This window comes from Eubalaena glacialis, chromosome 15 (assembly GCF_028564815.1).
Source record: "Eubalaena glacialis isolate mEubGla1 chromosome 15, mEubGla1.1.hap2.+ XY, whole genome shotgun sequence".
Taxonomy (NCBI): domain Eukaryota; kingdom Metazoa; phylum Chordata; class Mammalia; order Artiodactyla; family Balaenidae; genus Eubalaena; species Eubalaena glacialis.
In genome coordinates this window covers 84902058-85023953 of record NC_083730.1, presented here as the reverse complement: position 1 = coordinate 85023953, position 121896 = coordinate 84902058, and the positions used below count along the sequence as shown (strand labels likewise).

The window sequence follows — 121896 nt, the reverse complement described above, 5'->3', positions numbered from 1 at the left end:
ACATGGGTTCAAGCCCTGGTCCGGGAAGATCCCACATGCTGCGGGGCAACTAAGCCTGTGCGCCACAACTGCTGATCCTGCGTTCTAGAGCACGTGAGCCACAACTACTGAAGCCCGCGTGCCTAGAACCCGTGCTCCGCAACAAGAGAAGCCACCGCAATGAGAAGCCCGCGCACCACCACAATGAAGAGTAGCCCGCGCTCGCTGCAAGTAGAGAAAGCCCGCATGCAGCAACGAAGACCCAACGCAGCCAAAAAAAAAAAAAGAAAGGACTTGAATAGACATTTCTCCAAAGAAGGTAAACAAATGGCCAATAAGCATAGGAAAAGATGTTTAACATCACTAATTGTCAGGGAAATGCAAATCAAAATCACAAAGAGATACCCCCTCACACACATTAAGATGGTTACTATTTAAAAAACACAAAACCCAGATAATAACGAAATGTTATCAAGGTTGTAGGAAAAATGGAGCTCTTGTGCACTGTTGGTGGAGCTCTTGTGTACTGTTGGTGGGAATGTAAAATGGTGCAGACTCTGTTCCTCAGAAATGAAACAGAATTAACATATGATACAGCAATTCCACTTTTGGGTATATACCTGAAAGAATTGAAAGCTGGGACTCAAGCAGATTTTTTTTTTTTTTTTTTTTGGCTGCGTTGCGTCTTTGTTGCTGCACCCTGGCTTTCTCTAGTTGCGGTGAGCGGGGGCTACTCTTCATTGCGGTGCACGGGCTTCTCATTGCGGTGGCTTCTCTTGTTGCGGAGCACAGGCTCTAGGTGCGCGGGCTTCAATAGTTGTGGCTCGTGAGCTCTAGAGCGCAGGCTCAGTAGTTGTGGCGCATGGGCTTAGTTGCCCCACAGCATGTGGGATCTTCCCGGGCCAGGGCTCGAACTTGTGTCCCCTGCATTGGCAGGCAGATTCTTAACCACTGCACCACCAGGGAAGTCCCTCAAGCAGATATTTGTATACCCATGTTCCTAACAGCATAATTCATAATAGTCAAAAGGTGGAAGCAACCCAAGTGTCCATCGATGGGTGAACTGATAAACAAAATGTGATATATACATATGATGGAATATTATTCTTTCTTAAGAAGGAAGGAAATCCTGATACATGTTACAACATGGATGAATTTTGAGGGCATCATGGTAAGTGAAATTAGCCAGACACAAAAAAGACAAACACTATATGATTCTGCTTTTATGAGGTAGCTAGAGGAATCAAATTCATAGAGACAGAAAGTAGAATGGTGATTGCCAGGAGCTGGAGGGCAGAGAGAATAGGGAGTTATTGTTTAATGTGTACAGAGTTTCAGTTTTGCAAGATGAAAACAGTTCTGGAGATGGATGGTTGTGATGATTGCAGAACAATGTGAATATACTTAATGCCACTGAACCATACATTTTAAAATGCTGTCTTATTTCTCCAGAGAAGATATACAGATTGCCAACAAACACATGAAAGGATGCTCAACATCACTAATCATTAGAGAAATGCAAATCAAAACTACAATGAGGTATCACCTCACACCGGTCAGAATGGCCATCATCAAAAAATCTACAAACAATAAATGCTGGAGAGGGTGTGGAGAAAAGGGAACCCTCTTGCACTGTTGGTGGGAATGTAAATTGATACAGCCACTGTGGAGAACAGTATGGAAGTTCCTTAAAAAACTAACAATAGAACTGCCATGTGACCCAGCAATCCCACTACTGGGCATATACCCTGAGAAAACCATAATTCAAAAAGAGTCATGTACCCCAATGTTCATTGCAGCTCTATTTACAATAGCCAGGACATGGAAGCAACCTAAGTGTCCATCGACAGATGAATGGATAAAGAAGATGTGGCACATATATACAATGGAATATTACTCAGCCATAAAAAGAAACGAAATTGAGTTATTTGTAGTGAGGTGGGTGGACCTAGAGTCTGTCATACAGAGTGAAGTAAGTCAGAAAGAGAAAAATACCGTATGCTAACACATAATATGGAATCTAAAAAAAAAAATGGTTTTGAAGAACCTAGGGGCTGGACAGGAATAAAGATGCAGACGTAGAGAATGGACTTGAGGACATGGGGAGTGGGGGAAGGGTAAGCTGGGACGAAGTGAGAGAATGGCATGGACATACATACACTACCAAATGTAAAATAGATAGCTAGTGGGAAGCAGCCTCATAGCACAGGGAGATCAGCTCCTCGGTGCTTTGTGACCATCTAGAGGGGTGGGATAGGGAGGGTGGGAGGGAGACGCAAGAGGGAGGAGATATGGGGATATATGTATATGTATAGCTGATTCACTTTGTTATAAAGCAGAAACTAACACACCATTGTAAAGCAATTATACTCCAATAAAGATGTTAAAAAAAAATGCTGTCTTAAATTTTATGTCATGCATGTTTTACCATAGTTAACATTTTTTAAAAGGTTAGAGCTTCTGCATAACAAAAGTCACCATTAAAAAAATACTTAAATAAAAACGATAAGCCACAGCCTGAGAGAAGGTATTTGTGATGCATAAAACCAAGAAAGGATTAGTATCCAGAGTACATCAAGAACTCCTTCACATTAGTAAAGAAAAAGAAATAACTCAATAGAAAAGTAGAAAAATATAAAAAATGCCCAACAGTATGTTAAATTAATTAAACAAGGAGGCCATTAGATTGAGGTGGTTCTAATGCCTTAGCAGCCTGCATAAGCCAGCCAAAAAGTAAATGCCTCAAGGTTAAGAAATCAAAACCTAAAGACAACCAATCACAAACAGCCAACTAGTCTTTCCCAAATAAGGCAACCGCTTAAGCTACAGCCAATCAAATAATTTCCTTTCTTTGTTTCTGCATCTTCTCAGTAAAAGTCTTGCCCCTAGCTCCTGTCAGAGAAGCACTCCCAACCACTTCTGGTTTGGCATTGCCCGATTCAAATTGATTTTTGCTCAAATAAACTCTTAAAATTTTTTTCTTTTTAAAAATTGAAGTATAGTTAATTTACAATATTGTGTTAGTTTTATTAAAATTTTTGATTTGCCTCAGTTTATCTTTTAACAAGAGGCATTTCAGAAGAGAAAACCCAATAGACATATGAAGAGAGACCCAATTTCATTAGTAATCAGGGAAATGACTGGAGTGGGGAGGCTAAATTACGGTGGGCAGAGAAAGCCTCTCTGAATAGGTGTCATTTGAACTGAGATCTAAGTGAAAATTTGAGCAAAACAGCCAGCCGTACAGAGTTCTGGAGGGGGACTTCCCTGGCGGTCCAGCGGTGAAGACTCTGAACTCACAATGCAGGGGGCCCGGGTTTGATGCCTGGTGGGGGAACTACATCCCACATGCCGCAACTAAGAGCCTGCATGCCGCAACTAAAGAATCCCGCATGCTGCAAGGAAGATCCTGCACGCGGCAACAAAGATGCCGTGTGCTGCAACTAAGACCTGGTGTGGCCAAATAAATAAAATAAATTAAAAAATAAAGTTCTGGAGGAAGGGCATTCCAGGCAGAGGGAAGAGCAAATGCAAATGTCCTGGGCTGGAATAAGTTTGGCGATGTCTCCGTCAGCCCAGGCTGCCATAACAAAATACCACAGACTTGATAGCTTAAAGAACAGAAATTATTTTCTCACAGTTCTGGAAGCTGGAAGTCTGAGAACAGGGTGCCAGCATACTTGGGTTCTGATGAGAGCTCTCTTCCTGGCTTGCAGATGGCCACGTTCTCATAGTGTCTTCACGTGGCTTCCTCTTCTTATAAGGCCACAGTCCTATTGGATTAGAGCCCCATCCTTATGACTTCATTTAACTTCAGTTACTTCCCCAAAGCCTTATCACTAATTTCAGTCACACTGGGGGTTAGGGCTTCAACATATGAATTTTGAGGGACACAAACATTCAGTCCATAACACCTCAGTGTGGGGCTTGCTTTAAAAAGTCAATTTGAGGGAATTCCCTGGTGGTCCAGTGGTTAGGACTGCGTGCTTCCATTGCAGCGGGCACAGGTTTGATCCCTGGTCGGTGAACTAAGATCCCACAAGCCTCGTGGCTAAAAAAAAAAAAAAAGGTCAATTTGAGGAGGCAAGGACTTCAGTACTGAATGTGGAAGTGAAAACCTACAGATCAACTCCGAGACTGGATAAGATAAAATGACTCCTCCCACAGTCCATTTTTGGAAGTATAAAGAAGTAAAGTTTATGCAGGCTGAGGGGAGGGGAATTTGTGGGGAAGTTATATTGGCTTTTAATTCCTTGCCAAAGGCACAAAAACTCTGTTCCCCTTCACAGGGGGTTTCCCTCCTCTGTCCTCTGAGTTTGACAACAGAATGAGATGCAGTTCCTAAGTTCCTTCTTTCTTTGCTACCCTCCATGGTAACACAGGGCTCTTAGTTAATAGGTTTTACTGCTAATTACCAGGGAACAACAAAAGTATAACAAACAACAACATCTAAACATGACTCATTCAAATAGAGAATAATCACATGTCAAAAATTTCTTCACCTTGTTAAAGAGGAAACAGTAAGATGGTGAAGCTGGTTCAGAGAGCATTTTGAGGAAGTAGATATTTGAGGAGGGGGTCTTAGATACTAAACTGGTTAATCTCTGCAGGGTAATAAAGAATGATAAGCTTTGGGATTCTTTTTTATACTGGAAAGGAATACTTTGGAACTCAAACCAGACAAAAATCGGAGCCTTTAATAAATAGTAAATAGCTAAGCAAACAAAGATACGTTCCTTGGCCTACATATATGGCCAGTGGGCCAAATCTGGCTCGGCTGCTTGCATTTATAATAAAGTTTTATTGGACCACAGACACATCCATTTGTTTACATATTGTGTAAGGCTGCTTTTGCGCTAAACAACAGAGTACTATGATGACAGAGTTGAGTAGTTGACAGAGAGCAGATAGCCCAAAAGCCTAAAATATATACTATCTTGGATCTTTACAGAAAAAGTTTGCCAACCCCTGCTAGAGAATTAATCCTTGGGTGGGCTTGTTGATCAACGTCCTAGATGACATGGCAAGAGCTACACTGCCCTCTCTTGGTCTTATTTGCAAATTTTGGCTAATTTTTCTTAAAAAGAAGACGTTTGGCTTAAAAGTTGAGGGACATTTGGAGAGTTGTCATCTCTGGCCTATAATTCATAAATCCTCCCGTCCACCCACTTCAACACCCCAACACCCGCTTTGTGCATGTAACTGTCTCAATGCACCTCCTTTTAAGGGCAAGGAGGCCTGAAGAATAATTGGTGTTAAGTAATATCCTTTACAACGTCAGTTTGCTCAACAGGGCATTCTGTCTTGGAATTAGGACTCCAGTTAGGGCTTGTGCCTCATAGTAATAGTACATTCAGATGGAAGGGTTTCTTGGGATGTTCTCTCAGCTTCTTTGAATTAAGTTCTACAGCTGTTGCAAACTGCAAGTTTTGAGAAGGCAGCAATAGTGTGTGCTTGACCACTGCCTGCTTCCCTGGTTCCTGGCACATAGTAGGTGCTCAGTAAAATATTTGTTGATTGAATGATAGATCCAATGAAAGACTAAAGACAGAGGGTTTGTTTTCCCCTCACGGCAGCCCTGTGTGAGGAACAAAGTTTTGGTGACAAAGGCTGCCACCTTCAGGAAGAAAAGTGAAACTGCAAAATTCAGAACTGCTAGGCCCTGAGGAAAACAGTCAACTGCAAGGCAAGATTACCAGAGAATCAGTTTTTTCTCCTTTAGCTTAAGACAGAATTAATCAACATCATTTTGTCCTTTCCAATTAAGGAAACCTGCTCCCTTTCTTTAATAACATTTAAAGCCTTTGGAGTGCTTAATAAGTGCCCAGCACCATCCCACGCACACACAATTTTGCGGTAGGTACCACTAGTCATCTCCATTTTATAAATGAGGAATCTGAGCAGAGAAAGCATGACCGAGTTACACTAGCTAGAAGGTGGCAAAACTAGGAGTTTGAACCCAAACATCGTGGCTTCAGAATGTGTGCGTTTAATCATTTCACTGTACTACATCACTATGCCTGATATGGAAAATGTTTATAGGAAACATAGAAACATGGCAAATGGAACCCATGCAGATATCTCTGCTCTGTCCTGAACACTACTAAAATGATAGAAAAGGGATCCAAAAGGTCTAAACCCACAGAGAACAGGAGAGAAGATGACTGCTCATGAGAGATGTCAAATCCTTTTCGGAAGATAGGAAGTAGATGGATGATTTAGCTGAGTGGAGAAACCCTAGGAAGGGGATGCCAGTGAGGAGTAAGCCTGGGCCCTTGGCAGTGAAAGCACAGCGTCCTAACCACTGGACAGCCAGGGAATTCCCCTGAAAACAGATCATTAATTGTACATATATACTAGGAGCTGTTAACCCCAGATTCCCTCCTGTGACTCCTTACCCCAATCCCTGCAAAGATTATTCTTTGGAGAACTTGAAACATGACAGCTCTAGGTTCAGAGATCGCAGTCAGAGAAAAGTATGGAGGTGAGGCAACATGCTAAAGACAGAGGGGTTAAATGAAAGCGTGCAGCTAAAAAAAAATCGGAACTTTTTTTTTAATAATCATGTGTTTGGTGGTAGTATTGGTATCGCTATTCTGAGACTTAGCACTATGCTAAGTGTATTTTGGGACAAAGCAAATAATAAACTATGTTGGAGTTTTTGAGAACCAAGCTTTATGGTGTGGAAGAAAGGAAATACATATGTATGGTCAATATGGTTAAGTAAAACCCCTCTAGTCTTAATTTTAATTGGAAACATCAGTATGATGGACTTTGTCAGAGAGGTTAAATAACTTGCTCAAGGTCGCCCAGCTAATAAGGGATGGAACAAGAGTAACTCAGCCTGGTCTTGCTCCAAAATTTGTGAGGGCCTCCTGGAGGAGGTGAAATTTGAAGGATAAGTAGGATCAATAATGGACTTCTCTCGATCTATAGAAGATGTGCTTACCATGACCCAGGAATCCTGGGCTGACCTGGAAAGAGTTTGTTTCTGAAATGTCAAAACCCAAGGCCAGCCTCCAAGTCATGGTGACCAGATGACCAATAGAAGTTACCTGGGTCTCCCCCTGTGCCATCCCTTTAAAAAATTTCAAGAACGGTGAGATGTATTTTCACTAAGTCCTCAAAGTAAACACTTCTTACAGTATAGCCATAGAAGACTACACAATTTGTTTGAGTCTAATTTTTTTTTAGACTTGAAAAATGTTCACAAGATTTAAAATTTGCTTTCATGTCTAGTTTGGCAGTAGATGTTGGGCAAGGCTGGCAGGAGGAAAGGATCTGTGCCCTATTTTCCAAATGCTCCCCCTAATGGAACATAGGGATGATGTGATTAAGAGAGGGAACATATGCTTTTTAATTTGTTTTATTGTTGTGGTTATTTAATTTAAAAATTAGTTATTGGGAGTTCCCTGGCGGTCCCGTGTTTAGGACTCGGCGCTTTCACTGCTGTGGCCCTGGGTTCAATCCCTGGTCGGGGACCTAAGATCCTGCAAGCAAGGAGGCATGGCCAAAACAAAAAATTAGTTATTAAGTGAAAAGTAACACATGCAAAATAGATTGAAGATCGATTCTCCTTCCTTCCTCCTCCCCAGAAACTGTTACAACTACCAGCTTCTTATGTCTCGCAGAGAACATTTTAAGAGGAAACTTTTAGGCTGATTCATGTTAGAAGGCGACAGAAGTTAAGTTAAATGGATCTTTTATTATCCCACTGTAGTAAGCAGTTGCCCTCTGAGGGAGAAACTACAGCTAGATTTAGATTGGACGGACTTTCATTATTTGTCTTAAGGAATGCACAAATGATCCCTATTAAAAAGAGGTACCAATTTAAGTCTTTGTCCAAACAGACCTAGTTAAACTTCATCTTTTCTTATCAGGCCATCTTTTTTTTTTCCCCTAATAAATGGACAATAATGTAGAGATGGGGATTCTGGGGGTTTGGATTTAGGGTTAATTCCATCCAGATTTTTCATAAGTATGACTATAATAATTCTGATGTTTCCAGGACATTCTAATTTTTAAATTGTCTTCCTAACTACATGCATGCTTGTCAGACCATGGATTCTGATTTGGGGCATGGAGAACACGCTTTAACAGTGTGAGGTTGGTGCTTTTGACATAGGCTTACGCAGTCTTGTATTTGCTTTTCTTTGGTCTCCACGTTCTTTCCAACAAATTTGGGTTTACAAAAGGTAAAAGCTTTAAACAAGCTGTAGCAGAAATGCCTGACCCCATGACCAGGCAAAATGAAGCAGGTTCAGGCCTCAAGAAGAACTCACTCACAGGCTGCCAGTAAGGGGTGGATGAAAACGGAGCTACCTGCAGATCCTGAGAACAAAACGATGAAAACATGTTTACAACACGGAAACAGAAATTGAAGTGGGGGAGGAGAGAGCAGTGCCCCTCAGTGGTACCAAGAGGTCAGCTCACTTCCATTTTTTGAGGCTCTTTGTTTACAGAAAAATGAAGAATTAAGTTCTTCATTTAATATTTAACAAATTCTTTTAACAAATTCATTTTAACCCCAAGGTTAAAATGCCATGTAAATGTGCCATTACAAGATGATTGGATTTATTAAAAGCCAACTAATAAAACTGCAGTGAGATACCACCACACAATTATTAGAATAGCTAAAAATGAAATTGAAAACAAAACTGACCATACCAAGTTTTCACGAGCATGAGGAGAACTGAAGTCTCATACATTGTTGGTGGGCGTGCAGAAGGTACGTCACTTTGGGAAAAGCTTGGGAAGCTTCTTATAAAATTAAACATCTACTCACTATACAACCCAGAAATCTCATTCCTAGGTGTGCACCCAAGAGAAATGAAAATCACACAAAATCTGTATGTGAATGTTTATAGTGGCTTTATTTGTAATTGCCAAAAACTGGAAAAACTTAAATTTCTTCAACTTGTGAATGAATGAAGAAATTGTGGTATATCCATTATGGAATACTTGTCAGCAATAGAAAGGAGTGGATTGAAAGAAACTCTTGCATATATGGCCAAATTATTTTCTAACAGCGGTGCTAGGACTATATAAGGGGGAAAGGACAGTCTCTTCAACAAATGGTGTTGGGAAAACTGGATATCCACATGCAAAAGAATGAAATTAGACCCTTACCTTATGTCAAATACAAATATTAACTCAAAATAGATTGAAACTATTAAATTCCTAGCAGAAAACATAGGAGAAAAGTTTCAGGACATTGGATTGGATTTGGCAATGATTTCTTCGATATAACACCAAAAGCACAGGCAACAGTGGGACTACATCAAACTTAAAAACTTCTGTGTGTCAAACAATCAACAGAGTGAAAAGGCAACCTATGGAATGGGAGAAAAATAATTGCAAATCACATATCTGATGAGGGGTTAATATCTAGAATATATAAGGAACTTCTACATCTCAAAAACAATAACAAAAACCCAATTAAAAATTGGGCAAAAAACCTGACTAGACATTTCTCCAACGAAGATATACAAATCTCCAATAGGCACAGGAAAAGATGCTTGATATTACTAATTATTAGAAAAATGCAAATCAAAACCACAATGAAACATCACCCCACACTCCTCTGGATGTATGTTCTAGAGATCTGTTGCACAACAATGTGAAAACACTTAACACTGCTGAACTGTACACTTAAAAATGATTAAGATGGTGTTTAATGGTATGTGGTTTTTTTTACAATAATAATAATAATAAAAGTAATAAAAGAAACACCCCTTTCCTCAGCTGCCGCTAAGGTGCTCGGTCCTTCCGAGGAAGCTAAGGCCGCGTTGGGGTGAGGCCCTCACTTCATCCGGTGACGAGCCCCCGCGTAGCACTGGCCCGTAATATGGCCTCTGTCTCAGGGCTCACCTGCATCTACTCGGCCCTCATCCTGCACGACAATGAGGTGATGGTCACCCAGGATAAGATCAATGCCCTCATTAAAGCACTGGTGTAAATGTTGAACCTTTCAGGCCAGGCTTGTTTGCAAAGTCTTTGGCCAATGTCAACATTGGGAGCCTCATCTGCAACCTGGGGGCTGGTGGACCTGCCCCAGCAGGAGGTCCTGCCCCCTCCACCACTGCTGCCGCAGCTGAGGAGAAGAAAGTAGAAGCAAAGAAAGAAGAATCTGAAGAGTCCAATGATGACATGGGCTTTGGTCTTTTTGACTAAACATCTTTAGTAACACGGTCAATAAAAAGCTGAGCTCTTAAAAATAAATAATAATAATAAAAGAAACAGACTGTTGATACATGCAGTGTGGATAAATCTCAAAGGCATTAGGTTAAGTGAAAGAAGCCAGGCTCAAAAGGCTACATACTGTATGATTCCATCCATGTGACATTCTGGAAAAGGGAAAACCACAGGGACAGAAAATAAGTAGGTCAATGTCTTACAGGGCTGGGACAGTAGGAGGGGCTGACTATAAAGGAGCATGAAGGAACTTTTCTGGGTGGTAAAATTGTTCTGTATCTTGATTATGGTTGTGGTTACATGACTGTATGTGTTAGTTAAAATCATAAAACTGTATACCAAAAAAACTGTACATTGGTGCATGAGAAAACCTGTATATAAAAAACTGTACACAAAAATTTATACTGTATATAAATTATCCCTCAATAAAACTGACTAAAAAGAAATGTGGAGTAAATGTGGAAAAATGTTAAATTTGAATGATCTCAGTGCAGTGTACAGTGGTCTTTTTTGTACCTTTTATTGTGATTGAAATGTTTCAATCTGAAAATAATTTTTGAAGTTATTCTTTTTTTAAGTATTTTTTTAAAAATTTATATTATTTTTGTCTGCGTTGGGCCTTTGTGCTGCATGCAGGTTTTCTCTAGTTGCGGCAAGCGGGGGCTACTCTTCATTGCAGTGCACGGGCTTCTCATTGCAGTGGCTTCTCTTGTTGCTGAGCATGGGCTCTAGGTGCGCGGGCTTCAGTAGTTGTGGCACGCGGGCTCTGTAGTTGTGGCTCACGGGCTCTAGAGCACAGGCTCAGTAGTTGTGGTGCATGGGTTTGGTTGCTCCGCGGCATGTGGGATCTTCCTGGACCAGGGATCGAACCCGTGTCCCCTGCATTGGCAGGCGGATTCTCAACCACTGTGCCACCAGGGAAGCCCTTTAAAGTTATTCTTAAGAAGCCAATTAGTTGGGACTTCCCTGGTGGCACAGTGGTTAAGAATCCGCCTGCCAATGCAGGGGACATTGGTTTGAGCCCTGGTCCAGGAAGATCCCACATGCCGCGGAGCAACCAAACCCATGCACCGCAACTACTGAGCCTGTGCTCTAGAGCCCGCGAGCCACAACTACAGAGCCCGTGTGCCACAACTACAGAGCCCGCGTGCCACAACTACTGAAGCCCACACGCTTAGAGCCAGTGCTCCACAACAAGGGAAGCCACCGCAATGAGAAGCCCACGCACCACCGCAATGAAGAGTAGCCCCCGCTCACCACAACTAGAGAAAGCCCGCATGCAGCAACGAAGACCCTAACGCAGCCAAAAATAAAAGTAAATAAATACATAAATTAATTAATTAAAAAAAAGCCGATTAGTTTATTCAAACTTCAGTATGGTCCAATAATAGGATGCAAATTTAAAGTTGTCTGGTAAACAAAGAATTGTTTCATTCCTGTCAATGTATGTCTGTGACTGTATTTATTACTTCATTTTCAGAAAAGGTCAAACTTGTAAATTTGAGACCTTTCAAGAATGTGAAGTCTGCTCAAATAGCCCTTCTGCCCGCATAATGTTTCAGAAAACATTTGAAGAACAAGAGTAGTATCTGGTGGTTGACTAGGCATGTGGGAAATGCAAGGAGGAGAGAAGCTGGGGATTATTTTCTTCTGGGTGTTGATTTAGAAATGAATTATTGGACGGTTCACTTCAGTCAAAACAATAGAGTCAGTCCTCTGTCCTCACGCAGGCTTGATCTCCTGTCGTTCGAAGAAATCCCTTTATAAAGCCTAATGAATCTGCCTCCCTATTTGTAAAATATTTGGCTCGGATGAATAAAGATGGGTGTATATACTTAATCATAGGCAAAACTGCATACTTAATTTTAGACAGATTAGAAGCCACGACTTTAGCAATAATAATAACAACAATAATAGTCAACTCACCCCAAACCACACCAAAGACCAAGACAGAGGGGTTATCACTGCCATATGAAGTCAGACTCAGCTATGTTTCCACCCAGCTACTCCTGTCTTTGGTTTTTCAGGCTCCTCACATGCGGCAGCTTCCAAGTGCAGAATTCCAAAAAGCTGAAATTGTCTTGATTCCTCCCAACATTGGCACAGGCTATAAGGAATTGAGAATGCCAATAATCCTAGAGAAACAGATGGACATTTTAGATCACAAACATTTACGCACAACGCAAATGCTGCAGTTTTGGACAAAATATGGAAATAGATCTTGGCCCTTCTTTGTGTCCTTCCATCTTAATGAGGGAACCTGCCAAGGCCAGGGGACAAGGAAGGGAGAAAGGATCCTTTGGGTTGAAAGATGGAAAAAAACCTGGCAGAAAGGAGTCAGCTGTGAAATGAAAAGTTTCAATGTTCCCAAGGTTTGCAAAATGGATCTGAGCTGATGCAGCCGTCATCTTGACTGTGTAAAATGTCATAAAATTACTTTTAGGCCACCTACGGAGTGTTTGAGATTGAACCAAAAGGGGTGGTGAGATTATTTCCCAAACCATAAACTCAAAAATGTTAGAACTGACGGTCACTTTATCAAAATTTAATCCAACAGCCTAAAATTTCAAAACAGAAAATAGGACAACATGATTGACAGATATTAAGGTATAGAAAAGAAAGTAGAGGCCTGGAAGTAAAGAGAAGATTGAAAAACAAGTCATCCTGGATTTAGAAGTTATGAGATGAAGGTTTGGAAAATAATAGTTTTGTTTTTTTAAAGGAAAGCATTACATACAAGCGTTATTAAAAGTGGTCCAGAATTTCAGGTGGATGTTAAAACAATCCTTTGTAGAAAAGAATTGGAAATATCTGTATTACACATTTGATCAAATTATATTTTATATACTTTCTCTGGAATGCCATAGAAAGGTGCTAAAGATGTCATTTTGATGATTTAGCTTTGCTGTATAAATTTAATAAACTAGGTATATATACTGTTTTGGCATTCTTCTTTTTTTAAATTTTAATTTTAATTAATTTATTTATTTAGTTTTGGCTGCGCCATGGCTTGTGGGATCTTAGTTCCCCAACCAGGGATGGAACCCAGGCCCCCAGCAGTGAAAGTGCCGAGTCCTAACCACTGGACCGACAGGGAATTCCCTTGGCATTCTTCTGAATTGGAAAAATGTGTTTCTTGAATAATTACCATGATATGTTTAAGTATTTTCACATTCACGTCTGAATTGTAAGGAGATTAAGTATCAAAGATATAGCCAACATACCTGGGCTGGAATACTTCTATAAATATGGCAGCTTAGAACTGAGGGGCTTCCCTGAGTCTTGTGGTCTTCAATTCATTTTGTAGAGTTACAGTAGATTTGCTTTGTTTTTTCCTTTTAACACCTATAAATCATTCTACTTAATTTTTGTCAATTTTTTTTGTCTGTAGAAAAAGTTATTAAGTTTTCATCTGTCCCCCTAATCACAACACAGTGAACAGAAGTTATCTGGCGACTTCCTGGGATACAAGCCCTAGAGGTAGATACTATCCCTGTCATACAGATGAGAAAACCGAGGCTCAGAGAGCCTAAGTGGGCTAAAACAAAAACGGCAAAGAAAGTGTCAACAGGTGTGAGACAGAGAAAATTCAAGGATAGTGATGTGATCTCTGCTCCTTCAAAAAGCCCTATTTAGTAGCTTTAGGAGAGTGGGTCCCAAAATTTCTGTCCCCCCGCACTGGTTGCGTTAGGACATTTGTTAAAAATATTGATCCCTGGACCCTGCCCTAGGCTTATTGATTCAGAATCCCCTGAGGCGGAACCTGAAAATCCGCATTTTTTAAACAAGTACCGCAGTCCGCTTGGAAACTACATGCGGGATTCACAAGCCCCAGGTGTCCACTGGCTTCACACTCCCCCACGTCCGCGTCCCACAGTCCCGCCCCTCTCCCCGCCCCCATCCCCGCCTCTTGTGGCCGGCCCCGCCCAGGCCCCTCCCCTCCCCGCCCACCTCGCCCAGGCCCCGCCCCCCGCCGCCAGTCTCTCGCGGCCTCTCGCGACCCTTCCCGTGATGCCCCGCACCCAGCCGCCGCGGTTGCCAGGTAGCGCGCGGTCCTTGGCTGCTAGCCGCGCGGGTTTCCGCTGGGTGATGGGGCTGCGGGATCTCCCGCCGCTCCTGCTCGTGCTCCTGGACTTCTGGGCCTCCGTGAGCGCCCAGGCCGGGGCCACCCCGGTGGTGACGACGGAGGGCCTGTACTCCATGAAGCCAGCCCCGACGACTTTCCGACCTGCTGTATCTCCTAGGCCCCATGAAACCCCCAGGGCTCCCAGGCCCTCCTCCGGCCCCAGGCCCACCCCGGTCACGGACGGTGGGTACCAAGTGCCAATTCCTGGGGATCTACAGTGATCCAGACTGCGGGGGGTGGTAGCCCGGGTGAGGATGTAATAATAATGATAGTTAACGTTTATTGACCACTTATTGTGTGCAGGCATTGCTAAGTGTTTCATAGGCATTAATTCTCTCAGCAACCGTTAGAGGTAGATATTATTCACTGTCATACAGATGAGAAAACCGAGGCTCAGAGAGCCCAAGTGGGAAATATAAAAAGCTTTGAAAGTACTTGCAGTGGTCTTGGACAACATTAACGCTAAAGGTGATAATGAATGAATACTTGCTTGCAGCTTTGCAGCTGAACACGAAGTTAAATCGAAAGTTTGTAGACAGTTGTGGGAATTAAGTGCATAGGATACGTTGAACTTTTCACTTATCAAAAAGAGACGCGAAAAGTCTAGTTTACTGATAGTGACTAGGTCCAGGCCCCTGTCTGTTGACTTCAATTATAAGAACCCAAGATTCCTCCTGTGTTGAGTTGGAGGTGGGAAGTTATGGGGTGAGGGGTTATATCCACTTCTTAAGATTCATCTTTAGGGATAATTAACATATTTCTCAGAAAGTGATCTAATCCTTGAGTCACACATTTGGTGACTATTTTGTAATCTGATTCGACACGGATGACTTCAGGGGATAGCTGTGACTCCAAGATAGAGTGCAAACTTTTGTGAATATGCATTTTTCTGGGGTGAGAGTTCATAGAAGTGAGTAGTTTGTCAAAGGGGTTTGTGATCTCAAAAAAATCCCTTTTAAGTCCTCTGACTGTAACTCCAATAGGTATGCAGTATTTTTTATCCCTTCTTAAGAGAAAAAGATCTTTTCTTAAATTGAGTAAGGTTCAGTATTAGTAAATGGAAAAGTCGTCATTGGCTGACATCCTGAACTCTAGGACTTAACTTCAGTTACTGAACCATTATTTCTCCTTTATAAATTATGAGTAGTCCTAAGAAAAAGTACAGAGAAATATATTTGCTATTTCAATATATAAAAAAGCTTTGTTTTATATCAAAACTATTTATTTGATGAATTAGTAGGGAAGTTAAGTGATAAATTGGGACAGAATACAGCAGAGTATTCAATATCTGAAATTCTCTAAGATTTTTTGGACTGAGTTGTCTTTTATCCATGTAAATGTTTCGTCTGTTAATGCACTTTCTCCCCAAAATGAAGCTGTTCTTGAACCATCATTAATAGGTGTTCAGGGCTGTTTTTCCAAAATGGGAGGATGAATTTACACTTCGTCTTTTTAAAGGGCCTCTGTTTAGACCTGTGCAAGTAATGATAATAAATGCCAGCTGGCATTTATTAACTGCTTACTGTGTAGCAGCCCCTGTGCTAAGCATTTCATCTGTGATGTATCTCATTTAATCCTTATAACAACCTTAGGATGTTGGGTTATTCCCATTTTTTCATGTTAGTGAATTACTTGCCTGATTTTAGGTCACACCCTGGGTACATGTTGTAGCAGGAGACGGACTCGGAGTGGAGAACTGGGCAGCCGTTTGCAGAATGGGTTACAGGTGGAAGAGAAGGATGATAACTTTCATCTTGAATGTGAGCTCTGTTCATTAGTACCCTGTAGACGTGAAGAGGCTTGGAAGAGCAGCTGAGTGCTACTTAGACCCTGGGAGTGCTCAACACATACTTGTTGGCTGATTAAGTGTACTCACGTGGATAGAGACCTTTTTTTTTTTTTCCTAAGTAGAGTTATTAAACACTATTGCTTTGTCCCTAGTAGTCTTATAGCTACCTACCTACAAAGGCTTTGAGTTTTGTAAAACAAATCAACGTTAATTTTGAACACATAAGGCAGGGTGCCTCAACACTTCTAAGCACACAAAGGAGTCCTTCGCTAGAGGGAAACATTGTAAAATAATTCATAAATGCAAATATGAATGTTGTATGTATTGTCTACCAGCATTTGCTTGAGATCCCTTTTTTAAATTTGTTTGTGCATGAAATCCTTTTTCAAAAAAAGAAACAAAACATTACAGGTAAGATTGAAGCACTGATCTTATTCCCTCCCTTCCAGCAGTAATTAAACTACCATGAGTTCAGTATTTATCATTCTCATGCTCTAGCTCTTTAAAAGTTTTTTGCCCCCCTGTTTGACAGACTAAAATAGGGAATTAAAAATCCAGGTAGTCATCATTATTAAAAATTAAAATTTGCTAAGTGGGGCTTCCTTCCTTTTCCCATGCTTTTACTGTCTGAATTACGAAAGATATTTCTAGGATCCCAAGTACAAAGAACTGGAGCCAGTTTGATTCTTGGCCAATAGCCTGTGAATGTGGGCTCAGCTTCAAAGCTGCAGTTGACGTCTGAGGAGAGGAACAAGATAGAGAACCCTGATTCTTGGCAGGCTTAAGTGGGCCCTTCTTCTGAATTGGAATCTCCAGAGGAGGGGCTCAGGAGTCTGCAGTGTTAAACTGGTGGTTCTTTTGATCAGGCAAGTGATTTACTGTGCTGGTTCTTAAACCTGTTTTAATTATCAGCATCACCTGGAAAGTTTTTGAAAAACAGGTGTCTGGTTTCATAGTTAGCTTACCAAATCAGAGTCTTTCTAGGTAGAACACAAACAGAACTTTCCAGGTGAGTCAGATGATTAGCCACTTTGGGGAAACCTTGGATGGAGGGGTGCTCAAACTGACTTATTTTCACTTCACAAATTTCCCCCAAAGTGCAGTAGGAAAAATAAAATGGACCTTCTGTATGAGATGGATTTTTGGTACCTTGCAGTGGCAGGGGGGCAGTCACTACCTGCTGATTGTGACGCTCTGCACCCCACCTCTCTTGTTTCTGTAGTTGCTGCTCTGTGTGTCTGTGACTTGTCTCCAGCACTGTGTGATGTCAACTGCTGTTGTGATCCTGATTGCAGCTCCGTGGATTTCAGTGTCTTTTCTGCCTGCTCAATCCCAGTTGTCATGTAAGTTTGTGACACATGCAGGTTTGACAAAATTGGACCAAGATTATAAAATTTGGGGACAGAAAGTGAAAACTCTCCCAGGCTGAAAAACCCAAACCTGATTTTCTGAATTTTGCATCATTCAGAAGTCATGCTGTCCAAACCAATATGTAGAAGAGTGTCTATCCTTTATTTGCATCCAGCCAGATGATAGCTCAGGCAAAAGAGAAGAGAGAGTGTACTTTTTACAAAGGGTATAATGAAATCTCTGTGTTCAGATATTGAATTACGTTTCACTGTGATTTGTAAACAGATAAGGTGTCACATTTTTGTATCTGTGAATTAGTCTCCTGTATAGCCTAGGGTGAAAAGTACAGTTTAATTTTACAGCTTTTGTTGTAGACATAATACTTGTAACAAAAAATTAAATAGATAGGAAAGCTTTGTTTATACTTTCCTGATGGACAAATCTACCAGGAATTCTCACAGTTCACATTGTCTAGGAGAATAATGGAAAATGACATTCCCAATCGATTATAAGGTAAAGAAATAATCTCTTCTGATTTATCTGCTTCTCATAATTCAGATAAAATAGCAGCACTTAGGAGAGGTTAGAGGTTAATTTATTCAGGATGGGACCAATTTATTATTCAGAGATAGCTAATTTACATTTAGTCTTGTATCAAGTTTTAGCGATTGAAACTTGATAGGTTGAATGCTTTTTGGAAGTGTGATGTGTTTTTCTCATGGGAAACTATTTTATTGACCAATGGGAAATTGAATCTACTTCTGATATTGTAAAAATGCTTGGAGCATGGGGTGTTGTAGTCAGATTATTTTTCTGGCTAGCTGGACTACATTGTGGTTCAGTCTTTGTTGAAAATCATTCTGTTTTCCTGTCTTAGTAAGTACCAGGAGCCTGAGAGTGAGGTATCTGCTCCGATTTGAGATCATTATTTAGAATGTAATTGTTTAAAAAAAATTAGCCAGTACTGTAATTTTAGATATAGACTATTTAGAATGAGGGTCAACCAGCTTTTTTCTGTAAAAGGCCACATAATAAATATTTTAAGCTTTGCAGGCCATAATGGTCTCTGTTGCAACTTCTCAACTCTGCCATTGTTGAGCAAAAGCAGTATCAACAATATGTAAATGAATGGGCATGACTACGTTTCAGTAAAACTTATTTACAAAATTAGGTGTGGTTTGTGGACCTCATGGTTTAGAAGTTAGAGCTGAATTCGTAGTGCCCTCAGGAGAGGACCTCAGAATTTTTTGAGTTAGTTTTGCTTGTGACTTTCTCCTGAATATGAAGTGTAGAAATACTGAAATCAAAACTAATAGTCCTAATTAGTTGTGTGTTCCTGTTATGTAGATTCCAACTCATAAAAAGTTTATTTACATTTGCTGAACTGTCATCAGCTAGTCCTATCATCCAATAACTTGTAAATTTATTGTTAAGATTATTGGATTAATGTCTGTTTTCCTCATTAGATGTAAGCTTCTTGAGAGTAAGAATTATCTTTTATATACCATTTACCACTAGTGCCTAGCACAGCTCCTGCCACATAGTTGGCCCTCATTAAAAATGAGTTAAATGGATGAATGAATTTCTCCCCTCCACCCCTAACTGACCCTCAAGTATCCCCTTTTGACTTTCTCTACCCAGTCAGAAACCCAGGCCAGAAACCTGGAGGCTACCCTGACTCCTGTCTCTTCCTTGCCTTCTCACATCTAAGCCGTCTTTCACATCTCACCATGCCTTTCTTGAGCCCTCCTGTGTGCCAGTACCAGGGATTTAAAGACAAGTTAGACATGGTCCTGCCTTCAAAGAGCTCATGAGTAAGGGAGACAGATGAGTGGATGGCAGTTTCTGCCCCAGACACTAGGAGAACTCAGAGGAGTGGCATCTAACCCAGACAGTGGGAGTAGCGAGGTCTTTCTAGAAAATAACTGAGCTGGGTTCTGAAGACAAGTAGAAGTTGGCCAGCGCGGAATCAGGAAGGGCATTCCAGGCCGAGGGAGCTGCATGGGGGTGAAGGAGTACAGCCTGTTGCCTTAACTGCAGGTAACTCAGCATGGCTAGGGAAGGGTGGAGCCAGAAGAGTGTGGGGAATGGCAGGGGTCAAATTCTGAGGGGCCTTGTGTGTATGCTGAGGGGTTTGGATTTTTCCTGAATTCTTCAGGGGGCCGGGAAGTGAGGTGATCAGATTCCCAACTTAATAAATTCAGCAGCAGCATGGACAATAGATCACAGGGGCCAGGCCTGGTAACAGGGAACCAAGTAGGAAGCTATTGCAGATGAGGATTAATAGGTGCCCTCTCTTTTACCCCAGAAGGTTATGACAGTGGGACTAAAGAGAAATGTACGGATGTGATACTGATTCACTGCACAGGATTCGAGAGGTGCCTGACTCGAAGGGGAGGGGTGAAGAGTCCCATTCTGCTGAGTTGTCTTTTACGATTGCCCTCATATTTATCCATTCCTACTTCCTTCCTCTTCATAAGCTCACGCCTCAACTTATCACTCACTTCCTAAAGAACCTTCAAAAACTCTCATTACCTACAGAATCCATAACCTGGATTCATATCCATCCCAGCCTCTTTCAGATCTTATTTCCTACTAACCCCATCTGGTATCTACCATCCAGCCCACCTTTGGTACTCTGTTTTCCAAATACCATCAGTACATTACCCATCCTTGGCCAATGCCATTCTTGTACTTGGATTAGTGTCCCACTCCCTTTCTGTCTAATTCCTACTCATCCTTTAAGGCCCAGTAGGACTCGTAGATTTTTCAGTGCTGGATCTTTTCTTATTAATACTGCTCACGGTTTTTCAAAAATATTCTTTATGCCTACAATAACAACTGATATACCATTAGAACTATACAGAGCATTTGGAAAAGAGGCCAGTTACAAAATAAATCAATACCCCAGCAATAAACAGTCAAAAAATATAATGGAAATGGATTCTATTCATAACACCAGTAGAAATTTAATATAGTTAGAATTAAACTTAACTATTCAGAATTTTTGTGAAAAAAAACTTCAAAATATAGTGAGACATAAAACATTTGAATAACTGGAGAGATACAGTCTGCGTAGTGGGATGGGAAGAATCATTACTTATACATTTCAATTTATTATAATGTAATTCTAGTCAGATGGGAGAGGGATAATGTGTCAAAATGATTCTAAAATTCATCTGGAAGAATAAACAGAACAGCCAAGACGTTATTGAATAAGAAGAGCAAACTACTAGGTTTAAAACAGTTGTAACACTATAATAATGAAAATAATGTGTATTAATTCAAGACAGATTAGTAGGTCATTGGAAGAGAATAGAAAGGCCAAAAATCAGTTGTGTGTACTGATTTTACACCAGCTAATTTTTTAAAAAAGTATTATGTTTTTTTCTGGGGCTTCCCTGGTGGCGCAGTGGTTGAGAATCTGCCTGCCAATGCAGGGGACACGGGTTCGAGCCCTGGTCTGGGAAGATCCCACATGCCGCGGAGCGACTAGGCCTGTGAGCCACAGTTGCTGAGCCTGCGTGTCTGGAGCCTGTGCTCCACAACGAGAGAGGCCGCGATAGTGAGAGGCCCGCGCACCATGGTGAAGAGTGGCCCCCACTTGCCACAACTAGAGAAAGCCCTCGCACAGAAACGAAGACCCAACACAGCCATAAATAAATAAATAAATAAATAAATAAATAAAAATAAAAAAAAAAAGTATTATTTTTTTTCTACTTACGTATTTAATGTAAATATGGTATTTCATCTCTGTGGAGTAAAGTTTGGATCGTTCAGTAAATGATGTAGGATGATTATTTAAAAACAAAAAACATTAGGTTCCTGCTTCATAGCATTACATCGAAGTAAATTACCAAGAGATTGAAACGTTAGAAAAAAATTAATGAGCAAATGAAAAATATAGGTGAACATTTATTAATCTTGGGTTAGGGAATGTCTTTTAAGCATAAACCCAAAGGCAAACTATAAAAGAAAGATTGACAACTTCATTAGTTTAAAAAAATCAGGTACTTCACTGGTGGCACAGTGGCTAAGAATCTGCCTGCCAACGCTGGGGACACAGGTTTGATCCCTGGCCCAGGAAGATCCCACATGCCGCAGAACAACTAAGCCCGTGCACCACAACTACTGAGCCTGCACTCTAGAGCCCACGAGCCACAACTACTGAGCCCACGTGCCGCAACTACTGAAGCCTGCTCGCTCTAGGGCCCGCGTGCTTCAACTACTGAAGCCCATGCACCTAGAGCCTGTGCTCGGCACCAAGAGAAGCCACTGCAATGAGAAGCCCGTGCACCGCAACGAAGGGTAGCCCCCGCTCGCCACAAGTAGAGAAAGCCCACATGCAGCAAGGAAGACCCAACGCAGCCAAAAAAAAAAAAAAAAAAAAAATATATATATATATATACATATATACATATATGTATATATATATGGGGTCTTTTAAGTCAATGAGAAGATAAATGTTCTAATAAAAAATGGTCAACTTACTGAAGAATAAATACCAGTGAGCAGTAACTGTATGGAAAAATATTTAACCTCACTAGTAAAAGAGAAAATTCAAACTTAAACAATGAGATAACAAGCTTTTGCCCATGAAATTGGCAGAGGGTAAAAACTGAATGATAATATCCAATCTTGGCAAGAGTACAGGAAATACGCGCTCTTATTACTACGGTGTTGGTGAGGATGCATCTTGCCTTTCTGGAAGGCGATCTGGCAGTATGTCTCAGAAGCCTTAAATTATGTGTACCTACCTTTTGACCCAGCAATTCCACTTGAGAAGATACGACCTAAGGAAATAAATGGTGATATTAATAAAAATGTATGTACAAGGATGTCATTATAGCATTATATATAATTGGGGAAAATTAGAAACAGCCTAGATCAACAGTAGAGGATTGGTTAAAAAAATTGGGAGTATCTTAATAAATTGGTATACAATGAAGCTATTTAGTATAATAATACAAAAACATATTTGATGATATGGGAAATATTGGGCACTATATATTAAGTGAAAAAAGCCTTAAAGCAGTATGTAATATGATCTCATTTTTGTTATATCTCTATGCCATATCTGTATCAGTATCAAATAGATTAGGGTTTGTTAAGTCTGGGATTGGTTGAAGACTTATCTATACCGTAACTTCTAAGCCCCGAAACTTCCAGATGACGTTACATTTTCTCATTCTCACAATCCTTTGTGAAGACAGCTTTATTCTAAAGACTAGGAATTTTGGATCCATTCTGGGTACTTATAAACAATCTGAAGTTCTGCAAAATTTTATGTAATTGATTCTGTCAGAGTTTGCAAGGTTCATTTACGTCAAAATTATACTCTGATCTATATTCCATACTTGACAAGATTTTCTTAAAGGTGATTCTAGTTGTCTTCATATTTTCACTGTTAGAGGAAGAAGTTTAAAATGCCGAACAATTTAACACTGAATAAACTAAGTAAAAGTGGGTTCAATACTAACATCGCGCTTTTGTAAATATCCTCCATGTAGTTGTTAACATAGTACAGTGCAAGCATCTGACAGTTTTAAAATAATCTCGCTAAGATTGTGTGCATTCGCCTTAAAACTTTGTCTTATTATTTTTTTAATTTTCAGGGGTGATAGTCAGTTTTGTAGTCAAAAAGCAGCCACCTATTCATTGAATTTTACAGCAGACCCACCTCAGAGAGTATTTAAACTTGTTGACCAAATCAATCCATCTATTTTCTGCATTCACATTACAAACTGTAAGTATTTGATGGTGATATACTTTGTGAAACTCTGAAAATTTTTTTCTTTTAGAAGTTCTTTTATGGAAAAATGTCCCATTGTTAGATTTCAAGCAGTTATTCTGTGGTTTGGCTAGAGTTTGTCTTGAGCCCATTCCACAGACAACTGCAAGTAACTTTATAAACCTGTGGCCATGCACGTTTTCTTTAATTGTGCTTGTGTAGTTATCTTTTGAAATCTCATACTTTATTTCAAAGGTGTTTATAATATGTAGACATGGATAGGAATCTAGATTTATTTAGGGGTGGGTGTGTGTGTGTGTGTGTGTGTGTGTGTGTGTGTGTGTGTGTGTGTGTTTTGCTTTATTTCCTCCTGATTTAATAGTTAGGAATCAGGTTCAGCTTTGATTTCAAGTTCCCTTTTTCTCTTTTATTTTTACTAAGAATATTTGCATGAAAACAGGATCTTTATTTTTATCTGAGCATTTAGCTCAGTTAGGTGTCTAGTTCCAAAGTACATGTGAGTCTAAAATGTTATCAAGATATCAAAGATCAGAGACACATTTATGGTTTTATCAAACTTTATTGTCTTTTCAGAGTGTCTGTATATTTTGGTTTTGTTCCTTTGCACTTGAAAATTTAGGCGATTGCTCTGTGATTTGTAATCTGAGGTAATGACTGGTCAGTCATTGTCATGTTCTCTGACATAACAGGGCCAGTGAACATACCAGCCTGTTCCCTCCTCCTCCCACCTCTCATGTACAGGGCACATTATCCTCCTGGGCTTTGGAGGTGGCTGTGTGAGGGTAGAAACAGGGTCTTTCATTCCCATAGCCATCTGGGGAGAGTTGCCCCTTAGAGGTTTATGCAGCAGATGCCTCAGTCCATGGGCCAGAGAAAGAGATTGATTATTATTGGTTTCTGTTGTGCTCTTTACCTGTAGGCTTTAGAAACTATTGCTTCCACCATAGAGAAAGATCCTATTTATTTAATAAGATTAAAGAAATCTTGGGGAAAGTGAATATAAAAAGAGACACTTTAATGTCTTCACATCAGCCTTAATGCTACTGAAAGTTGTTTCCAAAATACTACATATGTTATATATACTATACATGTTATATTTTATACTGATCTAAAATGTTTTTTCTAAAAACAGATAAACCTGCATTATCCTTTATTAATCCAGAAGTGCCTGATGAAAGCAATTTTGATAAATTGATGAAAACATCTGATGGTTTTTCATCGAATGCAGAATCAGATGTTTCCTTGACAACCAAACCGGATGCTCCAAATACTGCAAAATACGAGGTGAGCCAGGAACTTAAGTCCACTCATCCCGTCACAGATGTCTTGTCTTTGTAAGTTAACTTTTCAGTATGTTCCCAGTAAACCGGCTTTCCTGAGACATAGAATTCATGTTATAAACTAAAAAACTTAACGTGCGTGCCTATAGATCAAAGATCATGAAAATTAAACTTGAGTAGTTGAATTCTAACATAGGGTTTTGAGGCATTTATTCTGTGGTAAGCTTGCATTTGTCTCTGCAGAATTTTTTCTTCCTTTCCACCTCAAAAGATGCAGCAAAGTGCTTTTTTCTTTGCAAAAAAAAAAAAATTTGCAAAAATTTGTAAAGATGCAAATTTTATGCATCTTCCCATGTCACTATAAAAGTTACCATTTCTTGAGAATTTCCCATGTGCCAGGCACTGTGCAGAGCTTTTCAGACATCACTGCATACAACCCTGGGAAGGATATGTCATTGTCTCCATTTAAGTGATGAGGAAAACATAGGTATAGGAAGGAGCTAGTGTTGGAGCTATATTTTACTGGTACAAAGTATTCTTTCCATGGATGTGTCGTTATTTATTATTGAGTCATTCCACTATTTAACAGACATTCGTTTCTAGTTTTTGCTATTATAAATAATCCACAATAAACATTCTTATAGGTACATATATATATATATATATATATATATTTTTTTTTTTTTTTTTTTTTTGGCTGTGTTGGGTCCGTTGCTGTGCACGGGCTTTCTCTAGTTGCAGCGAGCGGGGGCTACTCTTCATTGCGGTGCGCGGGCTTCTCATTGCGGTGGCTTTTCTTGTTGCAGAGCATGGGCTCTAGGCGTGTGGGCTTCAGTAGTTGTGGCACGCAGGCTCAGTAGTTGGGGCTCACGGCCCTGGAGCGTGTGGGCTTCAGTAGATGGGGCACATGGGCTCAGTAGTTGTGGCTCTTGGGCTCTAGAGTGCAGGCTCAGTAGTTGTAGCACACAGGCTTAGTTGCTCCGTGGCATGTGGGATCTTCCTGGACCAGGGCTCAAACCCGTGTCCCCTGCTTTGGCAGGGGGATTCTTAACCACCGCTCCACCAGGGAAGTCTCTAGATACATATATTTTTGTCTGATTAAATCCTTAGGATATGTTCCTATAAACGGGTTAACTTGGTCAAAATGAATGGGAATTTAAAATACCGATACCAGATTGCTCTCCAGAAAGATTGCAGGAATTTATACTCCCAGCTCTAGTGAAGGACAGGGCTTGTTTCCCCCTTGCTGGCACCTGTGTCAGCTTCTTACATACCCTTCCAGTGGAATAGAAATAAAATTGCCTAGAATAAAAAAGCCTGCAAATGCAGTAACATGCATACACAGAAACACACATCCTTAAAAGGAAAAGGGTGGGACAGCTAGGGGTAAGCTCCCTGCGGACAAGGACCACATCTGTTTTTTAATCACCCCTGTGTTCCCGATGCCTGCAGTGCTGCCTGTCACATAGTAGGTGTGCAGTAAGTGTTGAAGGAGTGCCTTAGTAGCACCATGACAGCTGTTGGTTGTTCTGTTTGCAGTATGGGGTTCATCTGCAGACTTCACATTCATTTCTGAGATTTCCTTCTCCCCTTACATCATCTCTGTGCACCGATGATAACCCTGCAGGTAAGAGAGTGGGCACTTTTCTTCCTCTCTGCAAACAGAGTTTGTTCTTAGTTTATATTTATAGTAGTCATAATTAAACAGACTTCGTAACTAGAAACAGAGAGTCTTAGAGTTGAAAGAGGCCTCAAAGGTTGTATAGTTCAGTTTCCCACCCAGTGCCGGAATCTTTTCTACAACATGCAGTCACTGTTTGAGCACTTGTAGTGATGGGGAACTCACTACCTGTAACCAGCTCATTAAGTTGTTTAACTCTTCCAGTTGTTGGAAAGTTCTTTTTTTAAAAAAATATTTATTTATTTATTTGGCTGCAGCAGGTCTTAGTTGCGGCATGCAGGATCTTTTAGTTGCGGCACGTGGGATCTAGTTCCCTGACCGGGGATGGAACCCGGGCCCCCCTGCATTGGGAACGTGAAGTCTTAACCACAGGACCACCAGGGAAGTCCCTGTTGGAAAGTTCTTTCCTCACTGGAGCTAAAGTTTGTCAGTAGCTAACACTGATTAACTGTATGCTGGGTATTGTGTTAAGCGCTTGCATGTGTTTTTTCCATGTGATCCTTACAATGATCCTCTAAGGGAGGGTTGTTTTCATTCTTTAGATGAGGAAACTGAGAAACGTTCAGTTTCTTACTCAGGCGGTGGTGGAGCAGGGATACAACCCATGCAGCTGCCTCCCATGGGTCCTGCTTCTCCTTCAGGAGCATCATAGACTCCATGGAGTAACCCTCTTGGCAGTGGAAGGGAATAGGCCTGGCTCTCCAGTCCTTAGCCAGCCTCACTATGCAGAAACCTGCTAAGCCGTGGATGATAGCATGTGGCCTAATGAAGCAACACTTGCTACACAAAGGAAAATGTGTTCTATTGAATAGATGCTTAACCTTGCTCACACAAAGGAACAGTGTAAATTAAAACGAAACTGAGGGACTTCCCTGGTGGCGCAGTGTTTAAGAATCTGCCTGCCAATGCAGGGAACACGGGTGTGAGCCCTGGTCCGGGAAGATCCCACATGCCGCGGAGCAACTAAGCCCGTGCACCACAACTACTGAGCCTGCGCTCTAGAGCCCATGAGCCACAACTACTGAGCCCGTGTGCCACAACTACTGAGGCCCGTATGCCTAGAGCCTGTGCTCTGCAACAAGAGAAGCCACCACAATGAGAAGCCCGCGCACCGCAACGAAGAGTAGCCCCCGCTTGCTGCAACTAGAGAAAGCCCGCGGGCAGCAACGAAGACCCAATGCAGCCAAAAATATTAATGAGAAAAAAAAAAACAAAACTGAGATACCGTTTCCACCTAATGGATTGGCAAAGCGTAAAGAAATTTAAGGCTGTGGATAAGTAGGCACTTGTCTATATTGCTGGTGGGACTAAAAATTGGTACGGCCTCTGTGAAGAGCACTTTGGCATTATGTATCAATATTGCAAATGAATATGCCCTTTGACCTAGCTTTTCTACTTCTAGGAGTTGGTCCTACAGAAACTCTGGCCCACATGCAAAACAATAGATTGCAGCATTATTATAGCAAAGCTTGAGACAGCTTCCATTAGTGGGGAACTGGTTGAATAAATTATGGCATGTCTGTAATAGAATACTAATTCTCCCTAAAAAGAGTAGGAGGAAGCTCTTCATGTACTGAGATAGACTGAACTCCAAGATACATTGTTCAGTGAAAAAAACAAAGGGCAGAATATATATTGTGAATTTGTTTCCAAAAAGGGAAAGAAATACTAAAAAAGAAAAAAATTTATATATATATACACACACACACACATACATACATACATACATACATATATATATACACACATGCTTTTATTTGCATAAGATATTTCGAGAAAGATACACAAGAAACTTCATGCTGACTGTCTCTGGGGAAGGGAGCTGGTGGTTGCTGGGGGACAAGGGTTGGGGGGAGACTTCTCTCAATATCTTTTTGTGCCTTTTGCATTTTGAATCATGTGAATGTATTATGTATTTGAAAAATAATTTTTTAAACCCTATATTAAGCATATTATATGTCATAACTTTGCAGTTTTACTTAGATTACAATTTTTTAGTTACTGTTGGACAGTTAAAATTTTTCTTGTTTTTAAAATTTTTTTTCCCTTTCCCTTGGGAATGCTACGATTTCCAGCATTTCTGGTTAACCAAGCTGTTAAGTGCACCAGAAGGATAAATTTGGAACAGTGTAAAGAAATTGAAACCCTGAGCCTGGCTTATTACAGCAGCCCTAAAATTTTGAGGGTAAGAATTATTTTGAAGTGAAACTTGATTCATTGGGTTTATTTTCTGTTCTTTGTACCCTTTTACAATATGATAAGTAGAGCATCATTTCAATACATGATTGACACTCAAAATTTTTCTTCTCCAGTTCTTTGGTATACTGATACCAAAGATATTGAAATAATCACTTAAAATAATTTTTATTTTTATCTAGTTAGCTCATATTTTGCTTTCTTCTTTTTTTTTTTTTTTTGCTTTCATTCATTTTGATACTCTGTCTCCTGAATTAAAAAGACCTTTTTTAATAACCAAAACCTTTAGAATTATAAAAACATCTTAATGTCTGTCACGGAAATGATCATGTTAGCACCAAAAAGTTATCTTTCTGGTTGGCAGATGAAATAAGCGTCCAGGAAAGGACAGGAAATAGGTTTGCTGGAGAAGAAGAGGCCCCCGTGTGAAGAGGCCCCTTCTTCCTGGTTACGGTGACTGAAGCCTGAACTGTATAGATGAGAGGCCACTGGCCTGCTTGGTGGGTGATGTGAAGGGTTGCCAGGGGAGAAGACATTTTTCTGTGATTAAAAACCATATGATTATTGTGAAAGCCCCCTTCCCCTTCTGATTTCCGGAGTGTGGTGACGGGGGCGTCCATGGCACCTGTATTCATCTGGGCTTCAGTTTTCAGAATCAAGTTTAATCTTTCCTCTCTCTGCCCTTTCCCTCTCCCTCTCTCCTCAAAGTCAGCAATCTATGCCTGTGAATTCTTCCAATTCATGTGACTTCTCACAGTTGTCCTGGAAGCAGTCCCTCAGGCGTGTAGGCACAGTTCTTTTTCAGCTTAGGCCCCCCCCACATGTCCACTCATCCCGCTCCCCATAGCTCCCATTGGCCTAATAGGGCATCTTGGGGTTAGAGAAGTGGGATTGGCGGTGTGGGGACAGGAATGAAGGGAGGTGGAGCCCTTGAGGAAAAGAGCTCCGGCTGTGCTGGGGAGGCAGGAGCCTGGCCTTGAGGGGGCTTGGGCTACAGGCAGGAAGGCCACTTAGGAGACTGGACACTGCCTGGGCAGGCAGTGGTGTACTTCTGATGAGGACAGGTGCAGCGCAAGTGACCAGGAGGATGGGAGCCATGTCTTCCCTACAGTGTTAGGTCACTGATGACCATATGGAAAATACCGCATAATTACACTGAAGCATGGAGGCTTCCTGAGACTAGCTCTGTTGGGCTGGTCTCCTGAGCTCCCAATCTGAAGGAAATGAATATAGAAGGGAAATGTAAAGTTATTATGACACAGATACAAAAATATATAGGTGGCAAGTCTTGATTAAGGAAATTCTGTTTTCCACTTTGAGAAGTCTTTAATAAGATGAATGTGCCCTTTAACCCACGGTCTGAAAAAGCAATAAAAATGCTTCTTTTTGTTGTACTTAACAAAATTTGTTGTTCTTTTTATCTAGGTGCCTGGTTCAGGAACAAAGGTAAGAGTACTTCTTAATGGAATTATTGTCTTACTTCGGAGCGTTTGAAATGAATACACTTATGGTCAGAAGGGTACCTTACTGCCAATAACGAAAACATTTGCCAAGAAGCAAGCAGAAATGAAATAGGGAAACTCCTTAGTAGACCATCCTTTTGCTATCACAAAAGGGTCAGATTTTCAAATTCCTTAGTTTTTGTAGTCCACACTTGTTCATGTTTAAATGACGCAGCTGTCTTGACTGACAATGGGTGTGATTGGCTTCTGTGCTTTCAGGGCATCCCTTGATATCTTCTTGGCCTCTTGTCAGGAGAGCTGGCTAGCTCCCAGGATGCTGTCTGTCCAGTGTAGAAGATAGAAAGAAACCTTTTGCCCAGTGAACGTACACACCTGTGTAGGAGGTGAGCACTCTCAGGGTAGCTTCCAGTATTGAGTTGCAGGTAGGTTCTATTCAAAGCCTTATGGCCCCAGCTCAGGGGCCCTATAGAGCTGTGGTCAGGAGGCCACAGTCTCTTTGCAGATATGTCAGAGAGAAGGATGGTGGATTTACCTCTTACTCTTGGGGCTGCACCCTGTGCCTGCCTGTGAATACAGTCCCCAAGGAGGCCAAGGCAGTGGCCTTGTCATAGTCTCCCAGAGCCTGTGAAATTGGTTGCCCTTGGTTCAAAAGTCAGCTTTGCTGTTGTTTTCTTGTGTGACATATGCCTCAGTCTCCCCAGTTGCAAGTGGATGGTAGGTCTCTGCCCCAGAGGCTTGATGTAAGGCTCGAGGGAGAGAATGCACATGATGTAAGACTCGGTGCTTGGTGCAGCAACTGGCACGCAGGAAGCACTGCGGACAGCAGTACCCACTGTGATTGATTTCATTATGTCTCTGGACACAAACATGTTTGAGGTAGACATTTGGAAAGGAATGGTTGTGTGACTTTGGACTTCACACTACTGTGTGTGGTGGGCCTGGATTTCCTCATCTGTGAAGGTGCTTTCAAACTTATTTCAGTTATAGTGCTTCTTCAAGTGAAAGAAGGGAGAGCCTTCCCTAGTGTGTAACATGGATTGAATCCAAAGCCCCTAGTTGGGGCTTCCCTGGTGGTGCAGTGGTTAAGAATCCTCCTGCCAATGCAGGGGGCACGGGTTCGAGCCCTGGTCCGGGAAGATCCCACATGCTGCGGAGCAACGTAAGCCCGTGCGCCACAGCTACTGAGCCTGCGCTCTAGAGCCCGTGAGCCACAACTACTGAGCCTGTGTGCTGCAACTACGGAAGACCACGTGCCTAGAGCCCGTGCTCCGCAACAAGAGAAGCCACCGCAATGAGAAGCCCGCGCATCGCAACGAAGAGTAGCCCCCGCTCGCCGCAGCTAGAGAAAGCCCGCGCACAGCAACGAAGACCCAGTGCAGCCAAAAACAAATAAATAAAAATAAATTAATTAATTTTTAAAAAAACCCAAAAAACAAAACCCCTAGTTGGAGCAGGGGTGGGCTCAGAAGCCCTTTACCTGCCTGACCTCCCCATCTTTCTCCTTTTTGGTCCCTGTGAGGAACCCTACAGCTCCCAGGGACCCAGTTTGAAAGTCATATAATAGACTAGCTCTCAAATACTTCCAACCACTAAAAAGTGCTTTTATTATAGCATTCAAAGCTTGAACTGTCTGTGGGGATAGCCACCCTGTACGCCATATAGTGTTGGTACTAAGATGGTGCCTAGTAGGTACTGGGCACTCAGTTGGTTATGTGTTAATTGAATGAATGACTAAGGATTGATTCAATCAAGAAGGGAAGACCTATTGTGAGGGATAATAGGACGTTACTCAAAGGCACGTACTATGTGCCAGGCACTGTTCCAAGCGTATGTGTGTCTGCAGTCCTTTAGTTGTCCCAGTGATTCTAGGAGGTAGGTCCTGTTGTTGGCACTCTGGCATGTGAGTCACAAAGAGATGACTTAGCTTGCCCAAGGCTACACAGCAGGGAAGGGGCAGAGCTGGGACAAGAAACCAAGCTGTCTGGCTCCAGAGACCTTATTCTTAACCATGACATTGGACTCGTTCTACTGTGTGCCAAGCCCTGAGTTTGGAAGTTTCACACACGTTCTCTCTTTGTGTCCTATGGCCACACAGTCAGGAAGTGGCAGACTGCGACTTCCAACTCAGATCTGTGTGACACCAAAGCTTGTGCTCCGAAGGATATCAACTAATATCAGGGATGTGTTTAAATTCTTTTAAAATGCAGCTTCCAAGGTCTGTTAGAGGATGAGGAATATAAAAATCAGATCCAGTCTCCCCATTAATAGAAGCCCATTGTGATTGCTTGGAATTATTGTCGATATCTATTGAACCATCAATGAAAGATTGTCATGGCCCTGTAGTTTCATTGTTAAGTATGCTTTAGTTCTTTGCCAGTGGGTAGTTTGGGAATGGGATATGATTGAATAGAACATTCAGGAAACCAGAAGAGCCGTACCATTTTCATTCTTGTGTCTGGTCCAGTGGATGGTGATATACTAGTGCAGTTCTTGCCACTTACACTCATCCATCAGTCTTTACAAAGCCAACTGAACCCTTCGGTGTCTGCCAGCCACACCCACACACCATGGGAATGGCTCCATCAGAGGCTGATATGGAATGGTGTACACATTCTTAGAACACAGTATCATTGCTGAATCAGGGCATTTTCAGATAAAGGAATCCAGGGTTATCTTTTGATGACTTGCTTAAGAGCTAATTAACCGGTAGCATGGGACTCCCTGCGTAACTCTTAAACCCAGTGGTGTGACTTGTTATGCAGAGGACGTTGTGGTGACTGGTGTTGCCCTCCTGCGACTCCATCACGTGACAGCTCATCTTTGCTTCCGAACCACGTCACGTTCTTATATTAGAGGTTTGACTTACAAAGATAGTTGCCGGTCTTCTTGGTCATGGGAGCAGTACATAAGAACTCCTTGTTTATCTATAAAATTACAGCTTAAATACTTAATAATTTTGAATTATAAACAACATAGTACATGGTTGAGGGCAAAGTTCAGAGCAATATGAACAACTAGATACAAGTTAGGTTCCTTCCTAAACAGTGGTTTCTAAGAGCAGGCATTTAGAGCAAACATCAGACTTGTCTCATGGTACGAAGAGGCCAAAATATCTAGAGGTTTGAGCCATTTAAAGGATTGCTTGGTGCTTTGTCACTCTGCTGGCAATGGCCATAAGTGAAAAATGTCCTTTAATAGCATTGGTCTAACCAGGGCTTCCTGATTTTGCTTTAAAAATTTGTCTCTTTTTCTTACCTATGATCCCACCACCCATTGTGTGCGTGTGTAAGGGTGTGTGTAGAAGTTGTGTATAAACTGGGTCAAGCATATATTCAGAGAGGTTGTGGGGCTTTAGGAGGATGGACCCTGGGATTGTGTGAAGAATGTGCACGTGCGTGTATACAGTGAGTGCTTTTATCCGTAGGAGCTGTGGTTTGGAGGTGAGAGTGTATGTGTGCATTTGATGGTGTGATGGGAGTTTGTGTGTATGTGTGTGTGTGTTTGGGATATAATTCACGTACTATAAAACTTACCATTTTAAAGTGTACAATTCAGTGGTTTTTGGTATATTCACAAGGTTATGCAATCATCACCAATATCTAATTCCAGAACATTCTCACCACCCCAAAAAGAAACCCTGTGCTCATTAGCAGTCACCCTTCATTCTACCCAACCTTCTCCCCCAGCCCCTGGCAACCGCTAATCTACTTTCTGTCTCTATGGATTTGCCTATTCTGGACATTTCCTATAGATGGGATCATGTAGTATGTGGTCCTTTGTGTCTGGTGTCTTTCATTTGGCACAGTGTTTTCAGGATTCGTCTATGTTGTAGCATGTGTTAGTGCTTCATTCCTTTTTATGGATGATTCTTTTTATTTATGGTATTCTTTTGTATGGATAGACCACATTTAATTTACCCATTCATCAGTTGATGAATGACAACTGGGTTATTTTTAGTTTTGGGCTATTAAGAATGCAGCTGTGAACATTTGTGTACACGTTTTTGTGTGAACATGTTTCCAGAGGTAATCACTTAACATTTTGGTTATATCCTTCTCAGATATTTTCTTTGTGAATGTATGCATGTGTTTACATATAAATATCTGTGTTTTTGCAAATGTGGATTTCTAGTATGCATATTGTTCTATAGCACGCTTTTCCCTTCTTGGCGGTGTATCTGTGGAGGTGTGTTTCAAGTTTTTCGTTATTTTAATCCATTCACCTCTGTTGTGGTGTGTCTTTAGTAATCCAGGACTTTACTTTGCAGGTCCCTATCACTGTTCAGTCCATCATCATTCAGTCTCTAAATAAAACGCTAACCCGACTGGAAGACACTGATGTATTGAGGCCGCTGGTTCTTGTCGAGGCTGGGCATGATAAAATCTGCACTAACGTCATTCTTGAGGTAGGCGCCCAATTTGGCTTTGAAAGTTTGCTCTGTTTGTGGGCGACTCAAGCTGCGTGGTCCTGAGGGGTAACTGGACGCCCTCCAAAGGGGGCTCTGGCCATCCGATGGTATCACTTTTCTTGTCTTGGCCTCCTACTTCCCTTTATCCTGTCTCATCAGAGGTCGCGTCTTTGTCTCTGAAATAATTGTGTGATTTTTCTCCACAAACCTAGTAACTTATAAGACTACATCAAGATTTGTTGTTGCTGCTGTTGTTGTGTTTTTTTTTTTTTAATATTTATTTATTTGGCGGCGCTGGGTCTTAGTTGCGGCACACAGGATCTTCATTGTGGCATGCGGGATCTTTTAGTTGCAGCATGTGGGCTCCTTTAGTTGCGGCATGCGGGATGTAGTTCCCTGACCAGGGATCAAACCTGGGCCCCCTGCATTGGGAGTGCAGAGTCTTAATCACTAGACCACCAGGGAAGTCCCGCTGCTGTTGTTTTAGCACATTTATCTGCACAGATAGGCTGATTACATTCTGCTCAGACCAGCTGATTTGGAACTTATGTAATTGGTCACAGAAAGGCTTAGATGCCCCTGTCTGTCAGCTGGGGCTGATGCTGAGGTAACACCTCCCATAATCCGATTGGACAGGAGAGAAAAGCTTTAACACGTGGAGAAGTGGGAAAGGATTTGCCTCCTAGATACATGTTTTTTTATTTGAGTTATTAATACAGCTACAGAAATTTATTGGAAACAGGTGTATTTGAAGTATCATTTTGTTTTTTAGGTGAAGTATAGCCTCACGTATACAGATGCAGGTGAGATAATAAAAGCTGATGTCTTTGTTCTTCTGGGAGCGGTTAGCAGTGCAATGGTTCCATTCCAGCAAAAGTTTGAAATTTATTTTATTCAGGTAAGTTTGATCAATTTTGTATAAGTATGTAATTGCCAAGTATAAAGAAATCATGACTTAGTGGGAAAAAAAAATCTCAAATTAGAAGTATTACCACATCTAACCATTTGTATGGAACAAAGGGCTTGCATGTAGCCTGTGGAGTTTGTAATGAAATCAAGCCAGAGTCCTTGTATCTTTTCCATTTGGGAATAAGATTCTCTTCCATGTGAGCTTGTTCTTTTACAGCATGATGTACTCCTACACTCAGCAGATATATTTATAGTTCTGAGTAGGGAGAGAGATTCTTTTATTGGTTGGTAATCCCAGATTTTATTATGAAAACCATTTCATTTTCTCTCTGCCATTTCCTTATTAAAACGAGAATTACTTGGGGCATTTCTGCATTGTCTTTCAGAAAAATACAAAGCCAGTTCCTCTCAGTGGAAACCCTGGTTATGTTGTGGGACTCCCGTTAGCTGCTGGATTTCAGCCTCAGAAGGGATATCCTTTTTGGCACCATAGAGAAGCTTGATTTCCCTGTCCACGTGTGTGGGCCGCACTTCTTATTGCTGAGAGTCCTGAGGGCTGGACTCGCGAGACCAGTCTCGGCCAGAGCTTCCTGTGGGTGGCTCTGCCTGCACAGCAAGTAGGGCTGTGCGGAGCCTGATAGCGTGGAGCAGTACGGCCCAGGAGACTGTCAGTGTCTTACAGTGAAAATCTTAAGACAGAACAGTTGACAGACATTTAGAGGTATTTAATTTTATACTTAAACAGAGACTCTTAAAACAAATTGAGTGATTTTGAAAATTTGGAGTTAATTTTGAAGGGCCAGTTTCTGAGAAGTTTTCTCCTGAGGATGTCCTAATCAAGGAAAATAGTTATAACTATTTTTTGCCTTCTTCTGGGAAATAACTGTCAAAATTCCCGAGACCTAGAGAAAGGGATATTTGGGTCTCTCTCATGTGACTCATGTGACACCATCTCCTAAGAATCAGCTGCTTTAGTACTGGGCAACTCCCTTAACCTTCTGTGAATGTCTGGGATTATGCAGACCACGAACAGATACGGACAACTTACTCTTCTTCGTAGCACAGCTGAGCAAGACTGCTTAGCAATAGCGGGGATCCGGACCCCAGTATTATTTGGTTACAACATGCAATCTGGCTGTAAACTCAGGTAGGAGAGTTACTTGCTTCTGTTGGAGCCTATTTGTGTTGATCAGAAAACAAAGCATTCTTACCCTTCCCATTTTAATCAAACCTCTGCATCAGCTGACAAGCTCATTAGCATTATTATTAGTGGGTAGTAGCAACAGTAACAATAACTTACAATGATGTAGTTTTGGTTTTCTAATTTTAATTCTCATAACCATAAACCATTTATCATGATTCAAAGGAAAGTGTTACAATCCTTTTGCTTATCAAATACGGCAGAGTAAAAATCTCAAGGCTTCGTATGTTTTGTTTCTAAGGTGGCATAGCTCTTGAGTTCACAGCAAAAATATGTTCTCTGAAAGTCCTTCCTGTATTTCTGAATTTTAATATACTCAGCAAAACAAACCCAATGAGAGGCAGCCTGAATGTGATCTGTTTTTAATTTATCTTTTTATTATCAAACATAATGTAAAATGTCAAACAGCTCTTCATGGCTTGTTCTAAAGACAGCAGTTCTTACCTTCATTTCCCCCATCCCAGAGACAATCACTTGCAACTCTTACAGCTGATTTTTTGGAAATTTACCCCCAAATCTTTAAATAACCCACACGTAATGCTACTTCTTGATTTTTTTGGTTTTATGACTTATTTATTTATTTATTTTTAATTTTTTTATTCAAGTATAGTTGATTTATAATTTCAGGTGTACAGCAAAGTGATTCAGTTATATTCTTTTCAGATTCAGATTCTTTTCCATTATAGGTTATTACAACAATTGAACATAGTTCCCTTTGCTATACAATAGGTCCTTGTTGCTTATCTATTTTATTATGACTTTTATTATTTATTGAGTTCCCACTGTGGAAGATGAAGATTTGGCTCTTTCTCCTTTGATCCCCTACCCCACCACCCGCTCACTTCCCATCCTTATGTCTCCCCAGGGTATCTACATCATTATTTTGGTTAGACCAATATTCACCATTTACATTATTCTGATTGCTTTAGACTAGCATTTCTCAAAGAGGGTTCCATGGGATACATTTCCATAACATGTCAGCAGGAGTAAGTCTGTGGTCCAGTATGTTTGGGAAACACCAAATTAAAGTTAAAAACATGATTTCTTACTAAGTAAGCACTTCTCAGAGTCTTCAGTACACCAGTGTACTTCAGGGGGGACATGGGTATGCAATAGTTCCCAAATTTTTGGCCATGGAACCCTTCTTGTACAGAGCCTCTCCATGGAATACAGTTTGGGAAACATTGTTTTGGATTCATCTCCCTGGCCAACCAAGATTTCACAAAGTGAGAGACACTTTAACTTCAAAAAATCCCCTTTTAGAGAGTGAGAAAAGAAACTAGAGAGAATATGCGTGTTGTTGAGGGCTGTAATAACTGCAGGTACGATATCCTATAATCAGAGATGTTACGGGTACTAACACTGTGTTAAGGTGATGCATTTCGCAGATGTAACATAAAGGCTAATACCTTGTCTCTCATTTTTAGTACTTTTTGTGTACCAGAGAAATGTCAAAATAAAATATGACCCTGACACTGATTTTAAAAAAAAACCAAAAAACTGCAGGTCTAAACAATCACCTCATTCAGTTGACCTTGTTTTCTTTCCCAAAAGACTGACCAAAGCTATCACGTGTCGGCTGGTAGCGCAGAAGGTGGAGAGCCTGCTGAAGGGCCAGGGCTTCCCAGATTATGTGGCCCCTTTTGGAAATTCCCAGGCCCAGGATGTGCTGGACTGGGTACCCGTCCACTTCATCACCCAGACGTCCCACATGAAGGTAAAGGGGGAGAAGTTGAAGGCCACATGCTAGTGGTCTCTCCAACCTGCACCTGCCCCTCACTGTGGGGAGGTAGAGGCAGTGGGGGAGCTGGTGGTGGGGGGCTCTGGGTAGGAGCTTGGGCTTTGTCATTAGATGAGCCTGGATCTTGAACACTGATTTTGCCCCTAGTTAGCATTGTCGCCTTTGGCCAGTGGTTTTACAGGTTTGAGCCTCTGTTTCCTCATCTGATAGCTATATTACTGACCTCATGGGCTTGTTGAGAGTTAAATGAGGTAACATTCATGGTGCCTAGTGGTCACTCCATAAATGGAAACCACTGCCAGTCACCATCCTATTCCTTGTTGGTGTTATGTAAGGCCTTCTCTAGGCATCATGATATGATAGGTAAATGTCAGGACTGTTTCAACAAGACTTCCGTCCGCACAGCTGTCCCATCCATTGTTCCCTGGTCTATAAAAGCAGTCCACATGTCAGAGCTTTCAATTCTAAAGTTCCCAGAAGAGTTTAATGGAAGTTGACGTCCTCCAAATAGGTTCTGGATCACGTGTGGTTCTTCTGCCCACCTTTTTCTTTTGTCTCAGCAGTCAGAGTGTGGGCCAGCCCCCGTCACCGCAGGCGTGCTCCCCATCTTATCCTTCAATTGCCTGGCTTTTTCTTGTCACAGTTTCTTCAGGCCTCTCATTACCTGCTTAGCACATTTATAGCATGGGGATAATGGGGGTGAGGACTAGCTCCGATCCCGCCCTCCCCACCGAGTTCCCCTGCAGGGACCCGTGGTTACTCAGTCCCTGCTGTTCAGCTAAGTCTTCTTTTTTTTTTTTTAAATAAATTTATTTTATTTTATTTTATTTATTTTTGGCTGCATTGGGTCTTCATCGCTGCACGTGGGCTTTCTCTAGTTGCGGCGAGTGGGGACTACTCTTTGTTGCGGTGCACGGGCTTCTCATTGCGGTGGCTTCTCTTGTTGCAGAGCACAGGCTCTAGGGGCACGGGCTTCAGTAGTTGTGGCGTGTGGGCTCAGTAGTTGTGGCTCGCGGGCTCAGTAGTTGTGGCTCGCGGGCTCTAGAGCGCAGGCTCAGTAGTTGTGGCTCACGGGCTTAGTTGCTCTGCGGCATGTGGGATCTTCCCGGACCAAGGCTCGAACCCGTGTCCCCTGCATTGGCAGGCGGATTCTTAACCACTGCGCCACCAGGGAAGCCCTCAGCTAAGTCTTGGCTCAGCTCTGCTGCCTCAGTGAACCAGGCAAATTGCTTCTAGTTTCTCAGAGATGGTTAAGACATCCAGTTATTACTTATCCCTCAGAAGGCAAGACATAGGTTGAGGGGAGAGGGGCAGCAGTGCAGACACTAGCACTGCTGGGGTCTGTGCTGGTCGGGGAGCTCAGAGGGCCTGGAACGGGTTTTGTACCAGCCTTCTAGGCAGAGCCGGCACGAGAGCATCTGCTAAGCTCAGTTGATACCAGCTGCGTGTTGCATCTTCTCCTAATAACAGGATATTCTCAAGGATTTTTCAGCTTGCAAATTTCTTAAAAGGCAGTTCTAAGCCAAGGAATTCCACCCGTGCCTTTTTGGCAGGCGCCAAATTTAGCAGGCCTGCTAGCTTTTCATGCCCTAAAGAGATGTATTTTTAAAAACTTTTTATTGTGGAAAAATTTCATACATACACAAAAGTAGAATACTCCAGTGGAACTCCATCTCCCCATTGGGCAGCTTCAACATTATTACATTTGCCAACTGACGAGACTGTAAAGGCAGGAAAGAGGTCTGGAAGGCCCCCTCGCCCATTTTCCCCTTGGGGCTAAGCAAACAGGGGTCCAGGGCAGAGTCCTCAGGCCCAGGTCCCAGTGTCTAGCCTGAACTCGGGCAGCTTCATTGTGGCACCAGTGCTCTCGGTGCAGAGGGAGAGTTAACGTCTTTGACAGCTCTAGACGCCGCCTGTATACCCCGATGTAGCATCTTAATTGCCAACTGATGATATCAGATAAGTGAAAAGGAAGCACTTAAATTTCCTCTAAGTGCATTTTAACATGATATGCAGTCAGGTTTAATTTCTGTCTGTTAATAATACCGTTCTCCCTCTCCCCACTCCCCCTGTGCCAACTTCTCTCCTGAAGTATCTCTGAGGTAGACGTAAACAGGCAGGTGCAGTTAGAGCTGTTAAGGCCCTGGAGGTTCCACAGTTGGGTATTGGGGTTACCACAGCTGCCAGGTAATGCTGGCCTGTTTAGAGATGGGAAGGGATGGAAAAATTATGCTTTAGGTGTTAAAATATTTTTGGAGCATTGAGTACTTTAAAATATGTGCTTTTTCTAAGCTGTTTTTATCTGAACTTATAGAGTCTATTCATCCTCTTGTTCAGAACATTTTGTAATATGTGAAACATTTTATAATTAAAACTCTGAACTGCAGATTAAGTTTGACTTGAGGTTGTTTAATACTCAGATTGATTAATGGCATTTTGTTTTGCAGGATTCTTGCCAGCTCCCAGTGGCTTTGGCTATAGAAGTGAAGTGGACTAAATATGGATCCTTATTGAACCCACAGGCTAAAATCGTCAATGTAACTGCAAATCTGATTTCATCCTCGTTTCCTGAGGTAGGCCTAATTTTAAAGGTATAGGTTAAGACACGAGTCCAGACAAAACTCAACTGTGATAGGTGAAATTTATTTTGTAAAAAAGATAATTAAAATTTAAATAATCTGGATTCTTAAAACAATTTAGCAGTCATTATCTTTTACTCAGAGGAAAAAAACTCCCCTGAACACAGTGGTTTTATTCACATTAACATTCTTGTTTAGATTTAATCTTTAAAACTCTTGTCTTGAGTTGTGAATGGCATCGATGTGTTAGGACAACCTGAGTGAAAATTGTATCTCTCCTCTGAGTTAATGGCTGATTAGCCCTCCACGTACCTACCAGATTCATGAACCAACAGTGGTCGGGTGAGGAAGGAAATGAAAGCTGTCCCATCTTTGTTATCCTGGTGAACACACTGGAGGGCAGGGCTTGCATCACTCTGATTTTTTTTTATTACAGACCAACTCAGGAAATAAAAGGACAATTCTTATTTCCACTGCGGTTACTTTTGTGGATGTGTCTGCACCTGCGGAGGCAGGCTTCAGAGCTCGGCCAACCATCAATGCTAGGCTGCCCTTTAACTTCTTCTTCCCATTTGTTTGACGTAAGTCATTAAATAGGGAAACTACACCACACCTGTCTAATCAAGCGCGTGTGGGGCCCAGGGTCCCTCGGAGACATCCCACTTTATTATACGTATAACCCTTGAGGTTGCCCCCAAGCCAACACACTTCCCTCTCCACTCACTTCCCTCCTCTCTTTTCTCCCTTTGGGAATTTCATTCTACTTGCTCTGCCTTTAGAAGGGGTCTGGCTTGGCCATTTCCAGTACTTTCAACACATAGGTCATATGCGGAAGCCAAGTTGCACCTTTGGGAAGAACGTAAAGAGAACAGACCTTGAAGTAGTGCAGGTGTTGAGGGTTTATCCAGTTTATTCATCCCCTGCTTTAATGTGAGTTATTTTTTAAAATATTATTTTTAGTTCAGGCTTTCTTTTCAGGTCCCGTTAAAATGAGTACAAAAATAGCAAGTTGTATAAAATCATGCAAGTAGAGTACAAGGTCTCAGGAGGGGATCTTCCCCCAAATGTCATGTTAATTACAGTGGAGTCTTGGGTCTAACTGCTACTTTTGTACCAGGCACTGGAGCTAGCTTGCTCTCCAGCTAGTGGGCCGGTATAGGATGTCACAGAGTGATTCCCAGCAGTTGAACCTAGAAAGAATACAGTAGGAGGGCCCGCGGGAAGGAGAGAGTTTATTTTATACATTAATTGTACAGTAACTGAGAAAAATGTTGTCAGGGGGCAGAACTAGGTGGAGCCGGCTACACGCTGGAGGATGCAGAGGGCGGGGCCGGTACTTGAGAACAAGCTCCTTGGGGGAAATTGTGATTAGCTGTTTAGAACAGCTTGGAAACAGAAAAGACTTTTCTAGAATGTGCTGATAGCTAAGGTAGCTCTCTTTTTTCTCTTTTGTCTTTCAGAGTGGTCATATGAAAGGATGCACTGGTTCCTTAATATACATGTGAAATGTGAAAACTGTACATTTGATGAGATTAAGTTTTATATACAGCTAGTAATTGTCCAGCTTGTTCATTTTCAAGCAAGAGTAAAGTGTTCAGCATGAGAAAAATATAGTTTATGATACATTTGTTACACAGTGTGGGGTGGGAATGGGATGGGACGTTCTCAGTCACACCAAGGAAGAAATAGAGCCTCTGAAAGACTGTGTCCCCCAGAATCCGAGCTGGCGGCAGTGAGGCAAAGCCATCAAAGCAAACCTCTCCCCAACATGGCCCCAGGAGGGGCGGCTGTCTTCCTCGTCACAAGCCCGTGAGGTAGGTCTTCCCTCTGGGGTGGGGCAGGTATGCCTCTAGTTCCCCTCACCAAGAAGTCCATGCTGTCTCAGTAGCTTGTTAAGTCTTTCAATTTCTTGTTCCTGTTATTACAAAAAGCAGACAAGTAACTGAATTTACCTTCTGAGCCTCACCAGGGATGTGGCAGTCACACAGTGAGCCCCAGACACGCACAGGGACGCAGAGCTGAATGAAAGCCATACTCCTCATGCAGTCAGTCAGCCGGGGCCCAGCGGCGATGGCAGTGAGGAGAGAGACCTGGCGAAGCTGCAGGGAAGGAGGCAACGCCTAAACTGAATCCGAAAGGACAAGGAAGGCCTGACCGAGGGAAGTGGGCTCCGGGCTAAGGGCACTGAGTGAGCAGAGGCCTGGCCTGGAGAAGCTCAGGGCTGGAGGGAGGGAACGATCTGTATAGACAGAGGGCGTTTTCCCAAACACCTTCTTACCTTCTCAGAGCAGCTGAATTCAAGGTGCTGGATCTTGGTGGCCAGTTGTATATTTATCTGTTTTAACCTTAGTAGTTGCCGTTCAGAACGTGTCTTAACCGAGATAATTATCCCTGAAAAATAATTGCGAGGGTCTCCATGATACTGATCTCTAATTTAGCCCCTTGGGAAAAACCTGTATTCCTTACAAATGTATAGCTGGGAAGAGTGGTGACAAGTAAAACGTCAACATGGCTTAAAGGCATCAGAACTAGGAGGGTCAGATTTTTCATTTCTGAGCTACTCAGTACCCAGCTGTGAAATACTTCTTTGGCTTGTCCGGTGTGAGAAATCCTTAAAAATAATCACTGACCAGATGAAGGTTAAGCTCCTTAGCAGGGGGCAGTTCACAACAGTCTTGCTACTTAGCAGCAGTTGTTCAAAAGGCACTAAGTGCAGCCTGGAAATGCTCAAGCTTGGGGTTGGGACTGTCACTTTGCCAACTTTCTGCCTCCAGAGCTGTGGCCAGTTTAGTTGTCAGGCAATGACCTGCATCTTGGCTTCGGGGCTGGGGGGGGCTCCCAAATGCCCACACCACACTGTGGACACGGCCTCAAAGACTGGGCTGCAGTGGGGCCGCTCCGCCCCTTTCCAAGTGTGAGTGACTGAGTCCAGACCTTCCCCGACATGTGTGGCGCCCACGAGGCCTGGGAGTAGCCGTCCCTGGTCCACAGTGTTCCTGGTTGTCTCACTGAATCCGGTTTAGCCTTGTGTTGCTTCAGTCACGCTACTAAATTTGATGGCAATGTAATAACGGGCAATAGCCAGTCCTATGCCTCGCTGCCATTTAGACAAAGAAAATGAACAAATCTCACAACAGTGTGATGTGAGAGTACTGGGTAGTAACTGCTTCATGAGTGATTTATAATCAGTCATGGTCTGTCTACCTCACATAACCTTTGCACAGAGTATTTTTCTGTTAGATTAGATGAAAAAATCGACATAAGCATCTAAAATATTATCTGAAAAGCCTCCATTATTTCCTTTGACAGAACCCAAATAAAGGTTCTTAATAGGCTGTACTTTAATCACTAGATCTGAACTGGCCGCCCACATGCCCGACAGAGTCACTGGCACAGCTCCTTCCCCGGCCGGGTGGCACCACAGCAGGCGGCCGCAGAGCCCAGGAGGCGTGATGGGGCTCACTGTGCCCAGCAAGGGATAGGCCTGCTTCCAACAGGCTGCACTGTCGCTCACTCAGTCTCCTGACAACGACCCACAGCCCGTCGTGTTGGGCACTAGTCTAGGGATTCCCAACCCTGCTGGACACCCAATCACCTGGGGGTGCTTCACAGACAGACACCTCCCTCTGGGCTCCGCACCAGACTCTCCACTTAAAGTGTTGAGGGTGATTCTGATGCGGCAAGTCCGAGGACAGGCATTTGATCAACTCTGACTAGTTCGCTGATGGCTGAGCCGCTAACCAGTCACTAGGTCCACATAAAATCACAGCACAAACGGCTTCTCTGAAACAGAGGCTCCCTGCACCAACAGAGAGCGTGTGAGGAAGAGGATCTGTACCTGAAATACAGTAAAGTGGTATTTCCCCAAGTGTGTCCTCCAGAGCCAGAGTCTACAGCACGCTCATAGGTGTTATTTCCTCCCAAAGTGTTGAACTGGTCAACTTGGAAAACAATTACAGTTCTCAGAGCCTTCATCGTGCTAACTTGTGTTGTGACTTTCTCAAAGGGGGCAGAGTCTAGTGTACAGCATTTCTCAGCTTCCTTGCTCCCCTTCTGGATGGTGCCCCTCCCAAAGTGGGATGGGGTTTGGTAGAAGACTCCCAGGAAACACCAAATGAAAAACAAAGGTGCTTTGGGAACCAAGCCGGCAGGGATTGATCAGGGATTAGTCTAACCCTTTCCATAAACATCTTTCAGTAATCATAGAAATGAGAGTCTGAAGGAGAAAGGCACTTCCTCTCAGAGCACATGTCCTGGTGTCAATTTGTAGCCACAAAGGTGGCAGTGGGACACCAAATCAGACCACTTCATGTTTCTCTTGGTTGCCAGGAGGAGGACCAGGGCCTCTGCGCCCCTTCCAGGCTCCACCCACTGTCCCCCGTCCCCCGTCCCCCCCCCAGCCCAGGAGCGCAGGGGACATACCATTGATGATCCGGGCCACCCGCCACAGGCGGAGCAGAATCAGCAGCCCTAGAGCCTCAAACTCATGCTCCCGGAAAAGGAGGACAACGTCGAGGACGAAGGAAACCACCACGACGATGGCGTCCAGGATTTCAAACTTGTGGTGAAAGAACTCCAAGCGGAAGACAAATATTTTAAAGAAAATCTCCATCATAAAAAAGGTCAAGATGGCAATGCTCATGTAGTGGAACACCTGAAGGGGACAAGGAGTCACAGTGAGAGTAGACTCAGGCTGTCATGGGCTGGGGCAGGTCACACGGACGAGCTGGCCTTGAATGCACCTGCCCGGCCACCAAGAGAATCCATTCATTTGACCAATCCCAAATTCCTGCCAGCACCGGGCGCTGCTGTCGGGCCGGACTGTGGCTGGGAACAGCACACACGTTGCTCTCCGAAGGGCAGTGGGGCAATGGCAGTTGAAAACATCCACCACGCCCTTTGGCCCTGCAAAGCTCACGCGTGCACAAAGACAGTAAGGATATTTACTGCAACATCATTTGCAGAACAGAAGATTTTCTACATTGTTTGGAGAACAACAGAAATGCCCACTAGACTAGGGCACTTGTTAAATGCATTATGGTACCTCCACGTGGAGCATTACGCAATTGTTCAAAAGACCAAGGCTGATCCGTATGTATCTACTAGAAATGATGGTAAGATGGTGAGTGAAGATAGTTCCCAGATCTTGATTTATAAATACTAGCCTTCACTAAAGTAACCTTTTCCACTCTGGGGCAGGGAAAGTACGAATGAGCTGGGACATCATCCGGGGCCAGAAAGCAAGGAAACGCTCAAAGGCTATGATGGAGTCATGTCAAGAGGACAGAGCAGTCAGCTCGAAGAGGCTCACAGTGACCAAATTTGGGACAGTTTGGATATTTAGTATTTAGGGGTGAAGTGCCGTGATGTCTAACTTACTTTCGAATGGTCAGACAAAAATAGAGGGGTGTGGGGTGTGTTTGTGGATATGTATATATATATAAAGAAAGCAAATACAGCAAAATGTATATTTGCCACTTTTCATAATAAAAAGTAAAGGCACAAGACAGTATAGGAGGTATATTACTGATTCCACTAAACAACAGAGGGAGAGGAAAGATAATCATCTATCTATGGGAGGACTTGGGTTGGCACAGACGAAAACGTTAACGGCTGCCGTGGTGAAAGGGGCCACGAGTAGGAAGGAGGTTTAATATTTTCTGCCTGCTCTTTTACCATTTGAAAAGACATTTTTGCACTGTCCACTGAATTTTTTTCAAAGGGTGTGGGGAGATGCTTTTAAGCCCCCGGCCTTCTCCCCTGCTACCGGTGATGGGCCGCACAGTGCTTTTTCAGTGTGTCCACTGCCCTTTGGGTGAATGTCTGGAATGGGCTCAGGCAGGAACTGTGAATCAGGGAATAAATGGTGGGCACATCTCCCCAGATGGCTCCAGCACAGGGACCACGTCAGATTGTTGACAGGAGGAAAAACAGCTCATCTTCCTCTGGGGGATGGGAAGGAATCATGCTCCTGGTTTGAGAATCAGTGACAAACTCCAGCTCAGTGGTCTAGGATAGCTCAAGGTTCAAGCCATCAAGTGACCTGAGGAGGTTTCCTGCTTGTAGTAAATTCGTATCTATAATTGGGAAAGGAAGACATTTTCTCTGCTCTTTGACGGAAAGCACCCAATCAAACTACTCTCAAATAAGGCCTGGTTACTCTGCCCACCCGCAGAGTGAACCACATTAAAGGGCTGCGGACACACTACCCTGGCGGCATAGTTGTTCTTGTCAGGCTGGATGATCTTCAGGTCCAGAACGAGCTCGGCGAGCACCAGGAGGGCATCCAGAACGACCAGGCAGATGATGATAACCTGTGGACCAAGGGAAGAAGCAAGAAACCATGAGATCTAAATGGGGACCCTCCTTTCATCTTTAAGGGCTGGAAACACCTGAGTGAAACCACTGGGGAAAGATGCCAAGGATGGTAGGCCACTGCCCACAGCCCGAGCGTCCTGCAGGGAGCCTGCTGGGGGCCAGCTCCTCTCAACAGGAGCCCCTTCTTCCAGCCCTGGGCAGTGCCTGTCCTCCTAAAGCCTCCGTGTGGCTCACTGAGTGACCCTCGGTCACCACTGGTCTTTCTCTTACTCGTAAATTCACTGCTTCTCAGCATCTCTCAAACCAAACTGCTAATTCCTAGATGGCAAAAAATACTAAAGTTTCTAAAAGCGTTTATTTTTCTAGTTCTGGGGATTGCTCTTGCCAGGGTACGCCCAGAACAGATGCTCAATAAGCAATTTAAAATTGAAAACATCCAGCCTCAGAGATATGGCCTCCTCCAGGCAGCTGGGTTAGAGTGACGTCCACTGTGCCCATGAAACAGCTTCTGGCTGGAGCCATGAGGTACCCACCCCAACTCCCATGTGCTCGCTGGGAGTGAAGGGGGAGGGAGTCCTGCGTCTCCTGGAGAACAGAGAAGAGCTGCTGTAGGAAAGACAATCCGGTGGGTTTTGTGACCTGCTGGAGCGGGGAGGAAGGTGAGGACCAGGGTGAAGTGAGTGGGTGGTCTTATCGATGGCAGTGGGGGTAGTCATGGTGACGGAGGTGGTGATGATGGTGAGGACATTAGAGGTGGGGTGGAGGTGATGGCATTTGGGGAGGCCCTGGGGATGACATGGTGGTGGTGGAAATGGCAGCAACGGGAGGAACCCCAAAGGACACTGTGGGACCCTTCTCTTCCCTTGGAAATACTGAACCATCACTTATTCCCCTAGGGCCTTGCCTCTTACACTCTCAGGTAGATAGATTTTGACCTCTGAAAATTAATCTGCCGTTATCTTGGCAGTTTCTACGGTTTCAGGATGAAATTAAACAAGTTCAGGCCTATAAAGAGTGGACTATTAAACCTTTTGACCATTTCAACCTGTAGTAATTATTTCAGTAATTAAAGTATTTGATGACATGGTTTATTGTGAAAACTGTATGGCAAAGTGCTTTGTAATGAAGTTTTCAGACAAATCCAAATTCAGTAGCTTAGTAAAGGTTCAAGGGACTTCCCTGGTGGCTCAGTGGTTAAGAATCCGCCTGCCAATGCAGGGGACATGGGTTTGATCCCTGGTCCGGGAAGATCCCACATGCCACAGAGCAACTAAGCCTGTGCACCACAACTACTGAGCCTGCGAGCCACAACTGCTAAGCCCGTGTGCCACAACTACTGAAGCCTGCACGCCTAGACCCCGTGCTCCGCAATAAGAGAAGTCACCGCAATGAGAAGCCCGTGCACTGCAACAAAGAGTGGCCCCCGCTCGCCACAACTAGAGAAAGCCCGCGCGCAGCAACGAAGACCCAACGCAGCCAAAAAAAGACTCAAGCCTCAGGTGAGGTCTTTCTTTCCTTCCTTCTTTCCTCCCTCCCTCTTTGGGTTTTAGACCTAAAGGGATCTAAGAGCTCATCTGGTCTAAAACCAAGGCACAGAGTTATTAAAAACCAGACTGAATATTCAGCCATAAAAAAAGAATGAAAGCACTGACACATGCTACAATGTGGATGAACCTAGAAAATATTATGCTAAGTGAAAGAAGCCCAACACAAAAGACCACATATATTTTATGATTCCATTTACATGAAATGTCTGGAATAGGCAAATCAATAGAGACAGAAAGTAGATTAGTGTTTATCGGGGATTGGGGGTTATTGTTTAATGGGTACTAGATCTCTTTTTGGGGTGCTGGAAATGTTCTGGAACTAGATAGTGGCTGACGGTTGGACAACATTGTGAATGTACTAAATAAATGCCACTGAATTATTCACTTCAAAATGATTAACTTTATGTGAATCTCACCTCAATTTTAAGAAGTGAGAGAGAGAGCCAAGGTCACAAACTATAATGCCCAGGTCCCAACCGCAGCCTCTATGAACTAATCCCTAAGGCCCTGAATTTGCCAGTTCACAAGGCAGTACTAGCTCTGAAGGGAGCCACATCACAAAGAAAAATGCTGAGAATTCAGGGAAGCTGGTTAATTCCAAATCGTCACTGGAAAATGGCCGTGCCTAGCCTCAGCACGCAGCAGCGCAGAGCGCGGACGGTGGGGCAGCCGGTCCTGGGCCGGCTCCCCCGTTAGCCTGGACCTTGGGCACAGCTCTCAACTCCGCTGAGCCTCAACGCTAACTCTCAGCTTCAGCTTCCTTCAGGGGATAATGGGATTGGCCACATTTTCTACCCTGAGTGACAAGGGGAGCATCGTGTGAGATAATGTGTGAGGAGTGCTCAGCAGAGGGCCCGGCCACGGTGAGCAGGTAATAAAAGTGAGGCTCCTGGCCTTCCTGGCCATCCTCCCCTAGCCCAGCTACCCTGTCCGTCCGTGGTTTCCACAGGGGCCTGACTCACCCCAAATTCTCTCCCTTGGTGGGTTGTGCCATTCTGTGGGAGAAGTGACAACAGTTAACTATATATCATGTCACCTCGGTCACCTCAAACCATGGGAATAGGTGGAGACTGCACCCAAGAAAGGGATTCCAGAATCTTCTTGTATGCTGATTCTATCTGCAGAGATCAAACCCTTAAACCCTTACCCCTACTCCAAGGTGGCCTCCCTGCTTCTACTCTGGGCGCCTCTACAAACTGCTCATGTCAACCCCTCCCCACCCGCAAACTCAGAACCTTCGATGGCTGTCCACTGCCCACGGATGGCCTTCCAGTGCCTCCTCTCCCTCTACTGGATACATATAAGCCATGTGGACCCTTCTCAAATCCTCGAATACTGAAGACCCTTTCCTCCCCCCGGCCCTTTGCAAACATGGCCCCCTCTGCCTGGGAAGCTCCTCCCCTCCCATCCACAGAGCTCACTCCTGCCCAACCTTGAGGTGTCAGGTGAAATGTCACCTCCTCTGCCACACGCCCTCCACCTCACATCCTAGGTCGGGTCTCCCCCACCCCCAAGATCTCTCAGAGCCCCCTTCAGTTTCCCTACAGAGGACTTCTCTCCACTTGATTCCAGCATCTGATTACTGGAATGCCCGCCTCTTCACGGACCATTAATCCCCCAAGAGTGAGGGCAGGGACATGCCCACCACGCTCACTGCTGTACCCCTGGCACATAGTAGAAGCTAAGAAGCGACTGCTGAGTGAATGAATAAACATCTCTACTCTGCTTTCCCCCAGAGCCACGTGCCCCTGGGGGGCCTGGTCAGGAGAGGTGGGACTTCCCAAGGGCTCCCCTTGCAGCTGGAAGGAAGCTGGCTCCTTCCTTCTCTCCTGAAATTGAGGGTTTGGGAGTTCAACACCAACAACTTAACACCAGAAGTCTTCTCTTCTGTCAGAGCCACAGAGGAAAGCACTGAGCTGTCAGGAGTGCTGTGTTGCCTGCTTTGTTTCTCTAAGTCACACGAGAGTGGAAAAAAAAAGACTAAAATAATTCCTTCTTTCTATTTTACCATGGAACAAAGTCAGTGACGGGAGAGGCAAGGGCTGCTTCTCTCTGCTTCCAGGGGGGACATCAGCTCTAGGGAGGGGCTGGATTCTCGTAGTTATCCCTGCAGCAGGGACCCCAAAATGGCTCCGTTCAGGGACTGGGCTGACAAGGAGCCTCCTGCTTTCTCCTGGGACTCAGAACATGTTCCAGACACCTGCCTGCCCACATCGGGGACGTGGGGTGGGGTTCAGACAGGGCTGGCCAGACTCCACCCGCGTTTGTCCTTCATAATCGGCAGATGTTGGGACAGACATTGAACCCTGTAGAAGTCCCATTCCCTTTGCTATTCTTTGAAGTCTGCGTCTCCCTCTCAGGGTCTCCCCATAACCACACCTGGAGGCTGGCGGTGGGTTAAGCAAGGCAGATATTTTTGGCATCACTTCACAAAAGAAGAGACTGCCCTCCCTCCCCGGTCTCCTTTGTGTGTGTGTGCGGTAAATTTTGCATAACATAAAATTTACCATTTTAACTATTTTAAAGTTGGCATAAAGTTCAGAGGCATTAAGCACACTCACAGGGTTGTGTTTATCTAGTTCCGGAACGTTTTCATTCCTGCAAACGGAAACTCTGTATCCATTAAGCAGTCACTCCCCCCCTTCCATTCCCTCCAATCTGCTGTCTCTGTGGATTTACGTGTTCTGACTTTTCATGTAAATGGAATTATAAGACATGTGGCCTTTTGTGTCTGGCTTCTTCCACTTAGGATCACGTTGACAAGGTTCATCCAAATTGTAGCATGTGTCAGTGCTTCAGTCCTTTTTATGGCTGAGGACAGAGAGATCACATTTTGTTTATCCATTCATCAGGTGATGAACTTTAATTGACTTTTGGATTAGGACTTATTTGGCCCCAGACCACATGGGACCTGCCCAGCACATGGTCAGTGCTCGGTAGATGTGTGTGGAGTGAAGAGGCTGGTGGCAGAGATGGGCCCCCACCCTGCCCTCGTGACTCTCTGCTGACGGCTCTGCCCCACCCCAGGCATCTCGGGCCTCTGCCCACCTACCTGAAACCTGTGGGCGCTGAAGAGCTTCCTCAAAGTGGTCCTGAAGTCGAGGCGGGGCCTGGGCACGGGGGCAGGCGCTGTGGTAGGATCAGCAGCTCTGCCCTCCTCGCCCGAGGCCGGTGTGGGCGGTGGCTGCTCCTCCTCCTCCTCCTCTTCATTCTCCCACTTCTTGTAGTTGATGTTCCACGCGTGGTAGTCATCCCCAACGACGGTGAAGTGCTTCAAGAACTTGCTCATCCTCTCGGCGGGAGCCACCTTGGCCCTGCGGGTGACTGCCTGAAGGGAGGGGACAGAGAGGAAGCGCTCAGGTGGCCCATCTGTCACTGTGGGGGAGCAGGGCCCCCGCTGGGCCGGGCCACGGGGTGAAGACAGTCCCCGTGCTCAGAGCACCGTGCAAGCACAGACCATGAGGTCACAGTGGTTTCTCGTGCATTTATTTTTGGAATCCAGGGTCTCAGGGCCGGTGAGGCAACAGGAAACCCCAGATTCCGTCAGGCCTGCCACTGTGGTCTGGTTGGCAGTAACCAACAGGAGAGGTACTGCCACCCAGTCGCAAAACACCCACTGTGGGCCCTCACGTAAATACTGGAAGAGCAGCCCATGGTTCAGAGACATCACAACCTAAAACCCCAGAGGTGAGAGTTGGCAGGGCGGGGAGAGGGCAAAGGCAAAAGTAAAAGTACCCAAAGTTTCACACAAAAGTGAAGCCACCCTCCCCGCCTTCCATGCCACAGATCAGTCCTGGAAAGGTCTGAGCAGCAAGCGGGCTTTTCCTAAGTTCAGCCAGTGCTGTTTTAAATACATTATGGACAGTTGTTGAAAGACGGATGACTTCAAAGCAAAAAAGCAAATATCTCCCCATTCCTTTGCCCAACTTACCCTACCAGACATCAAATTTTTTATAAAGTTCAATAATGAAAACTTTCAGGTATGTTTATAAGAATAGGCAATATGATCAGCATAACAGGAAAAAAGAGCCCAAAACAGACCCAGGTCCCTGTGGGAACCTGGATGTGATGGCAATGGCAGTCCAGATCAGTGAGAAAACACTGGAGAGGTTAGGATATCTGGCTTTCCCAACAGGGGAAAAAAAAAAATCCCTACCTCACACCACACACAGAATAAATTTCAGTTGTATTAACCTATATAAATGTATTTTAAAAAACTTTAAAAGTCTTAGAACAAAATACAGACAAGTATCTTTATGACCTCAGGTCTGGGAAGGATTGCTTAAATAAGACACAAAACACAAAAGAAATGGATAGACCTAACTCATCAAAGCTAAAAACTTGTATCTCTCGCTCTCTCTCACACACACATCTGTACAAAGTCAGATACACCACAGACTGGTAGTAAATATTTCCAATGTATTTGATAGACAAAGATTTTAGTGTCCAGAATATATAAAGAAATCTTACCAAAAAAATACAACTCCATGTAAAATTAGGTACTGGATATTAACAGGCAGGTCACATGAGAGGAAACCCAGATGGCCAAGACACTCAACTTCACTAATATTCAGGAAAATGTGAATTGACGTAACAATCACATAGCTTTTTGTTCCTCACACTGGCAAGAATTTAAGTCTACAATAGCAAATGTTGGTGAATGTGTGAAGCAATGGGGGTCTCCTGAACCCTGAAGACAGGAACAGACACTGGCACCACTATTTTTGGAAGCAATCTGGCATTGTTTTGTCAAGATGAAGCTGTACTAGTTAATGATCTAGTAATCCCACCCCTAGATGGGCTTCAAAGAGAAACTCACCCATATGTACTCAAATCAGTAACATGTTCAAGAATGTTCACAGCAAATGTTCACCTAAATGGTAGGAGATAGAGAAGTGAATTTTCTCTATTCATATGATGGAATTTTATACACAGTTAAAATGAATGAACTACGTCTCTGTATCACTGATGACATCCACGTGTACCCCCTCAGCAGTACTGAACACAGTAGATCACTCCCTTTCTTCAAAAACTTCCTTCATTGGCATCTGGGATTCCACACTCTCCTAGTTTTCTTCCTACATCAGTGGCCACAAAATATTACTATATATTGTTTTCGGAATGTGTAAAATGTGAGCATAAACATACAAAAGAATGGGATTTCTGATTCTGACCATGATACAGTAACTGGTATAAACAACTATACCAGTCAGAGCAACTGCCATAAAATTAACTATACCAGTTAAAGCAACTGCCATAAGACTAGATAAACTATAAAACTGGATAAAATATATGAAATTTACTGTGATCCCTGAGAGAAGAGAAACAAATGAGATGAGCCCCACAATCACCTGCCTGGAAGTACTTTCTGGACTGTGGAGACAAAGATTATAGTTCAGGGCTATTGAACTTTCTTTCCTCAGGAATTTGTGTGTCAAGGTACCAGAGAAAAGGAAGCAGCGCAGAGAAGAAACTCAAAAAATTGGACTTTGGCTGAGTCCTAAAATTCACATGTGCAGAGCAAGACTCCATGAGGCAGGGCAAAATATAACTTTCAGGGGAAAAAAAAAAAACTCTTGGGGAACTGTGAGCTGAACAACGACCAATTACACAGGGCTGGGTTAGGAGATCTGAGTTCCAAACAGCTAGAGTAGAGAGATCTTGTTGAACACTCTGAGCATTCAGTAGAAATTCCAAAAAAGCCATGCCTTATAAGTAGACCTAATCTAGCCCTCCAGTCAGGGCTACCTTAGACCTCTCCCAACTAAGCTTAAAAATAAGTCTTTTTAAAAAGATCAAACTTATCCCTGAGTAAATTAACTGCCAGTTGGAACAAAACTCAAAAGTGCTCTTTTGAGGAAGACAGCGAAACACCCTCAACAACATAACATTCATAATGTCCAACATATAATAAAAAATTACTAGGCAGATAAATAAGCAGAAAAAATGTGACCATAACCAATAGAAAAATTAGCTTAATAGCTCAAAAGGGACAGAGATAATGGAATTGGCCAATGGAGACTTGAAAATAGCTATTCTAAATATGTTCAAGGATTTCAAGGAAAACATGAACTTAATGAGGGAACAAATGGAGAATCTCTAAAGAGAAATGGAAACTATAAAAAAGATCCAAATGGATACTCTAGAACAGAAAAATACATATATGAAATGAAAAATCATTGGATGGGCTTAATAGCTGATTAGATGCTGCAGAAGAAAAGTTCAGTGAACTAAAAGATAAAAAATTGAAAATATCCAGTGGAAGCATGGAGAGAAAAAAGACTGGGGGTGGGGGGAAGAATAGAGCCTCAGGGACAATATTAAGTGGCCTAATATACATGTACCTGGAGTACCAAAAGGAGATGAGAGGAAAAATATTTGGAGGAATAATGGCTGAAGAAAATTTCCAAATTTGATGGAAAAATATAAACACGTAGATACAAGAGTCCATGTCCCCAGAGTATCATGTGACACCTGACCTAGAGCAGAAGCCCATCAAGTGCCTGTTGGCTGAGGGCACTGGTGCCCTGTCTCCCACGCCAGCCCTCCAATTGCTGGGTTCCCAGGGCTGGCCAAGGGCCAAGCCCACAGATGTCCTAAATCTCTCTGGGTGGCTACTGGCCATAATCCGCCCCCCTCAAAACACCTCACCTAGCAGATGGAAACCGCTTGTACTAGTTCTCAGCATGGTGGGAACCTCAGGGTGCTTTGCAAAAACCACATTTTATATTTCATACGGAAAGGAAATTTTTTTGGAAACTTTGCACCCAGTAAAGAAGCACCTTTCAGTAATTTGGGATGAAAATATTTATGGCACCCAGCAGAGCACAAAACAACTCTGGTTTTAAGTCAAAAATCTGTCATTCCGGAAGCAGAAAAGTTCCAGAAAAGGGCAAAGATCATGAAAACGTTGTGGGCCTCAGCAACTTCACCACCCACTCTGGACTCTCAGCTCTCGGGATCCCCCCACCTTGCCTGGGTGGGACGGAAGGACTGACTCAGTGAGTTAGGGGGACCACTGGCCTCAGTGCCTAGCCTGGAGCAGCCCCTCTGTAAGCACCGGCTGGTATTATTATTCCTCAACAACAAAAACTCTCACCTCCACTCCCCCAACTTCATCATCACCCGTGGATATCTCGTTTCTCTGGTTACTAGCCCCGCTGCCTGCTCTGCAACCCCCAGACTATTTAGTTACATGAACTGAAAGATTCCTTTTCTGGCTGAAGCTATATAGATTGAGTTGTTTCTTTCACGTGCGACCTGGAGAATCTAGATCAGTGGAGGCCCTGGCACTGGACACCCCCATCTCCATCTCCTCTGCATTAACCCTTGCTGTCCCAATATATCCTGGCATTGCTCTCTCTGGGGTCACCTTTCCGTATCAAAGCCCACAACTATGGTTCCAGCTGGACTGGACTGTATCCTCTCACACTGTGGACTTGATTCTGTTTGACAACCTCGCCTCTTGATTTTTCTCCCATCTCCGGCCTCCCTTCCTGTACCATGTCCCTGCCCCCATGCCACCGGAAGTCCTCAAGTCCCCAACCCTGAGCTTGTCCTGGCACAGGGCGACTCTCTTCCTTTGGTGGTCTCTACACACCTGTGTTTTCAATGCTGCTCAGGTGCAAATCAGTCTCCAGCCTGCTGTCTGATATCCTGCCAGGTCATTAGTTGCTATGACCCAAACTGAACTAATTTCTTATCTTTCCCCCCAAATCCACTCTTCCTTACATGTTCCCCTAGGTCATGGTGTCACATCCACCCTGCTGATCAAGCCAAGAACTAAAGATCATTCTTGGCTCCTCTCTCTCCGTCAATCTAACCTCCTAAACACCACTCATGCTGCACCTTCTCTTCTCCGTCTAACTCTCTCCTACCGCTCTCACCTCTTGCCGGGATGCCAGTACCAGCCTCCTCACTCAGCCTCCTGCCTCTGACCCTTTCACCACCCAGTGGTGGCCAGGGTCACCTTTCCCCAATGCTGGTCTGGCTGTGTCCCTGCCCTCGCCTATCCTCCCCCTCTTCCCATTACCTTCAGTCCCTCCACCCTCACCCACTGCCAACCGCTGCCTTCAGGACAAGGTCAAAGCTCTCTTGGTCTCCTCCCCAGCCTCCGTCACACTCCAGTTACACCAACTGCATTGTGGTTCTAGAATAAACCATGCTCTCTCTTGCTTCCAGGACTTCACACGGCCTGCCCCCTGCCTAGAATACCCTCCCTCGCCTGTCTCACCCTAGTTCTCTTTCAAGTCTTACAGACGTCGATTTTACCTCCCCTGGGAGGTCTTCCTTAACCTCTGCCCGCTGGGTGAGGGTCCTTCCTCTACTTCCCCATCAAGCCACTCACTAACAAACACTGTGACATCTCAAGGTTGTCTGTCTCCGGCACTGGTCTGTGAACTCTGGGAGGGCAGATGCTCTTCCTCCTCCAGTCACAGGGAGGGGCTCAGTAAGTATTTAATAAATGCATTAACAACAAAACCGCAGGAGCTACCCATCAAAGGTAATCGCCTACTTCTAGTTTACACATGACAGGTATTACATCTGAAAAATTACTACCTGGGAAAGAGGGGGAAAACAAGAAAAACAGACCCACGATTGATGGAGAAGAAAACGTTCTTGTGAATGTCTAGTCTTACAGACTCTGAAGCTGCCATCTGTAGGAGGGGGAAGTCCCTATTTCATGGTCATCCAACAATCACTGAAAAAGGTACTTTTAAAGAAAGTCAGCTGACTCTTGATTCCCAGGGCCTAATATCCCCCAAGTCCCCATTTCCCCATTCCCTCCCACAGCCTACTTTTAGGGACCTGATTTGCTTATTAATCAATACTCGTACCCCAAACAAGACACAACAGCAGCAACATCTATTATTGCTGATTGTTTATTATTTGTTGTATCAGCACACCGGTAAATTCCTTAAATGCACCATTTCATTTTAATTCCTAACACCCCTCTGAGGTCGAAGCCATCATTTTGAGTCTGGGTGAAAAAGGTGCCTTGTCCAAAGTCATACACTCAGAAAATGGCAGAGCCAGGATATGCCCTTGAGCTGTATGACCTGGAGCCCCTGTGTTAGAAGACATGGCCGAGAAAAAGCCAGGCAGCCTGTGACCGGAGATCTGCCTGTTAGGAGGGTGCGGTGGGATGAATTGTGGCTGCCCCCAAATTCATGTCCATCTGAAACCTCAGAATATGACCTTGCTTGGAATACAGGCCTTTGCAGATGTAATTAGTTAAAGATCTTGCTGGGAATTCCCATGTGGTCCAGAGATTAGGACTCCGTGCTTTCGCTGCCGAGGGCCTGGGTTCAATCCCTGGTCAGGGAACTAATATCCCGCAAGCCACACAGTGAGGCCAAAAAAAAGATCTTGCAATAAAACCATTCTGAATTTAGGGTGGACCCTAAATCCAGTGACTGGTATCCTTATAAGAAAAGGAGAGGACACACAGAGGAGAAGGCCACGAGAAGATGGAGGCAGAGATTGGAGTGATGCATCAACAAGCCAAGGAATGCCAAGGATTGCCAAGGATTGCCAGCAACCACTAGAAGCTAGGAGAAAGGGATGGAACAGATCCTCCCTCTGAGCCTCCCTCTAACCCAGCCAATACCCTGATTTTAGAACTCTGGACTTCAGAACTGAGAGAATAAATTTCTGTTGTTTTAAGCCATCTGGTTTGTGGTCATTTGTTATGGCAACCCCACGAAGCTAATACAGAGGGTGTGTGTCTGAGTCAGCCCAAGGGTACTACTACAGACCATGTGCTCCCTCTCTCTCTCTCTCTCTCCCTCTCATCTTCGTGGGCCACACATCCATCCTGCATTCCTGGGAGAAAGCAGGCTCCTTTGGAGGTCACAAAACCACTTGTTTCTTTTTGCTTGCAGCTTATAGGCCACCACCTCTTGCTCTCACTTGATGCTGACAAAAATCCTGAGAAGTAGGTAGGACAGGGAGGTGTGGTCTCCCCATTCTACAGAAGGGGAAACTGAAGTTTGGGGAGGGGAGACCTACTGCCCAAAGTCACCTGGTGTGGCAGGGTGACAGAGATGGGGGGAGGAAGGCACTCCCCTACACTACCTGGTGAGCAAGGAAATGGGTACATCCTTCTTAGGAGGGCAATGAGGCAGTTTCATCTTTTGAAAAAATATTTGAGTCTCTCCAATGTGCCACGCATGGGAGCAAAGGAGGATCAGACTTAAACCAGTTTTTATCAATATTTTAAATGTCATTGTTTGACCTGACAAGGGACTCACACATGAGCAAAAAGACACTCACGCATAATGCTCACTGCAGACCTGCTACAACCTCAAGGTCCATGGTTAAATACACTGTGGTAGACCACACTATGGAATACCACACAGCAGTTAAGAATGCAGTACGCCAGCGTGGCTGTAGGTACTGACATAGAAAGGTGTCTTTCATCTATGATCAAGTAAAAACCAGCATATTACAGATCAAAATGTATAATGCCATTTTTGTTAAAAACAAAATCAACAACCCAAACCAAGTGGTTACCTCTATGAAGGGATAGGGATTGGGATTGGGTTGGAGGGTGAAGAGAAACCTTCTTTTTTTTTTCCTATTAGGTTTAACCATAAGAAATAGTCATTTATGTAATGAGATCTAACCTGCAGAGAATGAAGTATTTGGGGGGAGTCGGGAGGGAGGGAGAATGAAAAAAAAATATATATATATACACACACATACAGACACACACACATATATCTAATGTATACATAACTGGAATCCCTGAATAAGAAAACCAAAACAATGAAACAGAGTGGTTCAAGATATAATTCAAGAAAACTTTCCTGAAATAAGACTTTTTAAAAAATGACCATTTTGGGGGACTTCCCTGGTGGTCCAGTGAGTACGACTCCACACTCCCAATGCAGGGGCCTGGGTTCGATCCCTGGTCAGGCAACTAGATCCCGCATGCGTGCCGCAACTAAGAAGCCCATGTGAAGCAACTGAGAAGTCCGCATGCCGTAACTAAGACCAGGTGCAGCCCAAATAAATAAATAAATAAATATTAAAAAAAAATTTTTTTTAAATGACCATTTTTGTAGGTCAAAATTGGTAGAAACTGACAATTTCATGTGGTTCAACCTAATATATACTGTTCGTTGTTTTAATTTCTTACACTGAGAACTTGTTTGTGTACAGTTTTTAAAAACAAAGAAACATAAGTGGTAAAGCTGGCATATGAACTCAGGTCTACTAGCTTTGTTCTTTCTGAGATGCTCTGTCAATGAGGGGGAAAACATGCCAGAAAAGCTGATTTTTTTAAAGCAACAAGAACGATGATATTGAAAGAGGCTGAATCAAGGTTCTGAGATGCAATCCTCCCTCCCTTAGCAGGGGAAACTGAGACTTGCAACATGGCAATTGCCACCACCCAGTGGACAGTCCATGGACTTGCGCCTGCACCTCGTCTTCTGGGTCCAGGGATCTTCAGACACACCCAGCCAGGGTCAGAGAAGTTGTCCCCAACCCTTGCCTTCCATCTCCCTCCCCCAAAGCCCACCTATCACTAAGCCCTGTGCATTTTAGCATCTAAATGACCCTTGAATTCATCATCTACTTCTCCCATCTTCTGCCACCTCCCTGCCCCAGCCTCCACCTTTTACTTGGAGGATGTACCAGCTCCTCACTGTTCTCCCCATCACTCTTAGATTCTCGTCAGCAGCCTGAGAGCACTTCTTGAAACATAATCATGTCACTCCCTGTGCAGAAAAGGCCTGGGGCTGCTGCCCTTAGAAAGGCCTGCTTGGCCCTTGGCTGACATCTGGGAACTTGGATTTTGGGAGGGTTCCCACCTGGTAAGGACAGCTCACTGTGACCGGACTGTTTGTAAAGACAAGTGGTTTATGTAGAACACCTGCTTTCCTCTGGGTAGTCTGGAATTTTTGGAGTTTGGAAGGTACCCATGTGACCAGCCCCCAAATAAAAACCTTGGGTGCTGAGTCTCTAACAAGCTCTCCTAGCATGTGTTGTCACAATTTGCTGCTGGAGGAATTAGGCAAGTCCCATGTGACTTCACTGGGAGAGGAATCTGGAAGCTTGTGCCTGGTTTCCCCTGGATTTCACCTCATGTATCTTTTCCCTTTGCTGATTCTTCTTTGTAAAAATCTTAGCCATGAGTGGAACTGTATGCTGAGTCCTATGAGCCTTCCTAGCGAATCACTGAACCTGGGCTGATCCTGGGGACCCTAATGCACTCCCTTATTTGAAACTCTTCTTTGGCTTCCCACTGATCTTAAAAATAAAGACCCAGGGAATTCCCTGGTGGTCTAGCGGTTAGGACTCCACGCTTTCACTGCCAAGGGCCTGGGCTCGATCCCTGGTCAGGGAACTAAGATCCCACAAGCAGTGTGGTGCGGCTGGGAAAAAACAAAAAAGACCCAAGTGCCTTCCAGAGACCTATAGCCATTCTGCACGCTGTGGCGTCTGCCTGCCTATCCGACCTCACCTGTCACCAGTCTCTGCTCTGGCCACATGGTCTCCATTCAGCCCTTTGTACTCAATAGGTTCCTTCGACCACAAGGCCTTTGCACACGTGATTTCCTCTGCCTAGAACGCCCACTCCTCTTCCACCTTGTCATTTTTCTTTTCCTCCTTCAGGAGGTCTCCCTCAAGCATCCCAGCTCCAGGAGGCTGACCGTGTACCTCCCCTGTTGCATTCATGCGTGGCCCACATGCCTCCCCAGTGGAGATGGATCCACCTGTTTGTGTAACAGTCTGTTTCCTCCCCCACTCCCCATTAGGGGACTGGGTAGGTGGGTTTCTGCTCATGCCATATCCTCCGTATTCTTCATGCCTGGAAGACCACAGGTTCCCTCCCACTAAACATACCTGGAGGGTGGAATGAATCCCTCGAGCAAATATCTCCTCTTGGGGGACTCACGTACCCCAGAGGCTCACGTACTCTACCGCCACCTCCCCCTACCCTGTCCCCAGGGATTTATGTTCTGAGGAATGCCTATTTTTAAAATCAGGGAAGTCTTTAAATAAGCGTAGCAGCTTTTCCTTCTCTAGGGTGGGGAGGAAGTTTGAGGTTTCATGAAAATAACCACCGTGACGGCTGACTAGTTTGGGCGGGGATGGTGCTGCTGGTAGACTGAGAAGCCTGACTGGTGGCCCAGGTGCCCCGGAAACGTATTCTCCAACTTTTCTCTCCATTTCCTGTAGGGTCAGAAACCCTCCTGACTTGATGGAAGAGTCTGTTGACCTGGCAAGTTGATCATGAGGCTGGGTGGAGACGATGTGGGAAATAATATTTAAGGTAGTGGAAACTGCAGTGATTGTAACTATCCCCAGAGCACCTGCCATTTTCTGAGCTCTGTGCAAAAGCCCTTTGTAACATACAGCAACAACTCGACAAGGTGGGGACTGAATCCTCTTCATTTACAGGTGAGGAAACTGAGAACAGAGAGGCCAAGCAACTTGCTCCAGGTCACACAGCCAGTGAGAAGCAGAACTCAGACTCCGACCCAGGCTGCCTGGCCCAGAGCCCTCTCCCTCCTGCACGACCTCTCTGAATGCTGCCCTGGACCCAGCTCACAGCTGGTGAAGGCCAATGCTGGGCGGGGAGTTCAGCCCAGTGTTACTCAATAAGAAACACATTTTATATCCTGCCACTTAGTACACATTGACATATATACGTTCTATAACCAACACTAAAGTTAACATGTGAGAGACTTATGTTTTCCACTTTATTCTATTTCTTAAAAGGCTGATGGCAGCCCATTAATGGATTTCAGGAATCGCTAATGGGTTGAGTTTGAAAAACATGGGTATGGTGGGATGTACTCTGTCCATTTCCCTGGGGGAGGGAGAGGATGATTGTCAGAGAGGTGGCAGTCCTGCCCAAAGTCTGTGAATCAGCCATGTTAACTGCGAAGCATAAGTCAGGCTGCTATTTGTGTTAACAAAAGCATAGAAAGAAATGAAAGCATAGAAAGAAAAATATATAGTTACCCAGCTAGAAATTAGGACCTATCACCAGTACAACTGAGTCATCTGGGCCACCCCATCCCCCAACATCTTAGTGATGCTTCAGCCGTGGAAAAGATGGGATAAACAAGAATTCAGGGCTCCCCTCTTTCCTGCCCCACTGTGGCTCAGTCCTTGGAAGGAGGCCAGGGCAGCTGCAGTTTAACCAATGGCTCTCAGCTCTGGCTGCACATTGGAACCACCTGGATGCTTTAAAAAAAAAACCCAGTGCCTGGGTCCCAGGCCCCAAGATTGTGATTCAGTTGGTCTGGGGGTGGCCTGGGTGTTGGGATCTCCAGTGTACAGCCAAGGTCAAGAACCAGCATCGTAAATGAACCTGGTGCCTCCAAACACCTTGTGAGAAATGTGCCAAATGGCCACAAGGATTTCTAAGCACACCTGGCAACCAGGTTCCCCAGATGTGGCTGGTGACATGCAATCATCTGAGCTGGGGACTAGGTCAGCTGATGGGCTGAAAACCTACTTCATCCTCATGATGGCGTCAATAGATCCTGTGTTTCAAGCGTTTGTTATAGCCCAGCACCCTGCTAAGTGCTTTCCAGGCACTATCTTGTTTAATCCTCACTGTTCTCACTTTACAGAAGAGGAAAACGGAGGCTCAGAGAGGTGGGAAGGGGCAGGGAGGGCTTCTCAGTAGGGCAGATGTCCACAGCCTGCTGGGGGTCCCTCTGGGCAGAGCTGGCTACAGCAAATCAGGTCTGAGCCATGGCTAAAAACCCCACCAGTTTTTTCTATGACAGAGCTGTTTTCCTCCCCAAAATTAGAGGAGCTGGACAATTAAAAAGCTCCTAAAAGCAATCCTATTAAAACAATTTTTTAAAAACATAACTAACTTCACAAGGTAAATTATTAAAAGGAACTTGTTCTTTGAATCAGTAAGAGGCTTATTTGCTACACGTGGCCCTGGTCCAATTTCCCCAGCTCCCCAGCAATGCTGCTGGGGCCACCCCTTCTTTTGGCCTCTGTGCGATGACAGACAGGCTCCCGCCCCCAGGAGTCCCCCGAGGTGTGTCCTTGGCTCTGCATTCCAACACTCTGCTTGCCCTGATGTTTCTGTGCCCTCACCCCCACCCTTGCGACTTGTCCCTGCAGCCAGACCCCCTGAGGTACCCGGAATCCCCAGCTTTACCTGCTGTCATTCACCCCAATGAGCAGACCTTTACTCCAGATCTATTTCTTTCAGTATTACTATTGTGAAAACATGAGCAAAAAGAAATTAATAATCCCAACACACCAAACTTATCATCTACTTATCTACCCATCTCACTCTCTATGTCTTTTACAATTATAATCGAAGACTGCAGACAACTTTGTATCTTATTTTTTCCCCACTACCTATATGCATCAGACTTATGCCTTTTTAACGGCCAAGAAATTTACCAAGGAGTCAGTGCTTATTATTGCATTTTCTGTTCATTTTTAGCACCTTTATCACCAATTCTAAGGCCACATTTTCTACATATTAACATTTCTGAAGTCTGTCTTACAATTGACCAGTGTCAGTGTTGTGTCACATTAGATCACAGTAAATGGCGGCACTTTTTCTACTTCGTAGCACATAAAATAATGGTGCATCTACAATCAATGGCATCTTACGTGCTAAGAAACACATAAATTTGTGTTTCTAAATTGTGCTGTAAATTATACTTTTTCCTTTTTATCGGTTGTTTCCTTTCCCGCAAGTAAGATGACCAGGTTTGATTATGACTATTTTCATGACTCTTGATACACCCTGTCAAGTTTTTTTCCAGCAGTCGTGTGGGTTGATCCAGCCCCTCGTGAGATGTAGGAGTGAGCCGGTTACACCACAGCATAACCAACATTGAGCGTTTCCGCTTGTTTTTTTGGTTTGCCTAGTAGGGAGCTATAAATGAAGGAAACTGTTCCATTTGCCTTTCTGTGAGTATTAATGATAACTGGAACTCACGGAACTCCTGTTACTGGGTGGCAGACACTAAGCTTCCCATATCTTATCAGGAATTGACACAACTCTACAGAGGGTGATTGTCATCCCTCTGCTGGAAATGCCACCATATTTCATTGATGCAAAGATGAACATTTTCCCACGTTTCCACATTTCTGAAATCAGAATTGGTGGCATGTTGTAAGTGCCATTGGTCATTTCCTCCTCCCACATTGTAAACAGCTTTAAATCAGAAATACTCTTACAATTAAAGAGGCCATCAATTTGACGAAATGCAAGATCACCATCATCATCATCATCATCATCATCATCATCATCATCATCATCATCATCATCATCCCATGGTCCTCTGACCCTCACACTTGCTTCTCCAACTCTGCCCCATCACTCTGCTGCTACCCTGAGCTTCTGGCACTGCCCTGACAGCTCTACCTGGCCAGGCCCCCAGAAGCTCCAAGTGAACAGCTGAAATGGAAGCCAACACTTCCTCTTCACCTTACCCCACCCTTCACAACTAATGTCTCCCCAGATCCAACAAGCCTGCACCCCAGATATCAAGGACAGAATTTATTAGTCCTACTCAGGATGGCCGCACAGTACAGGAGGCAGAGCATTCACTTTGGAGTCAGGCTAGGTTGAAATCTCATTTCTGCCACTTCCTACCTGTGTGATCTTGAGCAAGTAGCTTTACTTCTCTGTGCCCAAATGTCTCTATCTGTAAAATAAGCAGTTGGGAGAAGTCCTTATGGGCTCAGTATTGGCCTAGCATTCTGAGACCATTGCCTCCTCAACTCCTCCCCGTGAGCCTTCAGGAACAGGGGTGGTTAAGTAACTTCTCCCCATTTTCCAGATAAGGAAACTGAGGCTCGGGGAGGTGAAGGGCGTGACCAAATGATACAGGGCTATTAAAATGCAGAGCTGGGTTTTGAATGGTCTGTTTCTGATTATCAGGCTATCTTGAGGTTCCTTCTACAGCTTTCACCTCGGTGACTTTTAACACTTTGGTATGGCGGAAGCACCCTGAACACGTGTTTTTCCTCTATCCTGTTAGAAACACCAAACAGAATTATCTTCTCAAGGCTCGGAGGTCCTTTAACGCTGCTAGTCTTCCAGAATTAATTTACCTTTTCATCCCAGGTGGCCATTTTCCTGTCGTCTCCAGATCTGGAAAATAAGAAAACATTTGTCCAGATCTGTCATCCTACTGTCATTCGCCTTAGTATGTGTTTTCCAACACTTTCTTACAAATTATTTTTAACTTGCTTAGGTTAACAGTCTCTGAAAATAGTAAATAATAAAGCTCAAAGCATGTGGAGAAGGATGTACATCCTGAGTATATACCCAAAAGAATTGAAAACAGGCACTCAAACAAATACATGTACACGAATATTCATAGCCAAAGATGGAAACAATCCATGTCCATTAACATATGAATGGATAAATAAAAGATGTTATATCCATACAATGGAATGTTATCCAGCCATAAAAAGAAATGAAGTACTTTTGCAATATATACAAATATCGAATCACTATGTTGTACACCTGAAACTATTGTAGGTCAATTATACCTCAATAAAAAATAAAAGAGATATGAAGTGCTGACACATGCTACAACATGAATGAACCTCTAAAACATTATGCTAAGTGAAAGAAGCCAGACACAAAATGTCACACAGTACTTGGTTCCACTGATGTGTAATATCCAGAATATGCAAATCTGTACAGACAGAAAGCAGACTGGTGGTGGCCAGGAACTACGGGGAGAGGGGAATGAGAAGTGACTGCCTAATGGGGACAGAGTTTCCTTTTGAGGTGATGAAAGTGTTCTCGAACTAGAAAGAGGTGGTAGTTGCACCACATCGGGAATGTATTATATGACAATGAATTGCTCACTTTAAAAGTTAATTTAAAAAAATTTAATTTTATGTTATGTGAATTTCACTCCAATTAAGAACCAGACAGACATATGTTAGTGTTGAGATTGCTCTGGAAAGCAGCAAAGAATCTAAATGTCCACCAACGAGGGAGGGTCTGGTTGAGTCAGTTACAGTACATCTGGGAGTGGGAGACTCCAGTGCTGTTACATTTCCATATGTGGATGAGGAAAGATGTAATATAACAGGTGCCCCCCATCACATTATAGCATAGTGTGTACAGTATGATCCCATCTATGTGAAAAAATGATATATGCATTTTTTAAAAGTCTGTAAGGATACAGCCAGACTCTTTACAGTGGTTATTGCTGGAGAAAATGGGAGTGATTTGAGGGTGGGGTGGGTATTTTCTTTCTCTTGGCTTCTGGAAGGTCTGAACTTTTACAATGACTATGTGTTACTTCTTAAAACTTATTTTTAACATAGGTGACGTATGTAGTAAAAAATTTAAATACAAAAGGATACTACGACAAATAAGTCTTCTTTCTACTCCTGCTCTTCCCAGAAAGCCTCTCCTACCAGTTTCCCACATAGCCTTTGGAGGTATTCTATGTCTTTCCAAGCACAGCCATATTTATTCTTTTTTTTTCCCCTTAAACAAATGTGAGCCCTCACACTGCTCTGAACCTTGCTTATTTCCCTTTAGGGTGTGGGAGGCTGAAAGATAGCCCCGTCAGTCCTAATCCCCAGAACCTGTGAATAGGTCAATTTACACGGCAAAAGGGACTTTGCAGGTGTGATGAAATTAAGGACTCCAAGATGGGGGATTATCCACGTGGGCCCAGTGTAATCAGAAGGGTCTTTACAAGTAGAGCAAGAGAATCAGAAGAATAGGAGATACGACTACAGAAGCAGGGATTGGAGTCAGAGTGAGATTTGAAGATGTTATGCTGTCTTGAAGATGGAGGGATGGGGTCATGATCCAAAAAATAAGGGCAGCCTCTAGAAGCTGGTAAAGGCAAGGAAACAGATTCTCTCCTAGAGCCTCCAGAAGCAATATAGCCCTGCCAACACCTTGATCTTGGCGTACCAAGACTGATTTTGGGCGTGTGACCCCTAGAACTGTAAGATAATAAATTTATGTTGTTTTAAGCCATCAGATGTGTGGTCATTTGTTACAGCAGCCACAGGAGACTAACACAGTGTCCCAGAGATCGTTCTACGCCGTGTGCTCTAGAGCAAGTGCACTCTTTGGATGACCACACAGGATTCCCCTGAGGAAGTGTGTGTAGTTCCCATTAGTGACCAACATTAGCTTCCCAAAGTTCCAGTTCCTTATATATCATGTGTTATTTTTGTAATTTAAAAAATATTACCATTTTGAAAAAAGATCACAAAGACCTAAAGAAAAAAAGAGTTCTTCTTCTCCCCATAGTACCATGCTTAGGGCACAAGGGACTCAGTTTCTTGCTGGTTGACTGGCAGAGCAGCTTCTGCAACCAGCAGAGTTCACCTGGGTGTGTTCCTGTTCCAGCCCCTGGGGGCCCTCACCCTGCTCTCACGAGGTGGGCTCAAGTGGAACGACCACCAAAAGTGAAGGTGAAGGGAAAAATTAAGGTGCCCTGGAGATTTCCTTCCTCCAAAGGACAGGAAACAGAACTAGCGCATGCATAGAAAAACACCCAAATTCACTAATTCAAGCAACGGAAAATTTAAAACTGCCATAACCTCCCCATTAAACTAGACAAAACAAAAATGAAAAAACCCAGTGCTTGTGGGGCTGTAGGAAAACTTGCACACATTGCTGGGGATAATTTTTCTAAACAGTCACCTGGTAATAAGTGGTATATGCCTTCAGGATGATCATACCCTTGACTTGAACACATCAGTTTGGAAACTGTAACTCAAAAATCATTTGAAAGCAAAAAAAAAAAAAAAAAAAAAAAAAGTGCAATTTGTACCACAGTGTTTAAAGCAAAGTTGGATATTAGGGTTAGAACCTGGAAACAGCCTATAAGCCCCACTGTAGGGAAAAGCTGAGGAAGGCAGTGGGAGGAATGACAATTCTGAGGTCTATGTAGAAATGTAGAAAGAAGGCTATTAAGCAATGAGAAGTAGAACTCTGATGGTTGCACACACTGCCTGCAATTGTACAAAGTTATCGGAACTTTTACTCTTTGCAAGGCATGGCACTGGGTTCTGGGGAATCCAAAGTGAAGAGACAAGAAAAAGGTCTGGGCCCTGGTAGGCTGACATTTTAGCCAGGAAACACATAAGCAAGGTAACATCACCCAGGGCTAAGCTCCGGAAAGAAAAACAGTAATGCAATAAAGGGCAGGCAAGAGTGGCTCCTGCGGCTTGGGGTGGTGAGGTAAGGCTTCTGAGTAGGTGACTTTTGTGGTCGTCTCTGAATTGCAAGGAGGTGCATCACAAGAAGATGGCAAGAAAGAGAATTCCTGGGAGAAGGAAGGGCATGTGCACAGACCCTGAGAGAGGAGAGAATTTAGTATGTCCAAGAAAGAAGGAGGAGGCCAGTATGGCTGTAGTGAGCAGGCAATGGAGTGAGGATGGGGGCATGAGAAGAGTCAGGAATCAATCAGGGCCTGACTGTGCAGAGAGTTCAGTAGACAGTGCTGAGGATCTGGGGGTCGCGGTGGGGATGCAGAGGAGTGACCAGATTCAGAATATGTGGAGGGGTCGCACTTGCTGCTGGCTTAGATGTGGGGGACAAAGAGAGGAGCAGGTTTTGGAGCAAGAATATGCTAGGCTTCCTCCTTCTTGCTAAACTGGTGGTGGGGGAGGGCTTGGGGGCTACAGGGCAGTCCTGGAATTATGCAAGCCTCACCCCAAAGATTTTCAAAACCCTGCCCCTACCAGCCTTGCCCTCGGAGTCAGAGAGGGAGGAGTTGCAGCCCCCAGCCTTGGTCTTACTCAAGAAGCTTCCAGCTGCTGGCAGGGCTGCAGGAAATACCGCTGATCTCAGATAGCTCTGACTTGAGGGTGAAGGACAGAGAAGTGCTTTCAGATGGGTGGGGATGGTGGAGGGGGGCACAGCTTGAGTCACGCACTAGGCTAAGCCTTCACACCAACCATCTCATTTAATCTTCTCGGCAATCCTCTGAGGCACGTAGCACGCTTAACCCCGAGGCTAAGGATAAGCAAAGGAAACAGACAAGGAAATTGAGGCACGGAGAACTGAAGTCCCATGGCTAAGCCTGCAAGAGCCCCCCTGTGCCCAGTGGGAGTGCTGGTACAGGCCTGGGAGTTCCTGGACAGGGGCTGCACCGCTCTCTCCTCTCTGTCCTGGAGTTTAACCTGGCGCCAACCCACTGTTCTTGTTCCTTGGCACCCCCTACCCAGGCAAAGGATTTGTTGCCGTGGAGGTTCTTCCTGCAGGGATGAGCAGGCTGGCTCATCTCGGCCTCCTCCACTATTCCCAGTACTGGTTTCTCCCTGCCGTCTCCCTAGGGGTGCAGGACAGGGCAGGGCAGGCATGATGAGTAAGAGGACTCAGGGGTTCACACCGACCTGGGTGAGTTCTGGCTCTGCCTCTTTTGGCTGTGTGACCCCCGGCGAGTGGCTTGGCCTCTTTGAGTCTTGGTGTCTTCACCTGGAAGAGGGACACAAGGATGGTACCTACCTCACCTGTTGCTGCTGCTGCTACGTGGCATGTGATGAAGTGAAGGCACCTGGCCCATGTAAGCACTCCATACAAAAGGGTAGTTCTTATCAACACTTCCGTTTTCAAGGGGAGATGTGGGTGCTGTCTCCTGTCCTCCTCTCCACTGGACTCTAGAATCCGTGGGCCAGGCAGGGATCCCTGAGTTATCACTGCCTGCCCGCGTTCCCCCAAGCTGGGAAACGCTAGAACCCAGGGCAAACCAGGGGCTCCTGGGATCCCGCGGGGGTCCCTGGCAGGCTCGGACTGGGAGGGCTCGGAGAAGGGCAGCGCGCCCCGGCCGGGCCCTGGAGCACTTACCCTGCGCCCGGCCCGCCGGCGGCCACCGCAGCAACTGCGAGCTCGGCGCCTGCCCGGCCGCCCCGCCCACCCGCTCCTTCCTCCCGCCCCCTCCTCCCGCCCCCTCCCGCCGCCCGCCCTCTAACTCAGTCAGCTGCCGGTCTCGGGCTCTGACCCGCGTCCGTTCCGTTGCCCTCGTTCTTGCCTGTCTGTCGGTCTCCCTGTTGCTCTCTGGCTTCCCCCCACCCGGCCCCCTCCAGCTCCGCAGGCCCGAGCCTGACCTGGGCCTCCTGCAATCCCGCAGATGGACAAAGGTCCCGCCCGTGGGAGCCAATCACGAATCTTGAGAATCCTGGCCCAGGCGACCCTAAGGGAAGGAGTGGGAGGAGGGAACAACTTCCTTCCTCCAACGGGATGTATTGGCAGCGGGTTCACCCGCCTCCCCACCACACACACTCAGGGAAGCAGGGCTGGCTCCGGCTCGCTCCCCCTACCCCCTGCCAACTCCTGGTTACTTAAGGGGGGCCCTGAGTGTCCCCTGCACAGTATCTGCAGGCAGGGGGTGGAGGGTGGGCAGAATGCCCTAAGGGGGTGGCCAACCTCGAAACTGTCAGGATGCCCCTAGAGTGGGGGGGGGAGGTGAGGCTGGAGGTGAAGAGGAGGTGCCCTGCAGCTGGGCTGGTATTGGCACGAGGGAGGAGCCTTCCAGCCTCGAGGCAGAGCACACCCTTGCTCAGGCCGACTAGCGCTCCCCTTCCCCAGCTTTACCGCCCCTCCCCTGCAGGCCCTCCCTCACCCAGGCTTCCCCAGCGCTCTGTCCATACCTTATTTCTGGCACTGTTCACACTGGTCTCAGTTCTTCCGTTAGCTTCCATCTTCCCCAAAAGACCACTTGTCCCAAACTTCCAAGGGCAGAAGCCATCTATCTTCTACACACCTCCCTGCTTCTTCTGGTTAGGTTGGCGGGCAGGGGCGGGGGGGGGGCCCGGGGGGGGGAGTCTCAACTCCTTGGAGCTGTACTAGTTTTCTGTGGCTGCTGTACCAAGTTACCACAGACCTAGTCGCCTAACAGCACAAAAATAACACTTAAAACAACAAAGCACTGGAGGTCAGAAGTCCAGGGGGGTCTCAAAGGGCTAAAATCAAGGTGTTGGCTTGGCTGTGTCCCTTCTGGAGACTCGAGGGGGGAATCCATTCCTTGCCTTTTCCAGCTTCGAGAGGTTGTTTGCATCCCTTGGCTCCTGGCTAATCATTCTGACCTCTGCTTTCATCGTTAGTCTCCTTCTCTAGATCTGACACTTTTCCCTCCCTCTTTTATATGACTTTTTAAAAAATTTATTTATTATTTATGTTTGGTTGCATTGGGTCTTTGTTGCGGTGCGCGGGCTTTCTCTAGTTGCGGTGAGCGGGGGTCACTCTTCGTTGCGGTGCGCGGGCTTCTCATTACAGTGGCTTCTTTTGTTGCGGAGCACGGGCTCTAGGCGCGTGGGCTTCAGTAGTTGTGGCACACGGGCTCAGCAGTTGTAGCTCACAGACTCTAGAGTGCAGGCTCAGTAGTTGTGGCGCACGGGCTTAGTTGTTCCGCAGCATGTGGGATCTCCCTGAACCAGGGCTCAAACCCGCGTTCCCTGCATTGGCAGGCGGATTCTTAACCACTGCGCCACAAGGGAAGTCCCTCCCCCCCCCCCCTTTTAAAAGGACCCTTGTGATTATATTGGGCCCACCTGAACAATCCAGGATACTCTCCCCATCTCAAGATCCTTGACCTAATCACATGTACAATGTCCTTTTGCCATGTAAGGTAGCATATTCATAGGTTCTGAGGATTCAGACTTGAATATCTCTGGGGGCCCAGTATTCTGCCTATCACAGAGATACTGTTTCCATTAGCTTCTATTGAGTCTGCTCCTCCCAATCCTGTCTCCCGCCTCCTGCTGGGTAGGAGGCTTTCTTAAAACATGTCTGATCTGACTCCTCAGTCACGTTTTGTTATTACAACAGTCCCATTCTGGTCCTTAAGGCGTAGTCTGGTCCATTCTAAACTTCCACTTTATATTTTATTAGAAACTCCCTTCCCGCCCCCAGGGCCAGCTAGACAGAGTAGAGGAGTGTGGACTGTTCTTCCCAGCCCTCCCCTGCATTCACTCCCTGAGGGCTGGGGAAGGGAAGAGAGTGAGGGAACAGGTTCAGGTATTCCTTCACCTAACTCCCACCTCAAAGCTGCAATCCTCTTTCTGTTGGTTTTAACAACTAGTCCTGCCTGTAGTTTTAAGCTTAGTACAGACAGCTGGTGATCTCAACAGGCCCTACCAAGGAAAGGCTCAAACACTGCCCCTGGCCTGACCTTCTGGCTGACCCCTGCTGGAGGCACCACTCATTATTCTTCCCATGCGCTTTGTCGTTGACCTACACTGCAGTGTTCCCGGGAAAGCCTGCAGCTGCCAACCTTACCTATGCTCTGGAGGCTGGGGCCACCAGCAGGGACCTATTTCCATACTTTTTTAGGAATCAGGATCCTGAGGGAGCTGGTCAGCAAGTCTGGAGAATTTGGTAATGTTCTCAATACTGCTATCTTCACTGGAATCCCTCTACTACTTAGTCTTCTCAGTGGACAGGAAAACATCTCAGTTGTGTTAACACCTTTAGCAGAGAGTCTGGCACAGCAGGTGCTTTACATTCCATTATGTAATTATGCAACAGCATAAATTGACAAATGAGTACTAAGCATAATACAGTAAGGGTGCCCACCATCACTGCTTCTCTTCAGCATTGTACTGAAGATCCCAGCTAATGCAATAGGACAAGAAACATGAGGTACAAAGATTGAAAAGAGAAAAGCTAATATTTGCAATCAATGTGATTGTCTACCTAGAAAATCCAAGAGACTCAACAGACTGGCACTGGATACCAACTGTGTAGCAGGCCTTTTCTAGATACTTAATATGAGATGAAGGAGCACCTGTTCTCAGAGAGCTCCTATTTAAGTAGTTGAGGAGGTGAGGCCAACAGTCCTTAGGGCAGAGTCACCTGCGGTCCACAGAAAGAATCCAAGAGGTCCATAAACTTGGATGGGAAAAAAATTACATCTTAATTTGCATTAACCTCTAACTTAAATTTAGTACTTCCTTCAGTTATGAATGTAGGTAACAAACCACAGTTGTATTAGCAGCACCCATGATTTTGTAGTCAATCAAAATCACAGATATTTCCAAGTTACAATATAGTATTTGTAGATATCTCAAAATATAACTTATACTCACCACTACTTCAAAATTATAGTAGTTATTAAACTAGTTCTTAGTTCTTATAGTTTAATGTGTTAACAAAGAATTTCATATATTGCTTTATCACAATTAGAAAAATAACTGCATTTCAAGATAACTGGGGTCCTTTGTAAAATGATGCGTTTTCTTTTATGCATTTAAAAACATTACCCTGAGAGGAGGACCCACGTTACAAAAGAGATTAGAAGCTCCTGCTTTAAATGAAGGCCATGTTTTCTGGTTTGGGCGATGCTGACACAGTTCTCTTTCACAAGGCAGTCCCTGCCCCACCGCCCATCCTTCACATTTCTTATCAAGCAGTAAGCCCAGCTTGCTCAAGTATGTGTCAGTCATTGTCCCAGGAGCTTTCTGGGTGTCCTGCCTTTTGATGTTCATGGAGCATTTTGGGAAGCTCTAAGCTTTGGGTCTAGGCTGCTTGCGCCCCTGAAGAGCCAAGACAGTGCCAGTTCTGGTTTTACCCAGTAGGAAGAGAGAGGGCTATCTCTGCTGGTTTTGGTTCCTTCAGGACAGTGTTTCAGCTGTTGCAGTTGACCACTTCCCTTCCTCGGGGAAAAGCCAGGCTCTAGGAGAATGTACGAAAATGGAAAGGAGGAAAGAGAAGTCGATGCGATCTCAGCCAGGGCCAGGGGCAAGGGCTCTGTTTGGATTTCCCAGAGTTACATCTACCGACTGGGTCAAGAGACTCCTTTTCCAGCAGGTATGATTCATCTATACCAGTGACAGCCACACAAGGATGCCTATGTGTAGGTGTGGGTACCTACATAAGATAATGTAGCTACATTAAAAGGTCATGGCTATCTCTGACCCCCTTCTCTGATACTTGGCTCAAACTTCTGCTTCATAGTTCAGAATCACATGAAAGGGTAGTAAGAACATAGGAGTTGGCATCCAAGAGACTTGGGTTTAAATCCTGCCTCCATCCCTTCCCTTGCTAGCTGGGTGATCTTTCATTAATTTAGTAAATAATTTCTGAGTGTCAGCTATGTGCTAGACACAGAATACAGAGGTGAATGAGACAGGTTCCACCTCCTCTCATCGAACTTACTCTTTAGAGGAAGACACAAAGAATAATAGTGGTGGGGATAGAGGTGAAGCCCCACCAAGGTAGGACAGTTGGGAAAGGCCTCTCTGTGATGTTTAAATTAATACTGAAAGCTGATATAGAGCTGACCATAAAGAGAGGGGAAAACCTTCTAAGTGGAGGGAACAGTATGTGCAAAGGGCCTGAGGTGAGCATGAGCTTGGCCTGATGAGAAACCAAAGGTGGCCAGAATTACTGAAAAATGGTAGGAGGGAAAGACAGTGGTGAGAAGTAAGGTCAGAGAGGAAGGCAGAGGCCAAAGGGAAGGCTGGAGTTCAAAGTACAAGAAGCGATGCCAGTTCTAAGCAGGGGGAGAGTCACAGTTTGATATATATATATATATATTTATTTATTTATTTATTTACTTACTTATTTATTTACTTATTTACTTATTTATTTATTTATTTATGGCTGTGTTGGGTTTTCGTTTCTGTGCGAGGGCTCTCTCCAGTTGCGGCGAGCGGGGGCCACTCTTCATCGCAGTGCGCGGGCCTCTCACTGTCGCGGCCTCTCCCGTTGCGGAGCACAGGCTCCAGATGCGCAGGCTCAGTAGTTGTGACTCACGGGCTTAGTTGCTCCGCGGCATGTGGGATCTTCCCAGACCAGGGCTCGAACCCGTGTCCCGTGCATTGGCAGGCAGACTCTCAACCACTGCGCCACCGGGGAAGCCCTATATATATATTTTTATTGTAGTTAAATATATGTAACATTTTAACCATTAGAAAGTGTACAATCAGTGGCATTTAGTATATTTATAATGTTGTGCAAGCTTCACCACTATTCAATTTAAGAACTTTTTCATCATCTCAAAAAGAAACCCTGGGCTTCCCTGGTGGCGCAGCGGTTGAGAATCTGCCTGCCAATGCAGGGGACACGGGTTCGAGCCCTGGTCTGGGAAGATCCCACATGCCGCGGAGCAACTAGGCCCGTGAGCCACAACTACTGAGCCTGCGCGTCTGGAGCCTGTGCTCCGCAACAGGAGAGGCCGCGACAGTGAGAGGCCTGCGCACCGCGATGAAGAGTGACCCCTGCTTGCCGCAACTAGAGAAAGCCCTCGCACAGAAACGAAGACCCAACACAGCCAAAAATAAATATAAATAAATAAAGAAATTGACACTTTACTTTAAAAAAAAAGAAATCTTGTACCCATTAAGCAGTTACTCCCCATTCCTGCCTACCTCCAGCCCTAAAGCACCCACTGATCTGCTTTCTGTCTCTATGGATTTGCCTATTTCAGACATTTCATACAAACGGAATCATATAATATGTGATCTTTTGTGTCTGGCTTATTTCACTCAGCATGTTTTTGAGGTTCATCCATGTTGTAGCACGTGTCAATACTTCCTTCCTTTTATGGCTGACTATTCCACTGTATGGACAGACCACATTTGTTTACCCTTTCATCCACGGACATAGTTTGACTTTACAAAGGTAACTCTGCTTGCTGGGTGGGGACTGGATTATAGAAAAGGCAAAAAAAGGAAGTACAGGTGAGAGATAATGATGGCTTGAACTAGAATGTTGAGAAGAGGGAAGGAAAAAGGGCATGGGTTCGGGATCCATTTGGGATATTGAACAGATGAGAAACTGAGGGATTGGACATGGAGGGTGAGGAAGAGGCTGGGGCCCTTGAGTGCACAGTGGTGCCATCACTGAGATGGAGAAGGCTGGGAGGGGAACAGGTAAAGGGACGTCCTAGTTGGTTTTGATAATGTTTGGTTTGAATTGTTAAAGTGGCAGTGTCATGAGGGCAGTAGGATTTGAGTCAGAGATTTAAGGTGTGATCTTGTGATAGAAGAACTATATATTTTGGGTTTTGTCCCTGGGATCCTGGCCAGAGCTCCTAAAACTTGTAATTTCCTAAGTGATAAGAGTAATAGGAGCATCTTTTCTTTCTTTAAAAAAAAAATTTTTTTTTTTCTTCTTGGCCACACCACGTGGCACATGGAACTTCCCCGACCAGGGATCCAACCCGTGCCCCCTGCAGTGGAAGCGCGGAGTCAACCACTGGACCACCAGGGAAGTCCCAGGAGCATCTTTTCTTATATTTGGTTTTGTCCCCAGCTCCTGAGATGCTCTAGTAATTAAGTTTAAAGGACCATCTCTTGCTATTCAAAACGAGCCCCTTTGAACCACACCTGAGTTTATATTAATGAAGTGACTTTGGAAAGCCCCCAAGGATGGGAGGCTGGTTGCCAGGGGAACCAGCTAAGGGGTTAGATGGTTGCAACTTTTAGTCCCCCACCTCTCTTGGGGAGGGGAGAGGGGCTGGAGGCTGAGTTAATCACTGGCAAGGAAGGATGGCATCACCCAGATTGGTCTAGATACTGGCAAGGATACCAATGATTTAGTCAATTACATCCTACACAATGAAGCCTCCATTAAAAATCCTAACTGAAGGGGTTCGAAGAGCTTCCAGGTTGGTGAACCTGTGGAGGTGCTGGGAGGGTGGTGTGCCTGGAGAGGGCATGGAAGCTGTGTGTTCCATCATCCAGTACCTTGCCCTATGCATCTCTTCCATCTGGCTCTTCCTGAGTTGTATCCATTTATGGTAAACCCTAATTTGGAGTAAACCATTTTCTACAGTCCTATGAGCCATTCTAGCAAATTATTGATTGAGGAGGGGATCAGAGGAACCTCTGATTTATAGGTGGTCAGTAAGAAGCACAGGTGACAACCTGGACTTGCAACTGTTGTCTGAAGGGTGGAGGGCGAGAGAGGGGAAGGCGTATGGGGCTGGGCCCTTAACCTGTGGGGTCTGTGCTAACTCCAGGCAGTTAGTGTCAGAATCGCTTGGTGTGCAAACCCCACACATTTGTTGAAATGAAAGTACTGAGTAGAGAGAAAAACATGGAGTTTTCCTTTTAGGGGGTCATGGGCACACAGCTGGTGTTGAAAACCATGGACCAGGCTGAGATTTCCCCCTCCCGAGTGTAGACAAAGTGGCCCAGGACTGAGCTAGAGATGGATCAGGTGAGGAAGAGGCTGCAAGGGAGACAGAGTAACCGGGAGGTGGAAGGAAAAACCCAGAGCATGTAGGATCCTGGGGACCAAGAGGAGAATGTGTGGAGGATGGAGGAGTGAATGGTGTCAGATGCTGATAGGAGTGGGCTGAAGAGTGCAGAGAGGGAGGGAAGTGGAGGGAAGGCACAGAAACCACTCAAGGAAGAATGAGCGCTCACGAAAAGGAGCAGAGAAACAGGGCAGAAGTCGGAGGGCTGGTAGGGCCAAGGCCGTAGTCCCCCTGGCCTAGCACGGAACCTGGAATGTAGGAAGCTGCGTTTATTCAGCTCTTACTGTATGTCAGGCGAAGATGTGCTAAGCATCTTCACAGAGAAGACGGTGAGTTACAAGGCCACACAGCTGGTAAGAGGCAGAGGTGGGGCACGAACCGTGCCCCAAACATAGGATTCTCAGTGGACTCCTCTTCCATCTGTGCCAGGAGCAGTGGGTGCCAGCGTTCAGGGGTCAGGTTTTCCAGTTCTCTGGAATCTTTCCTGTCGAAGTGGGTGAGACTTTTACACTGGGAAGAAGAGGACAGAAGGCACTATAAATATTTTCTCTCACTGTGGTGAGCAGAACCTCAAACTAAAAGATTTAGCAGCATCGCTTTGTCCCACCTGCTGGTTACTCATGGAAACTACTCTCGCCCATGTGGTTTGGCCCTCCTGGCCAGCTGGAGAAGGTCCAACCAGATGGATGGGTCCTACATTAGTCCAAAGGTAGACTGACTCCCCATCTTCTCTCCACCCAGGAGATCAGTCTAGACCAATCTGGGTGATGCCATCCCTGCTTGCCAGTATCTGTTTCAGGAAAGGGCATATGACCCAATGCTCTGGCCAGTGAGACCTGAGGGGAAGCTTGCTCTTTCCAGGAGCATCGCAGGAGCCTGCTGCCTTTCTCCTTCCTCTAGTCCAGGTCTGGACCTAATGCCTGGAGTGCACTCCTGCTCCCCGCTTGAGGAGGGCAGAGCGAGGGGCGGAAAGCACCCAGGCCCCTGATGATGCTGCCGAGTCACCGATCTACTCAGCCCACAGCCACTTGCCTAATTCTGCTTTTGAGAGATGATACATTTCACTATTGTTTGGGTGAGGATTTCTGTTACTTATTGCCAAGAACATCCAGCGCTTGTCCACACTTGGACACTTGTTGGGTTTTGGCTGCTACTTAGCATCCATTCCCGTTAAGGGAACTGACTCACCTGTTGGGTCCAGTCTGATGGAACTGTTCAAGGGGTCCCCTTCTTCTAGCTGAGGGGTGGGCACGTGACCCAAATGGAGCCAATGGGAGAGAGACAGACAGCTCACATCAGGGCGGGGTCTGCAGTGGAGAAGCTCTGGGGTTGCTGGTGTCTGTCTGTGCCAAGCCTGGGTCTCCAGCCTTCCCTTCCATCTTGTGGGTGTCTCACTGCCTTCCAATAAACTCCCTGTTTGTTTCTGTCTGCCTGAGCTGGTTTCTCTCATTTGCATCCAAGGAACCCAGGCCAGGAGCTGAGGGAGAGAGAGATAGGGGAAGTTCCTGCTGTTAAGGTACATGTCCTCAGTGTGGGAGGCGGAGCTGTAAACATCCCACTGGAATGTGTGGCAGAACAACAAGGGCAGGGAGCATGGTAACTGGGAGAAAATAACAGCCACCTGCATTGAGTGCATGCCTACTGCATGTCAGGCACTGTGCGGGCACATTCAACACATCTCCTTGTTTAATCTCTACAACAACCCCGTGAGGCAGGAACTCTGGTGAGTTAGGATTAGGTCCTGCTGTCAGAGAAAGTCCGAAGTATCAGTGGCTTAAACAAGCCAGAAGTTATTTCTTGTGCCAAAGGCCGGAGGTGCCTCCGTTCCACAAAGCACCTTCCAGCTCGCTGCTCCACCTTCCTAGGGCCTTCATCGTCACGGTCAAAGACGGCAGCACCTGCGCTTCAGGCAGGAGGACGGAGGATAAACAAGAAAAGGACACTAGATGGGTGTATGCCAGCCATCTCTTCAGAGCGGCTTCACAGCACTGCTCCCACCCCATGGGGAGCCCTTGGTCCCAGGACACCCAGCTGCAAGGGAACATGGGAACTGCAGTCTTTATTCAGGGCACCTTGTGCCCAGCTAAAAAGTCTATGGTTGTTGAAGAAGTGGAGAGAGATCTTTGGGAAACGGCCAGTAATTCTACAGATGAGAAAAACAAGGCTCAGACAGGCGAAGTCACTTGTCCAAGGTCACCCAGCCATGAAGTGGCGAGGCAGGACGTGACCTCAGTGTCCACGGGAGCTGTGGTTACAGTCACACAGAGGAAAGCAGAGCCACAGGGCAGCTGCGGGGAGGAGGCCTCTCGGGGGAAGTGGTAGTTAAGCTGGGTCTTCTCGGTTGGGAAAAGGGGAAAGAAGGACATTGTTAAGAGCCGAGGTCTAGAGGAAAGAAAATCATTTCTCGGGGTAGCATCTTATAAAGTGCACCCTGGTCACAGCCGGACTATCTCCAGCAACGGGGAGCTCATTACCTGTGAGACAGCTCGTTGTATTTGGGCGTATTTCTAGTCAGGCTTCTCCCTTAGAAAGCGTGGTGGCCCTCTTTAGCGTTTCCCTGCTCGGCATCGTCCCCCTCCTTCTGGTAATGTCAGCCATCCCCTAATTTCAATCCAGGTGGTTTGAGAGAGGCTGATCCAACCAGGCCAGTGGGGTTCCACAGAGGACTCTGGCTGGAACTCTTCCCTGAGAAGTCCTCTGCTGGGACTGCTATTTGCAAGGATGGGTAAGCCTGGACCTGTGGGGCATCATGCGGAGAAGGCCTGCCTGGGAGTTAGGCCAACACAGAGGAGAGCAGAGGCATCTGATGGAAAAATGGAGGCTGCATCCTGCTGACCTCATTTGAGGCCCTGCATCCAGCTGTGCTCAGAGCCCTGGTCATGTCAGTCGCACAAGCCAACAAATTCCCTTTTTGCTACAGCCAGTCTGATTGGTATTCCTGTCACTGCCAACTAACAGAGGTAGAAATGGCAGCCCTCTTTTTATCACCACCTAGGAGGAGGTGGGGAGTATCTGTGTATTTTATGAAAGTAGTAGGGCTTACAGCAGAGTTTCTGCAAGTGTGGTCCATGAACCCGCAGTATCTGCGTCACTCTGATACTGAACTTGATGAATGCACTTTCCTGGGTCCCAATTTCCAAATCAGAATCTCTGGAGGTGAGGCCCAGGACTCTGCATTTTGTCAAGCACTCCAGGAGGTTCTCGTGTCACCCAATCTGAGAAGCAATGGCTGAAACAGGTGACCTGGGATCCAACAAAGATCCTGCCACCAACTTGGACATTACAACAAGTCTCTTTAGATTTCCAGTAACAGCCAAACAGAGCCCTTCCCTTGACTCATTGTTTCACGGGTGCCCAGCACAGTGCTGTGGAAGTGCTTTATGCGTGCACCCCCCATGTAATCCTCACAACCACTGAAAATCTTTATTTTAAGGAAAGGAATGGAGGCTCAGAGAGGCTTATTGACTTGCCTAATGTCACTCTGTTGGTGAATTTAAAACCAGTTTCTGTCTGTCCCAAAATCCCCACTAGTAAGCACCTTGCCAATACTACCTGCTCTGTCTTTAGAATGAAAAAAGAACTTTTTATATGCTGGGCACGTGGCCTTTTTACTCACGTAAGAAAAGGAGTCTTGATTCCTCCTTGCTCCACCCCCCGCCCGCCCCAACCTGATAACTCCCCCGAAGCCCATTTCCCACCCCCTGGTGTCTGTCTTCTTTCTGTCCTCACTGTAACCATCCTGGGCCATGTCACCACCACCTGCTGCTTCCAGCAGTCTTTCTACTTTCACTCTTGTCTTCCTCAGACCTGCGCTCCCCACCCAGTACTGAGAGCGACTTTCACAAAATCATCTCTCTTAAAAAATATCGCAGACATCCAAAAATTATACAGAATACTATAAAAACAGCCATGTCCTCACCACCAGGTTAAGGAATAAAGTATTTTTCTTGAGTCACAAAGCTCAGAAACCTTCACTGGTTTTCCCTTGTTCTTGGGATTAAAATCCTGTGGCCAAGGAGGCCTTCCCTGCCTGGCCTGGGCCCTGCTCCACTGAGCTTCGTCCGCACCCCTACTCTGCTCCTGCTGCCCTGCCTTGATTTCCTCTCCTGCACCAGGCTCCTCACTCAGGGCTGGCATGCCTGTTATTCCTCCTGTAGAAACGCCGGCCTTCCACGTGGGTGCAGCCGGCAGTGCCTTCTCACGCTCAAGTCTGTTGCAATGGCACTTCCTCAGGAACGCACCCTCAACCCCCCAAAGCAGGCCGTCCCTGGTCATTCCCCCGCTCACACTGATCCATACTATTTAGTTCTCGGCTTAATGCCTGTCTCTTGTACCAGACTGAGTTCCGTGAGGGCAGGACTCCTGTCTTCCCAGGGCCTATTGCAGAGTAACTGCTATAGTACCTGGATGAAGAAAGGTACTAATGAAGCGTCAGCCTTTTGCAACCCCAGTAAAATATGTAACACGTATTCACCTGACAAACATTTACTGAGTGCCTACTATGTATTTGGCTGATCTTTATTTCATTAAAAAAAAAAAAAACCAGGGGGGCTTCCCTGGTGGCGCAGTGGTTGAGAATCTGCCTGCCAATGCAGGGGACACGGGTTCGAGCCGTGGTCTGGGAAGATCCCACATGCCGCGGAGCAACTAGGCCTGTGTGCCACAACTACTGAGCCTGCGCGTCTGGAGCCTGTGCTCTGCAACGAGAGGCCGCGATAGTGAGAGGCCCGCGCACCGCGATGAAGAGTGGCCCCCGTTTGCCGCAACTAGAGAAAGCCCTCGCACAGAAACGAAGACCCAACACAGCCAAAAATAAATAAATAAATAAATAAAAATTAAAAAAAAAAAAAAAAGCCAGGGATTTCCCTGGTGGTCCAGTGGTAAAGAATCCGCCTTCCAATGCAGGGTACGTGGGTTCGATCCCTGGTCAGGGAACTAAGATCCCACGTGCTGTGGGGAAACTAAGCCTGCGTGCCACAACTACTGAGCTCACACGCCACAACTAGAGCCCACGAGCCCTGGAGCTCGCGTGCCACAACTAGAGAGAGAAAACCCACATGCCACAACTGGAGAGAAGCCCGCGCGCCACAACTAGAGAGAAACCCAAGCAGACCACGCGCTGTAACGAAAAGATCCCGCATGTCTCAACTAAGACCCGACGCAGCCAAAAAAAAAAATAAATAAGGAAAATAAATAAATAAAATAAATATTAAAAAAGAAATCCCACATCATTTGCCTTAATAACAATCTGTGCTTCAGTTTCCTTATTTATTAATAATATGGGGATCTGAGTACCTACCTTGGGCATGGAAAGACAGAATGAGCTAATGCAGGGACAGGGCTCAACGTGGTGCCTGGCACACACAGTAGCGGGGGCTATGAGGGCCAATATCGGGACAGGCTCTGGGTTTTATACCAGACAAAACATGGACATCGCCCAGCACTTGCTGGGTCTTTTCCTGGGCCATGGATAGAATGTCCAGTTTCCTAAGCTGCACCAGTTGTGCTGGCAACACTACTTCTTCTCTGCACTCCCTAACTTTAGGCTTGGCTGTTCATCTGGCAGGATTACAAAAGCAACTTCTCTGGAAGGTGCTGTCTTTCTATCAATGTGGGGGAATTCACTCCTCCACTGGTTGTTAATTCTAGCTGTTGGAGAAGGAAGTAGGGGGAGAAACAAGCACATTAAAACAATCTTCTCATACAATTCCATCCAGTCTGCCACTGGAAAGTATGGACTGGGTCGGAGCACAAAAATTTATGAAGGTTTCTTTTGGGAAACCCAAATATATAAGTATTTGAATGATACAGCTGTTGATATTTGGTAGCATTTTAAAACCATTCTGTTTAGAAGCTGCTTTGTTTCCTATCATTGCACGAAATAAGTTGATGGAAAATCCAGAAGCCCATTTTGGCTGCAAATAACAGAAAACTCAATTCAAACAGGAAATGTGTCACTTAACTGAACTAGTCCAGTGGTAGGACAGGCTTCAGGTATGGTCTGATCAAGGCTCTGGCTCTGTTTCTCTGCTGTTCCTTGGCCTTGCTATTCTCCTTGGGTTGGTTTTTGTCCTCAGACTAGTTTCCCTCCTTGTTGCAAAATGTAGCAGTTCTAGACTTCACACTAGCACACTACAACTTAGAGGCCTTCTTGCTTCACACCCCCATCACAGAATGGTCCTGGGCTTCCTTCTGTTCTGATTAGACCAATCTGGATTGTCTTTCTATTCCTGAACAACACACTATGGCCAGGGAAATACCATGTGTTAGGTGGCTTGGGTTGGGCTGACCATGACTAGACAAATTTTTCTGCCAATGAGTAGTGGGATTAATTCTGTCCCACTTATGGCTCTATATACAGGAGAGGGGGAGGTGCAAGTTGGGAGGCAACTGTACTGTCCAAAAGTTGGGGAAATTTTTAAGGGTGAGCAACAGAGTTTCCCAAAGTAAACCTGAGAAGGGATACTGGAGCCCAGGGATGCATCAAACACTACTACCTCAGCCTGAAATTCCCATCCAGAACACCTGTGGGGAAGGCCCTGTTGTTTTCCAATCATGTCCAATTTTACCCTCACAGAAATAACCCTGAACCCCAGGAAGGATGAAGAATCTGTTCTGGGACCTCTAATGTATGCTGAGGACATGTCAGCCATTCAATTAATGTATTTTTTAAAGGAAAGAACTAAGGATGTGTTGACCTGTAATCAGAAGGCACTTATTGACAAATCATTGCAACTTGTGTCTGACACATCCAGACATGCACCCACTCACAAGTACACATGTGCTCATAAATAAAAATAAATGATCTAGAAGAACACAAAGGCAATGTAAGACCATGGAAGATTTGGCATCTAAATGGCCCTGGTTTTTGGTTTTAAAACAGCACAGCCCAGCCACCCTTCCTTGTCTGTGCCTGGTCTATGTGGCCCCGGGTCTACCTCCTGTGACATGGTGACTCATCAGGGCTCAAGGGGTGAAGCAAGGACACCTGTAACACACAGGGACACTGAGTTGGATGTCACTGCCATGCAAACAAGCATTTCAAACCAGTCTACTCTCAAAGGATGTTGGTGGAAGGCAGGCAGTGCTCTCTTTGAAAGGGAAGTTAATATATCAAATTATTAAAAAAATGCATATACATTTACCCCTTGACTCTTCTTATGAACTTATCGCAAAGGCACCGGGCCAGTGACATGGAAAGATGTATGTGCAAGTTACTCACCACAGCGCTACTGAGAGAGCACGGGCTGGGAACCGCCGCAGCATCACTGATAGAGAACTGGTTGAAGAAACCATTCCATCCCCACCCTGGAGGACAATTAAGCTGGAAAAGTGCAAGAGGAACTCAAATACTGCTATGAAATGGCCTCTAAGAGAAACTGTTAAGGAAAAATGTAAGGTGTGAGCAAGTGTGCCTGAAATACTTCCATTCTCCAAGAAAGAGGGGGTCTGGGAATATACAGATGTATTTACTTATATTAAACTCACACATATGCACACAGGAGGATTAACAAACAGGGTGAGGTAAGGACAGGGAGAGAAGTTAGACTTCTCTGAATATAACTTGCTTTGTATATTTGACTTTGGGACCATGTAAATAGTTTATCCTTAGGTACAAAAGCAAAATTTAAATAAAAATAAATTTAAAGAAGCAAGATGAGAAAACTCCCTGGAGGTCCAGTGGTTAGGACTCTGTGCTTTCACTGCCGAGGGCCTGGGCTTGATCCCTGATCCCTGGTCAGGGAACTAAGATCCCACCCACAAGCTGCGTGGTACAGCCAAAAAAAAAAAAAAAAAAAAAGGAAAAGCAAGATGAAACAAATGAACAATTTTGTTTTATTCTGGCATAATCCCACTGAGAGGAATTGTCTCAGGTGACTGTAAAACATGGTAATTTGTGCATCCAGTAGGATTTAAAAGGACTCTAAGGACAAAAAGAACTATTAAAAAATTCAGTACTCATATTATTAATAATATTCATATTTTTCTGAAACTATTATATGTAATATAGGATGAAGCAAATAAATAATTGTTACTATTGCTGGGAACTAATATTTTCATTATAAGAGAATAAGACACAAATGTAAAATCAAAGAAGTAAAAACTATGTAATCCTAAATTTGGATTGGAAATATCAGCATGAATTAATGATCTAGTTTCTATTAAAAATACGTACTTGGGGCTTCCCTGGTGGCGCAGTGGTTGGGAGTCTGCCTGCTAATGCGGGGGGACGCGGGTTCGGGCCCTGGTCTGGGAGGATCCCGCATGCCGCGGAGCGACTGGGCCCGTGAGCCACGGCTGCTGAGCCTGCGCGTCGGGAGCCTGTGCTCCGCGGCACGGGGGCCGCGATGGTGGGGGGCCCGCGCATCGCGGTAGGGAGTGGCCCCCGCTCGCCGCGGCTGGAGAGGGCCCTCTCGCAGAGATGAAGACCCAGCACAGCCAAAAAGAAATGAATAAATTAAAAAAAAAAAAAAAGTATTTGTGTTAATACTGTATGCTAACAATATATGTGGAACCTAGAAAAAATGGTACAGATGAACCAGTTTGCAGGGCATAAATAGAGATACAGATGTAGAGAAGAAACGTATAAAAAAAAAAAAAAAAGTACTTCCTAGCTTTGTTCACTGAAAAGGCCTAGAAACAAACTCAGTAGCAACGAGCTCCAACCCCAACACTAAATGACCAAAAGCCATTTCCCACTGAAGGGAACTGTGGCTCTGGAGAAATGGAGAAAAGTTCAAAATGCACCTAGCACCTTGTCAGAGCAGAAGGCCCGGAAATCCACAGTAGAGTCACGTCAAAAGGACACAGCCAAAAAAAAAAAAGATGCAGGGAAACTCAAAGAGGCTCTGACTGGCTAAGGATGGTAAAAGGTAAACTTTGAGAAGATGAATTGCAATGGATTGAAGCCCACGAGTTCATAATGATACTAAAACAGAGCAAAACAAAACAAATCCTGACTCTCTGGTCACCTCTGAAAGGATGGTGACACATTTATTTTGAAAACTGGTAAATAAGGGACTTCCTTGGCAGTCCACTAGTTAAGACTCCGTGCTTCCACTGCAGGGGGTGTGGATTCCATCCCTAGTTGGGGAACTAAGATTCCACATGCCACGTGGCGTGGCCAAAAATTTTTTTTTTTAATTGGTAAATAAAGGGAAAGAGTCAAGCGTTTATCCTGACTTTCCTGTGCACATTATAACTCAGGGTAATCATAGAGCAGAGGAAGGAAAGTTTCTCTGTAGAGACATATTCTTGGTAACAAATGAAGAAAGAATGTCAGAGTATGGACAGTTTCCAATCCCTAATGTTTTAGTATCATTATGTCTTTCAGTGTATTTGAATGCTGACTGGGTATTAGGTGTGATAATGGTATCATAGTTATGTTTTTAAAAAATCATCTTTCAGAGCTACAAACTGAAATATTTATAAATATGATATCTAGGACTTACTTCAAAATGATGTTAGGGGAGTTAAGTAGAAATGACACAGCTCGGCTCCAAGTTGACTGTGCAGCCTGAATGACACCCACATGGGGGTTCACTACTCTTCTAATTGTTTACATATTTGAAATTTTTTCAGAATGAGAAGTTGAAAAACCTGACCTCCCCTTCTGATTAACAATTTGACTTCATGGAGTCTATTCAACAGGTAGCACTTGAGTTGAACATGTGTTCACCTCACTATGGACAAGGATATTTATTCAGCATTAGTATAGCAGCAAACAAGGGCAAACAACCTAAAAGTCCATCCAATGCGGGCTGGTTAAATCAATTATGGTAAAAATATACAAATAGCTCTAAAAAAGAATAAGGCAGCAATATGTACACATAATATAAGATGATCTCCAAGATTACTGAGTATAGGTTAATATACTTACATAAACCAAAATGTAGAAGTGTGTTAAAAATTAGTGTGTAAGGAAAAAAGATCAACTTACAAATACACAGGATTGGAGATTCGCTGTCTCTGAGGAGGAAAACTGAAGCTTAGGAGACCTTTCACTGTCTATCCTTTTTTACCTTCAGGAAAAAAAAATCCTTTTTAACCACATGCATGGCCATTATCCACTACATAAAACCAATGAGAAAATCTGAACAAGATGCTCTAGGGTACATGGGCACAGGGGTAGCAGCTAATGAACCATCGTTTTGAGTGAGCTGCCACACCTGGCAGGTGCCCTAGGCCCCCTCATTGTCTTGTGCCCAGCCCTTGCTTGGTTTTGGGGGTGCGGTCCCTGCTGCTTCCTTCTGGCACAATCACAGAGCTGTACTGGGGCCTGCTGAGCATATTTCCTTCTTTTGGAACTGATTCAGAAGGCACTCCTCAACCTGTACTTGAGAAACCAGGGCTGGGAACGTGGCTTGTTACAAAGAACTAATGTTTACAGGTAAATACTGTCAGTTCTGTTGGCATAAAACAGCTTTCTGTGTCTGATTGTGATAGGATTTTCCTCCCCACATTTTACTATTCCTGACTTCACACTTCTCTATTTTCCACAAAGGGAGGAAGAATGTTCTTTTAATAAGCTTTTTGAAAAACTAGAACCAGGGGTTGAGTTCAAAGAATGAGGTAGCTGTATAATATACTAATACGGGAAAATCTACCATAATAAAAACAATGTTCCAATACCACTGGCATTAAAAAAAACAAAAAAAAAGCTGGAGTAAGATATATACTCATACACACTGGTGTAAGTAGCCATATCCATGAAAAGTGCAAAAAAAACCAGGAACAGCTTCATCTGGGGAGGGTGGCCGAGGGGCCAGGGAGAATGGAAGATTTACTTTAACATTTTAGAGTGTTTTGGAGAATGACTTACGTGCATTACACCTTTTCAAAAAGTGAATTAATTTAAAAGGTTAAAACATGCCTTAAAAAAAGAGAATTAATTAGTTGTAATTGATTTGTTGAGACTGTGTGTGAAATTATTGATATGTTTCCTTCAGTTTCCTGGTTGGCTTGGTGTGACTTGTAGAAAGCTTGTGGATCTTTGTAGAACAGAATTTCACAACAGTGCATTTTGCTAAGTAATTCCATTTTTGGTTATCAACTATAAGACGGTAAGGAGGCTGGGATTAGAGTTTTCTGTTTTAACTGATTTATACCTTTCATTTAATGCTACATGGTTTGGTGGCAGGATGCAGTCAAGCAATAATAGTAATGTCTCATATTTACCACACAGCTATTATGGCTCTGGGTCTCAGTTCTTTCCATGTATTTATGTTTAAAATCTTTACAGCAATCACTGATGCAATGTTTCCATCCCTATTTTTTTAACCAAGGGAAACACTGAGGCACAAAGAGGTTAAATGACTTGCCCAAGGCCACACAATCAGCAGTGGCAGTGAGGATTCCCACCTCGGCCCTAGGGTGCAGAGTCCATGCTCTAACCACTGCCCAGTACGGCCCTTAGGAAGGGGAAGAGCTGCGAGTTGCTGCATATGTGGGCTTCTGCAGACTTGGGAGCTAGTGTAACTAGCTCAAGGCCACACATATCCATAAATTCATTATAGAAATGGGTACCTCTGAGTATGTAAGAACTAGCTTGAGCAGCAGTTTGCAGAAAACCCTATAATTTTGAGTTAGTTTTTCTACTTCTTTGTAACAAATGACTCCTAAAGGAATAGGAAGCTTAAATTGAATCTCACCCATCTATATTGTAAAGAAACTACTAACAATTCAGAAAGTTCCCTTATGGCTGTAAGGTGTATGATTCTACTGTTTTTTCATCAAAATGAACACAGATCTGCTCAACATAAATACAAAAGTTATTACCAACGGGATTTCTGTTACTCTTGGCCATGAGTGAGATAATTACTAAAAAGAGTGCATAAATACCATTTTAAAACACGAGATTTAAAGAAAAAAAAAAAGGGAGAATTAAATTCTAGGCCTGGGAATTTTCTTTGTATTTTAGAAACCCTCTCTAGAATTAAAGTAGTCATCATGAGAATGGCCACCTTCAAACCAAATGAAGTCTGAGGTAGGACCCAGGCCCACTCACTCATTCAAACCAGCACTTACCCCCTCTAAACTATGCAAACTTGATGAAGCTATAAATCCTTTCCTTAGAAAGATTCACAGGTAATATACTGCACAGAATTTCACAGAGCTCACAGACCCGGATCAATAACCCCAGAGGCTGAACTGTGGAATTATGGAGTGAGGAACCTCTGCTGCCTGGTCTCGCTGCTCAATTCCTTTGACCTAAATCCTGATAGTCTTTCCACCACAGCTGCTTCACTTCCTGGTGTGGAATCCAAGTGTATAATAAATTCTTATAAAAGGTATACTGCATAGCAAATCAACGTGGGTCTTTAAAATAGTAGTAAATACACCCACCCAGTAAATTATTTCCTACATCAAACTCTGATCTTAAAAGGATTTGCAGGTGGTAACTTCAAACAATTTAAATATAAAGTAAAAAATAATTCCCACTTGAAGTGGCATCCAGGATCAAAGAATGGAACTATTAAAGAGAAATCTGACAGACACCTGAATACTAAAGTCTCTGGGTTTAAGTGGTGGTATGTTTGAATTCATAAAACAATGCCAAGGATTCAACTTAATTAGATCAACTACTGAAATAGAAATGAGCTAAAGAGACTCGAAGAGACCCAAGGATGGAGAAAGACCCTGAAAGATTCTCTTAATTAAAATAACTAAAATATTAAATGAAATGTAAAAACTATGTTAAAAAATAAATTATAGGGCTGGCAGGAAAGAGACTAGCAGACTGATGCCTAAACAAAGTGGAAATAGGAACCTTGAACTTTGGGAAGCACATGGGCACCAAGATGGCTTTGTCTTAAAGGCTTCTTCAAAACCCTGGAGACCTTCCACTTCAGTTTTTATAACTCTCTAGCGGTGCTGGGGAAGGGGATAAAGCCCAGAACCTACTCAAGGCAGGGAATCTATTAGAAAGCTGCCATTTTTTTAAGGCCCCAAACTTTATGACATTGCTGAATTATGTAGGCATTCCCCCATAGTTCAACCTAATTATAGTAGACCCCAATTACAGCTGGGTATATGGCATTAAAAACAGAAGAAATAACCCTGCCGTGCAGGAGATGGCAAAGAAGCTTGCCTATCTTGACCCTGGCACTGGGTAGAGGGGAGTAAAAAGCTCTTTCCTACGAATTCATAAATAGGACCTAAACGTTTGAAGCTTAATTTCATGATACCTGTATGATGTGAAAAACATCAAGTGAGGAATTTAAGATTCTATGGTGCTACTGCCCCAGTTTACCCAGAAAGGCAAACTCCTATCTTCTCTGGGGAAACTTAACTTCAATCCAGGCTGCAGAGACTCCCCACAGATAAAGATAAATGGACAAGTAAAACGGGCAACTCCAAGTAAAATATCACAAAACACACAGAAATGAGAACCAGCAGGAACAACAAAGAAACTCCCAAAGATTTCAGATATTGGGATAACAACCATTTTACCATATTCAGGGAAACAACACTTAAGTTTAATCAGAAAGATTAAACCTAAATATGAGAAGGAAGATACTGGTGTTTGTCAGTGGGTCATCAAAATTTGGAAAGTGACTTTAGTTTGGTAAATAAAAGGTAGAGAATTTGCCTCCACTAAAGGCTCGTGGAGTTGGTGAATGAGAACATTTCCAGCAGATGGCATGTGAACTTCTGCCAACCTCAGCAAGAACATCCTTAATCCCACCCGCTCTCCTGCCACACCTACCTAACTTGCCAGGGTTTTGCTGGAAAGGTCAAGCAGCCAGTCTGCCCCAGAACATAATGACTGGTTACTATTCTCTTGTTCACCAGCCCTGAACAACTGGTCATCTCTGGGAGACATGGTATTTGATACTGTGCTAACTGGCTGGCTAGGAGAAAAAAAGAATACACATTTTTAAAGTGGTTCCTTAGTATTTCTTCTACAGTTACATCAAATATACATCTTGGCTGAATGATTATTAAAATTCAGTAGCTGGTTACAGCCAAATATCACTGCTAGAGAACTGGTTGTTTGGGACTTAAGAATGAATCTGAAATTTATCCAAAAAAATCTGTCTTAAATTATTAAAATTGTCAGAATTTTCCAAAGTAGACACTAGGCAGGAACGATTCGTAGCACCATCAGTTGCTTTACTGCCCCGTGTGGTCAGCATCTGCACATCTGTAATACTAGGCAGATGCTCACCGTTACCTGAAGCTGGTGGAAGAAGTTGTCGTTTGGTTGGCCCTACAACCAAATTGAGTGTTGCGTCCTAATAGTAAGATAATGACTTTAAAAGCACTTAAAGGATTGCTGCCACACTGATTAATTTCCAATATTTTGCAGCCTTATAAACTTCTGTTAGCTCAAAGAATATAAAGTGCATCCTTAACTTATCTAGGTAACAGTCTATTTCCCTACTTATTTCTAACTTTCTTAGTTTTAACTTCTTGGTTAAAAAACTGTGTTCGTAATTAACTGAAGTGCTTTACTTAATCCTATAACATGTACTTCAAATAACTGAATATACATACCCATAATTCTCACAACTAAAATGCTTACCTGTACTTGAAATTTTTCAGATATTTGAAATAAATCCAAATGTCATGACTGAATGACTGAAGCTATTGTGCTGATCAGATGGATAGCAGTCACCTCCGTGTTCACACAATCGTTAACCACGTACTAATTCACGGATGCAGATTTTAAGTATTCATTCTATTTCTTGGGCTGAGGTTGACGGCACTGATAGTACATCTTCATTTTCATTTTTTTTTTTAAATTAATTTATTTATTTTTGACTGCCTTGGGTCTTCGTTGCTGCGCGCAGGCTTTCTCTAGTTGCGGCGAGCAGGGGCTACTCTTCATTGCGGTGCGCGGGCTTCTCATTGCGGTGGCTTCTCTTGTTGCGGAGCACGGGCTTTAGGCACGCAGGCTTCAGTAGTTGTGGCACGCGGGCTCAGTAGTTGTGGCTTGCGGACTCTAGAGCACAGGCTCAGTATTTGTGGCGCACGGGCTTAGTTGCTCCGCAGCATGTGGGATCTTCCTGGCCCAGGGCTCGAACCCATGTCTCCTGCATTGGCAGGCAGATTCTTAACCACTGCACCACGAGGGAAGTCCTTCATTTTCACTCTTCATCTGAAGTTCACATACATAATCCAGTAAAGATGAATGAAAATCAACTTTTGCCTGTACTTGTATCAAATTTTCCTAATGTAACTTTTGTGCTGCCATCGATGTAAATCTTGGAAATATTCTTTGGTGTCTTATAACTCTACAGTGAATGCTTATGTGTAAGCCAAGTTGTAGGCACTTTTTATGGGTTTAATCTTCACAATTCCACCATTTTACAGGTGAGGAAACCGAAGCCTGGAGCAGAAGATGTCACATTCTTCTGGTGTAGGCTGACGTGTACATCTGATTTGCAGAACAAAAAAAAGTGAAGAACCATCCTTGCAGATTCAAACTAACTGGTCTGCAAGGCTGAGTGAGCTTTGGGTCTGTCTTTTCTTAAGAGGTAGGAAATGGCATACAGAACTTGAAACCTCTTTATTTTTTTGGGGGGGCTGTGCTGCGTGTAATCCTAGTTCCCCGACTAGGGACTGAACCCGTGCCCCTGCATTAGAAGTGCGGAGTCTTAACCACTGGACCGCCAGGGAAGTCTCCACTTCAACTTATTTTTGAAGGAGCTCTTTAATTTCTATGTAACCAGACATGAACAAACACTGCTTCTTTGCCCTCATGCCAATAACCAGCTCTATGCCCTCTCTTCTACTACATTCATGATAACTTGGATGAGACCCTTACCTTAGAGGGTGTTTCTGCCAAAATAAACCTAACATTTTCCATGTAGCACCTCCCTGCAATGGCTTTCGCCTTTCTTGAGTACCAAGATGCCCACCTTGTCTTAGCTGTACTGGTTGATCTTACATCTTCACTTCCCCACAAACTGCGTTTTCTTTCAACCTTTCATCATGGCTCCACACTGGGAAACTTAGGTTCTCTTCCTTTCCAGCAGTCTAAATCCTGTGCCTTCTTCATGGATCCCCAGTCATTTGTTCCCAGCTCCCATGTCTCATATTCCACTTATGTGTATGTTACTTGAAATGCCTCTAGTCTTAAATCAAGGTGCCTGAAGAACAAGATGCTATGTTAGCATCTGCTGTTTACTGCAGATAGATGTGGGCAAGCCTAATCCAGTAGGTACAAATCAGTAATTTCTGTGAATGGGTTTAAACGTATTATGTTGACTATTTAGCTACATAAGGATGTCAATACCTGTCTTTCTGAATGGTTTTGTAATGGTGCTGTCAACTTGAGAACTGAAATACTTTATAAAATACTCACTTAAAAGAAAACTAGAATTGAAAAAATTACACTAATAATTGCAACAAATTCATTTCCTAGTTATTTCTTTTGTTATCTGCTGAAAATATCTATTGGTATTCTGTATGCAGTCAGTGCTCAGAAATGCTTAACTAGGGACATCCCTGATAGCGCAGTGGTTAAGACTCCATGCTCCCAATGCAGGAGGCCCGGGTTTGATCCCTAGTCGGGTAACTGGATCCCACATGCGTGCCGCAATTAAGGAGCCGGCGAGCTGCAACTAAGATCCGGCGCAACCAAAGAAATTTAAAAAAAAAAAGAAAAGGAAAAAGAAATGTGTAGCTAGCTATGGCTCAGTATCAGGTCATAATAGGGCTACAAACAAAAGGCAGGTGCTACTTAGAACTCAGCTAATTGAGATATTCATACACATGGAACAACTGGGATAAATTAGAAGGCAACAAATAGCAAATATTTACTGAATACTATTCTGAGTCAGGCTTTCTTCTGAACGTATCTCATTACTTCATTCAGTGATTCACAATGAGGCAGATACTGTCCCTGTTTTATAGCTAGGGACACTGCGGCTCAGCATTTAAGTCACACACTCAAATCACACAGCTAGGGGAGGAGCTAGGACCTTGACTGAGTACAACCACTAGCTTATAAAGGCAGATGTGACCTCAACTGCACACGGAGATAAAGGACAAATGAGAAAGTAAGGTTAGTGCACATTGGGATTTACAAGGCAAAGCCCCGAGTTCTGTCATCACATACTAGTTTCAAATTACTTGAGTCTCTCCTAAGATCTTATGTCCTAAAACCAAAGATTGATTTTGTTCTCTACTTTACCAGTGCTATGCCTGTTCTTTCTGGAAGAATTTAAAGCTAGATAATACACTCCACACTTTATAACCCAAGCCCAATGGGTTATAAATGGCCCAATTTTACAACTTTATAGGATTTTGAAATCCTACAAGTGATACAATTGATAATGTCCAGGGCATAGATTAAAGATTTATGAAACTGACACCAATTATTGTTCATCTTCTTCTTCTTGTAGTCAAAGAGATCTGGGAGAATATCATAAGTAAAATAATGCAAACTCTGAATTTGTCACAAACATGGAGCAGGAAGGAGCTAGAGCTCATGAGGTCATCCTCCTTCAAGTCAGGAGCACACTGGGGGTAAGGACACAGCCTATGCCTCAGGGCCAGAGCTTGTAGTGCAGACTTTGCTCTTCTCTCTTCTCTCTACAAGCAAATGTCGGTTCAAACAATCCCTCACTAGGAGGTCCTCTCCCAACTCCCTAAGAGACACCAGTTTTTGATAAAAGAAAGTGCTTTTCAAATGACACTCTCTCCACTCACTTTTAATGTACTTGAGAGATTAATATGCATTCGACACACTTGTGACAAATATAAAAGGACACAACACTGTGTTCCATATGAATTAGGGAAGGGAGAAGAGAGCAAAGGTCTGTGTATAAAAACACTGGTGGTTGATTTACAATAATTTAAAAAGTAGCTCTTGAATTTTACTGCCAAGTTCAAATGAACCCAGATAAAAAGAAAACTATGGATATAGATGATGTCACAACTCATGAAGTCCCACACCTCCCTAAATAGTAGGGGAAGATAGTTCAATCTCATCGCTCTACTTCAGAAACTTAGTTATATCCAGGTAAGAACTCGAAGAATATGAGCATCCATATTATAATCCATCTTAGAAAACAGACTATTTGAAGGAAGACAAATCCAAATTGAAACTGTGTGGTTTCCAGAGCAATTTATTCATTAAAAGCTACTCAATATGCCATCAACAGTTCTCCTGCGTGTATTGTGCTGATAAACTGACACTGAGAGAATTTAACAAGTTCATCATTTAATAAGTCTGAATTTATTTTCACCACATGGTATTGTACATGGTCATCTGTTGAAGCAGATTTCTTTTGAACAGATCTTAGTTTAAAAAAGTCATAGATACCGTGAGTTCTGTATAAACTGCTGGATAGTAAGTTAGTTCCTTTGTTTTGACTTATAAGCCTCAACTTCAGCGCAGAATAAAGAATGTAGGCCAAAGAAAGCATAATCAGTCACTCGTATAGAACAGTATTGTTTCTATAATTTGAAGCTTTCTGAATGGACGGGTTCAGGCCTGATGTAACTGTAAAAAGATTACTTAATGAATAGGCTATATGGAAATCGTACAAAATGTTATTAACTTTAATCATTAATAGCTTAAACAGCACTATGTTACTAATTGCTATTCAAACTCAAAAACCTGTTTTTGAATCCCCAAAAAGGCGGCAGATGTACACAACCATGCCACCTTGTACTTAGGGGAGTGTCAATATATATTTCAACAGAAACTTTGGCTTCAGGAAAGAGTCACAAACATTTAAAATAATGGCTTTAATCGTCATTTTAAGTATATCGCAGGGGAAAGTGTGCTTTAATTAAATATACATACCAGTGATGCTGGCAAGGTTGAAAGTTACTCCTAATGTTGATAGCTATAAAAACTAGCTTGTACATGATAAGACAATGAGAAAAAAAAGCAATCCCTTTGAAAAAAAACAAAAAAAGAGTTCACAGTGGTTTGTATCCAACAATATGCATCTTATGACAATAACACGTACAGACTGAGCACCCTAGGGCTCTCTTTATGTCCTAAAGAAAGTGAGCATGTACATTATTCATGGGCTGTACGGAATTAAAAAAAGATCAGCTGTACGCTCACCCCTCAGAAAGGATAAAATGTCCTGGGGTGTACAGCTTTAACACCATCATTAAAGTTGTTTGCAAAAAGGAACAGAGAACTAAACAAAACAAAACATTTTTCCTTGGGAGTGGAGAGTCTTTCATTTGCTGTTATAACCAGCAAATACTATTCATTAAGTCAAAAATGGAAGGGGGGGGGCCCACAAACACTTTTTGAGCAAGCTGACCAATACACATTACAGTTGTAAAAATGAAGGTTATACACTATATGTTACAAGTCCGAACTAGACAGTGTCAAAATGACATCTATTTCTTTGCTTGCTTTGTGATCATACCCCTTGGAGGTGTTACGGGCCTCGTGGCATTCGGCTTCTTTTTTTCTGCAGGTTTTAAAATCTGCAAAGATTCAAAAGACCATGCATTTTAGGAAATACACTCAACCTCAAATCTTAAATTTCACTCAAATCTTCTGTTCAGAAAGTTTTTTGTTTAAAACTGACCCAACAACTTGGAAGGCCCCACTGGCATATTAATACAAACCAAGCTGACAAACATTTTGGTAATAAATGCTCTGATGAACAGCTAAGATATATGAGCTGAACAAATTATTTTGCCTCTGGATAAAATGCCAATTTTTGGAAGTCACACCTTTAGGTATCCCTTCTGATGGGGAGGGGGGGGAAGTTCTTTAGAATAGTGTCCCTCAAACCCCTAGGGCAGCAGTTCCCAACCTTTTTGGCACCAGGGACCGGTTTTGTGGAAGACAATTTTTCCACAGGGCGGGGCTAGCGGCGATGGTTCAGGCGGTAATGTGAGCAATGGATGAGGAGCGATGGGGAGTGGCAAATGAAGCCTCAGTCGCTCACCCAGTGCGGCCCGGTTCCTAACTTGGCCCCGGGGGTTGGGGACCCCTGCCCTAGGGAATCGTGTCACAATCTCTGGGAGCTGCAAGCTCTCCCTGATACTTGGTTAAACACAAAAAACACCTGCTTTAATTCAGTTAACTGATGACTGCCACATGAGTTCAGTGGCTGTATTTTTGTTATGATTGGGCTAGCCTGAAGTCATACAAGTTTATTCATAACAAGTGAATGAGAAAAAGATTGAGGTAGACTTTATGTGTAAATGATTCTTTTGTGCCAAGTGAAGGCCAAATGATGTCATGGTGAATCAATAAGAGGTTTTATAGAAATTAGACTAGAGAAAAATGGTGGGAGAAGTGAGTAATTACATAGCACATCTGGCACATGGCAGTCAGTATTACTTTCACGTGCAAGTGGTGATTTAATTTTAGCTGAACGTTGCACTGACACTGTAGTTTTAGACTTATAGTAAAGGACCCATAAGCATATGAAGCTAATATATTGTGGTTTTTATGTATTTAAATAATGTAAAAACAGTTAAATTCAACACTGGAGGAAGGGTTCTATGATAATTTTTCTCCTTTAAAAGGAATTCACTCATTACTGAACTAGGACAAACACCAGTTAAGGGAAAATAAAAATTCAGTCTACTCAACATAAATGAATAGTAGGCAGAAAGTAGCACTTTTTAAAAAATCAGTAAAATTCAGACATAATAAAAGGAAACAATGCTGAAAGCATCCTCTACCTGAAAAGAACACATTAGTGTTTCGTCCACACTCATCATGGCACCTGCATTGTCAAACTCTCCACAATAATTGGGTGCAGAAAACAGAGTGACCAACTGCCTCTTTGCAAAAAATTCATATCCATCTTCAACCACCTTGGAGAGAAAACATTTTCAGTATAAGGAGGTGCAAATTTTAGGTGGGTAAGACCACTCTTCAGTTTCCCGTTGAGCCTGATATCCTGTAGGTCACACTTCCAGAGACGTTTTGTATAAAAATAAGCAATACCTACCCACCAAAATCAACAAGGAGAATCTGTGCTCACACACATGCTCTTAAGTGTACATGTAAAATTCAAAATCAATACCTGATGGGCTCTACATATAAGATCCAAATCATGCTTATGGAGAAATTTTGCAACCACTTCTGCACCAAATGTGAAGGACACTCCTCTGTCATTTTCACCCCAGCCTAAGACATCTTTATCGGGGTCAGACCACAAAAGATCACAAAGAAGACCTTGATCTGGTACATCAGTTGGTCGCATAATTCGCCGAATCTGCTCCATAGATTGAAGATCTGGTGATAAACCTATTAAATGAAAAGAAAAAAAAAAAAAAATTGAAGAAAACAGAACTTTAAAAAGGATGTTAGACCTGCTGTATAAAAAAATAAATAAAATTCAAAAAAATTTTAAAAATAATAATAAAAGTAAAGGCTCATGTAGCAATGCTCCTTACCACTTAAAATAAATAAATAAATAAATAAAAATAAAAAGGATGTTACCACTTTAACAGCTCCATTTGTCTATAGAGACACCCAGTGACGCTTACAAAGGCTTACATTAAATCTATGGCTACGTTTTCTTATTTAGCTTTGGTTTAAAAAAAGGCAGGGGCACTGGAACTTATTACATGCACTAATTTGCAAGGCACAGTGTGCTTAAATAGCATATGGAAAGTTACCTCAACATACAGAGCACCCTGGTGACCATTTGTAGTGACTGGGCATAGAGGATGCAGACACTCAGGTGATGTAGCTTTCTAGGAAACCTGCGCTGTCCAAGGACCATAAAATCTATCAGACCAGCTCAGATGTAGCTGACTCTCATATGAGTTTAAAATCACATGCCCAACTCTACCAAAACCAGTTTAAGTATATACGGAAGGCAGGGATAGTGGATTTATTAAAGTATAGTGAGTTGGCTCATTGATGGTTGTCTAATTTCTGACCACAGAAGAAAAGAAATCAATCCTCTTTGTAATTATTATTTTAATTACATCATATACAGCACAACCACCAAGCAAAATAACTTTTAACATCTAGGTCAGAAAAATTTCTGAAAGGAAAGGATCAAAAACAGACCAAGGGGAAGTCTATTCACATTTTCAGTATCCTAGAGGATCTATGGTGCAGCATATTAATTGTTTATTTTATATTCAAAAATCCTTTTGCTCTATTTTCAAAGCTATTACAGAACCCTTAATTCCCTGTAACAAATCAATTGGGTACTCTGGACTTGTATCCAAATGATCCTGGATGTGCCAGAGTGGCACATGTAGATGTGCACACAAGATGTAACACAGCAATATAGGAGTTACCTGACAGAGGAAGTCATCCCAATGATAACTCATTGGGATGATAAATGTCAAAGTGTACACTCCTTAGAAGAGATCAAAATCTATGTGGAATTAAAATCAGCCCGCATACCTCCATGACAGCAGAATATTTTCTCATCCACGATGGCTGCTATCGGTAAACAGTTAAAGCAGTCTGTGAAAGTTTTCCATAGTTTAATGTTATATCTTCTTTTACCTGTAAAAATTTGGGGATGGTTAAAAAGAGACTGGTGTTCTGTAGGTACATTCCCTCAGGACAAGTCCTCCAAGGCAAGGTTCTGACTACCTTAAGTAAACAAAAACTATGCTTTTATTAAGAAAGAGAGAATCAGATATATATAATACTTGGAGATGTCTGATTTATAAGCAACAACTTACAGTTTCATATGAAGTATTTTAAAATTCCATGGAAGTCTGAAATCAGAATTCCAGATATAATGATTAAGGATAACCATTAAATCTCAACAATTATTTGATAACACCAACTCTGTTTGAAATCTAGTCTGTTTTGTCCACTCTCAACCTGCAAGTAGGTTCCTATTTCTAAAGGCAACTAAGAACAACTCACACATGTGCCATTATAATCTTCCTTCTGAGGAAGCCTCTGAGAGTTAACACCCATCTCATCTCCCACCACCCTCAATAAGCTACTGGAACCATTTAATTCCCAGCCCCCCTAAATATTCTAGTAGGAAGCACAACGACTATAAAGGAATACAGATTGCTTATTGCAGGCATGCCAGGATAGCCCTAACATGCTGCACAAACACTGAGAATGCCCCCACACCAAAAATGTTACAGGGTGGTTATATTCCCACCTCACCAACCCATATATTCCATGCATTCTGGAGTCATTGTGTGCTTTGAACAGAAGCATACCTTTAAGGCACTGTTTCCACAGGAAAACTATGTTCTGAGTAAAAAACCCACTCATAAACCCTGGAAATACAAATCTTTCTGAATTGGATGAGGAAGACCCAATTGTCAGGGTGCCTTCGTCTCCTGTACACTCCATACTAAAAAACACCAAAGGTCAAAGCACAATCTTACTCCTAAACCAAGAGTTTGTCCTCAGTCTCTTCTCCATTTTTATCCTGTGGACACTGAAAGGTTTACAGCTTTCAATGTACCCTTTCTTTTGAGTTCGAGAAGGGCCCAAGCAACAGGCTTCCTGAACCACATCTTCCACTCCACTGCAAATCAAGTCAGGGAGAAAGTTTAGCACAGGTTTGAAACGCAATGCAAATTCAACAAACATTTGACTTCTCCCTTTGCAGAGGAGGATTTTTGTTTTTTCTCCTAATAGTTTATGTTTCTCTATGACTGGGTATAACCCTCACCATGGTTCACCCTGTTTTGTATTTCTTTGGAGGCCACTAATTCCCTTTGTCCCATATCTTCCTTCACTGGAGTTTTCTGGAAGCTTAACAGAATTCCTCTCTACAAAAGCATGAAGGGGAACCTGTGCACCTCCAATTTCCAACAATGGTAATAATACAAGAACAGGGCTGGGCTGGGCTGTCCTAACCCCTATGTATAAAAGTGATTTGGTTCTGTCTCCATTTTCTACTGAAGCCTGTCTCTGAACAACATTCCAATGGCTCCCCTGGATTTTTCCTTTGCTCAGATGCTGCATTTGCCAGTGCCAACAGATTCTCTTCCTTCTTGAAGTCTGCTTCACTCCTTGATTCTTTAGTTTCACAATGCACTCCAGCTACTCTTATGGATTCCTTTGCTATTTTTGTTGGCTTCTCTATCAAAAATTAAGATCCTTGGGCTTCCCTGGTGGCTCAGTGGTTAAGAATCCGCCTGCCAATGCAGGGGACACGGGTTCCAGCCCTGGTCGGGGAAGATCTCACATGCCGCGGAGCAACGAAGCCCATATCCCACAACTACTGAGCCTGCGCTCTAGAGCCCACAAGCCACAACTACTGAGCCTATGTGCCACAACTACTGAAGCCCGCGCGCCTAGAGCCCGTGCTCCGCAACGAGAAGCCACCGCAATGAGAAGCCCGTGCACCACAACGAAGAGTAGCCCCCGCTCGCCGCAACTAGAGAAAGCCCGCGCACGGCAACAAAGACTCAATGCAGTCAAAAATAAATAAAATAAAAAAAAATTTAAGATTCTTCCTCCTGTTGTCTCTGAGCATCTTAACTAAGTCCTGGGCTCCTGCTTCCTCTCCTCTCTACATTTCCTCCCTAAGGCCACTTCAGACCACTAGGAGCATCTGGCTCCAGGATTCCTGGATAATTGCCAAGGTCTCTTCAAGCTTCCAAATCCTCAGATTCTGAGCCAGAACCCCTAATGCAGTTTCCTATTACTACAGACCAGACAGCTCTGGTATCAGAAAAGGATAACACACATTCACATTTTATCCAACAACAGATACCTCGGCTTTTCCAGGACTACAGTCATAAAATTGGGTGGTGGGGGAGAAATTGTAGCATAGAGTGCTTGTTAAACTTAGGAAATAAGTCTACCACATAAAACAGTGGTTTTTAAATTGTTCCATGGACATTTCCATTTGAATAAAATTTTTCAGTACAATAAAATTTTAACAAAATTATCAAGGTTTTTAAAAAAAGTCGGCAAAGCATCAACTGAAAGCCACCTAAGTCAAGGACACTTTTAGGCCCACAAATAGACTGGGTGGCAAATTATACCTGCCTGATGGGAGAGGGGAAAGCTGGAGTACAAGGTCATTACATCAGTCTTGAGGACGAACAAGAGTCAAAACTGATTCCAATCAGTGCTGACCTTCTAAATCATAGGGCCTCACATTAAACAGAAACAAAAATGATGTAGCCAATACCCTCAGACTAGGATATATGTCACAACGAAGAGATCTTATGGATTTGAACTTCATTAATGAAAACATCAAAATACTTGCTAACAGCTGTGTAAAAAGGAACCTGTTCTAAAAAGTAGTACCTGTAACAAATACCTAAAACACAATGTTATAAAATTCTCTGCCTCTCATTTCATTACCTAAGGAGTAGTAACTAACTGCCCTACTAGTACTTCTCTGATAGACTCATTGTCAATATCAAGTATCTTTCCTGCCCAACTCAGGTGTCCCAGTCAGTTCAGAACCCACAGGATTTTTCTTCTTGATAACCCCTCCTGCCTCATCCTGTTTTGTTTTGTTTTTAATTTTTTACTGAAGTATAATTAATTTCCTCCAGCCTCATCTTATGAGCTGGGTCTCAGGGCCATAGACAAACATATATAGTCTTGTAAGAGGTTGCGAGTACGAGGGCCAAGTCTTTTAAACATAACCTTTCTAGCAATGTACTTCTAACAAATACGCTAGCTGAACACATCTATGTGAAACTGAGATGGAAAAACACCATACCCTGAGAGACTATAGGTTATTATTACAGTCTAGGGGAGGGTCACAGTGACAATGCTTTACCAGTCTTGTTATAATTATAATGGCAAGTGCTAGTAATTCAAATTCCTTTTCCTCCCAGCCTGAACCCTCCCGCTGGCAGAAATGATGATTACAAAAGGAAGATGGAGGTAAGGATTTTTTAAAATTAAAAAAAAAAAAAAATTTTTTTTTTTTATAGTTACTTAAAAACAGCAGCACCAACAACAAAACTCTCCACCAAAACTGATTATTTTCAAGGCTTTAAGAAACTTGTTTCTGGGACTTTCCTGGTGGCGCAGTGGTTAAGAATCCACCTGCCAATGCAGGGGACATGGGTTCGAGCCCTGATCCGGGAAGATCCCACATGCCACAGAGCAACTAAGCCTGTGCGCCACAACTACTCAGCCTGCGTTCTAGAGCCCGTGAGCCACAACTACTGAAGCCTGTGCGCCTAGAGCCCGTGCTCCACAACAAGAGAAGCCACTGCAATGAGAGGCCCGTGTACTGCAACGAAGAGTAGCCCTGCTCTCGGCAACTAGAGAAAGCCTGTGAGCAACAATGAAGACCCAACTCAGCCAAAAATAAACAATAAAAAATAAATAAATAAAATAAATTAAAAAAAAGACTCTTGTAAAAAAATAAACAAATAAAAAAAATAAAAGGCTTACTTCATTTAAAAAAAACAAAAACTTGTTTCTGTCAATTATCAACTCAAAGTGCACCTTCAACTAAGTAATCCAAAATGGGTCATAAAATGTATAAATTATACAAATATTTTTAATTAGCTTTTCCCCCCCCCAATTTTGTTTTCTCCTTTCAGCACAATTTCAGATAGTAACTGCTATTTTTCCTGGGGTGCAGATGTGCCAGAAGGAAAAAAACTACATTACAAATTACAAAAAGTAATTATTTGTATATTGCAAGTTTCCATTTATATGAAATGCCTAGAAAAGGCAAACCTATAGAGACAGAAAGTAGATTAGTGCTTGCATAGGGCTGTGGTGATGGCTGCCTACCTATGAATTTACTTAATCACTGAATTGTACACTTAAGATGGATGAAGTTTACAAAATGAAATTTTATCTCAAAGTTGTCAAAAACGAAGCTAACTATTTGGACAGATTCTCAGAGTTGTACTAAGAATTAAATTATCTGTGACTATTCATCACAACAATTATCTTAAAGAAATCACCACTGTGATCGCTACTTCCTAATCTAATCATCACATCATACAAGAATCCAGGGCATTATTATACTGCAATGAGTGCTATTTTTTACCCCAAGAAAGAAAAACCAGGATAAAAACAAGTTAATGAAATAGTAAACATGAGAAATTACAACACTACATCTCAACTTGCAAATCCTAACAGAAATATGTTCAGTTTATGACCAAGAATCTCAATTTGAGTAAATCTTCCTTAGACGTAGAAAGTACTTACATTCATCATAAAATCCATAAATTCTATTGATGCTGGCACATTCGTGGTTTCCTCTGAGAAGAAAAAAATTCTCGGGATATTTGATTTTGTAAGCCAGTAAGAGGCAGATGGTCTCCAATGACTGCTTTCCCCTGTCCACATAGTCCCCAAGAAACAGGTAGTTGCTTTCTGGCGGGAAACCACCGTACTCAAAAAGTCGAAGCAAATCATAGTATTGTCCATGGATATCACCTAGAAGCAAGAATTTTGTTACATAGTGTCTGCATACACATAGTCCAAACCACTAACATTACTAATTTCCAAACTTGTATCATATTTAGTTCAACTGAGCTTAGTGATAATTTTAAGTGTATGTGTGTATCCAGACTCTCACACAAAACTCAACTAATTGGGAATTTATTTTATGGAAAGGATTATTAATGCCTAGGCAGGTCTTCTTGCCAAGTAACACGGTTTTCCTTTCAGGTTGGCTGATCAATATCAGATCTCCCACAGCTCAGTCTCTGGGGATCGTGTCAGCAGAAGTGCTGCACTCTTAACAAGCCCTGGCCCGGTGTGAACAAAGGTGTACACACACTACACCCACCAATGCATCTGGCTTTCAATGTCTCCCTGCTAGATAATGCCAAAGAGCATTTTACTTAAAAACAAAAACACCACAAGCTTCATCAATGCAGTCAAATATGCTAGAAGAGTAAATAAAGCATTTCTCAGATAGAGTTTAGTTTTTATACCAGTTATCTGCATCTATCATGTAGAAACAGAACTACAAAACGGCATATTTTTAGGCATAACCAGTGTTGCTTTAAGCTTAAATATAATCCCTATATACTCATAATTCAGGCCTTTTCTTAGCTCTCCATTCTGTTTCATTTCTTTCCTTTCTTCTGCAATGTTTATATTCGTTCAGTGAAATAATTTTAAGAAAATGCGAAGCACATCTAAGCACATTAAGTCCATTAGAGGTATTTATTCTGAAGCTACAATTATTTAATTTTAAGTAGTTCCAGGTTACTCATAAATAGTAAATGATTTTGTTGGCTAACACAAAGTCATCTATATATCCTTGACTCAGTCAATCAATCACGTAACCAAAGATAACTGTTAGTGTGCCAAAACTTACCACATATTTTGAGTGGTGCTTCAAGTTCTAGTAGGATAGGCTGACTGAGAAAGATCTCTCGGGACTTTAAGCACAGTCCTCTGATTTCATTCTCCTGTAGCTGGACATTCTTACCAGGCTTGGACCCTCTCACTGTAGGGGAGAAAAACCCCAATTCAGTCAAGAGAAGTCAAAATAAGATTTAACGTAAAAATTAAAAATATCGGAAAAGGTAGAAGTTTTAAATAAAGAGGAGGCAAAAACAGTTTAACTACTTTCTGGCTAGGCTTTATTTTCAGGACACTTATAAAGAACATGATTTTAATGCTTAATTAGAATCTTAAAATCTTACGACAGGATTTCAGAGATTTAGTTGCATTTTCTACACCAAGGTAAGACTTCTTTACAGTATCCTGATCAAGGGGTCATCCTCTCTGTGTATGAATACTGTTAGAAAAGTCTTATCGCTTGTGAAATCAGACTCCCCCTGGGCACAGCTCAAGGCCTCAGTTCTGCATCCAAGACATAGAATTGGCCTGGTTCACCTATAACCCGCCCACCAGGCCAGCTCTTTTTGCCTCTCGTCTTGTCTTCTCTTCTCCAGTCTTATAAATGAATTAGTATTTGTGTAGCAGGAGATTTTAGAGATTGCCATGTTACTGAGTTGGTTCTAAGAATTCCTCGTTTTAAAATGTGAGATTGGAAAAGCTCAGATCTCCCCTCTCAATCAGTGTTTTTCAGAGGTCCACAGGTCTCTCAAGGGTCCCAGATTTATCTATGAAAAAACTTAAGTGTTGTTTTCATTTCATTAAAACACACTGTACGCTTGCTGTGCATATTTTGCTGTGCAACTTTCTGGGCCTGCATTTGTGAATACAATCATGCCTGTACAGGGCAAAGGATGTCAGTGTGTGCTGTGAGAAAGGTTTCCTAGTAATTTGAACAGATAAAAATTGAGAAAAGGCAAAAAGAAATCATGGCACAGCACCAAGTGCCCTAAACTCCCAAGTGCCCGCATCAGAGCACACTGAGTTCTACTCACTATCAAAGTGAAGTACTATCAAAGTGAAGTACAAGATATCCTCTGGCCTTATAACAATTCATTTATCAGCAGGTAAGTAGTAGTAGGAAATAAAATTCTGTTTTGATTCCAGTTGTAACAGACTAGACAGTTATTAAATACATAATAAATAGCACTGAATTGCTAAATTTACCTTAATTTCACAGTTATGAACTGGCCTGCTTGCCAAAAACTCGCAATCAAAGCCTTAATACTTGTTTTGTACAAAAGATTTATGAAAGCAAGCATTCTCCAAATTAGAATTGAAGCAAAAACACCGGACCAGACTAAATACAGAACTAAGGCTACATCTTTCCACCATTAAACCCAATATAAAGTGATGAGCAGATTAAATCAATGTTGTTAATTTAAATTTTATCAGTTTTGGAGGCTTTGTTTGTATTCAAAATCACAAAATCATTTGGCCTAATAGCTGAACAAGAGCAACAGGTTTAACTGGTTTGTATCTAGCTTTGTTCTGTAAATATCTAAGTAACATTACAGAGTAATAAAAACTACAAGTAAAAAACTCTGATGTCTGTTGAGAATTTTTTTCCATTAAAAAGGGCTGTGTCCAAGTTTGAGAAATATTGTCTTAGGGGAAGCCATCCTTCAGCCTGAAGAGCCACTGAAACTGAATTCCCTGAAGAAACAAGTTTTGAGCAGAAATGGAAGGGTGTTATTTTTTTTTCAATGAAAGACAATAAATAAGAAAGGATGACACGTGAGAAGAATCAAACTCTTGAAGGGCACAAAAAAAAGAAAATGTTGAGTGCGCTGAACTGGGAGCCAGAAGCCCCGAGTTTCTGTCTTGATTTTATAGCTGGGGCAAATCACCTCTTTGGACTCCAAAATATGTAACTAAACTAAATGACTGCCAGTCTCATTCTGATCAAATATTAAGAAACAAGAAGCAATTAAAGGGAAAGCATAGTAAGGATAATCTTTTGAGGGAATTATGCAAAACAGACACATATATAATATTTACAATAGCAACTGAGCTATTTGTACAACAAAAAATGATTTTTTTTCAGAACCAAAGTAATTTTTTCTCTCTAGACACACAAAGGAGAGAACTCAAGAAACACTCCCAATGGAAAGATAGTGGGATCCCTGCTTCACTGGCCAGAAAACCCCAATCATTAGTGATTTTACCACAAGTCAGCCAGAAGCTTGGGCAGACTGCCCAACAGGAAACTTTATTTTTGGCTAGGGGACTCCTAGATGCTTCTGGTTTCAACCGGAATCTTTTTCAGCAGAGCCCCACACCTGTAAGTGAATAGCCCACTCTAAGTCTTTTGGGAGAATATGTAATAACTGACTTACACCTATAAGGAACACACAGGCTATTCTTTTAATATGAATGCTATCATATTACACCAATGCCATCAGATTAAATCAATGCTGCTAATATAAATTTTACTGGTTTTGGAGGCTTCCCACTACCACCGTTAGACATAGTTCATGGTAATTTTAGTTCTCTTATTCTGTTTGTCCCTCAAGTGGGAGTGTACAGAGATTAGTAAAGAACAATACTAACAATTTAAAAAGTATTCCTAATGTGGAGTGAGGATTTTTTTTTAATTGGGGTACTGTTGTTTTACAATGTCGTGTTAGTTTCTACTGTACAGCGAAGTGGCGATCCCTGTGCTATACAGCAGGTTCTCATTAGTTACCTGTTTCATACCTATTAGTTAGTGTGTATGTGTTAATCCCAATCTCCCAATTCATCCACCACCCCCCGCCCCGCCCCTTGGTGTCCATATGTTTGTTCTCTACCTGTGTCTCTACTTCTTCTGCCTTGCAAACAGGTTCATCTGTACCATTTTTCTACATTCCACATATATGCATTGGAGTGAGGATTAAATGCAGTTTTTCCAGAACAAATCAAGATTTATTTTATATTTGATGAACAGCACTCATTAAAAACAACATAGTCCCAAAGCTTCTTAAATTCCCTACAATCAGCTCAAAAAATAAAATTATAAAAATAGAAACTGCCAAAACCATCTACCAACTGGCGAATACCTGCTCATCTTTTGTGACTGCTTAGATATCACTTCACTCTGGAAAACCTCTCTTAGCCATCTCCTCTCCCCTCAACAAGCCTGCTTTATGCTTTCTGAAATGCTCTCACAACACCTGGTCACTGCCCAGCACACACTGTGTATTATAATTGCCAGTCTGCTTCCACCTATTCATCTGGACCTCCTGGTAGAATGTAAATGCCAGGACCACACCACTTGCTCTGCAGTGTACATGCCCATGGTCAGTACATGGTAGGTGCACAAAATTTGTTGCATGAATGAAGTCTGAAAAAATCTCTGTTAATTTGTGGCATTACAATTAGCGTGCATTCCAAGCTATATACTTTTGATTAGCAAAAAACAAGAACAAAAATTGTGTCTGTGCCTTAAAATTACAAAGCAATAGTGTCATTTCCCCATAGGCTTTACTAGAGTTTCTAGTTGTGAAAATTTAGGATTACTCTTAAATTTCAAGTTGAAGATAATTTATGCAACAGAAGATAAAGATTTCAAAATGGGTTTTGGCAGTCTGAGTGAACACTGCAGACATTTCTTAAAAATGGCCTATTAGCTAACAGCATAAAAATCTACTTTCACTATTTTCACTGTCCATCAAATAGAATCATGCATTAGTTATAGCTAACACGAACCGAGCACTTCCCAGGCTTTATACTGCCATTCAACACAACAATCCCATGATGTTAGGCACTGTCACTTCTTTGGGTTACAGGCTGGAAGAGGCTCAGTGACTTGGTCCAAGACCACAGAGCTTGTAAGGAGGACACCAGGCCCCGAATGACTCTAGGTCTGAAGCAGTGCTTCCACCAGACCACCCTCCCAATTAAGAATTTGTTCTTCATCTTGAAAATAAGTTTAAAATATACGGCATTAACTTAGAAACAAAACAATTGAAAGCAAGTAAACTAACACATAACTGTTTTTGTCATTTTACAAATTCATAAGCAATAATAAAGATGAAAAAGTGAAAAAAAAGGAATTTGTTCTTCATTAAACTTCTAAACCAAAGGAGTTTTTATAGGACAAACTACTGAAACTCCAACATACAGTCATTGCTCCCTAAGAAAAATTTGATATGGGATATAAAATCATAAGGCATCCTTACAAATAGGAAGCATTAAATAAGAACTAAATGATGTAATCTGTTTAAGACTTTCAATATTCATTTTTACCATGCTTCATTCAAATATTCAACAAAATAGTTGCTGGGCACCACTACATGCCAGATCCTGTGTTGGATGCTGGGGATACCTGGGCAGCAGGACAGACAACTCTGTCCTTTTTCTTGAGAGGTTTACATTCTAGTGGAGGATGCACAAAATAAGACAAACTAGGTAACCGCAGATTATTATAAATGCTGTAGCTAAAACTAGCCATCCATAAAAACTATAAAACTAAAAGTTTATCTCAGGGACATCTTCAATACCATTAAAAACACAAAGGCTTGAATATCTACTTTATCGCTATTCGCTACAAAGAAAAAATGCAAACAGTACAGCTCTGCTCAATAAAATCAGTCACTACTTTGTGGTTTAAAACCCTCACTGTGCTCTGTGCATGATGGGAGAAACCTACACAAAAAGGAGACCCTAGGTGGGAAACTCAAGGGCTGTCTCCTCATGATACCTTCCTAAGTAGTAGTTCAAATTGCATGTATCAAATTATTTCAACAACTGCCAACAGAATCCAAAATATTCCAACAAATAAGAATTCCATTTTCCAGGTGGAATGTTTCTCGTAAGTCCAGGTGCTAGGCACTGCATGGAAATAAAATCAGCAGGCACAGTGAACATATGTAGGTTAGTGATTGATATATCAAAACGGTCAACTTAGATCTTAAACTTAGATCTTAAATGTGTGACTTCTCTCTCTCTCTTTTTTTTGCTGCACCACGCAACTTGTGGGGGAACAGCTTATGGGATCTTAGTTCCCAGACCAGGGATTGAACCCGAGCCCTCGACAGTGAGAGCTCAAAGTCCTAACCACTGGACCGCCAGGGAATTCCCAAATGTGTGATTTTTGAGTGAAAACTTTTATCTGGTTAAAATGGTAGATTCAGAAAAAAATGCACTATGGCTGTTACCAGCAAGGACTGCTCTGTTCTGACTTATCTGATCATTTATTTATCTGGCAAATCACTAACATGAGCACATGATAAAAACTCCCATGCAATTTTACTGAAAACAAACTGATAAAAACCTGATATAATAAAAGAATGTCATTGGTGATTATTTGCAATGCCAGCTTTTTCTCACATAACAACATTAACTTTTCTGACAGACTGGTAACAAAGCAGAGATGAAAACCATAGAGGGAAATTTAAGACTACTCTGGGATTATTTATGAGGAATAAGCAAGTATTCTTCTTGCCCCTTAACTGTTAAAAGAAGATCATAGAAAAGGAATAGCATACCCACCAAAAAGCCTCAGCTGAACTATAATCAAGTTTTAAAACCTAAAACTGGCACAACCGGTATAAAAATAAATCAAGAGATTTTGCTAATAAGATAATCCTCTTAAAGTAGGTGGCAATCTTAACAATATGCCACATCATATTCATTTCAGTGACAATCAATAACCTCACAATATTTGACAGATTTAGGAAAATAAAACCTCAAACCAAAACAAACAAAAAACAGTGAATATTTGTAACATTAAAACTTTCCTGCAAACAATGGAGTTCTTTTCTACAAAAAATATAAGCCACAAAAATGTTAATGGAGAATCACTTGGTTTCTCTGCAAAGTCACCAGCAGGAAGACATCCACTTTCTGGCCATCTTAATTTCTAAACCACCCCTCCCCCATCTTGACTTTCCTAACTGCTGGTGTTATACTTTGGGCATTTAAAGGTGACACCAATTTTCTCAAGGCAGATAATCAGGATATAGCTGCAAAACACTGTCTATTGCTCTCAATAAAGAACCTTGAGTTTTCTACACCTAGAGTGAAGCCAATTTATTGAAAAATGTTTAACTCTCTACAGTCTAGCCACCAATTCTGATAAACTACCACTGATTAGACTTCACATCTAAACCTACATTTGTAATGAGTGGTTTTCATTTTCATAAGCCTTAATATCAGTGACATACACTCTCCTCTAGATGAGGGATGCCAGTAAACCCCAGAGTAGGGGTGAAATTGGAGATTTCAGATAAAACATCAAGACCATTAAGTAAATCATCTATTTTTACACGCTTTGGATACAGTGGTCTGATCCTAAAACGTAAAAATTTGTCCCAGAATTCTATAAACTCCAAAGAGATTGAAACCTTCCTTTTTCTTCTTGAATAAGATTTTCCAGTTTTCTCATTTACAAAGCAATTCACATCAGAATATTACCTCCTTCACAATTCAATCTTTAAGGTCTACTAACAGCCGTGATTGTAAATTAAGTGAAATGATTTCCCTGCTTCAAGATCAGTAATCCTCACCCTAGTCAAGCAGACTGACTGGCACTGGCACATGCTTTTGCAGAATAGGTTACTATAGGACTGCAGTTTCCCAGATACAAAACAATCTCACCAACCTCTACCGCAGACAGGCTACCAATGCATGGCGCAGCATGGCATGCATTCCCCCAGCTTGGAGGAGGAAAGCCTGGCCTCCTGCTCCTGGGGCTAACATTCCCTCCCTCAAGCACAACAGAATGACACACACCATCCCGTTAGATTTCACTGCTGCCTCCTGCTACTGACAGGCGAGGAGGCACTGTGGGCACAAGGAGAGTAATCCTTTCCATGCTGTGGTTTAGGATTGGTGAAAGCTGCTGATCGTGCCTCTAGAAGAGCTTTCTTGCCTTACCTTATAGGAGAGGACGCAGCATACAACTGACACGCGGGAGGGGTGGGAAGAGCAGGGGGCTCACAACACAGACTTCTTGTAACTTAAGAGTATTAGTAACACACTACTTTAATATTACTGTCTTTATCAACAAAATGCCCTATGATCATTGATTCCAAGAAAAGCCTCTAATGGGTAAAATTATCTGATGTGTAAAGAAAAAATAATTGCAGAGGTCTCATTAGGAAAGATTATTTTTGTTTTCTTTGGTCAGCATTTTCAGATTTTTTTTTCTTTTTGTCATTACGTTTGTCCTTTATTATCTTCAGGACCACTGTCTTTTAAACATTACAATATAAACATATTTCATTTCACACCGAAAATCTAAACACATGGGTTACTTTTACAAGTCAGAGGATTAAGTTAGTAAATGCTGTCTGAGGGCCAGGGCAGAGGTCATATTTAAATCACTAAAGCAAGTCAAGCAATTGTGCAGAGCTTGGCACAGTCTTTCAGTTTGACAACCGCCATCTTCAGAGCCAAGATGCTTCTGGCAAATCAGGATGTGAAAATAAGTTACAACTGCCTGCTTTGCAAGAAAATCGCTAGCCATCACTGCTCCCTGAACGAGATCACTTACAAAGTTACTCTGCCTCAAACCTCACTTTTCTCCAACACAGTAGGACTATGAGACAAATCAGCAGCTGGCTTATTCTCTATATCCAAAGTTTTCCTGTGCAGTTATTTAAATAAGTGAACATGAATGATACGAAGGAGTGACAACCTTAAAGGTTTTATCACCCACAAGGCAGAGATCTTCTGAGGTGGGTTGCAGAAGTGATGCCTCCTTAAGGAAAATCTACTAAAAAGTTTAGAGTAGAAAAGAACTGCAAAGCTGTAGTGACTAAAATCTAAAACCAACATGGTATTCTCTTAAATAAGACTTCACTTTTGAATGGTCTTTTTAGTACTATTACCGAGCTACTTCTCACTTAGCTTGTACAGTCCTCCACCTTAAAAAAGGAGACAATCTCTAACATGTAAACAATTCTAACAAGGCCACAAAACTCACATTTCCCTCCATTTTCAGATATACTCAAATCTTAATTAAAATTTTTAGAGGAAAAAGTTTGTGGGGCATTAAAAAAAGGAATCACAGAACTTATTATCAACCTTTTCTACCTTGGATTATATATATACTCAATGGATCATTTTCAACCATTTCTCTGCCAATTTAACACTGACTAGAAAAGAAGGAAATTTACATCTGTTGAGCAGCTAGCTTATTCCCTAGGAATTAAAACACAATGCTTTATTAATTTCAATGAAAAAAATGAAATGTTAAAAAAATCTGGTTTTCAAGTACAAAACATGTATAGAAATTACTAATAAACAAAGATTGATCTCATTATAAATGATCCAAGTTTATCAAGGCAAATTTCTTAGCACAATTTAAAAAACAAGATTAAAATTAACAAAATGTTATATGAATACAAGAGTTATGGGCAACCCTGAACTTAACAAGACTTAACTAATCTTAAAATTCTAATGTTTCTAATCCAGATTCCATTTTTTCCTGACTTCTCAATGAAATGAAGCCAACTCTTAACTCGTCACACGTGTCCCTGCATAGATATGCAAAATTTACAATTTTTGAATGAAAAAAAGAATTTTTAAGTTCTTTTCTTATTGCAAACTGTTTTAATCTGTTTCTGACCCACTGCTGCCTCACATAAATCAAAGAACTGTAGTAACTAGTATTAAAAGTGTGGTTCTTCGGTTTGCAGGGCAGAAGTTGAGACACAGATGTAGAGAACAAGCGTGCAGACAACACCAAGGGGGGAAAACCCCAGGGAGGTGGGGATGGTGGTGTGCTGAATTGGGCGATTGGGATTGACATGTATACACTGATGTGTATAAAACTGATGACTAGTAAGAACCTGCTGTATAAAAAAATAATAATAATAAAAAAAGAAAATAAATACATTCATGAAATGCAAAAAGAAAAAAAAAGTGTGGTTCTTAAATAAATGCCAGGTACTGAACAAATAAGGTTTTCACCCACAAATGGCAGCAACATTTCAGGGGTCTATTTAATGGGTTTTTCTTATAAGAAACTATAAAATGAAAAAACCTTACAGAGATTAAGTAGAGATATTTTTAGGAGTTTCATTCTAATGACTTAATCAAAAGATCTGCAAATTCTAACACCAGAACTGTCCAACTGTTTATGCTCTCGACTCCATCTCTCACAGCATTTATAGTCCAACAATATTGTAGAAATGTACAAAGGCAAAAAGCAGTTAAAACTCAGCCAAATCTGCATTATCCAGTATTCAAATTAAGAAAGGGATTTGAATTATTTCGAAGTTTGGAATTAGACGTTAGTATTAATAGATGTGCTCTGGAATTTGGGGGGTGGTGAGGGGTGATTTCATTTCGGTGTCCCTCCTTAAAATCCGAACTTCATCCATCTCCCACATCAATATAAATCAATCGCCAGACACCTCACGAGTCTTAGGTCAGCCAATATTTAAGATGTGTTTTAACCTGTGCTCAACCACTGGACACCTTCTTCCTTCATACATAGGGTGACTTGAATGACTTCTAGCTCCTGGCTGCCTGGGTTTGAAACTTGACTGTTACTGTGTGACCTTGGTCAAGTGACTTCACTTCTTTGAGTCTTATTTTCCTCTGAAAAACAGTAAAAAATAATAGCACCTACCTCGTAAGGTTGTTGGGAGTATTACATGAAATCTGTGTAAAGTGCTCCAAAAAATGCCTGACACAGAGTAAGCGCTGTAGAAGCGCTGGTAATATCATGACTTTATTTATCCGATGAGCGCAAAGCGCTTAACACAGAGCCTGGCACATCGGAAAGATCCTAACGAAACTGTCATCACTGCTGGCTTCTCGGTTCAGAGGCACGTTCAGAAAAGAGCGCGGAGACCTCTTCAAGATAAGGACAACTTAAAAAGAGTATTTGGAAGGGCAGGAGGAGATGAGTTCCAACATCCCCTTGAGATATGAACGTTCGTCACCAAATAACAAGTAATGGACCCCTCGACCCCAGCCTCACAAAAAATAAAAATGAGCAGGATAGGAAAGAAGCCCCCAAGCCCGGTGGAATCCATATCCCCATCATGTTGCTTTCCAAGAGAACGAGGACCACAAAGTTCGTAACGCGCCGTCCTGTAAGTTGGACTGGGGCCCCCAACCTTCATCCAAAGATTGGTCGGGTGTGCGGGGCGCACTGGGGTACGTACCGGAAACGTGGGGGTGGGGAGCGGAGTTTTCAAATTTCAAGGCCAGTAGGAAGGCTGCACCCTCGTGCAATGAATGAGTGGAGCCAGGAGTGTCCGCGGGTTGGCCCAAGTGCGGAACCCCGGGCAGCCTCCCTCCCGCTGCAGCCCCCGGCCCGCGGGCGAACTCGCGGGGCTCACTCCTCTCGGCGCTGCAAGTCCAAAAGGCCTCCCAAATCCCCCTCCCCCCGCGAGTCCCCGGAGCCGCCCGCCGCCCCCTTCACCTTCCAGCAGCCGTTGGATGATGCTGTCGATGTTGAGTTTATCTATATCCGCCATCGCCTTCCCACCGCCGACCCTCCCGCAGTGGCGCCGCCGCCGGCTCGCGCCCGGGGTTTACACCTCCTTTCCCACGCCACGAGCACAGAGATGGTGGTGGCGGCGGTGGCAAAAGCCGCGGCGGGTCGCCCCCAACCGCCTCGCTCCCTGCTTCCTCCTTCTCTCCCCACTGGAACCACGAGAAGAACAAAATGGCCGCCGACTCCTTAGCCAGCCTCGGGCGGCGCACGGATGCGCGCGGGGAGTGCAGCGGCCCGGCCGGGACTTCTTTATGGGCCATAGGGCACCCGGGAGGGGGCGGGGCCAGAGCGCGGGAAGGGGGCGGAGATGGTTGAGCGTAACTGCCACAGCGCGCGGAATCCTTCCGCCAAACGGGCCGAGCAAATAGGCCCCCTGGCGGGAGCGTGAGTTACAAAGTTGTACGCGGGAGTTAAGGTAGGAGGAGAAGATGCAGCTGTGTACCCGAGGATTGCGGGCTCCGCGGGACGCTGTTCACTGGAGCCAGGTTTTGCAGACCTGGCCATGTGAAAAGCCCACGGAGGGGATTCGGGAGTCCTGGAATCTCCCCTTAAGATAAATCTGGGGTGGAGGTGAACAGGGAGGATAATAAAGAGAGGTAGGTTGACTTTCTTTGGTTTCAGATTTGCTGGGATTTGGAGTAAAGGGAAAGGTTTATTTGATGACTAATAAAGAAACTCCTCTCCCAGGTAAATAAAAATGTTAAGTTATTCTTTCTGAGTGGTGGAAATATGGGTATTTGTATGTACGTTTTTTGTGTGCTCTGTAACTTACATTTGGAGAAAAATTTTTTTAATCCACCCTCAACAAAATTTTATCATCCCTATCTTTGGATTGTCTTTCTTGAACTCGGGAAGTTATATAATCATCGGAACGGTTACCCTGATTCCAGCCAGAACGAAGACGAGCGAGCGTGTGCAGCAGATAAAGGGAGAATTTGCAGATTTCGCGCGTCGGAGCTCGAGGCCGGAAGAGAAGAGCGAATGTGCACCCACGGGCATTGCGGGCGGGTCCCGGGTTCTACAGACACCCCGGGAAACTTTGGCCCATTTCCTCTGGCTTCCCAGTCTCCCCAAGTGCATCTCTCTCTAGGAGACCCCTCCAAAATGTGCCACCGCCGGGGGCTGTATGTCGTTTCTAGCTTGGTTTTAAAGTGCAGTCTACACTCAGCAAACACATCTGCTCTCTTGCATCCTGACCTTTTCATATAACTGCTTTTTCCTGCAGCACTTCACAGTTTGCAAAGCCCTTTCCCTCCCCCTAGAGGAATTAATTTTGTTTCTGAAGGCACGCAGGATGCACGAATTCCCATCCTGAAATGCCATCGAGGTGATTGCACCACCCGGGCATCCAATCTCAAAATCGGTGTTCTTCCCCCCGCCACCACCCCCCCCCCCGGGGGCCCAAGCGGTGGTGGGGCCCAGGCTCCTTGCACATGGACCTATGGCCTCCCTGCTGCCAGCTTGGGGGCGTTAGTGTTCAGAGCTCCCCTTGCTTGGCTCAGCTGCTCACTCCACTTTCCCCAGTCACCAACTCACTCTCCCGCGCTGTAGCTCTGTTCACCAGAAGACACACAAGTGTCATTTGTCAGCCCAGGGCACAGAGCCCAGTTGGTGACATCAGAGTTGATGCCCAGCGCCGCTGTGAACAGCTGGCTGTCAAGGTCAGGGTGGCTCTCCCCGGAGTCCACGAGACTTTGGGCTCCTCCAAGGCGCATTATGGCAAGGGCAATTAGAGCAGGAATATCAGACAGCGATTCATTCAGCAAATATTTATGGAGCACCTACTCTGTGCCAGGCATTGTTCTAGGCAGAGAAGCAGGGGTGAGCAAGAAATACAAGGCCCTTCTCTCATGGAGAGTCATCTAGTAAGCCAGACAGACAAAAAAACAAAGACGCAAATAAAAATAGCAGCTTCTGATAAATACTAGTGGAGAAAAACAAACACTGCACTTGTTTTCTTTGTATGTGTCAAAAATTATCTCACTGAATCCCCAAGATAATCCTAGGAATTATGTACTATTCCTAGCACACCCATTTTACAGATGAAGTGAGACACACAGAGGCTAGGTTGTTCGCTGAAGGTCACACAGCTAGTAAGTTTCAGAGCCACAGCTGGAAGTCAGGACAGCCAGAAACCAAAGCCCTTGTTCATATTTAATAAATTCCCACTGCAAATCCCCAGTACCTAGCACAACTCTGGCACACACTAAGCACATAACAAATGTGGGAATGGTCTAAACACATCTCTATGGACAATAAGAGTACCATAAATTTCCATGCGCAAAGTAGCAGGTGTGTTAACATCTGCTGACATCATCAGGGCTGGAGGAGAACTTCAGACTGCACTGGGACACGGGGAGGGCCTCTGTCCACATGCCATTCTCTGCCAGGCAACTCCCCTCCAGAGTCCAGTTTTGCTGAAACATGTCTAAGAAAATTAGCTGGTTCTGAGCCTGAGAGTGGCATGAGCTCACAGGGTAGGCCTGAAGGGCTCCCAGAAAATAGCAAACAGCTCTGGGAGGAAAGAATATATCGCCTATTGACTTTTTTCTGCTGTTATCAACACTAAGGACTAGCAGACAAACATTTGCCAGAAAGGCTACTGTTCCAACAGGTGGAGTGTCTCTTCCCTCCTCTAGTTTGCCTATAGTGAGGAGAATGGATTAAAATGTACTTTGGGGGGACTTCCCTAGTGGCCCAGTGGTTAAGACTCCCCGCTTCCACTGCAGGGGGCACAGGTTTGATCCCTGGTCAGGGAACTAAGATCCTGCATGCCGTGTGGCGTGGCCAAAAAAAAAAAAAGAAAAATGTACTTTTTGAACTGTCTTCCTTGGATGCACAGAGTTTTCTTAAGGGCTTGCTGAAGATGATGGGGACCTGATGCGGTTCTGATCCCCAAACCCTTGAGTCAACCAAAGCAGAACCATGGCACACAGTAAGCACTCAATCAACATGAACTGTTATCACTATTACCTGTTTTAGACATTGAGCTTCCATGTAAGGTTTGAAGAGAGGGGCTGTAGTGAAAATATTTGAAAACCAGTAGTATTCCTAAGGATGCTTTAGCCTTTGAGGGGGAATCTTAGTGACTAAAGGGACCAGGCTGATAACATGAAAGAATTAAGCCAGTTGGATAGGGACTGTGTTAAACTGAAGAGCACACACCCCAGCCCTAGTCCATTGGGAGCCTGTGGGAAACTGGGGCCCACTGGGGCCAGATCCTCTTGAGTTTTCAGGAGAACTTGGGCATCTGAAGTTTGATGTGAAATGTGAAATATTCCAGTTTTTAAAGTTTGGTCATGAACTCAAATTCTTCTAAAACACTGTGTAAGGCTGACGAAGCACATCCATGGGCTACATTTGACCCTAGGCCAACAATTTGGAATTCTGTTCTAGAAGGTTGGGAGTGAACTCTTCCCCTTCCCTTCCCCCAACTTAATAAGCATTGGGATTATTGTTAAATGATTAAATGAAATGTTGTTGATGAGGTTTGCCAGCAGATCTAGACCTGCCTGGATATTCTGGAGGTTCTGCACAGAGTAGGGAACCACAGGAAAAAAGATGGGTGAAAGCCCTTTGACAAAGTTCACCGTTTTATTTCAATGTCCTGTGGTATTACCAGCAGACACTGTTTTTTGTTTTTTGGGTTTTTCTGGGGGGGGGGTTTTGGCAAATGTTTATTGAGGCCTTACTCTGTGTGAGAAGCTGGGGATATAGCAGTCTCTGTCCTCATGGAAGTACCAGTCTAGTGGAGGAGACGGAGAGGAACAGAGAACCCAGTGAAGAAGGTAATTTCAGAGAGTCATGAGTTTTGTGAGAGAATTAGAAAGGGTCATGTGACCACACGAAAGGAATTCTGAGGATTTGACATTTGAGTCAAAATCTGAAGAATAAGAAGGAGAAAGTTATGGGAAGAACACCATAGGGGAAAGAGTATTCTCAACACAGGGAACAGCAAGTGCAAAGGCCCTGAGGCAGGAACAGTCTTCCAGTGTTGAAACAGTGGAAAGAAGACCAGAGTGGCTGGAGTGCAGAGTGAGAGGGAGAGTGTTAGGAGAGGAAGCTGAAGAAGTGGGCAAAGGCCAGATCACTCAGGGCCTTATAGGTCACAGGAAGGCACTTGGATTTTATTCTAAGCCGAATGGGAAATCACTCAGTTTTAGGCCAAGGAGTAATATGATCTGATTCATTTTTTAAATAAGTTTTTTATTTTAAAATAATTCTAGATTTACTGCGAAGTTGCAAAGATAGTACAAAGATTTTCCATATACCTTTCACTCAGTTTCCCCTTAATGTTAACATTTTACACAGCCATGGCATTGCTCTTAATTTTTCAAGATATTTAAATCATAAAGAAATGTTGGGTCATAAAATATCACATAACATCATTACCCAGAGAACATCTTCTCCTAAATAAGATCTGACTTCATTTTTAAGAGATTCCTTTGGTGTCTGTGAGGAGAATGGACTGTAGGTGGGCAGGAGTGGAAGCTCTGAGATCAGGGAGGGGGCTGATGAAAAATGTGGCATCACTGCTCTGAGCCTCAGTTTCCTCATCTGCAAAATGGGAATGATATATCACCCATCTCAGAAGGTTGTTGTGAGAATGTACCTTACCCTGTACCTGGGGAGATAAAAGTAATAATGAGGACAGTGATGATAATGATGATGATAATAATAGTAATAGCTAGCATTTACTGGGTGCTTACTGTGTGCCAGTTTTTGTGCTTCAGGCCCTTCATGCAGAATCAGGAGAGCAGATTCTCTGGGATGTTCCCAGAAGCCTTGGAGAAGGGGGATTAAGATGGGTCTTTCAAACCATCCTTGGCCCTCATAGAGTACATGTTGATGTTCTCTGTTTAAGAAGGCCCCAAATATATTTCCATCTGGACTTACTTAACGGAGAAATTAGGATGATTATCGCCTTGCTAAGTGTTCCTTAGCTTCACAGAATGACTCACTCCAAGTCGGGAAGGTAGCAAGTCGTCCCGGTATCTAGAGGGTGTATGACACTGTTGTTTGGAACTAAGTCTGGCAAAGGGAAGCTCACTTTGGTGCAGGGCCTCTCAACCTGGGCACAGCTGACCTTTGGGGGCAGATCATTCTCTGTTGTGGGGCTGTCCTGGGCATTTAGGATGTTCAGCAGCATCCCTGACCTCTACCCACCAGATGCCAGAAGCACACCCCATCTCCCCAATAGTGACATTCAAAAATGTTTCCAGGTGCCTCCAAAAACCACCCTCCCACTCCTGGATGAGAACCACCACTTTGCAGCATCTGGGACCTGTGGCAAAGCGGCTTTGAAGTTGCTCTGTTCTTCTGTCAGTCTTAACCCTGTGTGGTAAGTGCTTTGCCAGAGTAGCTCCTCAACTACTAATACTGATAAAATAGCCATCATTTATTCAGAGTTTACTATGTGCTAGGCATTGACCCGACTCTTGCTTTATATATCTGTCTATCTATCTATCTATCTATCTATCTATCTATCTATCTATCTATCTATCTTCCAGCTTTATTCCCACTTAATGCATAAGTCATTATTCTCCATATATAGATGGAGAAAACAAGGTTCAGAGAGGTGACTTGCCAAAAGACACACAGCTAAG

At 43.5% G+C, this 121896-nt stretch overlaps 3 protein-coding genes and 1 pseudogene across 6 annotated transcripts; 2 read left to right on the top strand and 2 right to left on the bottom strand.

Annotated features, from left to right (window-relative positions):
• Positions 1-9805: 9805 nt before the first annotated feature.
• On the top strand, positions 9806-10152 carry LOC133075674 (large ribosomal subunit protein P1-like; annotated as a pseudogene).
• A 4032-nt stretch (positions 10153-14184) lies between these two features.
• On the top strand, positions 14185-42259 carry TCTN1 (tectonic family member 1). Its single transcript, XM_061169742.1, has 15 exons — positions 14185-14482; positions 17311-17431; positions 23054-23184; positions 24323-24474; positions 26010-26097; positions 28227-28336; positions 29773-29793; positions 34078-34215; positions 34991-35116; positions 35514-35599; positions 36134-36274; positions 37883-38045; positions 40517-40642; positions 41085-41229; positions 42109-42259. Exons 1-14 carry the CDS (start codon positions 14185-14187, stop codon positions 41226-41228), a joined length of 1845 nt encoding a protein of 614 aa, XP_061025725.1. The 3' UTR covers position 41229; positions 42109-42259.
• On the bottom strand, positions 40820-70646 carry HVCN1 (hydrogen voltage gated channel 1). Of its 3 annotated transcripts, none has more exons than XM_061169743.1 (8): positions 70567-70646; positions 69856-69937; positions 65578-65617; positions 51566-51841; positions 46858-46962; positions 45071-45302; positions 42927-43039; positions 40820-42563 (listed from the first exon to the last, which is right to left on the bottom strand). In XM_061169743.1, the coding sequence occupies exons 3-8, from the start codon at positions 65596-65598 to the stop codon at positions 42498-42500; spliced, it is 813 nt and encodes a 270-aa protein (XP_061025726.1). In that variant the 5' UTR covers positions 65599-65617; positions 69856-69937; positions 70567-70646; the 3' UTR covers positions 40820-42497. The 3 variants fall into 3 exon arrangements, with proteins under 3 accessions (XP_061025726.1, XP_061025727.1, XP_061025728.1); XM_061169744.1 differs by lacking the exon at positions 70567-70646 and adding an exon at positions 70461-70538; XM_061169745.1 differs by lacking the exon at positions 70567-70646 and adding an exon at positions 70307-70320.
• Positions 70647-95966: 25320 nt separating this feature from the next.
• On the bottom strand, positions 95967-116465 carry PPP1CC (protein phosphatase 1 catalytic subunit gamma). Of its 2 annotated transcripts, XM_061168982.1 has the most exons (8): positions 116216-116465; positions 105824-105955; positions 104701-104931; positions 99979-100083; positions 98636-98859; positions 98289-98423; positions 97013-97073; positions 95967-96120 (listed from the first exon to the last, which is right to left on the bottom strand). In XM_061168982.1, exons 1-8 carry the CDS (start codon positions 116268-116270, stop codon positions 96050-96052), a joined length of 1014 nt encoding a protein of 337 aa, XP_061024965.1. In that variant the 5' UTR covers positions 116271-116465; the 3' UTR covers positions 95967-96049. The 2 variants fall into 2 exon arrangements, with proteins under 2 accessions (XP_061024965.1, XP_061024964.1); XM_061168981.1 differs by lacking the exon at positions 95967-96120 and having other exon boundaries at positions 96354-97073; positions 116216-116462.
• Between the last annotated feature and the right edge of the window lie 5431 nt (positions 116466-121896).

Coding starts and splice junctions, on each gene's coding strand:
- TCTN1 (XM_061169742.1), top strand. CDS start 14,185: ATGCCCCGCACCCAGCCGCCGCGGTTGCCAGGTAGCGCGCGGTCCTTG. Junction 23,185..24,322: donor CTGCATTCACATTACAAACT/GTAAGTATTTGA, acceptor TTCTAAAAACAG/ATAAACCTGCATTATCCTTT. Junction 28,337..29,772: donor GCAGCCCTAAAATTTTGAGG/GTAAGAATTATT, acceptor CTTTTTATCTAG/GTGCCTGGTTCAGGAACAAA.
- HVCN1 (XM_061169743.1), bottom strand. CDS start 65,598: ATGGCCACCTGGGATGAAAAG. Junction 51,842..65,577: donor TGGCCACCTGGGATGAAAAG/GTAAATTAATTC, acceptor CCCTCCCTTCAG/GCAGTCACCCGCAGGGCCAA. Junction 42,564..42,926: donor AATTCAGCTGCTCTGAGAAG/GTAAGAAGGTGT, acceptor TTGTAATAACAG/GAACAAGAAATTGAAAGACT.
- PPP1CC (XM_061168982.1), bottom strand. CDS start 116,270: ATGGCGGATATAGATAAACTCAACATCGACAGCATCATCCAACGGCTG. Junction 104,932..105,823: donor AGCACCACTCAAAATATGTG/GTAAGTTTTGGC, acceptor TCTTGCTTCTAG/GTGATATCCATGGACAATAC. Junction 98,424..98,635: donor TTATATGTAGAGCCCATCAG/GTATTGATTTTG, acceptor TTTCTCTCCAAG/GTGGTTGAAGATGGATATGA.